This window comes from Pteronotus mesoamericanus, unplaced genomic scaffold (assembly GCF_021234165.1).
Source record: "Pteronotus mesoamericanus isolate MK-2021 breed Mesoamerican mustached bat unplaced genomic scaffold, CSHL_Meso_final contig_57, whole genome shotgun sequence".
Taxonomy (NCBI): domain Eukaryota; kingdom Metazoa; phylum Chordata; class Mammalia; order Chiroptera; family Mormoopidae; genus Pteronotus; species Pteronotus mesoamericanus.
Window position 1 is genome coordinate 1,355,229 of NW_026555203.1, and position 144,179 is coordinate 1,499,407.

General features: G+C 37.8%; 1 protein-coding gene and 1 pseudogene across 1 annotated transcript; one reads left to right on the forward strand and one right to left on the reverse strand.

Annotated features, from left to right (window-relative positions):
• Positions 1-16,573: 16,573 nt before the first annotated feature.
• Positions 16,574-94,826, reverse strand: WDR44 (WD repeat domain 44). Its single transcript, XM_054580330.1, has 20 exons — positions 94,352-94,826; positions 67,098-67,131; positions 61,058-61,132; positions 54,216-54,852; positions 53,555-53,682; positions 52,338-52,433; positions 50,907-51,043; positions 50,036-50,119; positions 46,454-46,560; positions 45,572-45,723; positions 43,128-43,266; positions 41,207-41,271; positions 31,271-31,384; positions 27,455-27,577; positions 24,369-24,560; positions 24,063-24,164; positions 23,734-23,849; positions 20,715-20,842; positions 19,962-20,084; positions 16,574-17,569 (listed from the first exon to the last, which is right to left on the reverse strand). Exons 1-20 carry the CDS (start codon positions 94,426-94,428, stop codon positions 17,475-17,477), a joined length of 2,724 nt encoding a protein of 907 aa, XP_054436305.1. The 5' UTR covers positions 94,429-94,826; the 3' UTR covers positions 16,574-17,474.
• A 37,060-nt stretch (positions 94,827-131,886) lies between these two features.
• Positions 131,887-132,299, forward strand: LOC129076137 (DNA polymerase epsilon subunit 3-like; annotated as a pseudogene).
• The last annotated feature ends 11,880 nt before the right edge of the window (positions 132,300-144,179 follow it).

Here is a 144,179-nt window from a genome sequence, read left to right on the forward strand (position 1 = left end):
ACTGATTCTGATTGTTTGGTTTTCACTTGCTTAGGAGACCCTCAACTCCCTTCTTACATCTCTTTTAAAAATTCCCTCCTGTATGAGGCGGCAAAGTCTAGCCAAGCAGATGTAAACATTATAATCTGGTTACTAGTTTCAGCACAAGGATCAAAAGACCTGTTTTTCAAACAGAGATAAGTGAGCCCATGTAAGAGTGGGGTAGGATGGATGGGGAAGGGGCCATATGTAAAGCAACAAGGAACATCTTCCAGGAGTGTCCATTTTACTAGACAATGAGTAATCTTAAAGAGTATTTTTTATATTACATCCAATTTGGACATATGGAATAAAAAGCAAAATTTACATGGATTTTTAGAGTCCAAAGCTTCAATGAAATCATATGGTTACAGCATCCATTCACCTCTGCTTTGGGATATTTCTGTGAAAACATGTGCTAAGTATAGAAGGGCATGCCTTTGCTTCTCTGTGAGGTAAGCATTTGATTTCTCCCTGTATTTGAACAATTAAGTTCTTCACAGAACATCTAAGTCTGATTGCACAGGGAGCCCTCAGGGGGTTAACTGAGAATAAGGCCCATTTTATTTAACAACTCAAGATTTATTGAACATGACTAAGTAAATGGGCAATAATGATTTCTTTTTTCCTCCTCAAAGCTTGTGAAAGGACTTTTTCTCATTTGCCTGCTTGGTTTATGTCCCAGAGATTTTGTGCAAGACTGGATAATGTTATCGCTATTCAGCTTTGCTAGATAAATGCCAGAAATCATGACATCAGAGAGACTTTTTTTTAATCAAAGCTTTCCAGATGCATTCTGTAATTGCAGAGTCAGATCTAAATTTCAACTTGTAGATTCCTCTTCTAGAATCCCTTGAACAAACTTTGTCCTTTTGTAGCATTTTTTTACAAATCCCAACAGTGACCTCTGTTCTCTGAAGTGATTACAGGGGGGCATCTCTGACTGAACTCTCAAATACTCTGAGATTCTAGAAAGAAAGATGGGTCATGTAAAAACTCGAATGGAACACGTAGAGATCCAGGAGTTAAAAAAGACTGGAAACTACCCATATGAAGAAGTTCCCAGTAATTTAGTACCTTTAAGGTGTTTCATAGATGTAAGCAGAGTATGCCTTATGGTCTGGCTGTCTTCTGATCACAAGCATGCAAGGCAGAGGTCTTTCCACCTTTGTTGTCTGAGGAGGAGAGATTTGTGACTCCCAAAGCTTTCAGAGAACTGATAGGGACTATGCTCAAAAGTTACAAACTCATTCAAAAGTCACAGCAAAGAATACCAAGGTGTTATTTATACATCATCTTATGTAATCCTCCCAAGACTTCTAAGGCATTAGTCTTCATTAAAAATATTGCTGAGCAACTACTAGGTGCCAGACAATTATTCCAGATGCCTGGGAACCTATCATTAAACAAACTAAATAAAGACCTCTGCCCTGGTAGGCAGTAGGGAAAGACAGAAGAAAAATTATTACAATGTTAAATAAATCAGGTAAGTTATATTTTAGAATATGACTGTTTTAGAAAAAGAAAAACAAAGTATGACTAAGTACTATTATCTTCTTTGGAAAATGGGTATTAGCATCAGGCCAGGGTTCAAATTTCAACACTGCTATGTAATAACTAGATGATCTTGGGCACGTTACTGAATTCCTCTGAGCTTCAGCTTCCTCATCTATACAACCAGGATAAAACTTCTCTTCAAGTATTGTTTTGAAGACTGTGAGAATGCAGGTAAAATGCTTACCCCAGTATAAATGTTCAATGATTGGTAACTGCCTCTGCTGTGAAGTCATATATTGTACCAGTGGTCATGGAGATTTTAGGGGCCTGGTCAGGATTTACAACCACATATATTTTTTAAGCTTTTCATTTAGAAATATTTTCAAAATTAAAAAAAAAATTTGAAGAACAAGAATGGTACAGAGACTACCAATTATTACCCTTATAATTCATTTGTGCTCCTAAGTGATGCTGGGCTCTTTTGAGGATCTCACATCTAGAGACTCACATTGTCTATCTATACGTTACTGGTTATGTTAATTTGATCACTTGGTCAAGTTGTCCAAGTTCTTCAATGCACAGGTTTTTTTTTTTTAATTATGCAATTAAAAAGCAATACTTTAAGGTCACGCAAAATATCCTATTTCCAATCAAATGTCAATGATGGGCTCTGACTGTTGTGGCTCAGTTGGCCGGGGGTCATCCTGCAAGAGTGAAAGTTTGCTGGTTCAATTCCAGGTCAGGGCACATGCCTGAATTGTGGGTTTGGTCCTGGCTGGGGCATGTAGGAGAGGCAACCAATCGATGTTTCTCTCTCACATTGATGTTTCTCTCCTTCTCTTTCTCCTTCCCTGCCCCTTTATCTAGGAAATAAATGAAAAATAAATAAAATTAAAATTAAAGTGAGTGATGATTCTTGTCTGACCAATATTTAATGTGATGGATGCAAAATGCTCATTTTCCAACTCAAGCACTGCCTTCACCTTCACCAGTTGCACTCTACTGAAACAAGATCCCCTCCCTTCTCCTCCATTTTATTTATTTAGTTACTTCTCTGTTTATTATTGGTTTGTACTCATGGCTTTCTATTTTTTCAGTGTTTCATAATTCATTGCTGTACTTTGGTTCTGTCACAGATTTGGCCTAGTGCCCTTTCAAGCTGGTTCTTGCCCTTGTGATATACCCCCGTCATTTATTTTGAATACTTCCTTAATTTCTAGCATAATATGTTCCAGGCTCATCTTATGGCTACCTTGCCTAGCCCTGAAATCAGCCATCTCTCCAAGGAGCTCTGTGCAATAAGATCTTTTGATTCTGGCTTGGGGCTCTTTCTATCACACCACACCTGGGTCAGCCCTGCACACACCAAGACTATGTTTGTGGGATTTTTATGGGAAAGGTCATCTGTGGGGTACAGGATCATTTCTGGGGAACAATGGGGAACAGAGTTGATGAGAAAGTTGTCCAGAGAGCAGGACTTTTTTTGTGGAAAGTAAATGGAAATCAATGAAGTTTCTTGATCAAAATTCTCTATTATAAATGCCAACAAAGAGAATGGGAAAGAGGTGAATTTGAAGATTTATTCTAGTAAAGATTATATTTCTTAGCTGGGGCTAGAGAGCATGGACAAGGTGAGTATATACTTAATTTCTTTATATTGAATAAAAAGAAAATTATGTAAAACACCTTTCTGGTAATTTCTTTGTGTAATATAGGAGCACAATTGCTAATACAAATGAAACTAACAAAAATCCAAATTTTATTTTTGCAATGTAACATCAATTTCTTCAGCCAACTCTTTGTTTTTTATTGGTGGGGGATGGTCAGGACTGGCTGCAAAGAATACAAGTATACAAGTAACTGTTTTGAGTCTCATCTCCTTTCTCTGGCTACCCTCTAGTGGAGGTAACTGAAACTATACGATGGCCTAAAAACAGATTGCTGAAGGGAAAATAAAAACCAGCTGGTTAACTGGGTAGTGAAATCGCCAGCTAGAGATGGAAAGACTTGAAGTACTCTGGTGTCCAAACCCTTATTCTGCATGTAGGGAAAATGGGGCCTAGGGAGAGGGGAAACTACTTGTCCTAAGTCAAGTCAGAAAGCTGATGGCAGAGCCAGAACACATGCTGCTCCATGGCATGCCCCACCACTTTAAAGACATCCTTGAAAATTTTCTATTAAAAAAAAAAGACCATTTGCATGCAGAAGAATTTATTTAAATTTTGTAATACTTTGTTACCCAGTATTTTTTTCTTCAGAACTTTGCTTTTAGGAATGGGGGGCGGGGTAGTCAGTAGTTATTCCAAAAACCATACAGCCCATCCCATTTTCCTTTATAGTAACAGTTTTATTAAGATACTTCAGATACCATAAGTTCATACCATAATTTAAATTTTTTTCTTTATTGATTTTAGAAAGAAAGAGAGATAGGAAGGGATGGAAGGAGGGAGGGAGGGAGAGAGAAAAACATTGATTTGTTGTTTTGTTTATTTATACATTCACTGGTTGATTCGCGTACATGCCCTGACTGGGGGTCAAACCTGTAACTTTGTCCCAGACGATACTCTAACCAACTGAACTACTCGCCAGGGCCATACTGTAATTTGACAGCTAACATCATTCTTTTCAAAGACACATGAATAAGTTACTCTTTAACAGTTAAAAACTATATACAATCCCCCTTTCTGCTTGAACATATAGTTCCCTTCCTCTTCTCCCAGTTTTTCATCCTAATGTAAAATATTTTTATTCCTGAAAGTGTTTATACTGATCATCCTGTCATACTTCCTTGCAGCAAACATATAGATACACGTTAAACTTGTAATTTTCATTTTCTCTACCATGATGCTCTAAATGTTAATAGTTATCTTCTCAATTGAGTTAGCCTTACTGATGTCACTACACACTTGATCAACATTTATTTATTTAAATAAAAATTATTTTATTAAATTAATAAATTATTTAAAAATAATATTTATTTATTTATTGACAAGAGAGAGGTAAACATCAATTTGCTGTTTCATTTATTTATGCACTCATTGGTTGATTCTTGTATGTGCTCTGCTCAAGGACCTGCGACCTTGGTGTGTTGGGATGACAGTCCAACCAACTGAGCTACCTGGCCATGGCTAAATGTAATAATTTTAATAAATACTTACTAAACATGAGGAGTAAATTTTCATCGGAGATACCACTTCAAATGAGGTGTATGGAGCAGTTTTCAATTAATTTGTATTTCTGTGAATGACTATTTCTTACTGCTAAAAGGAAACAGGGTTCAACCTCAATTTTAGTCCTATTTTCCTTTTCTCTGATAGATATAAGTATTGAGGAACCTTATTTGCAAATTTAAGTAGATGAATAAGCAGTGCCACTCAATTTCTTGAACCCTTTCCAAGTATATAAAAATAGCAGTGACTGGCCCTGGTCGGGTAGCTCAGTTGGTCAGAGTGTCATCTTGACACACCAAGGTTGTGGATTCGATCTCTGGTCAGGGCACAGACATGAGTCAACCGATGAATGCATAAATAAGAGGGATAACAAACTGATTTCTCTCTCTCTCTAAAATCAATAAATAAAAAAGAGCAGTGATTATCAGTTATTTTTTTAATGGTTAGCTGACAGTCAGGTACTCCTTCAATTTTGTCGAAAGCAAAGAATTAGAAACCACTTATGCTATCTCATTATTGCAGTTACTCATTTTCTCAGCCCCAACACCAGTATTTTGAATTGTCCCTGTTTTGTCACTGTGAAGGATTTTACACCCTTGGGCCATGCCCCATACTAAGTTTTGGGATGGATGAGAAATTTATTTTTTTTTCTGGTCTGTCAAGGCAGATACAGGAAGCAGGAAAGGCGAGGCGGGAAAGGAGATTCTGCAGGTTGCCTCCTCTTCAAGCAGATGGAAATGTGACAACGTATAATGTGGAGGATCTGGAAATTGATTCCTTTAAAATTATCTGTGCCTATATATGCCTTGGAGAGGTTTCATGCACCCTCAGAGGTAGGTGTGTTTACCTTTAACTACAGTTGCTCCACGCAAGGGGTTCTCAAATTTTAGTGCTTATCAGAATTGCTTGGTGAATTTGTAAATACACGAATTCCAGGGCCTGACTTTCTGTGATTCTGATTCAGGAGGTCTGAGGCCCAGGACTCTGCATTCTAAGCACACCTCCCCTCACCGCATCTGATGTGGGTTGTCTGTTCTGGACACTCAAGAAGTTCTGGGCTAGAGTTTAAGATGCAGAGGACGGTTTGCCTGTGGGCTGCACGCATACACACATGCCCAATCACCCGTGGCCTTTTTTTTTTCTTATCTCAGGCTCTAGGGCTGGCCTCTAAATGAGGCTAAAGTACAGTAGCTGCCTAACAGGTTCTGTGTGGCCACACAGGTGGCTCATGTGTGACGATTATTTCACAGGCCGAAGGAGGTTTGCGTGTCCTTCAAGAATCAGGCCAGGTGTGTTGGTGCCAGCTTATAACATCTGTGAGGGTCGATCATTAGATTATCAGGCTAAATGATAATAACGACAAAAGTAATACTTAACACTTTATCACTTCCCAATTATTTCCCTACATTTAACTATTATTTATGATCTTGAGATTATTTAAGTCTGTTATGGTGGGAATATTATATAAAAGTGTACTACTGCACATTTCTTCTAAAGTCCACATTAGGTGATGTTATACTGGCAGTTTGAAATTGGCTATGGTGAGAGTATTTACACGATGAAAATTGCAAATGCTAGAAACGAGCTTTCTTTTGAGAGCTGACTGTTAAACATTTACCAGTACACCCACCTCTGGTTGTTGGCCTTGAGCAAACCAATAGCCCTACCTGTCTGTCCGTGCCCAAGCGACTTAGCTGCTTGAACTTCCATTCCTAATTCAGGGATATAAAAACTTTAGGATGCAAGACATCTACTATAAAGTTGTTAAAAATTGATTCCTACCTCCCCGCCCTCCTGTTTTTGATTCAGTGTGACCCAGGAGCCTGCATGTTTAACAAGTTCTCTGGTGCTTCTGAGGGAGGCGGATCAAACAGACCACAATTTGAGAACTGCTGCCCTATCAGACTGAAGGGAGAGGACCTTGAAACAAGAGAAACAAAATGTCCTGTTCTTGACATTAATGCATGAGAGCAGAATGCTTTCATGTACTTGTTTATATTTATAAGCTTAAAATAAATACTTTCCCTAATGGAGACTACATGAAAGCAGGGCTGAGTGAACCCAGCTCTAAATGGTTTATTTCTTTGATTTAGTGAATGCCCATGTCAAGGTGAAAATTGAGCCAAAGAAGCAACACATTTTCCAATCTCCTATTACTCTAACCTTTTTTCATTGTACTGTGCACTGCAGCAGACTCAATTCTGACTGAACATTTGTTGAGCACATCATACTCGCAAAGCCCTGTAATCAACTTTCATATACCTTCTATGAGTCAATCCATAATAATCAACAATGAAGTGAAATGAATCTCTTCTGCCTTCTGTATCTATTATATTTCAACTTGATTCCCAGGAGGTTTGAAAACTTTCCACCACTTTCCACTATTGCCACCTGTGTCTATCTCAGCTGTTGCTACCTCCATAGTCTGTCTGCGCTCCCCCTTCCTCACGCTTCAGGGTTTGCTTTTGCCATATACAACTTCTTTAAGAGAAAGTGTGCCTTTCTTCTTTGCTTCACCACAAACTCATCTTTTAGAAGACTTTCCTGATGATGGACTCTTGACTTACCAAAGAGAGATTCAATTTAAGTTTTAATAGTAAAGTTTTACTCATATTCAATATTTTTAGAAAATAGTTCTGACTTGCACTGCTTTACTAAACACTTACTTTGTAAATAATTTACGTTTCATGGTTCACTAAAATATATGTGAAATGTGGGGTTTCAGCATATTAATATGGTTCATCCTTGCTTTTTGGTTCTCTCTCTGGTCTGGTCTCAGGAGAAGCAAAACACTGCCATCTGCCGTCTGCTGCAATATTCCTCCCCACTCCCCTCAACTAGGGAGGGTGAAAATCGAAGGTCTTTGTTCTAGTAGCAATTTTAAGTTATGCTTTTGGTCTTCTTATCTAGATAATGAATAATATTCACTGTAGTGTTTTAAAGGTTGAGTACCACCTAGAGAAGACAGTATTTATTGATCCAGCTGATTAATGAGTTTGGGTAAAAAAAATATTAGGGAAAAACACTTCTCAATATTGTAATTAGAAATTCTAGGGGTGAAACTCAGTCATGAGTGTGCCATTCTGGTGCCACAGGTCAGAAATTACAATGTCGGCATGAACATAAAGACATTAACAGGGCAAAGCCTGATCTGTCCTACAAGCTGGGTGAGACAGGTGATGGGCCTGGCCTTACTAGGGTTCATAGTTGCCATGGGCCTAATACAACTAGTCCCAGGAGCAGTTGAAGTTTCTGCTATGTAGCTTGGGGACACTCTACTGGGGACCACTAGTGCCTGCCTCTGGGAGTTTTGGTTATTGTTGGGGTTGGGCTATGAGCTACCCATTTAATATCATCAACCTGGTCTAACATTCCACATACCAGAGGAAAGTAACCTTTCCTGGGGAACGCCCTAGGTAAAAAAGTGAGGTCTATGGGGTTTGTTTTGGGGTCTTACTATCTCCCATATCTGCTTCCCTTTTTTCCTTCCTGTTACTTCCCAACATCTTTTCCAGTGCAACAAGTACACCTGGTTTCTAATACCACTCTCCAATAAAGAAACCAGGGCTCCTTGGATAAATGGCAGATTCTAGGGTTGGGGCAGGAAACGTGTAAGATGAAGCTGGAGTATGTTGGACTGACAGAAAGAGTACAGAAGTGCTAAAAAAAAATCAAAAGATGAGGGCATGTCAAAGGGACATAAAAGAACTCCAGTGAAGGGACTGATTATGGAAGTGGGGGGCAGGCTGTGTGGAGGGGGACTAAGGGGGAAAAAGTGGGACAACTGTAATAGCATAAACAACGAAAAACTCCCAATGGTTAAGGCTGGAACAAGCTGCAAAACAAAATAATGCAGCTTTAGATTTATAACTCAAAGTATAAAATAAATACCCATAAGTCCATGCTGACATAAATGGCTGAATTTATAAGTGAGGGAGAAGAGACTTGTCTCCTGTACCAAAAATCCCAAATAAATTATATAGATACTTGACCCTCAAGGAGGCGGGCCTTAAATCTTCCCCACCCCTTGAGTTTTAGTTAGTGATTCATTTCCAAAGAGGAGATTTATGGAAAAAGAGAAAAAAGTAACTTTATTGTGGAGAAATCTGACACACACTGCCTCAGCCAGGTGATGTCATGTTGATAGTATGTTTTTCTGATGTGATGTAATGAAAAGAGCAATTCACCTCTGTAGTCTTCCTTCCAGAAGCCCAGAACTTTAGTCAAATCACAAGAAAAAACATCAGACTCAAATTGAGGGACGTTCAACAAAATACTTGATTGGTTCTCTTCAAAACTGTTCAGGTCATCAAAAGCATGGGAAGTCTGCTCTGGCTGGGTGGCTTGGTTGGAATGTCATCACGCACACCAAAAGGTTGTGGGTTCAATCCCACTCATGGCACATATTTAGGTTGTGGGTCTGATCCCTGGTCGGGGTGCATTCGGAAGTCAACTGATCAATGTTTCCCTCTCACATCGATGTTCCTGTTTCTCCATCTCCCTCTCACTCTAAAAATCAACAAAAACATATCCTCAGCTGAGGGTTAAAAAATAAATAAATAAAACCATGGAGTCTGAGAAACTGTCACAGCTAAGAGCCTAAGGAGACCTGATGAGCCTATGCCATATCCTGGATGGGGTCCCAGGACAGAAAAGACATTAGGTACAAACTAGTGAAATTCAAGTAAAGTGCAGCGTTTAGTTAATAGTAATGTGCCGATGTTGGTTCCTTGATGTGAAAAATGTACCACAATAATGTGTTAACAATAGGGTGCTGGTGGTAAGCGAACTCTTCACAAACTTTTGTGAAAATCTAAAATTATTTTAAAATAAAGGGTTTATTTAAATTGAAAAAAAGCATTATGTGCTTAAGTGCAATATGATATTCTGGATTGGATCTTAGAACTGAAAAAGGGCACTAATGAAAAAACTGGTGCAATCTGAATAAAGTTTGGAGTTTACTTAGTAGTAATGTACCAGTGTTCGTTTCTTAGTTTTGATGAATGTACTATGGTAATGTAATACGTTAACATTAGGGGAAAGTAGGTAAGGAGTATGTGGTAACTCTCTGTATTGTCTTTTCAACGTTTCTGTAAATCTAGTTATTCCAAAATAAAAACTTATATTTTAAAAAATGTAATGGAGAGGTGCCAGACGTACAAGCAAAATCTGATGGACCACCCTAGCTAACCTACATGATGGCATTTCATTTGTTTGGGACTCTGCAGTGGATCTCTCCTCTCATCTTAACCCCACCCCCGAAACCTGCTGTATGGATCTGAATGTACTTCACGTGCATGGATCTACACCAGAAGAGTGGTTGTGGTTAAAAGGGGCTATCTGGGTTTCCTAGGAGACTAGATGACTCAGTGTGTTGTGTGTTGTCCCACAAACCAAAATGTTGCTGTTTCATTCCCAGTCAGGGCACATGCTTAAGTTACAGGTTTGGTTCCTGGCTGGCGGCATGCGAGAAGCAACCGATCAATGTTTCTCTTGCACATCGATGCTTCTTTCCCTCTTTCTCCCTCCCTTCCCCTCTCTCTAAAAATAAATAAATAAATAAATAAATAAATAACATAAATAAAATCTTTAAAAAAAAGAAATTAAGGGAACAGGAGAACAGTTGGGGACAAGAGGGCTGCAAAACAGAAGACAGTTGAAATTTTGGGGGAAATAAGATGATGATTCTAGGCTGGGAGGATAAGGAAAAAGACCAGGGAAAATGCTGACAGGGTGGGTGCTCCATTTACCTATGGCTTACTCATAAACTTTTACCATATTACCCTTGCTATTTATAGTATCAGATGAACAAAGACTGGCCTTAAGACCAATCTTTGAGTTACTAGGAAGTGTAGAACAGACAGGGGGTAGGGGAAGAAGGGGCATTTCGAGAGCTACAGCCACAAGATAGTACCAAGCCTCTCGGTTCTGTGGCCATCTCCTCCACCAGACTGAGCCCTTCTGGCACAGCGATGTTGCCTTTTTTTTTTTTTAATTATACGTTATTGATTATGCTATTAAAGTTGTCCCAATTGTTCTCCCTTTGCTCCCCTCCACCCAGAACCCCCACTCCCTCAGGCAGTCCCCTACCATTGTTCATGTCCACGGGTCATGTGTGTAGGTTCTTCGGCTACTCATTTCCTGTACCATACTTTACATCCCCATGGCTATTCTGTAACTACCTACTTGTGCTTCTTAATCCCCTCTTCACCTATTCCCCTATACACCCATCCCATCTGGGAAACATCAAAATGCTCTCTGTATCCATGATTCTGTCTCTGTTCTTGTTTGTTTAGTTTGTTTTTTAGATTCAATTGTTGATGGATGTATACTCCTTTAGTTTTTCTTTTTTCTTTTGTTTATTTGAATCAAATTGATAACAATTGCTGGGAAGCAAAATCTCAATGGATTGAGAAAATGCTCCTCTAGTTTTTTCTTGTCTGGGAAGCTCTCGGTCTGCCCTTAGATTCTAAATGATAGCTTTGGTGGGTAGAGCAATCTGGGCTGTAGGTTCCTGCTTTTCAGGGCTTTGAATATTTCTTGCCAATCCCTTCTAGCCTGCAAAGTTTCTTTTAAGAAATCAGATGACAGTCTTATGGGAACTCCCCTGTAGGTAACTAGCGGCTTTTCTCTTGCTGTTTTTAAGATTCTCTCTTTAACCTTTGGCATTTAAATTATAATGTGTCTTGGAGAGGGCTTCTTTGCATCCCTCTTGTCTGGGACCCTCTGTGTTTCCTGGACTTGCATGTCTACTTCCTTCACCAAATTAGGAAACTTTTTCTTCAAGTAAGTTTTCGATTTCTTGCTCCTTGTCCTTTCCTTCTGGCATCCCATGATGTGAATGTTGGAATGATTCAAGTTGCTCCAGAGGCTGCTTATACTATCCTTGTTTTTTGGGGGGTTCGTTTTTTTCTTGTTCTGATTGTTTTCTGCTTCCTTAGGTTCCAAATCATTGATTTGATTCTTGGGCTTCATTTGCTCTACTGTGGTTTACCTGTAAATTGTTCCTCTCCATGGAGAATCAGTTCTGAAGGCGCAGGGTGATGGTGCTGCAATGTGCTCTAGCTGTCCACTGGGTGCGCAGGCTCTGTGGTTTCTTGGGCGGTGCAGGCCAGGTCTGCCCACACCTGTGTTTTGCCCAGGACCATCCTTCCTGAGCTATAAAGTAATCTGAAATGGCTGCTACTTGTGCTGGGTTTGGAGATTCCCACAAGAAGCCAAGCTGTGAATCTAGGCTGGTGCTGCTAGTGCCGGGCCTGGGACCACTTAGCAAGAGGTATGGGGGGCTGGGGGCTCACTGAGGTTGGCTGTTGCTGGTTTGAGGGCATTTAGGAAGTTGTGAAGCATGAGCCAAGACCAGCTATTCATGTAGAAAAAGCAGTTTGTGTGGGCCCATTAAGTTGGGTGGCATGGAGTCTCTGGGGAATCTCCTGTTAGCCAGGTTGGAGTCTCAGGTACAGCACTAGCCTGCTGGCTTGGTGGGTCTGTCAGGGGAGGGTTCATAAAAGGGACAGTGGCCTTTGCCTGGCTTTCTGCCTGGGAGAAAGCTGTCCCCGAGCTTTCGCCTTGATGTCAGACACTTCAGTTCCTTCCTGTGTGGCACTGGTGCCCTTCAAGCTGCTACCTCAGTGCTGGAGCTCAGAGGGAGTGAGTCTAAGTCCGTGAGAGGTTTTTTAAAGGAAGTGCTTGGGACTTCAGGAGTTTCTTCCACTGACTCAGTCCCTGCTGGTTTTGGCAGCCAAAAGTTACGGGGGCTTATCTTCCCGGCTCTGGAAACCTGGGCTGAGGGGGCTGGGTGCAGAGCTGGGACTCCTTACTGCTGAGATATCCCTCCCAAATTTTCATCCACCACATTTGGATGTGGGACCAGCCTGTTCTGCATCTCCACCCCTCCTACCAGTCTGGGTGGATGCAGTTTCTTTAATCCTGTAGTTGTCAGACTTCCACTCAACTCGATTTTTGGCGGTTCTGATGGTTGTTCTATAATTTAGTTGTAATTCTGATGTGGTTTGTGAAGAGGTGAGCTATGTTTACCTATGCCACCATCTTAACCGGAAGTTTATTGTCTCTTTCTTCTCTCGTCCTAGCAGTGTTCTGTACATAATAAATGTTCAGTAATAACTAAGATAGGAACCTATAAACCAGTGCAGCTGGGAATGTTTTTCTTTTGAAAACTTGTGTGGGAACATTAAATCCCCAAAATGTCCTTACCTTGAATCCCCATAATAATTAAGGTACTTAAAAATATTCTCATAATTTGATTTTTTGACATCAGTGGGAAAGACCTGGCTTCTGACTCTCAAAATTATACAACTGAAATTAGAATTTCTGGGGATGGGTATATTAATGTTTAACATACATTTCAAAGAATAAAAAGCCACTGCCCAACTATATAATTTGAGGACCAGAGAAAATGGCATGCTAAATTATTTTTGAGTCATTCATATTTCAATTGAGGTAAACAAGGGGGAAAAGTTTCACTACAATTCTTCAAAGGACTTTTAATGAAATGTGATTTTTAAACTTTCATCTTGCACTGTGGTTCTCAGCCTTCCACACCAAGTCCTTGATGAAATTTTCACCAAAGGAGAAATTGGAAAATAAGGTAATATGGTTATTTTTTCAAAAGCTAGGTTTGTTCACTTTTTTAAAGAGTATTGTTGCTCTAAGGTGGTAAGATTGTGCTTGACTTTCTTTTTAGTACTAAAGTGTTATCTTATTTTTTTAAGAGGTGAAAGTAGATGGTGGCAGTTTGAGAAGTGTTGAGTTGGCAAAAGTCAGTCTCTTACGTCAATCCCTAAAATGCATTTGTTCATGAAATCCCAATGTCTAGAAAGTGCTTCCATACACTTATAGACTTATTTTTCTGTCTAGGAGGGCACTCAGGGATTCCAGAGAGGCGGTTAGAAATGTATATTTGTTGAGTACAGCTATTGGGTACGCACTAACCTTCACACAAACACAACTTCTCAATAAATCTTCACAATTTCAGGTACGTATACTCGTATTATGATTAAGGAAATGGAAATTAGTATAGGATAGCTTGCCAAAGGAATATGCTAATAGACGGAACCAAATCCAAGTTTGTCTTATTCTAGAATCTGTGCTCTTTCCTAGAATACCATACTACTTACTATAATGAGTTTCTAATATTTATTTTTGGGAAGGATACTGTTTAGCTTTTCTTTGTATACATCTTGATGCTACCTTTTCAAATTCACTGACTGACTTGTTACTTCGCAGTGTATTTATATAGTGATAGCAAGCACTTAAAAACTAAACTTACAAATGTCAGTGTTATTGTTTTAAGTTGGCATCCCAATTATTTTTTCCCTCTGCTTTATTCCCCTCCCCCCTGCTCCTCCCATCCCACCAGCATTTCCTGCCTCCTTAGTTCAAGTCCATGGGTTGTACATATAAGTTCTTCGGCTTCTCCATTTCCTATACTTTTCTTAACCTCCCCCTGACTGTTTTGTACCTACCATTTATGCTTCTTATTCCCTATACATTTTCTTCCATTATCCCCTCTCCCCTTCCCCTCTGATCTCCATTTCTGTGATTCTGTTCCTGGTTCTAGTTGTTCACTTAGTTTGTTTTCGCTTTTTTTTTTTTAGGTTCAGTTGTTGACAGTTGTGAGTTTGTTGTCATTTCACTGCTCATAGTTTTTAATCTTTTTTTTCTTAAGTCCCTTTAACATTTCAATTAATAAGGGCTTGGTGATGATGAACTCCTTTAACTTTACTTTATCTGGGAAGCACTATATCTGCCCTTCCATTCTAAATGATAGCTTTGCTGGATAGAGTAATCTTGGGTCGTAGGCCCTTGGCTTTCATAACTTTGAATACTTCTTTCTAGCCTTTCCTTGCCTGCAAGGTTTCTTCTGAGAAATCAGCTGATAATCTTATGGGAACTCCTTTGTAGGCAACTCTCTCCTTATCTTTAATTTTGGATACTGTAATTATGATGTGTCGTCTTGTTTGTTTCCTTGGGTTGAACTTCTTTGGGACTCTCTGACTTCCTGGATCTTCTAGAAGTCTGTTTCCTTCATCAAATTGGGGAAGTTCTCCTTTTTTGTTCAAGTAAGTTTTCAATTTCTTGCTCTTCTACTTCTCCTGGCACCCCTATGATTTGGATGTTGGATCATTTCAAGTTGTCCCGGAGGTTCCTAACCCTCTCCTCAATTTTTATGAATTCTTGTTTCTTCATTCTGTTCCAGTTGAATGTTTATCTCTTCCTTCTGCTACAAATCATTGAGTCCCACTTTCCTTCCCTTTACTGTTGGTTCCCTTTGTATTTTTCTTTATTTCACTTTGCATAACCTTCACTTTTTCCTCCATTTTGCGACCATACTCAACCATCCCTGTGAGCATCCTGATTACTAATGTTTTGAGCTGTGCATCTGATAGTTCGGCTATCTCTTCATCACTTAGTTCTATTTTGGGGGCTTTGATCTGTTCTTTCATTTGGGCCTTATTTCCTTGTCTCAGCATACCTGTTATGTTAGAAGGGGCAGAGCGTTAGGTATTCACCAGGGTAGTGCAACTTACGTTGCTGTGTTGTGACGCTGTGTGGGGGAGGGGGTCTGAGTGGGAACAATGCTGCTTGCTGGGCTCTCAGTCAGTTTTCAGTTACCTCCCCTGTGACCTACAAGCAAACTGGGCCCTTCTGGTGCTGAATGCTGGGTGGGTGGTTTGTGTATGTTCTGGGATCCTGTTGGTCTCACCAATGAACTCTCCTGTGAGGCTGGGAGTTTCTCCCACAGCCACAACCGCCATAGGTTTTCATAGAGAGTGGTTTTGAGGCTTTCTTTTCCTTCACTGGAACCCTGGGTTTCATGGTCTGTTGCTCTCCCCACCTGTTCCTCCTGGTTCATCCGCACGCCAAGTGTGGGTCTGCCCAGTCAGCCAGGCCAGTCCTCCAGCTGCCACCTTGCTGTGCATACTCTCCGCCCCTCCTACCAGTCTGGATGAATGTTTCTTCCTTAATGCCTTCATTGTCGTACTTCCATACAGTTCGGTTTTCTGGCAATTCTGGTTATTTTTTGTTTTTAAATTTGTTGTCCTCCTTCTGGTTGTGCGAGGAGACAAAGTATATCTATCTCCGCCTCCGTCTTGGCCGGAAGTCTGGAAATACCTGTTTTTGGCCTTTTTTGTTCAACAAACAGCACAAAACCTATCAGGAAATAGTCATCTGGCAATGCCCCAATTATCTAGAGTTGAAATGACCAGCACCACAACAGACTACAAGTCCTCCTCAGGCAGAAGTCAGCAAAAGCTGAGCTATCTCTATGATCTATGGACATCGAGTTCTTCGAAACACTATAGCAATCCAGATCTTGAGACAAGGAACTGACTGGTTAGAAAGCCAATGGCATGACAACTCCTTCTGTCCGGTAGAGCAAAGAAGAGTGAGCAGACAGAGATGGGGGCAGGGGAGTGAACAGAGGGGAGAGGAGTGTTGCACTGGCAGGAGGAAGAAAGCAGCAAAGGGGTAAAACCCAGGCAAACAGTATGCAATTAACGAGAAAACCACTCCAAGACCATGCTTATTAACAAGGACGTGATCATGGCTCCCCAGCTTCTGACATACTGAAAACAAATGTACAATAGCAAAGGACATATAAGCAGATAGATAAACTCCGTAATGTTCATTTAGAACCAGAATTAAAATTTCTTTTTTTGGTAAAGGTAGCTAGCTAATGTATTATGGGATTGCGAGTCGGATCTTCTGTTTTCTAGAGATCAAATTATAAAACCAGACTGTTATTTTTACCTTTCTCAAATTACCAAAGTCATCTCAAAATAAAGTCACATGTTTAACCAGTGTTGGCAACCAACTTTTAATAAACTATTTAATTTTCAGAAACATATGCTAACCATCAACAACATTATCAGGGTGCCATTGCCCCAGATGTTATTTCATTGGTACATTATATCAATATTTGCAAAGGCTTTCAAATTCAACAACACAAAACAAAACGGCTTAGTTTTTAAAACTACAATGCTTTAAAAAAATGTAAACAGTTCATTTTTACATTATTGTAAAAAAGAAGACTCACTCCTTAATGTGGCTTAATTTTTTTTAAGTGAGCAAAGCCTGGTGCTCATGGATAAAGAATGAAAAAAATTCTTTACATAGAAACATTGTGCTCCAGTGTGGCAAAAAAAATTATATATACACATACAAAGAAAAGAATCTTAAGTCCACAAGTTAGACCACAAGAAAAATCTTGTCCCCAAATTGAGAAATTTATAAAAACCATTTACCCATGGTTGTTGACCTATTGAAAACCTATATAACATTTTTAAAACAATAACTCAGTCAAAAGATACCACTTTTTTAAAAAATGAAATCTTGTGCAAAAGAAATTGTTTAAGCTAGAAACAAGACTCCTTCCCCAATAAGAGGCCAAATGAGCCATTGAAATAATTTAATTTTGTTAAGATTTAGTGCATGTAACCAAAAGGCACACACACGGGATTAATATATTAATATATTTTCATGCAGAAACCTGTGCAAGTTCACAATTATATAACAAAAACACAAATATAACAAAATGTAAAGCCTAATGTCTGGCAATGTTATTCTAGCCACATTCCCTTCTAGTCTGTCAGTCCAGGGTTAACTAGATCATTAACACTGCCTCTCAAAAAATATATTATATTTGAACAACTTCCAACAAAAATTAAAAAAAAAAAAGATGTTAGCCTGTGAAACACTATAATATTTTTTTCAGTTCTGATACATATAGAAACTTACTGATATGTTTATTTTAAATGACATTTCAAATTAAGATACATTTTTCCTTTTGTTAATAAACACTTTGATTGCTCCAGTGAAGTCAGCAGAGAGAAGAACTTCTGTGTTATCTGTCTTCGTAATACCTTAAAAATATAGAAAATATTTTTAGTTGATTTAAAAGGATTATGAAGCCAACTGTCACAACCGTCACATGCCCATGACCTTTAAGACCTCCTCTCTGCCTCTCAGGTCTCTCTTTCCTGGCTCAATCCTGCAACCCTTTCATCCTCCTGTACCTCTCCTCCCCTCTGAGGCTCACTTCCACTTACCTTGTCTTAGCTGGTCTTTTGCTGGCTTGAGTAGATTACAGTCCTTGGGGATTTACTCCCAGGCAGCCTAGGCCTCTAAGGCATCTAATGCTTCATTTTATGGCAAGACAGGATCAGCTGGGCAAGTCTAGTGCTAACAGGGTTCTCTAGTGAGGTTGACAGTAAGGTTTATCGTCTAGCAGACATACAGAAACTGCCATGAAATGAAGCACACATGATCGATCAGTGACTGCTGACAGCACCTTTTCCCTCGACAGTCCATATTGAAGAGCTATGTAACTAGCCATGATGAATGGAAAAAAACTCTTACCTCTTATATTTAGGAGTAAAAGCAACTGTCTTTTACTCCTAAAAAAAAGCAATATTTAGGATTTAACAAACAAAATCCAGTGTGAATTAACTCTACTATGCACAGGCAAAATTTGTGGATTTAAGGACTGAATAGTAAGGAAGAAAATAATATAAAGTTTAACAGTAAAGTTGTGTAAAGGATGAATTAGACAAAATGGTGTCAGTTAGATTTGTCAAAACATATCTAAGCCTTCGAACATCCCTTCATACCCTTTCAGCATATCTCCAAGTAGTGCTATGCAGCAAAAGCAGAAGCAAGGCATTTAGGGATATGAGAAAGGCTAGATAAAAAAGTAATTCATCATACAATAACAACGAAGATGACAATGATAATGTCGACCAGATGTCAGGCTTTTTGCTAGGTACTTGACATATGTTATCTTCAATTCTTATGACAACTTGGTAAACTGGGTGTTATCACCATTTTACACATGAGGAAAATTGACACTTACAGTGTCCAATATATCAGGAATAAAGAGGGAGAGAAATCAGATATATTTTATATCATATCCTGCACTTCAGATTTTATTCTTAGATTATATCTAGATAGGTACAAAATAGCAAACACAAATTTGAGTATGACCCATTAAAAGTTGTGGCTCTTTAAAAAGAAGTTTAAAGAAAAGAACTTCTCATTTTTCCTCAAATTGTTTAAAAACTAGAATTTTCTGTGAACTGTGTAGGGAAATTGTGTAGACTGTTAAAAGATATCAATGGGGAAAAAGAAAAGGGAAAGAAAAAAATGGCTTAAGTTAGAAGAGAGAAGCTGGATTTGATTTGGAGGGAAAAAAAATGAAAATAAAGATTTCCAAACAGGCATTTCATAAAGGTTTAGTAATTCTGAGTAGTTTTATTTTTAAATCCTGTAATTTAAAGAGGTGCTAGACTGAAGTTCATCTTTGCTATCAAAATTTTCTTAACAGACAGTAGAAACAGTATATTAGAATAGTGTATAGTGTGGATACCACCACAGGAGAAATTACTGGAGATTAAAGAAAATAAAAATACTTGAGAAGCATTCAAATACTTTTAGAAGTGTCTTTTGTATACTGTATCTATTTTTGTGGTCTTACAACTCTCTAAAAGGCCTGGTTGCAGCCTCTAAAGTGAGAAAACACATTTAATGGATTATTCTGCAAGTGATTTTAATAATACAAACTTGTTTCCATTAATGACTGGTCCAAATTTACATGATTTTTACCATATTCTTAAGGACTACTTTTTACATAAGTCACATTTAATATTATATGATGGTTTCTTTTTAATTCCTAATCTGAGCATTTTACAGAAGTGGAATTAGTACTCATTCTCAAAGCATATGCTGCAAATGAAAAAAAAATTACAGGCTTGTAAATAGCTACCTAAAAGAAGCTATAAATCTGTAGCAAGTACAGAAAAAACTGCTTTCATTTTGGTTTAATTCATTTATTTGGCAATGTTTAGTAAGCAGCTACTACATAAAGGCAAGTACTGTGCTAGGCACTGGCACTACAACCAATAAGACATATAAAGTCTCTGTCTCCACAGAAATCACAGTCTAGTAGAAGGAACAAAGAATAAATTTTGTATTATTTGTATGTCTTTGTTTACCTTTCTCCAAGGAGAACAGTTGCCCATAAAAGAAATTAAGAACTTCCAAAATTTTCATTTTTAATTCCTGGGTGAATTTTATAAGCATAACACTTGCAAAAACCATGTCACTGAAATGTTCAGAAATTGATATCTGATAATAATTATATTGTAAACAAAAATATTTTCATACTTATGAAAACTTCATAATACTCAATGCTAGGTCAATTAGGCTACTAAATGCCGACTAGAAGAAATGTAGGACAAATAAAATAAGAGTACCTACCAGAGGACATGGTATCTAAAACTTCAGCATCTTCGCTTTCTGATTTTTCAGATTGCACATCTAAAGACAACATCAAACTTGGGTTTGGAGCAAAGATGGCCGATGTAACAACTGCATTATGTGCTGGGGAAAAAATTTACTTTAGGACAACTGATAAATTTGATTCTAAACGTCAAGACAGTAAAATATGGCCCTAGATGGTGTGGCTCAGTGGACTGACTGCTGGCCTGTGAACCAAAGGGTTGCTGGTTCGATTCCCAGTCAGGGCTCATGCCTGAGTTGTAGGCCAGGTCCCCAGGAGGGGGCGTGTGAGAGGCAACCACACATTTATGTCTCTCTCCCTCTCTCTCTCTCCCTCCCTTACTCTCTCTCTAAAAATAAATAAATAAAATCTTTTACAACCAAGTTTAAAAAAGACAGTAAAGTATGCAAAAAATACAATAGTGTATGTTACATGCAAAATATCTTTTAAAACTAACATATAAATGACTAAGAACTAGTTAAAACCCAAAAATATTTTCTAAACTAATACCAAATACAGGTTCTGAGATCCCATGACTTCTCAAATTTTACACAAGTTCCTCCTTGGTATAGAAAAATCCAAGAAAGCCAAATACAAAGCAAAAGCAGTTATAATTGCCTCTTTCAAATAATGCCTATACAAATGTGCTTCTAGTATATCTGCATTTGAAATTTATTCACTTTAACTTTATTCACTTATAAATAAATGCACAAAAGTAGGCATTTACTTACCTTTAATACCTTCCCAAAAGTCATTACGATCTCTTCTGACTGAAGTAAACTTGCTTAGGTCATGGTAAGTGCTCCAGATATAAACATACTTATCTTCTGAGCCACTAACGAGGTAACTAAAATCATGGCTAAATTTGGATAAAGAAAAGGAAAAAAACTCAGTTTTTTTTTAAAGGTTTGCCTTTATCAGAGCTTCCTTGTTTAAAAAGCCTAAGAAAACACCCAAGAGAACTCGTTGAAATATAGACTCCTGGTCTCACACCAGAGGTTATGACTGCGTAGGTTTGACATGGGAGCCAGAGGCATTAGTATTTTCATCAAAGCTCTAGGTTACTGTGCTACTGGCTAACCCACAGTGGGAGGAAAGCCTCCTTAATAGATGAGAGAAATGGAGTATTTTACCAATTAAATCACTGGGTAATTACAGTAGTCCCTCACCCTTTTCCACAGGGGGTATGTTTCAAGACCCCCTGAATCACAGAAAGTACCAAATGCATATACCAAAGGGGTATCATAAGACTACAGTGGAGTGGAAAATTTTCTATTGCCCAGTGACACTTCCACTATTGTAATGTCTTAGTGCTATGAATTACTCATGTTTGTGATGTTGGCATAAACAGACCTACTGCACTGTCTATAAAACTATAGCACACACGATTATGTACAGTATCTAACACTTGATATTGATAATAAACAACTATGTCACTGAGTTATTATTTACGTTAGAGTGTAGTCTTTCTACACATAAAAGGCTCAACTACAAGAGGAGTGTGTACTGAGCCCACACAAAAAGACATGGCACAAATGAAAGAACAGATCAAAATTCCAGAAAAAGAACTAAACAAAATGGAGGTAAGCAACCTATGAGATGCAGAACTCTAAACACTGGTTATTAGGATGCTCAAGGAACTTAGTGAGGACCTTAACAGCATAAAAAAGACCCAGGCAGAAACAAAGGATATACTAATTGAAATAAGGAACAGTTTACTGGGAAACAACAGTAGAGTGGATGAAGCCAAGAATCAAACCAATGATTTGGAACATAAGGAATCAAAAAACCACCAATCAGAACAAGAAAAACAAAGAATCCAAAAAAAAAAAAAAAAACAACCCCCAAAACCAAGAACAGTGTAAGCAGCCTCTGGGGCAACTTCAAGAGGTCCAACGTTCACATCAAAATGGTGCCAGAAGGAGAAGAGAAAGAGTAAGAAATTGGAAATCTATTTGAAAAAATAATGAGAAGAAACTTCCCTAATTTGGTGAAGGAAAGAGACATGCAAATCCAGGAAGCACAGAGTCCCAAACAAGATGGATGCAAGGAGGCCCACTCTAAGACAATCGTGCTAAATGTTAAAGAGAGAATCTTAAAAGCCACAAGACAAAAGCAGTTAGTTATCTACAGGGGAGTTCCTGTAAGACTGTCAGCTGATTTCTCAAAAGAAACTTTGCAGGCTAGAAGGGATTGGCAAGAAATATTCAACATCATGAAAATAGGGAGCTACAGCCAAGATTGCTCTACCCAGCAAAGATACTTAGAATTGAAGGGTACATAAAAAGCTTCCCAGACAAGAAAAAAAAATAACAGAATTCATTATCACCAAACAATTATTATATGAAATGTTATAGGGACTTATTTAAGAAAAATGTCAAAACTATGAACAATAAAATGGCAATAAATACATACCTATCAACAACTGAATCTAAAAAACAAACTGAGCAAACAAGAAGAACAGAGACAGAATCACAGAGCATTTTGATGGTTGCCAGATGGGAGGGAGAGGGGTGAAGAGGTGAAGGGATAAAGAAATACAAATAGGGCCTTGGCTGGTGTGGCTCAGTGGCTTGAGTGCTGGCCTGTGAACCAGAGGGCTGCTGGTTCGGTTCCCAGTCAGGGCATATGCCTGGGTTGCAGGCCAGGTCCCCAGTAGAGGGAGTGCGAGAGGCAACCGCACAATGATGTTCTCTCCCTCTCTTTCTCCCTTCCTTCCCCTCTGTCTAAAAATAAATAAAATCTTAAAACAAAAAAAAAATACAAAGAGGCAGTCACTGAATAGCCATGGGGATATAAAGTACAGTAGAGGAAATGGAGTCACTAAAGAACTTATACTCATGACCCATGGACATGAACAATGATGTGGGGACTGCTGAGGGAGTGGGGGTGCTGGGTTGAGGGTGGCAAAGGGGGAAAAACTGGGACCACTGTAATAGCACAATCAATGAAATATAACGAAAATACCTTATTGTAGTGCACATACAGCATAGATATGCTCAACAAAGATATGATTCCCATCCTGGGTGGGGTGGCACAGGACTTTATCATGCTACCCTCAATGGCATGTGTTTTAAAACTTAAGAACTGTTTACTTCTGAAATTTTCCATTTAATATTTTTGGACTATGGTTCACCATGTGTAACTGAAACTGAGGGAAGCAAGACCAGGAATAAATGGGGGCCTACTGTAGTAGGTAATTACAGAAGACAGGAGAACTGACAAGAAAAAGGACTTAAAGAAAGAAGGTTATAAAAGAGAAGAGGCTGGTAATTCAGAAGAGCCTCCAGACCCCTAGAGTTCAAATGATAATGATATGTAAAGGTGCAGACACAGGACACTCTACTTCAGGGTGTAAAATGCTTTGTTAGCTTTTGTACTTAAAAGGTTCAAGAGCGTAAGTGGGGTAGGTGGTAAACTGCCTCTAAAAAACCTTACATAAAAGTACAACAGCACAAACTCTGGAGCCGGGAGTCTTCTAATCCTGGCTCCATATTGACAGGTGTGACTTTGGGCAAATTACTTAATTTTATGGGTCTTGGTTTCTTCATCTGCAGAATAGGGGTAATTGTATCTATCACAGAGGTGGATATGGTTAAGTACTGCATAATGATAACCTGAGATACCAGTTGTGAAAGTTCAAAGAAACTAAAAACATCATATAGACACAAGGCCTAATAGATCAATGGAAAACAGGAATAGGGGAGAAACGTTCCGATCCCTTCTGAGAAATTCTCATTGCCAATTTACCTGAAACTGGCTTTGATCTGGCTGCTGCTGTTGACATACCCCTTATACTTCATGGAAAGTGACAAATCTCTAAGATCATATAGTCTGATTCTGGAGTCATTTGAGGTTACCAGTATCTAAAAATAAAAAAACGGAACAGTTCAATATATAATCTTTTCATCTAAGTTAAGCTATAATAAAAAAAGTATATACACATACAGAATATACCTCAAAACTAGAAAAAGCAGTATTCCAAAGGAAAGGGACTACATTCTTAGCTAAGATATTAAGAACTAACTTTCAGAAGTCTATATACAGTATTGAGAGAGATGGTTTTGAATACTTAGTACCTTATTTTCTCCTGGTAAAGGCTCAATGCCAGTAATTTTTCTTCCAACCTTGTTGCGTCCTCTGGTAGAGCGGACATGTATCTGTGTGTGGTATTTCAAATGCTAAAAAGAAATCACAAATTTAACAGATTAGAATTAGAGGGAATATCAAAGATCATCTGATCCATCTCATAGACACAATATTATTTGCTCCAATTTACAGATAAAGCAGTTAAAGCACAGAGAGGATATATCAACTTAATTCAAAAGCACAAAAATGTTTTACTAAGTATTCAATTACATAATTTATACAAGATATTCATTTACCTCTGTATCATAGAAAATGCATCTGCCATCATATGTCCCAATCACCGCATATTTGCCATTTTGGCAGAAATTTGCTGCTGTGATCAATTTTGTTTGACCATCTACTTCATTCCACAAAGCCACTTTTTTGTCAGGTATGTTCCAAAGACGGAGCTTTCCATCCAATGACCCACTTAGAAAATACCTGTCATCCTAAAGATGTGACAAAATTTAGAAAGCTTTCATTTTACTACATCAAGAAAAACTGATTAGCAAATTAATACATTAACTCTATTAGAAATGTTTAAATATGTAGGTCTCATTTTAAAAGTACTATTCTTCAAGTAAGCATTACTTTATTCACTAAAAATAACAACAATTAGAAAACAGAGTATTCCTTTTGTAGAAATGACACTGTGATTTTATCATATCCTTCAACTTCTCCCAAAGTACGGATGTAAACAGATAATATGCTGAAATGTGTAGTATGTAGAAGTGTTCTGTGATCAAATACAGTGAGTTTGAAAAACTCTGTGTTACAGAAAATGAATCAAGATTCTCAGTTCCAAATGGGGGATTAAGTAGTTGCCATTTTCCAGCTTATTTAACCATGGATTTTTTGTGTGTGTGTGTGGAGAGTTGGTAGGAGGTCAGGGTAGGCACATCTGGCAGGGCTAGTACCTTGGAGGAACATGCTTTGGGAAAAAAACCATCCTATAATGATACGTTTGCCCATGGCCTTTTCTGGGACACGTGTTAATAGCTGGGACAAAAAAGTAATGCCAGGTAGCTCATAGAACCAGTCAATTTTTGGCACTCTGACACCCTGTCAGCAGAGGATCGCTTCACCAATCAAAGTTTCAATCAAATTCTCAATTTCATACCAGGGGTTCTCATCCAGGGGCAACTTGGTTCCATAGAGAACAGCTAGCAATGTCTGAAGACATTTTTGATGGTCACAACTGTGGGGTGGGGCGCTACTGACATCTAAGTAAGTCCAGGAATGCTGCTATACATCCTACAATGCACAAGATAGCCTTTCCCGCCCTCTAAAACAAAGAATTATCCAGCCAAAAATGTCAACGGTGCCAAGGTTGAAAAACCATGCTCTAAAATAAAACTAGGCATACCAGTAAGCTGGCTTAATTTTTGGTAACATAAGAATTAATGATAAAATAATTGGGATGCCAAAACTAGAAACAGATTCTCTGCTCAAGATTATTCTTCCTACCCATCTCTGAAACCTGTCAAGAATAATCTATACAGAATGGGTATTTTTATGGCTATAGTATAGGAGGCTTGACTCAATGTCTACCAGCAGAAAAGCTGAACAAGGAAAAGGAATTCACCTTGGCTTTACAAATCAGAATTTTATTTACATACATACACACGTGTGTATACATGTGCATCTCCACTTCGCTACTTCTTTTACAACTCTGCTATCTTCCTTCTAGATAACATTTAATAGTCACGTTTCATAAGAAAATGTCAACATCACTCCATTCTCCCCTAGAGCCTCTTAAAAAATCTCTAGGTCAGCAGAACTTTTAGAATTAGGGCTTTTTGGTTTCCAAAATAAAACCAAAAAATACAGAAAAATTATCGGCTAAACAGAAACCTTAATAACAATGTACTATATAGATACATCTAATACTTCTCTCTTTCCACTGACACGTCAAGTTAAAACAGAAGCACAGGAAAGGATTTCGTTCACAGCTGCTGACAGGGGTAAATCCACCCCTCTATTGTGATCTTGGTTGACAGGTGGGGGTGTTATTCAGAAAGGCTTGATGGTTAAAACTGATAAGGTATTCACATACATTAAACATTTTTAATTTTCAAAAGTTCTTAGCCAAATTTTTTAAGGGTTCAGTATTATTACTGCTTGTGTTATAAGCTTGCCTGGGGAAGGAAATTATATTGAGAAAAACAAAAAAAAAGTCACTCGTCTCTCTTAATTTTGGGGAAAAAGAGGACAAAATGTGAATATAACGGAAACACTGCATTAAAAGGACACTGAGCATTAAACTTATAGAGATGAGGATGTGATTGGAGATATAATCATACATCAGTGCAGGGGAGGGAAAGTAATAATACATCAACCTGAGTCAGCTTAAGCTCTCCACTTATTTCAACCTAGCTAGTGAAGTAGAAACAACATGTGACCCCTTTGCTTATATAGTTGCAAAAGATTAAAATTAATTTAGCCTTAGGCATTTGATGGCTCTATCCTATATGGGCAGAAGACAGGTCTGCAATTCCATGGTAGTAGACTTTTCTCCTTTAGTTGAAATCTTGTGAAATACTTTTTTCCAGAGGAAAGATACTAAAGGATTTTCTACACTGAAAATAATGCCAATTAAACTACTACTACAACCCCCACAAGACTGGCTAATACGCTATTTGATTGATCAGTCAAGCAGACTGACCAATACACTATTTATGGAAGTGTAAATCAGTGTACCTGTTTCAGGAAACTATGATGTATCTGATAAGCTAAAATATACAATTCTCTTTTTCTCTCTCAAAAAACAAAAGTAAATAAAGTGATCTCAATGGTTCTAGATATTAAACAGGAATTCAGTATTATCTTGTAACAAATTTTGGACTTTGCCTTTTTTCAACCCTTTTCTCTTTGTCTCTTCCCTTCCCAGCCTTCCCACAACTATTCCTGCTTCTATGCTTCCCTTTCTCATTTATCGACTTGTTCTCTTCTTTTCTTCCACCATTTCTAATGTCTCTCATCTTAAATAGGATACTTTATTTATACCCTGCAGGTCTTACTAAAGATTTAGAATGACTTTTCATTGTTATATTTAGAACATAACATTTCCAGTTCTTCTAATGCAGATTAACAGAATATTTATTTCCTATTTCATTTTTTAAAGCAAAATCAAAGTCTAAATTAAGTTATTCTTAACTATGTAGCTGTTAATTTTTTTTAGAAAAATAAAGTTTTTATTCACTCTCCAAGACAGGAGAGGGGCATGGTGTGGAGAGAGACACCAGCCAATTTTTTTTTTCTGTAATCCAACTACCCTCCAGAGAAACCTGGTTCCCTCACAATCCTTGGAGTATAACAAAAAAATGTATAAACAATTACTTACTCTTGGATGAAAAGCTATGGCAGTGACAAAATCTATGTGCTGAAAACAGCAAAGGCATTCTCTTCTGGAAATATGCCATAATCTGACTGTTTTATCCATCGAAGAAGAAAGCAGAAAGTAGTTCTATGGAAAAATTGTCATTGATTATTTTACCACCATTAAAAAAAAGCAAACTACACAGCATCAGAAAGAACAGAAGATTGTATCAAATTCACTTGGAAGATCCCATTTTTTCCAAAACAGTTAAATACCATTATTTCTTAGATTCTATGAATGTTTCACATTATCTATTCTGGAATTATATTGGAATTCGGCTATGAATCTAAGGCAGATATTCATTTGATTGTCACTTCAGTTATTTTTACATTAACAACTCAGATGAATTTAAACTCACATGGAGTCTGTCACGTAAAATGCCTTCAAAAAGATTATCCTATAATACAGTATGGAAATGAAGTTATTGTGCACCTGTCACACTGTAGGCAAGATAATTACAGAACAGAAATTGTCAAATCTACGAGCAAAATAGAACCAGAGGCATGGAAACAAAGAACAGACTGACAGTGCCCAGAGGGGCAGGGATAAAGGTGGAAAGAAGGGGAAGGGACTAGTCAAGGAACATGTCTGAGTGACCCGTGGCCATGGGCAGCAGGGTGGGCACTGACTGTGGGAGTTGCAGGTGGGTGGGGCAGTGGAGAGCAATGGGGGCAAAATTGGGACAACGGTAATAGAACAACAATAAAATATTCAATTAAGAAAGTAAAAAAAATTGTCAAATCTCTCAGAATAGATCACAGAATTTTGAAAGCTAGAAAAGGGTAGTATAATGTGATCTCACCTATAAGTGGAACCTAATCAACAAAACAAACAAGCAAGGAAAATATAACCAGAGACATTGAAAGGAAAAAGAAACCAACAGAAATGAGAGGGAAGAAGGGAGGGGGTAATGGGAAAAGGAAGGGGAAGGGTCAAATCAAGGAACCTGTATAAAGGACCCATGGACAAAGCCAAAGTGCGGAAGGATTGAGGGAGGGAGGTGGGGGTGGGTGGGGCAGGGGAAAGTGGGGGCAGGTAAATGGAGAAAAATGTATCTGAACAATAAAAAAAATAAAAATAAAAAAAGGGTAGTATAACTGATTTAGGCATTGTGATGGATGATCACCCAGGAACCAAACATCTATTAGTCAAACGCTTCCAGCTGCCCTGGCAGGTATGGCTCAGCTGACTGGAGCATTGTCACAGGCTTGGAAAGGGCTAGGGTTCAATCTCTGGTCGGGAATCTTATGAGAGGCAACCAATTGATCTCTCCCCCCTCCCCCTTCATCTCTTTAACAAGCAGTGAAAAAATGTCCTCAGGTGAGGATAAAAAAAGAGCTTCCAGCTGGCAGAAGCTCTTTATTTCTAAACACAATCGATTTAAGGGGAGAACTATGAGTTACACTGAGTGTGAAAACCCAAATGAGACCATATTATTCTTTGGTATGCATAAAAATGCTAAACAAATGGAAGTACTGACATTTAATGAGTACTTACAATGTGCTAAACATTGTTCTTAGCACATTACGAGGCAGGTGTATTATTATTCTCCTTTTTACAAAAGAGAACACTGAGGCAAAGAGGTTAAATAATTGGTTTAAGACTACACAGCTTGCCAGTGGCAGAACGGGCAGTCGGCTCTAGGTATAGGCTCTAGCCACCACACTCTTCTGCAGAGTGCTTCAGTAGAAGACGTGATGGAAAACAACCAGACGCTTTGTCATTTACTTACAGCAATGAAAGAATCTTACATCTTTAAACGTAGAAAGACTAAGCAGAAATATTGATTTGGATATGTAACTGTATTGATAAATATATGCTCTTTGGGTTAGCTTATAAGGCACCCATTTTATAAGGCACAGAATTTTGAAAGATTTAAAATAATTTTAAAACATCTAATAACAATTATTTTTATTTTCAAGATCTACTGAGTTCCAGACAAGTTTGAAGAGTATGTGCAGTTTACTTTGTATTTCCTCTTAATAACAACTATATAAAAAACTAAATCTATGGTCTGTTGTTCCTTAAAATAACTTTATTCAATTCTTACAATAGTCCATTGTTTGAAGTATATGAAGAAAATATGAAGACATGCCTAGAAGTGAAGATGCTTAAGACATGTGAAGATTTGTCCTAATATACCAAGAGATTCCTGTTCAATAAATACTTATTGAATTAGTAAAATTAAATAATTTTATTAAACTGAGCATAATCTTGGGAGTGAAAGAAATTAGATTCAAATCTAAGTTCTAACCATAACTAGTTTTGTGATCTTGGACAGGCCAGAGGCTCTGTCTTCTAATCTACAAAATGAAGTATCATCTACCTCACAGGGTTATTATTGTAAGAATTAATGAGGTAATTCTTGTTATCTGGTACAAAATAAGTCTTCAACCAAAAGAAAACCCACCATAAACACCAATTGTGCTAGATACTGAAGAGAAACAACAGCAAAATAAGATCTGGTCCCTATTGTCAAGGGGCTTAGAATCTTGCTGCAAGCAAGACTCTGAAATGCACATAGGTAGTTAAGTAAAAAATGAAAGTTTAATCCTTATGTATGCATAACCTCTTGGTTCTGTTGCTCTGGAGAACTCTGCCTGATACAGTGGTCAGTGGAGAACTAATGCCTTCCACTTAGTGTGACATTTCAGAAAAAATATTGGTTTGCTTTAACAAAGTAAAATTAGTGCAAGGTTCCCAATTATGTACTTTGCACTCATTGCTCCAAATGATCATGATTATCAGATTAAAGATTAGATTTCCATCTTTCGACAACTCAGTCAGACTTCACACAGGGTGGAGAAGGGTACAAAGACACAATTCGGGCTCAGTTTAAAGCCAGACTCTAAGGTGAGGCCCAAGTTTCTTCCAGGAGGTTAGAGAAAGACGTGACTGATGGGTTATGAAATCCATCTAGACAGCTAAATAAGTATGACAAGAGCAGCAATTCATAAATGGAGTGATTCAAAGCTGAAGCTCAGAGAAATCCTGATTTGCCAATTCATACAAGTGATATCTTTGTGGCACATGAGGTTCTCCTGACATAGTTAAGACATATGGGCATCACCAGTATCCATCATAGTATTTTTTTAACTCAGTTGGTTGACTTTTCTCAATTTAAAGCTTTTAAATATTACTCCTACAACCACTAATTCTTAATATATTTTAGCTTCTGATTACTGACAAATTTCAATACAAAGAAAGTATAAGGTATTATGCAAAAATTCAAAACCTGCTTCCTGCTTTAAAGACTTGAATTGAAATTTAAAATATCTCTAAATTTTCACCAACTTGTGAAAATATTTGATCAGTGGCAAAACAGACTCTCTACTTCTGAAATAATTTTGTTCTAAGGGGAAAAATCATAAAATTAAGGTTTATCAGTGATTCACAGAATATAAGTGTTAAACCTAAATTTGTAATTTCACAAATGTAGCAGATTAGCCCCAAAGCAGTCTTGATTTGGGAAGATCAGGCTTCACCTCTGTAGATGAAGTCATATCCATTTTGCTGAGGGTACTTTGCAAAATTATAAAAGATGTAAAAGGTATAGTATATAAACAGATCCACATAGACGCTGTTAAGTAATATAAACATTTTCTTATGAGCGTAATGTAACATCTCTGTTAACTTTGATTAATTTGCACATAATGCACACAAAGTATATATGAACATTCAAACACTCAGCAGAGTGACAATCATACAAATAAAAAATGTTTTTATCCTAAAGTCATAGTTACATAGAATTAATACACAATCCAAATAAAACTTCCCTACTTTTGACCATGAAAGATCAAGGAGATCAGCAGTATGTCCTTTATATTTGCAAAATGGCCGTTGTCGAAATGGTGCATTTTTATCATCAGGGTCTTCATCAGCTCCACTGCATACCTATTTGGACAATCACAAATGTTAAAACAGGCTAAACAAAGGCTTTATACACTTCCCACCCCATATATCCGCTCATCATTTTGTATGGTGCTTGAATGAAATCTTGATCCACCAAAAGCAAACTCCCCTTTATGCTGCATTTGCTATTATTACCTCCTTGACCTAATCAATAACAAACCAAGATAATCAACTGAAGACATTGTGCTATCACAGTCTTTCCCCTCCCTAAGAGAGCCAGCACCAAAGGGTGATGATGACGGGTCTAAGCCAATCAAGACAAGCTCATTCCCTTTCTCGGTGATGACTGGCTTAGGTATGGGCACATGGTACAATTTTGAGCTATTAGACGTGAGAGAAAGTTTATTGTGGGGGGCTCTAAAAGGATTTCCTCATTCTTAAAAAGGGCATACAAAAAGGGACCTTCCTCTTTCCTGCCTCTGAACATTGTTATCTGCATGTGACACCTAAGAGTGTGGCAACCATCGAAGGAACCATGAGGGAAACCAACCCAGGAGAACAACAGATCAAGAATAGCAAAGCAGGAAGATGGCAGGACCCTGTGTCCCTGACGATACTACAGAGCTTTTGAATTAGCCACCCCTGGAACCGCCTTACCTCCAGACTTGCTTCCTCATTGCTTAAGGCATTTTCAGTTGGAATTCTGTTATTGGAAGTCAAAAGCATCCTGACAGAGGTAGGTGAAAAATAATGCCATTCTTTTGTGCCATGCATTTAGTTTACAACATGCTTCTGTAGTCATTATCTCAATGAATCCTAACAACTCTGAGAGGTAGGTATTAACATTATGAAGATATAGAGATTAAGAAAAAAAATCAAGGCTCAGAGAGGTTAAAATAACATATTTAAGGTCACATAGCCACCTGCAAACAGCAGAACCAAAGCAGAAATACAAGCCATTCAACTTCAAGTTCGGAGACTGTTCCTGAAATGTTTTAGAGGATGTTAGCATGAGCAAAAATATGGAGTGTTAGTTAAGCCTTAGGGGTTGGTAGGATGATGAGGCCTGAGAACACATATGTGGATTAAGGTAAAAAGGTACTTTGAGACCGGATCATAGAGTCTCGAACTTGTGGCTTAAAAGTTTAAACATTCTAATGCAATGGAGAGTTGACACAAGTTTCTGAAAACAAAAAATAATATAACTTGACTGGTGCTCTAGAAAGAGAATGCTGGGCAATGGTGTAAAAGATCATTTGGAGAGTGAGAGAATGGAGGCAAGAAGAGTGGTCAGTAAGTTTAAGTAAGAATAGTAAGGATTTAAACCAAAACAGTGGGCATGGGGATAGATTAAAAACTGCCAATTCTATTTGTCTAGAATTTTACAGTTAATAAAAATATCTTCACATCCTCTGTGGAGATAGACCAGCCACGCATATGCCCTGACATTTTGCCAAGCTCTACTAATCCTAGATGACTACAGCTACTGCCCTTAATTTTGCTGCCAGTCCCAGGGGCACTGCTAGAACATGTAAAACAAAGCAGGCTTGTCCCACTGCATCAAATTCAACCTTTTCTTTAATAATCATTTACATTTAATTAACTCCTTAACATATTTCCTCTAGCGGTGATTCCAGATCTCTTCCTCCTTAAACATCCATTTTCTTCTCCTTATACTCTACCTTAAAAAAAGTACTTAATGTTTTCCTGATTATAAAATAATACATGCTCAGTGTAGACAATTTAAAAAAATCCTAGAAAGTAGGAAAATTCAAATTAAAACCACCCATAATCTGTTAACATTTTGATCTTCATCTTCCTTTTTTAAAAACATAATTGAGATCATATTCTATACATGATTCAGTACCTTCCTTTTTATCAAATCGTGAGTGTTTTCTGTATTCCACTCTTCGAAAACGCTTACTAGCTGCATATGAATGCAGCTTAATTCAATAATTCTCTAATCTGGTGGTCATCCAGGCATTTCCAATTTTTTCCTAATATAAATAACAAGCCAATGAACAATCTGGAACATGAATCTTCATCCCTATTTGATTTAAAAAAAAAATCCTAAGATAAGGGCTATTACCTGGTCAACTTGAGACTTTTATAGTATCTTCTGTTGTTTTAATAAAGGCAGGTAAGTTTATTTAAAATTTTTAAAGAAATACAGAAGTATAAAGAATAAAATAAAACTGAAAATCCTACCTCCTAGAGACAACTGCTAGTGATAATTTAGTGTGTTTCCTTTAAGTTTTTATCTATAAATATTTATAGGTATTTTAGTCAAAATTGGGATAATATTGTATCCAATTTTTCATTCTGCTTTTTTGACATTACACTTTATTTTGAATATATTTAATGCCATTAAATAGTCTTTGAAAACAATTTAAGAATAGAATAATCCTCTACTGAATGGACTATAACATAGATTTTATTTTCCAACTGTTAACAATTTAGCTTGGTCAGGTCTTGTGAGGACACTAAGATGAAAATCCTTTTACCTACATTTTCGGGCATATCCGATTACTTCTTTATATAGATTTTTAAAGGTAGAATTATTAAAAATAGAGTTACTAAATAAAATATATTTCATCTAATCTATATCTTTCTAAATAGATATCTATGTCTAGAGAGATATTTATATCTCTACATAAATATATGTTTACATACATAAATATATAAAACTTTATTATGAACATTTCAAACATACACAGAAACAGGGAGAATACAGTAAATAGCATAATGAACCTCACACATCCATTGCCTGCTTTGACAATCATCATTTTACTCATTTTATCAATCCTCCCACTTCAATGTATTTGCTTACTTTTGCTGGAGCATGTAAAGCAAGACCCGAATACCACTGACTTTTATCAGTAAGTACTCTCTCTCTCTCTCTCTCTCTCTCTCTCTCTCTATATATATATATATATATATCTAGCTAAAAAGCCCTCTTTTAAACATAACTACAATGCCATTACCACACCTAAAGAATACAATCTGTATCATCTAATATCTAATCCATATTCAAATACCCTGATTACTTAAAAATGTCATTTTAAAGTTGGACTGCTATGAAAACTTGTAAGCCTTCTGATATTTATGAACACTTACCAGACATTGTATTAGTTACTTGAGATACCAAAATAAATGACATTCCTTGTCTTATGACCTATTCTCAATATTTAAAATCCAGAGTGAGCTTTTTTAACATGTCAGATTTATGTCATTCTCTGTTCAAAAACCCTCCATTAGCTTCCACCTTTCTCAAAACAGCAGCCAAAGTCCTTGCAATGGCCCATACGCTATGACTGCCCCATCCACATCTTTGTGACTTCATTTTCTGTTACTCTCCCCCTCCCTCACTGGCTCCAGCTACCCAAACCTCAATGCTGTCTCTTCAACACAACAGAACTCCTGCCTTACAGTAGTTTCACTTGCTGTTCACTCCACCTGGAATGTTCTCCTACAGAGATAACCATATGACCACTTCCTCACTTCCTTCAGATTTTGCTCAAATGACCACTTTATCTGCTTTCTTTTCCTCATAAAATTCATCACCTTCAAATATATTAGAATATTTACTTATTTCTCTGTCTTCCACCACTAGAATTTAAACTTCAAAACAACAGATATTGGTGTATCTTTTGTTTACTATTATATGCCCGATTCCTAGAGCAGTGATTAATTCATAGTTACTCAAATACAGGCACTCAATACATACTTGTGGACTAAATGAAGACATAGTGCCAGACCTTAAGATGTCAACTCGCGGAGCATACTGGTTAAGAGCATAAGCTCTAGACACAGATCAGAGCTGGGTTCTAAATCTGACGCTGTATCTATCAACTGTGTGAAACTGGTGAGTTACTTAATATTTCCTAAGCTTTCTATTCATCATCTAAAAAACAGAGTTCTTAATAGTATTTCACAACAGTATCAGGACTGTTGTAAGTTTACATGAGATAAGACATAAAATGCACTTAGCAAAGTACATGGCGCAAAGGACGGACACATAAAATGTTAGCTGTTGTTACATAAATTGATATAGTTTAATAAGTGCATTTTAACAGAAATATGGGCAATGTCCCACGGGAACAATGAGGGAGCCTCTGGGTAATTACGCATGAAGTGAAACAACGAATGCTTCCGGGTGGAGACCGGAGTCTGAAACGAATTTATCAGGTAAAGGGGAATAGCATATGTAAATATATGGAATCCACAAAAAGGCAACAATGAATAATCGAGTGGCTCAGAACATAAGGTTTGTGAGAGGGAAGGGTGGAAAATAAAATAAGCTGAGGTCGGACTGATCTGTAAAAAGACTGAGTCAAGCCAAGGATTTTGGCCTTGATTCTAGAGGAAAAAAAGAGAGCCAAAAGGAGTGATTAAACAGGAGTAACATGATCAGATTTGTTTTACAGGAAAGTAATTCTGCTGGCATTGTGGATGAAAGACTGGAATCTGGGAAAGAGCTCTAATGGTCCAGGTAAGAGATAAAGCCAGGATTACAGCTGTGGGGATGAAAGGAATGGCCAGATTCCAAAGACATTTGGGCGGGATGTCATGAAACACTGAAGGGAGGGAAGAGAGTAAAAAGTGATCACAGTTTCTAACTCGGGAGATGGTATTATTAAACAATGAACTGACGTACACTGTCAAAGGAGTGGTTTTCTTAGGAAAATTCTATGTATTTTACTTAATTCTGTTTTGGACATATACTAATATTGTTGATGTCTGTCTCCCCCCATGTGGATAGGTTCTTGGCATGGATTGTCCACTGCATCTTTCTATTTCCAGTGCCTAAACCAAGTCTAAACCAACGCATATTTTAAATAAAATGTTGCATATGTAGAATTTCACAAAAATTACTTCTCATTCCTTTACAGTTAACTCCCTTCTCCAAGCTTTTGATTCTATTGATCTTGAAAGGGATCAGAATGTCACCCCCAAATATGCCTCTTTGCGTAAGAATTATTTTGAGCTGAAGAAAACTTAGAAGAAACAGACACTAGAAAGTCTCTACCCTTCTCCTTTCTACCTGAAAGCAGAGCATAAAATTCCCTCTGTGAAGGTGTCTTCCCCTCACCCTCTCCTTTACCAGAAAGGGGAGAATGAATCTTATCTCTGGAGATAACTCCCAGGACTCTACTAAATAACCCTTATCTTACATTATTTTCAAGTAATATATTTACCTTTCCACAACTTACCACCGCTAAGAGCCCAAACCCCTTTCTTTGTCTTTTCCATCTCCACAGACTTATTGCTCTTTTTTAAAATGATATTAAGCCCCTGGGTTTAGCTGTTTCTTTGCGTGTGCCTTATTTTTCTTTTTTAAAAAAGATTTGATTCATTGATTTTTAGAGAGAAGGGAAGGAAGGGAGAAAGAGAGGGAGAGAAACATCAATGTGTGGTTGCCTCTTGCACACCCCCTACTGAGGACCTGGCCTGCAACCCGGCCATGTGCCCTGACTAGGAATTGAACCAGCGACCCTTTGGTTCACAGGCCGGCACTCAGTCCACTGAGCCACACCAGCCAGGGTGCTCTATTTTTCTATGAAAGCCTCCACATGCGTATCATTTCTCCCCATTTAAAAATTTATTTATTGAGAAAGAGAGAGAGAGGCAGAGACAGAGACAGAGACAGACACTGATTTGTTGTTCCACTTATTTATGTATTCATTGATTGATTCTTGTATGTGCCTAAACTGGGGATCAAACAGACAACCTTGGGATATTGGGACAATGCTCTAATCAACTGAGCAACCTGGCTAGGGTTCCTTTCTCCTGGTAATGCCCTTTGTCAGGTTATTTTGTAGACCCCCAGCTGCAGAAACTACGAGGGTGGAGGAATTTTTTTCCTCCCCTACAATCTATTCTTAAAAGTTCTAAGCACCAGTTAAATACTATAATACCCATACTGATGTTCCACTAATCAAGCCCACCAAACATAGATTTACCGAAGAAAAGCATTTATTTTAGGTAAATCGCATATTTAAAACTTCTAGTGTCAAGAAGAAACTTTACAAGTCTCTAGCATAATGGAGCAAAGTATGTATGTCTGTCTGCTTTTCTGCCTTATGTTTACCGAGCTATTTTTGGAAATCAACAACAACAACAACAACAAAGAGCAAAACAGCCAGAATTTTAAGCTTGGCATGACCAGTGAGTGGGTGACCGATCTGGTGTGCGTCATGCTGTAGGCCTCACTGTGCAACAACTTTACACGGATGCTAAGAAGACGAGAGCGAGAATGCAGTTCAAAACAGATATAACATATCAGTATCATGAGAAAAAAGAAAAAAAAAAAGAACACACACACACACACCAGGAAAATAAACTTCATTGTGCTTATTGTACTTCACTGCAGCTAGCACTAGGTTCAAAGATAACAACTGATACTGAACTCCAAAGGCATATGAAATAGAATAGAGGCTTCTTTTAACTGTCCCAATAGAATGACATAAGTAAAAGAAACCCCAGACAATCTTTTCCTGAAAACAACAGATAGAAAGTGATACTCAATTATTCCAGGGAAAAAAAAAACAACAACAAAAACCTCAGTATTCCAGAGGGTCACTACATTTTGTGTCAAATAACTACTATGCTCTTCATTTAAAAGGCTTTGTACTCGAACAAACTGGGAATTCTGTAGGGTTTTGGGGGGGCATGGATGGAAGTAATTAAAAATCTGTAAGTATGATTGTTAAAATAAGCATAACAAGATGGTACAAATAATCCCTGTTTCTAATAGCAACCCATGCCTGGAAACTTTATGGTGAATTAAACTAATAACAGCAAATGCTTTCCCCTAAAGCAAAGAAGTTAAAAATTTCTCCATCTACTACTACATTAGTCAGTGAAGATTTTTCTGGAGGGAGTAGGCCTTGAAAAATGGGCAAGCTTGGAGTTGAAAGAAGGGAGATTGCAGGCATCCAGATAAGGGGAATAGGAATAAGGGCACAGAAGCAAGAATTCAACACTGATTCAAGCCTATCATATTTAGACATGGGGTTAGGTTGCAAGGATACGAAGATCTGTAAGAACAGTTCTTTGCCTTAAATCAGCCCAGAGCCCAGCCAGTGAGACACAACTGCCAAGAAAGACATGGTGATATCATTGTCAGAGTACATATGATGTATGGTTAGAAAACAAATGAGGAACAATTGTGCCTGCTTGATTCAGGGAAAATAAAGAGAGAGAGAGAACGTATTTGAGCTGAATCTTGAAGGATGAGTAGGGCTTTGCCCTGTGAGGAAAGGGGACAGGGAGGGCATTCCTGGCAAATGAAACATGGACATAGACATGAAAGTGAGTGTTTACGGTACAGACCTATATCCAGCAAAGCAAATAGGATGCGCAGGCACTAGGGAATTAGAACTCAGTCAAAAAGGTAAGATGAAGCAATGTCACGAAGGATCTTATTCTGCAGGCTACAAGCCGCCCATCCAAAGATTTTAAGCCACAAAATAGCAATGTCAGATCCGTATTTTGAAAAAAGAAATTGCTGGTGGCAGTGTAGAAAATGAACTGGGTAGAAACCAGAGGTAGAAAAACCGATTAGGAGGCTCCAGCAAACATTTAAATGAGTGTCATGGGTGTCAAGGGTCTAGATGATGTGAATGACAATGATAAGGGGGCAGATTCCATGGGCATTTGTAGGTAGAAGTAGAATGGATGAGAATTTGTAACTAATCTGGTGGGTAAGGGCAGAAAATTAATAGAGTGTTTCTGACTGAGTTAAAACAGTAACTTATGGATGTTGATGCTATTAAAAACGGTCCAAAAGAGAGAAGCAGGGTTGTGTATAGATAAAAATGTATCAGTGAATGACTATTAATATCTGTCCAGTTACTCAAGCCTGACACCTGGGAATCATTCTAGGCTATTCACTTACTAGCTAGTCAGTCACCAAGTCCTAGAGATCCCATTCCTTTCACTGCTCTGGAATTCAGTCCTCTTTATAGATTTTAGACCCACTGCTATCATAATCTATTATAATCGAAGTACTCATTTCTCTCCTGAATTGACAGCCTCGTAAGTGGTCTCCCCGTCTCTACACTGCAGTCCTCATCCAATTTTTTTTTTTAAATCTTCATCCGAGAACATTTTTTCTTGCTTTTAGAGAGGAAGGGAGAGACACATCGATCAACTGGCTACCTCCCGCACACGCCCAGACTGGGGATAGCATGTGCCTGGAGCACAGATTGAACCCCCAACCTAGGTATGTGCCCCGACTGGGAATCGAACCTGCAACCTTATCGTTACAAGACAAAGCTCCAAGCAACTGAGCCACTCCAGCCAGGGTCATGCAATCCATTCTTTACAGTGCTACCAGAATGCTCTTTCTAAAACAAAAGTCTACACATTCCAAGTAAGATCCTGATAAAAACCCCTCAAAGCACCTTCTCGCCCAGTAGCTTGTAGGATAAAGTTCAAATGTCTGGGTTTAACATAAAAGGCCATTTGAAACCCCAATCCTGACTACCTCTCCTACAACTCTCACCATGTACGCTTTGTTTCTGCCACATGGAATTTCTTGAAGCGCTTTTAACCAGCCATGCTCTTTCAGCCTCCATACCTTTGCACTTGCTACCTCCTCTGAAATGCCCCTTCCTTCCTTCTCTCATCTATTATAGTTGATAGCTATATCACCTAGCTCAAACAGCAAAGGCTCCAGGAAGCTTGTCCTGACACCCTGATTCACAAGGCTAACTCCTATACCTGTGCAATACCTTCCGTAACATATTACCATCCAATACTGTAACTGTGGTTGTCTCTTTCACTGGTCAGCAAAATCCCTGAGGCCATAGAATAAGTCTCTTTTGACTTTGCAGAATCTAGCAGTGTCTGGCACATGGACCAGGCACTCAGAAAACATTTGTTGAAGGAGTTGTTTTAGACCTATTAATTGATGTGCTTGAAGAACGTATAGGTGGAGAGACCCTATATATATTTTGTTATGTGAAAGGGTAGCATGCACAATAATATCTCATTCTTGTTTTAAAAACATAAAGCTACTGAAAGGGAATGAGAATTATGGAGCTAAAGCCAGTTCAGGACTAAAGGCAACAAGTGAGTAAGTCAGCTGAGAATGGCCAAGGACACAACCCTGAGAAAGAGCAACATTTAAGGGGGTGGAAGAGATAGCAGGGATATAGGAAGAGACCAAGAGAAAAACAGAACCCAGAACCATGGAAAGCTGAGAGTAGGGAAAAGTTTGTGTCAAATACACTAGAGCCAATGAAATCCTAGGGAAATACTGGTGAGCAGGTGGACATAGGTACTCTTTGTTTACATCACATTTGCCCAGATCAATACACAAGCACAGTGGACAGTTTAGAATATTACGTATTCCACTTTTTAGGTTTAAAGTTGGTTATATTTAATCCTCCAGCTCTGAGGTCAAACGAAAATCATTCAGTTATTTTAAACTACCTAAAACCGTGATAAAGCATTTGTTTAAACTAAGATAGAAAAATTAAAATATTTCAGTATCTTATTTCTTTCCTTAATTACCTCTTATTCAGGTATCCATTATTATTTCTTAAAAGTATTTAACATGGATTTGAGGGGAAGGGATTTTGTGTCATTTAAGTTTACATTCGTAGTTTGGTAGCTTGAGTAATATTCACTGTCCGACAACCTTAAAAAGTCACACGTTTTAAAATTTACTAATTCTAAAAGAAGAAACTCTTCTAACACAGCTTAATTTTAACTAAGTGCTTTCATGCAACTGAATGCCTCATAAATGATAAGGTACTTAAAAAAACCCAGAAGAAAGAAAACAATAAGGTACTTCATAGTAAGCAAATAAAATTATAGTATTTAACAATAGTAACTATGAAATAACAAACTTACCCCTGTATCTGTATCAGATTTTGATGAATTCAGGCTCTCCTGAGAGGGTGATGGCGACACGCGTCCTGAAAAACAACATGACTGTAAAAAGGAATGTACATACAGACGTACCTGTACATGTAGAAGTACACATACACACATCCAATCAGAAATAATGACACAGGAACGCCTAATTAATAGTCAAGAAAGTAACATCCTAGAAAAATACATGTGAAACATTAACTCTTAAGGCACCAAAATATTTGTTTTAATCATTTTTATATAGAATCTTTATAAAATGGCTTAACTATTTTCCCACTTAAAGTATTAGGTTGGCCAAAATTCCATTTAGTTTTTTCCGTAAAATAAAAGACACATTTTTCATTTTTACCAATAACTTTCTTGATTTGGATATTTTGAGTATGTTGGTTATCTCCCGCACGGTATAACGTTGGTTGTTCTCAATTAATGTCTTGACTGGGTTGCTATCAACTTCACCCAGTCCACCTGACCATGGAGTATGGTCCATCAAATCCCTAGCACGAAACTTCGCAAATGACTTCTGACACGTTCAGTCAGTCACAGCACCTTCTCCATACGCTGCACAAATCTTTTTTGTGTGTGTGTTTCAGTTGTGCTCTTACCTTTCTTGAAATAATAAAGCATAATATGCTGAAAATGTTGCTTATTTTCTTCCGTCTTCAATATTCTTCAACGGCTACACAAAAATTCACACATTTCGATAATTTTTTTTACATGCATGCTGATACGACAGCTGTCACAATACACTCTAACAAAATTGCAAAATTGTTTGAAATGAAGTTAAAGACAACTAAGTACTACTAGAGCCATCTTATGAAAAAAGCAAACGAACTTTTTGGCCAACTCAATACTGTTGCATTCTCATTATTCATAGTGAACACATTCTTGTCAATCATAACAAGTAGCAAGATGAGCAATTAAGGGTCAGTAAGGGTCTAGGCTGGGATAAGTCTCAAGGGCCACTCACAATAGCCTTTTTGCTCCATTCAGGGCATGAAAGAAATGTATAGTAAATACTGTTTACTATATTGTCAACTCATTATTATCTTCAATTATCTATTACAACATAATGGCATAACATAATGCAAGCAATACACACAGGGCTCCTAAATTATATACGGCTTTTCTTGCTAGTTTAGCGGATCTTCCTAGATTTCTGTGTTCCTCAAATTGCGGTTCTGACTATACTTGATACTCTTGCCCATAGCCGGCTTTTTTCTCCTTTCTCCCATCCCTTAACTTCTTGTTTTCAAGCTTTGGTTGATTGGAGATGGGCATGGGGTAGGGAGGGAGGTGTTTGTGGAGAAAATTTATTGCAGTTAAGTAGTTACAAGAAAAGGATCCCCAGAACTTAAAGCTCCTATTTACATAAATTCTATGACATACTCTTCCTGATAATTACCATGAAATATAATTATTTTTCGTAGTTGTAACAATTGTGTACATATGTCATGTTCTGAGGTTTCTTTTCCATTTAACCTTTTCCCACATATCCTTTGATGAACTGACAAATCATTTACTTTCCAGGCTATACTTCCTTAATCTTTCTTTATTTATTGGATGTATATGTTATTCTAAATCTTTTTCTAGATTAATCAGAATTTCATTTTAACCTGAAATAGAACTGAAGATTGCCAAAGGAAACCAAATAATTTAGTTCTCAATAGTTGATGAAATGAACTCTGCACTACACCTGAAAGTCCAAAGCTTTGTAGTAGCTTTTTCACTGAGTTTAGACGCTTACTGCTGCTGGCTTCTGTTTTCCTTTTAGGTTTGTGGCTGTTACAGAAGGTAGTGGCTGCTGCAAATGACTGCCAGGCAGGAGGGCATTACCACACCTACAATGTGAAAATGCCAGGTGTCTTTGGATTCTTAAAGGCCACAAATAAATGAAAAATACCTTCAGTATTGTATTTCATTCGCATATTGTTGAAATAGTCAAAAGCATTTTTTAAAGCCCAGATTCTCACTACATTGTCTTGTCCAGCTGAGGCAAGTAATCTGCCACAGTGAGAAAATTTCATTGTCCAAACAGCTCCCTATGAAAACAAAGGAAGGTTCAAAGTTATTACTTTAAAAATTGAGACATTTTGTCAAAATTTAAAAAAAAAAAATCATGCCAAATTACACATACTAAGATAACGCTCACATTACTAACACCACTTAAAGCCGACAGTCCAATGGTGGACCACCACCACAAAGAGGGACTTTTCAAAAAAAAAAAAAAAAAAAAAAAGGCGAGACAACACAGCTGCAGTTTGCGATAACCTAAACTAACAATTTCAAGACACCAAACCTTGTCTAGATATTAGTGGACATGGTAGTTCTGAGGTGGCTGGAAAACTTCAAAGCAAAGAGCCAATTTTAGTTTGGGATCTCAGTTTCCCAGCTGAACTTGGGAGTAGGATAGGAGGCAGCAGAGCCTTTAGTACAGCACCAACACCTCCTGACCAGGGCTGAGAGCAGAATATGACCCTCCTTAGCAGTGACCCTCTTAGTATTGGGCATTTGGAGAACTGTTGCAATGGTATGGTCTCCTGTTTTTCAACCAAACGTTTCGCAGTATATGGCTAGAATTCCCAAGTAGGTACTGAAAACAGTGGGGAAGTTGTGTGCGAGCGCGCGCGCTGTGGGGGAGGGTTAAAGAATGGGAACCCTCACCCTGACCTGGTGTGGCTCAGTGGGTTGGGCATTGTCCTGCAAACTGAAAGGTCGCTGACTCGATTCCCGGTCAGGGCACATGTCTGGCTTGGGGATCCCAGTTGGGGCGTGTACGAGAGGCAACTGATGGATGTTTCTCTCCCTCTCTTTCTCCCTCCCTTTCTTACTCTCCAAAACTAAATAAATAAAATCTCTTAAAAAAGAATGCGAACCCTTAAATTGAAAAGGCCGAATCCTACTACAACGAATATTGTTATAACTACTATTAAAACATACATCTACGTAGATGATAAACATTATCTAAGTTAGAGGCAATAGCTAATTTACTGGAATAATATTCATTTCTACAAAATTCAAGTATATTAGGAAATTTGTCATTTGGAGACTACTACAATGAGATTTTACTTGAAACTGGAAATAATGAAAGAGAGTCAACACAGTACAAGGAAACTAATCAAATGCCTTAAGGAAGTTACTGTAATCAATTCAAACATTTTATATCTAGATTATAAACACCAAATTCCAGTCTGGCTGCCATCTGATATATTTGTGGCTGCTTCCTTTTAGTTAGGCCAACTTTTAGATTTAAAATATAACTAGATAAATACATTCCCAGTATCATTTATCCGGTCCTGAGTTTGTTACTTCCTCCCCTGTATTCCCAGCATTTTCAGCGGCAATATAATTTGTGATATTATATCTACTTGGGTACATTTTAACTCTGATAGAGAACTTGTACCGCTACCTCTGTCCTTGTTTTAGCTGTCATTTTTACAAAATACGTTGAGCTTTTGAAATAGTTGTGTAAATAATTTAAAATATAATGGGGAACACTTTAAACAGTTTTTATGGTGCTCAGAAATATTTAATTTTTTCCATATAGATCTTGAATTTTTCTTATTAAATGTGTTGCTCTATATTTTATCTTCTATTTTCTGACTTTTTAAAAAGATTTTATTTATTTATTTTTAGAGGGAGGGGAAGGAGAAAGAGAGGGAGGGAAACATCAATGTGAGAAAGAAACATCAATTGGTTGCCTCTCCCATGACCCCCAACTGGGGACCTGGCCCACAACGCAGGCATGTGCCCTAATTGGGAATCAGACCGGTGACCTTTTGGTTTGTGGGATAATGCCCAACCCATGGAGCCACACCAGTCAGGGCACTTTAAACATTTTTCAAAGTGATAGATCACTCTCTAATTTAACTGTTTTAAAGTTTGGTCCTTTCACATAGCTTTCTTAATGACACAGGACTAGTGTTTACATAATTCAAAAATTCACCTCTTGAACAATTCAGAGAGACTCTGTATTACCTATTCATTTAATTGTATTAAGATCAATTTATTCTTCTTGAGTAAGGCAAGCAAAATTACATACATAAGAAGAGATTTGCTTTATAGAAGCCAAAGTATTTCTCTCAATGAAAACAGAATCAATACTGGCCTGACTGGTGTGGCTCAGTTGGTTGTCCTGCAAAGCAAAAGGCTGCTGGTTTGATTCCTGGTCAGGGCACACCCCTGGCCTGGGTTGTGGGTTTGGTTCCGGTTGGGGTGCAAATGAGAGGCAACGGATTGATGTTTCTCTCCCTCTCTTTCTCCCTCCCTTCCCTCACTCTAAAAATAAATAAATACAATATTTAAAAAGTATCAAAATCAATACTGAAAAATAAAAAGGTTGCTTACCATATGTTCACCACTAAGATCCTGCACCACTTTTATCTGATCAAAATCATAAGGTCCTTTGAAACCATGTGCTGCTTTGAATTTAACTGGTCTTGTGTATGGCATTCCTTCATCATCACTTGATGAAGGATCATCTTGATCAGTATGAAACACTAAATAGAAATGCAACAGAGATCATTACTAGCTAATGTAGATATAACAACTATCATATTTTTATATTCACTGTTTATCAAGAAAAATCATTACATGGAGAAGCAAAATCTGTCTATTACTAAATAGCATATTGACTTAAGAGTTGGAGCCAAGTGCCAGGCCTGGGTCCAAATTCAGCTTTGTCTCATTTACTATCCATGTGACCATAGGCAAGGTATCTGACCTTTCTGTGCTTCAGTGATCTCATCTATAAAATGGGGATAACAGTGGTACTTACCTTAAAGGGTTTTTATGAGGATTAAATCACACCAATGAAAGTGCTTAGAACAGTGTCTAACACAGAATATTATGTGTCTATTTAATAAAACAAATGAGTACAATTATGACAAGGGCATAGGAAGTTAAGATCTGTGCAAAATTAGAAAATTTACCTAATTTTGAAAATATTCATAAAAACCAAATAACCTAACTAATTTACAACTAATTATTGAACACTCAGCTCTTCTAGGTTGCCAGGGTCACAATGTAAAAATTTATGTTTAAGATATGTAAGTTCAATTTTCTTCCCACTTATAAAATTAAATGATAGAGTAACATAATTTACTGAAATGCTAAGATGTCTATAAAGGTTTATTACTTTTGATAAAATAGAATGCTTCTTGTAAACTACAGGCTGAATTTAGATCATGACAAACCAAATACTTGGTTGAAATGTTCTATTTCACTTACCTTCATCTCTAACACTTTTAACTTTATTTACAGCACGTTCACCATATTCCTCAGCAAGGTGCTTTGCTCTCTTCACTGATTTTCCTAGGAACTTCTTCAGTTGAGTACTTACAAAAAAATACAAAAAACCAAAATTATTTCTCATTAATTCAACTAACTATATAAGTTTAACAATTCACTGATAATCTCATTAGCTGTGACTGGTAAAGTATATTATTTTGACTTAAGGTTTTTGTTGTTGTTGTTTTTACGTAAATAGTAGGCCTTTGAGTTTCTAAATCCCTTGTTGTATAGAATACAGGGTAGGGAAAAAGTAGGTTTATAGTTGTTCATAAGGAAAATAATACAATAAATAAATAACAAGAAAAAAGTGTGTTCTGCATATCCACAAGTGTAAACCTACTTTCCCCCCACCCTGTATATTTAAGTCAATATGGCTACAAAGAAAACACGAGCACTTCTCCCAATATATAATACTGTATACTCTAGAGCACTGCTGAATGCTCTAGGTTTTCAATGGTGAATGATAATAAGTTGGCGAGAAGTGGGCGGGAGGGGAGTGTTTAAAGTACAGATACCTAGTCCCCATCCCCAGATCATCTGACTTAGAAGGTCTGGGGTGAGGCCATCAATCTGAAGTGAGAATTGCTTTGAGAAGACTGCTTTAGAGTCATCCTTAAAAACACACTTTAACAAAAAAAGACACTAAAGACGTAGTCACGACACTAAAGACGGAGTCACTTACAAAATAGAACATTTTGAACAAGAATAAAAAAGAAAAAGGAAAAAACCAAAAAGAGCGCTCTGGTAGCCTAAGATGGCCTCTTGTCCCTTATCTTTCAGTTTGGGTATTTGCACTTACAGTCAGAGCTTTTATAGGAGGTATTCCCAAACAGAGTAATGTAAGTCTGCATTTCAAACTTCCATAAGTAGGACTTACATATTGCTTTTTAAATTATCTACATCTTGAATTTCATATATTAAAATGACTTAAAAACAATGCAAAGCACATGATATTTACAATAAAAAAATTTATAAATGAGGGGTAAATTTTTATCAATTAATGGGAGCTCATGATATTAAGGACAGAATTTGAAAAAGTTGCTAAGCTATACATACGAAGATGTTCACTGCAGCATTGTTTAGAATACGTGAAAAGTAGAGATAAGCTGAATTTTCATCAACAGAGGAGTGAACACAAATAAGCGACTGTATCACAATGTAATTCAATAAAATAAATGAGGCAAACCTCAGTTCTTTAAAGGTACCAAGCTCTTAGTCACTTCAGGGCCTTTGCATGTATGGTTATACTCCTTGGAATACTCCTCCTCTAGGTAATTTCTACTCCTCTTTAGGTCTCAGACCAAACAGCTCTCTCTCAAAAAAAGCCCTCCTTGATTCTTCAAAACAGGTTTTCATGTTATATAGTGCCACAGTACCCCATACAGTTCTTTTACAGCAATTACTACAAATGTAGTTAGATTTACCTGTGTAATTACATGTTCAATGCCTGTTTCTCCTATTGAAATGGAAGCTCTAGGAGGGATGAGACTATGACTGTCTTCTTAACTATTGTACCTGCAGGACTAACTCCCATGTCTGGCTGATAGAAAGATTACAATATACTTACTATTGGTATTGATATGAAAATATGTCCATTATACACTAGATTTTTTTAAGAGCAAGTTGACAAACTATAGGCATAGTATAATCCCACTTTTGTGAGAAAAACAATTCTACGGAGAGTACACCTAATTATTAATACCGAGAATGTCTGCGGTTGAGCATATGACATACTTTAATTCTCTATTTTATAGATTTCTGTATTACTTTTGATAATTGGAAAACACAGATGATAAATCGTTTTAAAAATCACTATAGCCCTCACTGGTGTGGCTCAGTTGGATGGGTGTCATTCCACAAAGCAGAAGGTTTCCAGTTCGATTCCTCGTCAGAGCACATGCCTGGGTTGTGGGTTCAGTCCCCAGTTGGGGTGTGTATGACCGGCAACCAGTTGACGTTTCTCTCCCTTTCTGTCTCACTTCCCCTCGCTCGAAAAATAAATAAATAAAATCTTTAAAAAATAAATAAAAATCACCATAAAGTCTCTGCTCCTATAATTCTGAAGTTATATTTTCTGGATAACTATATGTTTACTACTGCTTTAAGCAAGAAAACAGGTATTTCAATCATTTTGGATGAGAACATCTCTAAAATACATACTTTTGTACCTTTTTCAATGGCATTTAATGTTCAATATGTTTCTTTCTTTAATAAATGGGGCCAATTACCACCATTACTGTTCTTTAATACGTTCAGGACCTTTCAAATGGTTTGCAAGTGGGCCATAACGTTGACTCCAAGCCTTTAATACAACAGGGCAGGATACAGGGAAGCCAGACTCTGGACCAATCTCTTCTGACCATTAGTTTACTCTAGCACTCAGTGCAAGTATTGCCATGTTCTATGTGTGTTATAACATGAGACAAAGCTGAAACCACTGCCATACAAAATGGTTGTACTATGTAAGAGTCCTTTTATTATTTTTGATTCCTCTCTTGCAATCAGAATATTATCTGACATTCTTATGTGTCAACTTCAGGTTGTCATAGTTCGGTGCTTCTATTTTGTTGTGAGCTCAGACACCAGACGACCGGATTTTTAAAAGTTTTGTAATAAATAAGTATAATGGCTTTGAATAATCCTGAGGAGTTTTCTTCTGTTAGAAAAAAGATTAGCTTTAATGTGTGGAATAAAAAACATCTTTCCTGAATATTTATATGTCTTCTGAATAATTCCTAATTCTCTGGTTCCTGAGAGTCGTCACTGCTAGACAGCCAAGGTCCGGATACCTGGAGGTGTTACCATAGACTTGCATTGTGGTACACACCTTTTCTAAAAATTATCAAAGCTTCCTTTGCTACCATTTCCACACTAGGAAAAGACCAGATTTGAGTGGAGAATTCCCTTTGGGCCTGAACTATTTTATGTTATATTTATATTTATTTTATATTTTAGACTAAATTATTGCCAATTAGGTGACTTGCATATAATCAAGCAAAATCTATATGCCCACCATTGTGCTAGGTTTTTGTAGGGGAAACAGAAGAATAGCATGATCACAGTCCTTGGTAATATACAATAAAGGGCAAATATAAGTTATATAGAATATAGGTGTCATTGAAATTGAGAAAAGGAAGAAATGTACTGTGAACTGAATTAAGTCAGGAAGAATCTCATGTAGTTGGGTTTAAAAACACAAAGAGGATTTGCACAAATGAAGAGAAAGAGAAAAGGCAACTTCAAGGACAATCAAGTTCTTCTCCTAACACTTCTGGTACCTACTGACAGAAAAAAAGAAAAGAGGCATGATGCAAAATTTATTGAACATTTACTATATATCAGGTGCTATGTGACGAACACAGCCTCAAAGGCCTCATCATCCATTGGCTGGTGGCAGGGAGTGATGTTGGTGGATGGATTTATAAACTGGATAGAGTACAGATTTAAAATAGTATAGTAGTTCTCCTATTTTTAAAAATAAAGGCTTGAAATGCAGAGAAGGGATGTACTGTAACTCACGTTTTCTGTTTTAACCTTCCACCATCAGTATCTGTTGGGTGAGACTGCAACTTGTCTTCATCATCTGACTGTGCTGCGTCATTACTACAAAGGGAGGAAGTAATTTTAAAAGAAGCCATTTCCTTAATACTTCCCCAAAATCTCTATATACACTTACTATAGAATTAGCTAATCAGAGTAAAAAAGAAAACAACTGTTCAAATGCTTTATATAAGTTTAATGTAAATGATGACTCTGAGAATTTAAAGACTTGAAAAATCAAAGAATACAATCTTTAAGCAAGGTGTAATGTACAAAATCCAAGTGAATGCAATTTAGGAACTTAAGGAAAACCTATGACAAACAAGGCTTTCTGCTGGACAAAACAGGCTACATGGAAATTGTAAATATCTTCCTCCTCACTCACCAGGCACATCACGCATTATACATTATAAAGTTTTACTTTCCCGGAAATTATTCCTTAGATCTACATATATCCCACAAGAAAGTCAATTGCCTTACTCTAAAGCCATTTTCTGACCCTTCAAATTATATATAAAATTTCTGATCCTTAAGCAAGGTTTCAGAAGACCAGATGTTCATCCCAAACATGGCTTTCTAGCCTCAACGGGTTTTAATACTGTCTCTAGAATAATATAATCATATTAAAAGAAGAGAAACCAAATACTATGGGATTGAAGATATATAATATCCGCCCCGCAGTAATTGTACAGTCCTAAGAGAGAACAAAGGTTAAGAATACATATTTTAAGTATTTTAACCGCAAATCTAAAAAAAAAGGCTGAACAAAACCAAATTAGGGACTGTCATAGAAATCTGCAACACTCTGAATGAAATACTTCAAATGATAAATAGTAACATTAGGTCATACCTTACATATTCTTTCGTCCTTCGCATGATGTGTAGAGTAAGAGGATTAATACCTGTTGGCAGTTTCTCTTCCGCAAGACTCAAAGGTATTTCTTCTCCAGTATCCAGGTTCTTAATCATCACACTGGCTAAAATTTCCTGAGGTAAAAATATAACACCAAGAGAACTTTATAATTTAAGTATATTTTTGAGTCTACAAAATCCTCAAAAATTTAAGTTAAGGACTTTCTAGATGCATTCAGTACTGTGTACAATAATAATTTTTAACACTTTTAGTTGGATACAACTCACACACTGCAAAATGCAGTCATTTAAAGTGTAAATAGTTCAATGATTCTGAGTATATTCACAGAGTTGTGCAGCCATCACCATTACATAAGTTGAGAACATTTCTACTACCCCCAAAAGAAATGCCAAATCCATTAGCTGTGTTACCTTATTCTCCTGCCTTCCAGTTCTTGGCAACCACTCATCTACTTTTTTGTCTTTATGGATTTACTTATTCTGGATATTTCAAATAAATTAAATCATACAGTATGTGGTCTTTTGTGATTGGCTTCTTTCACTTAGCACAATGTTTTCAAGGTTCATCAATACTGTACATGTATCAGAACTTAATTCCTTTTATAGCCAAAAAAATAGTCCACGTAGCCAAAAAAATAGTCCACGTGCATGGATATACCACATTTTATTTACCCATTCATTGGTGATGGACGTTTGTGTTGTTTCCACACTTCGGCTATTATGAACATCTGTGTATATTTTTTATGTTTTCATTTCTCTTTGGTGTATACACAGGAGTGGAATTTCTGCATCATGGCAAGTCGATGTTTAATATTTTGAAAACTGCCAAACTACTTTCCAAAGTACAGTAATTTTTAAAAATGTGTTGTTTACAAGAAACAAAAATCAAGGTTTTGCTTTAAAACTTCATTCTGAATAAACTGACCTGTTAGATATATACTAAATTTTAGTGGTAAGAAGTATTAAGTTTGTATGTATTATACATCATGTAACATGTATAAAAACATATACATACCTACAATGTGAAGGTCTTTTTAAGCCCATTTTCTATAAAACACAGGCCTTGCTTTCAATATATTTATTCCACCATATAATTGTATAAAAGGGCAAGTTTAAGTCGAAGTTGCAAACTCCAAAATATTACAAAAACAAAACCCAAGACAATCTTCATTTTTTTCTACGTTATGATTTTTTGCCTCCAACAGTAAACAAAAACATTTCACATTATGGTAAAATATACACAATGTAAAGTTTACCATTTTAACAATTTTTAATTGTGTAATTCAGTGGCTTAATTGGGCACATTCACATCCCTGGGCAACCATCACCACCATCCATCTCCAGAACTTTTCCACCTTCCCATTATAGTTTTTATGTTTGTTTTTGAGAGCAAAAAATGTAATTATACCTCATCAGTAAGCTCTCTCCCAGAGTTGGATCTAGGTCTCTGAGGGCCCACCACTTCACCTGCTATTGTCTGCCCATCAGGAGATTTTCCATTTTCCTGAAATTGTAATTTTAAAAACAGAAAGTAGACTGAGTCAATTTCTATAAATATTCAATTATTCATTACCACACACGGTTTTAAAAATTCTATTATTCAGATAATGGAACCTCTGAAAATTTAAATGGAACACTGCATTTCAGGCCCTTTATCACTCCCAGCATTTTGAAAAACATCAGGTACCAAAACTATTGCCGCCCATGCAATAATGTCTTTGTAGTCTTGAAAGCAAATAAATGTGCTATTTGAACCTGACCCAAAAGCAGTTCTCTACTAGTAGTATGCTAGCACAAAGGTTGCCATTAATCAGGGCTATATGTGTGGGTATTTCAAAGGCAGGTGTCCACAAACTTTTTCTGTAAAGAGCCAGGCAGTAAATATTTTAGGCTTTTTGCTTCACAAATAGTGTCTGTCAAGTATTCTTTTTAAAAAATACCCTTGAAAATGTAAAGACCATTTTTAACTTGGGGACCTTACCGAAAGAGGCCACTGCCAATCTCTGCCTCGAGGCTATGATAAGACTGTTACAGTGTTTTATCCCTCGGTTTGCTAACCTGCCTGATCACGGTTACCATATAAGTAACCCTTGAGTCCAAGAATTTGGCTGTGGTAAAAATTCACGTTATCAAGTCTTTCCCATTGCCTCACACGTAGAGATATACAGCATAGAGTGCATAAAGTTTTTCTTTTTTTCATGATTAGAAAAAGGAAATTATAAAAAATAGAAGTCCCCGATTTTGTCGACTACAGTCCAGGTAAATGAAGATTGTAGTTGGCGTTTATTAATATCAATTATATTAAATAGCAGCATCGGTCATTTTTGGAATGCATACTACATGGCCAGGTACTTGGTACATTTTCATCCTTGCAAGAGACATTCAAGAAAGGTTTTTCCTTCATTTTATCAATGCATCTGAGATACAGGTGTTAAATAGCTTCCTGGAGTCACCCAGCTACTCAGCAGCAGAACTGACAAGGGACATAAGGAGGCCAGGTTTTGGGGATAAGGAAATATTTGGCCTGGAGCAAAAAGTAGATTCAATTCGATAATCAACAAACCAGAAAGGTGCAAAAAAGCTGATAAAGCCTATATCAAATATAACATGAATTCACCAACCTACCTGGGCAGTAACTATTTTATCTCCGCTGGTAGCACTTGCCAAATCAAGAGAAGGCTGAGAATCCTTGATTGTACCCTCTGAAGCCATGTTCGTAGTTAGAGTATCAGATGTAATATTCTCCTTGGGAACTGCAATGAATGATAATGATAATAACAAATATTTATAGAGGACTTTGTACATAGCTTGAAATGTGCTTTAACCTTTATTTATCTGATCCTTGGAACAATCCTGTGATGAAGGTGGTTTTATTACCCTCATTTTGTATATGGGGAAACCAGGATTCAAACAATGTATTTAAATTCTTCAAGGTTGTAAAACTGAAACATTAAGAGATCTAGTGCCCAATAAATTTAGAAATTAAAAAGTTAAAAAAAAGAGAGATCTAGGACTTGAATTCAAATCTTAACTCTCCATATCCTTTACAACATGCCACACTGCCTCTTCAATGAATTTGAAAGTTTGAAGTCTACTGAAATGTTCAATTATAATAATGTAACTAATCATCACTTTAAACATTTTCACTTTTATTACTAAAATAATTTTTACAAGTCAGCCATTAGTTGTAGTTTATATAACATAAATTGAAACAAAATCAGAAATGTAAACAAGTTCAACTCAAAAATCTCCCCACAAAAATACTCATTTCTCAATTAATACTTGCCATCCAGATCAGGCGTTTTAAGAGCCTCACACTCCAATTCACTTTTCTTTTTTCTTGGTGGTGGAGCAGGTCGAGATGGAGGTGGTGGTCTAGGAGGTGGGAAATTAGTTGGAGGGGGTGGGCGTGCCGGAACAGGCTTCTTTGTACTAGCTACTATATCAGGTTCTGGAGTAAGCTGTCTTGGGGGTTTGGCAGGAGCCAATTCTTCCACAGTAGCACAATCTTTAGCCGATGAGGAGTTTGAGGATGCAGATTCTAGAATATCACTTCCTTTGATTTCCACTACTTCCTTGTTCAATGCTTCTGTTTCAGTTTCAGGCACATTAAGCTGCTCTGTTGAACTTACTTCAGTTAACTTAGGAGTTTCATTCACTGGCTTCTCAGAGGTGTCATCAGAAGAAAAATCTGTTTTTGACTCTAATTCAGTTTCTTCAAGTGCATTCTGACTCTCTGCCCTTTTGGAATCTTCCTGTAGTACTTGATCTATGGCTAACAGTCCAGGTATATTGCTAAGATCTGTTTCAGCCATGAGAGGACTGGCAGTAGCCTGAAGAGAGTGTCCTTTTCCTTTGGGATCCAAAGAGTCATCTTCAAGCTGTAGTACTTTCTGACTCTCTTCAATAATACTTTCAATAATCTGATGAAATATTAAAAAGCATTTTTTTAAAAATGAAGCAATTGACAAGAACATAATAATAGCCAATCATTTATACAGTACTTACTATATGCCAGGCAATGTTCTTAACACTTTACACATTTTAATCTTTACAACAACCTTCAGAGGTAGCACAATCATCATTATGCAAAGGGAGGAGCTAAGGCATAGAGGGATCTAATGATTTTTCTGCGGTCACAAAGTTTGTAAGTGACTAAGCTGGCATAAACCTAGGGAGTTTGGTTCTGTACCCTTAACTATTATTAATAGGGAATCGATGTTAGTGCATGTAATCACAAAAGCTCAACCAGCTCTGTATAATGAAGTTCAAACCTGCTCTGGCTGGTATGGCTCAGTGGATTGAGTGCCGGCCTACAAATGGAAAGTTCAGTGTTTTGATTCCCAGTCAAGGCACATGCCTAGGTTGCAGGCCAGTTCCCCAGCTGGGGGCGTGCAAAAGGCAACTCATTCCCTTCCCCTCTCTCTAAAAATAAACTCTTAAAAAAATCAAGTTCAAACCTAAAATTACATTCAGACTCTTCATGTCATAGTTCATTTACATATTTATGCCAATTCAGTTGTAGTAGCAGCCTGCTGATTTGAGCCTAGTTAACCAAATCATGAGAATCAAAACTGCCTAGTATAGACCTGGCTGGTGTGGCTCAATGGATTGAGCGTTGGCCTGCAAATCAAAGGGCCGGGCCATTGGTTCGATGTCTGGGTTGTGACCCAGGTCCCCAGTAGGGGGCATGTGAGAGGCAACCACGCATTGATGTTTCCCTCTCTTCCTCCCTTCCCTTCTCTCTAAAAATAAATAAAGAAAATCTTTAAAAAATCCCATCTAGTACAAGAATTCAAGTTGTTTAGCTCAAGCCAGTGACAGGAAAAGCCAGAAGATGCAAGGAGGTTAATGTTCTTAAACAGAATACACCTAATATCCCATTATTCAGAAGGATGACAGGACCATGAAGAATTCAAACACCCAGCTCACCTTGCCTTTTTCCCCCCCTTTATTTCTATCTATGGCTAAAAAGGACAGATAGACTTTCCATGTGTCCTACCAACATTTAGAAGAAAATATATTTTTGACCCAGTCCTGTCATTATTCACACGATAAATCTTGCAGCCCACTTATCTCTCTACCATGCCCGACCACAGATGACTTCTGCTTTCTCAATACCTTGTCTCCAGAAAGAAAACAGAATGTGTCACATGCTAACTTGAACTGGATGTTATTGCTGTTGAATAATATTCATTCTTGATTGCCCAGCATATCCCATATATTACTGTTTCTCAACCTTCGAATATTTAATCCTAGACATACATCACTTTTACCAGAGGAATATTAACTAGAGTCCACCTAATTTGATAATTAGGTGGTTACTGAGCAGCACTGAGTACCTTTGTGATAACAGAAGCCAGATTACAGTGGGTTTAAGAATGAATAAAAAGTGAAGACAAAGAGACAGCCAGCAGTCTACGGTTTTCAAAACTTGGCTATAAATGGAAGAGGATGCAAGAAAGTGAGCCAGCATTTTGATAAACCAAGAAGGGGCCAAAGGAAAGGAAGGTAACAGAGTTCTGGAGAAGAAAGGAGAGGGTCTACTATGCATTAGATTCAGTACACACATTCTCTATTTAATCATCATACAAACCCTGTGGTTTGGATTACCCTCTTTTTACAAAAGCATGTATCTGAGGTAAAGGCATTAAGAATTTTGCCCAAGGTTCCAGAGTTAGTAAATTACTAAGTCAAAACTGAAATCCAGGTTTTTCTTTAAAAAAATCCACGGTTTTTTATTTTTTTATTTTTTAAAGATTTTATTTATATATTTTTAGAAAGTGGGGAAACGAGGGAGAAAGAAAGGGAGAGGAGACACTGATGTGCCAGAGAAATAACTGGTTGCCTCTTGCATGCTCCCCCACTGGGGACCTGGTCTGCAACACAGGCATGTGCCCTGATGGGGAATCGAACCGGTGACCTTTCAGTTTGCAGGCTGGCACCCAATCCACTGAGCCACATCAGCCAGATCCACAGTTCTTTATATTATACCACACTACTATGGGCAGGAAAATAATACTAAATTTTTAACAATTTCAGGAAAAGGAGAGTAAAATGAAAACAAGATGGAAGGTAAGGGAAATATGAGATGATAAAAAGGAGTGAATTCAGGCTTCTTGGCCTATAAAGTCTACATGCGGTAGGAAACAAGGTCATTGGCTGAAAATGAGTGGGATACAGTGGGCACAGTGAGCAGGGGGTGAATGTAAAAGTTTGGAATAATCACTATGCGTAATGGAAAGGCCCACGCCATTAGAGGGGTCAACATGAAGTAGAAAATCTTAAGTCATGCCCTGACTGGTGTAGCTCAGTCGGACGGGCATCACACCGCAAACCTAAAGGTCACCAGCCAGGTCACACACACGCCTGGCTTGCAGTCCCTGGTTGGGGGCATGCAAGAGGCACATTGATGTTTCTCTCCCTCCCTTCCCCTCTCTCTAAAAATAAGTAAATAAAATCCTTAAAAAAAGAAAATCATAAGTCATCCCTAATCCCTTATCTGAAAACAATCTCTCCCTTCTCTGAACTTAGTGTTCATTACATTATGAGCAATAATATAAATACAAGGTAGTATATGGGATAACTCTGTAGAAATATTTCCTCCACACAAGATTATTAGTTCCTGGGAACAAAGGCCCATACTTTCTAACTCTTGATACACCCCCATAACACTTATTTACCATGTCTACCCCTGTATTTTTTCCCTGGGTTTTAGGGGGCTGCAAAGAAGGAAACAGCAAGAGAACAGTGAGAATCAAAACCAACATGGAGAGATCATGCTGAAGCAACTGTTTGCTTCACGTCACCTTTCTGCTTCAAAAACCTCACTGCTTTCCCAGTGATTAAAAAATAAAAGCCAGATGTTTTAGGATGATAGAAGGCATTCCCATAATCTGGCCTTAACTTTGGTCTCTAGACTCATCCTCAAACATTTTGCATACTCATCATCTGAGTGCCTTTCTTTGGCTATGCCTTTCCTCTCCCATCTCTGCCTGCCCAAATCTTATCCATTCATCAAAACCAGCTCAGATGCTACTTCCACCATGAAGTCTTCCTTATTCCTAACCTCAAGGAGAAAGCAAAGTCTCCTTTTGTGTTCTTATAATAGTTTCTAGGCTTACTACATTCAGCTTTGTATTCATCTATTGGAGTGGCCAAAAGGTCCATTTAGTTTTTTCTGTGAAATAAAAGACATATTTTTCACTTTCACCAATAACTTTATTAATTTGTATATTTTGAGTATGTTGGATATCTCCCTCGTGGTATAACATTGTTCTCAATTAATGTCTTGATTTGATTGCTATCAACTTCAACTGGACCCCCTGACAATGCACAAAACTTCGCAAACCACTTCTGACACGTTCAGTCACAACACTTTCTCCATACACTGAACAAATCTTTTTTTGCGTTCCAGTTGTGTTTTTACCTTTCTTGAAATAATAAAGCATAGCCCTGGCTGGTGTGGCCCAGTGGATCGAGTGCCGGCCTGCGAACCAAAGGGCTGCAGTTTCGGTTCCCAGCCGGGGCACAAGCCTGGGTTGTGGGCCAGGTCTCCAGCTGGGGGTGCGCAAGAGGCAACCACACATTGGTGTTTTTCTCCCTCTCTTTCTCCCTCTATTCCCTTCTCTCTAAAAATAAATAAAATCTTTTAAGAAAAGCAATAAAGCATAACATGCTAAAAACGTTGCTTATTCTCTTCCAACTTCAATAGTAAAATGGCTACATAAAAATCCACCAATTTTGATAAGTTTATTTCATTTTTTATCTTTTCAACGTTTTATTTATTTTAATAAAATCAGAATATGCAGTGCTAGCATTTAAACTAATACAATAAGCAACTACTAAAGCTACAGTGACTTGAGGTTCAATCCTTACATTCAGCAAGTTGAAATCCATTCTTTTATGATTTTTGAAACCGTATTTATAACTGAAAATATTGCTTACTGATAAAACTTGCTCAAATGCTATTGCTGATTATGCACCCTGATTAGACAGCAGTCACAATACAACCTAACAAAATTGTTTCAAATGGAGTTAAAGAGAACTAAGTGCTACCAGAGCCATCGTAAGAAAAAAACCAAATGAACTTTTTGGCCAACCCAATAGTTTCCTCCTCTCCTAAAATGTAGGCTACTGGGAGCAGGGATTTGTCCTGGTGCAGGGTAAATATCCACAGCCTTCACCATTAATGTTTGATACTTAATTCAACTGAAAAGGCTAAAACTTAAAAAATGATACCTATAGTGTTAAGCCTCACTCTTTGTCCTGTGGGGTTTACTCACTATTTTTTCAGCTTCTAAACTCTCCTTAAAAATCACCATTTTTCTTTTACTAACTACAGATAAGATAAATTACAAATGGGAAACTAAGGAAAAAAATTCTTAAAAAGGGAAAGAAAAGCTCTAGTGCAAAAGGTAGAAACATTTTAAGCTTTCACCTATAAAAACAGCTAGACACATGTGTAATACATTTGCTTGATGGAAGCTAATAATATATCAAATGAAAAATGAGTACTGAAATCATCTAGAAATATGATGAAAATCTAAAAATGCTAAGAGAAAAAGGTAGAATACAAAATTCTATTTACACTATTAGGGGGAAAAAGGGAATGCCAAAAATCAAAATATCTCTTTGTTGCAGTGCATACTGTAGACAATTTGTAATTTTTTAAAAAGGTACCACTCTTATTATTATGCTGATACACAATACCACCATTTCTCACAAAAACAAATATTTTCCTTTTAAAGAAATAACATGATCAATATTAAAATATATAGGCCCATTAAAATTTTAAATTCCATAAAGGCAGGATCTCCATTGGGGGCGATTTTGCTCGGGACTCTTTCCTAGACATTTGGTGATGTATGGAGATATTTTTGGTTGTCATGACAGGGTGGGGGGAATCTACTGGCATATAGTGGGGGATGTTAGCAGGGATGCTGCTAAACATCTACAATGCACAGAACAGTCTCCCCTTTGTGCCACAACAAAGAATAAGCCAGGCCTTGCCCTGGCCAGGTAGCTCAGTTGGTTGGAGTGTTGTCCCATACACAAAGAGGTTGAGGGCTCCATTCCCAGACAGGGCATATACCTAGGATGCAGGTTTGGTCCCCAGTCAGGGTGTGTACGGGAGGCCACTGATTGGTGTTTCTCACATCGCTGTTTCTCTCTCTCTCAAATCAATGAACATATCCTCAGGTGAGGATTACAAAAAAGGAAAAGAAAGAAATTAGCCAGCCTCAAATGTCAACAGCTGCTGCAAAACTCTAGCGTAGAAAATGTATCATCTTGTTGGTTTCTGGAAACCTACTGGCTAGAACACTGCCTGGGGTGCAGAAAACACTCAACATATATAAATGAAAACACACCATCCTTTCTCCTTGGGTTTTATCCTGACACGGTGAACAACCCTATTGTTAAAATGTTTATCTTGTGCTCAGTCTCTGCTACTAAGCCAAACTCTAAAGCTATTCATAGCATCAATTCTTTAAAAGTTATCAAAGACGCTACCAGAGTAATAAATTCTTATAACTTCCAACTCCCAAAGACATCACCATTTGCTGCACTGAGCTTTTCAATACCATTAACTTTTGGTAGCAACCGGGAGTAGTTATAACTTATTCTAATAAAATTACAAGCATAAAAAATAAAGACCCATTACAAAATATTTTTCTAACTACTGTTTTAAACCAGAGGGGAAAGGGGCTGGGAGGAGGCTGAAGAGGGTAAAGGCAGTCAAATATATGGTGATGGAAGGGGACTAAACTTCGGGTGAGGAGCACAGAATGCAACATACAGATGATGTAGTACAGAACTGTACACTTGAAACTTATATAGTCTTATTAACCAGTATTACTCCAATAAATTTAATAATAAAAATACTGTTTCAAGGATAAATGACCAATTACTAAATGACTTCTAAAAAAACTTGAAGCATCTTCAATCACAAATTGAACAGATTCAAGGACAATTTACTGAATATTCAGCACGTAGGGAGTACTATACTAAAAGAATATAGAAAATTTTCCACTTTAAACATACCATGTAAAAATAAATAAAATTTAAAAAATATATACCATGTAAACAACAACTGCTAAACTAATATCGACATTCTACCTTACCAACCTTTTTAGACACATCTTGTTTCAATTCTGGTACAGGTGACTCATTTCCAACTTTGTGTGCAGTGTTCTCTGTTTCCTATTTTAAAACAAAAAGAAACAGGACCAAATGATATGTTTCATTTAAAATTCTGTTTAAAATAGGTGCAAATTAGAAAATATAGCATTAATAAATCAAAAGCCCATAAAGGGCTTAGATGTTTGTATACGGATATATGCCCAGAGACTGTACGCCAACTGGGAGAATATGGTTTGCATAAGAAGGTTATCAAATCATCAATTTTTAAATTTTCTACTGCAACACAATATTGCCCTTTAAGAGTACCAAACTTTTTAATCTTAAAAACTGTACAGGAAGATAACAACTACTAAGTACCTTCACAGAGTAAAAGGATTAAGGATTTAAGCAACAATGACAGAATTGTTATTTTTCCCAAAGTATTGCTCCATAAATATGCATAAATACAAAAGTACATAAATCAGGAAACCAGACACTTTATTTATTAAAAATTTTATATGCTTTAGATAAAATGAATCAAGACTTAACCAGAAATTACATTAAATCCCCAAAACAGTAACAGACGAATGAAATTAAACCCACCAAAAATACATATATATCTACGTATACATTCATATACACATACGTACATATATATATATATTTGGGAGGTTAAGGAAGGTAGAAATGGTTACTGCATTTTTGCTGGGAAAAATTTGGGTAAAATAAGATCATCATACATTTGCAAATGTTAACACATTTCTTTTCCATCTTAAGTTGTCTTTACATTAATAGAAGTACAGCAATTTGAACACGACTCCCAGTACTGAGAAAGAAGACATAATTCTTGGTGCACACCACAGAGCTTGTTAAAGAAGGCTACTCTACCCCGTTTTTTGTCAGATACGCGACCTAAGGCACATAAGGATGTAAGTATTAAGGTGGCACTTCTACCAAGTATCAGCATACAATTACTCTAGAGATTATTATAATGCTAAAGATACAACGTGCTAGAGAAATTTCTGTAGTACTTCCAATATCTTTAAGCTGAAAAGCAGTTTCACTGAATTCCTCCCAGCATTTGGGGAGTAGTACCGACTTTATATACATTCTACAAGAAAAAAACTGTTTCATGGACTTTTAAGTGTTAGATAAAATCCAAACTCTATCATGTTAGCCCATGAGGGCCTACCACGATATTGCCCCTGCCTACGTCTTTGGCATCATCTACTTTCCTCACCTCCCTATCCCACTAAAACCCCCCAATTACATTTTGGCCAACTGTATGGTTCCTTACCAGCCTTAGAGTCACAGCTCAAGGGTTTGTACATCAGAACAGCATTTCCTGATTATCCTAAAGTAGCCTCAACCCCTTACATTTCTATCACATTATCCTATTTTCGTCTTTGCATTTATCACCATCTGAATTGACCTCATTTAATTATTATTATTATTATTATTATTTTTTGTCTCCGCCCTACCCCACTAGAATGTCAGCACCATGAGAGCAGGGACCTTGTTTGTTCTATCTACCACTACTCACCCAGTACCTAAAACAGTGCCTGGCAAAAGTAATCATTTGCTGAGTGAATGCTGAATAATGCATCTTCTGGGTTTTCTTCAACTGATATACATATCTTAAGCTTATATATCTTTTAATTGAACCCTGGTTTTAAACATAAGAAAAAAACCACCTCTAATCAAAAGCAATTTCAGGTGGCGGAAGAGTAAATTGGAAGAAGGTGGTCAAAAGGTACAAACTTCCAGTTAGAAGATAAATAGGCACTAGGGATGTAACAGACAGTGCAATGACTGTAGCTAACACTGCCGCCTGGTATATGGGAAAGCTGTTAGGAGGGTAAAAATATTCTCATCACAAGGAAGGTATTTTTTCCCATTTTTTAGTTCTTTTCTTTTTATTGTATCTATACGAGAAGATAGATGTTAGTGGAATTTCTTGCGGTGATCATTTCCAATATATGTAACTCAAACCATCATGCTGTGTGCCTTACACTTACACAGTGATGCATGTCAATGTCAATTACATCTCAATAAAGCTGCAAAAAAAAGAACAGTTGATACATATTATAGAAACACCTCCAACTGTCCTACAACTTAAGTATAAGTACTCAATTATCCTCCGATAACTGTTCATTAGTAGGAAAATAAGCACTGAACAAATTAATTCCACGAAGTTCCCCTAAATTAACCTCAGCAAAATTACACACTAATAATTCCTGTACCTCAATTTAATTTGTTTGAATTAATTGCAGAGATCACAGATTAACACTTTTTTTTATGTTTTTAAAATTTATTGTTGTTCAGTTACAGTTGTCCTCTTTCCCCACTGCTCACCCTGCCCTGTCCCCCCGACTCCCACAGTCCGTCCCCCACATTGTCTGTACCCACAGATCCTGTTAGTGTTCCTTCGCTTGCCCCGTAACTTCCTTTCCCCCGTGATCCCCCTGCCCCCTCCCCTCCGGTCACTGGCAGTCTGCTCTTTATTTCCATGTCTCTGGTTCTATTTGGCTCATTTGTTTGTTTTGTTGATTAGGTTCCACCTATAGGTGAGGTCATATGGTATATACTGTCTGGTTTATTGCACTTAGCATTCTTATACTGACCAAAACTGCAAGCAGTGATTAGACTTCTATTTTATTTGGCTTTAACAAAACTGTCTTGGATTTTGATCTTTTGAAAGCTATCTACTCCTATAAGTTAAACTGTTATTAATTCATAAGTTTACAGGACTGATATGGCACCTACCAGAGGATCTGATCTCTAGAGAGGTTAAAATGAAAGATTTCTTAGTAAAACCTCATTTAGTATATCTATATTTAGTATAGATATACTATAAAGGTATGTATAGATACATGTATCTATTTATCTATATCTATATCTATATAGAGAGAGAGATGGGTCATAGGATTCTCTTCCAGGACTGTCTAAGGTCCAGGTCCTTCCCCTAGCACCTCATCCAGGCTTTGGGGAAAAAACAATGGAAGCCAAGCATGTGCCTGCAGAAAACTAACACCAACTTAGCTAGACCTGAGATGGTCTCCATTCGTTACACCTTCTGGATTTGGGCTGCCCCAATATTAAAGCACAGTGCCTACTAAATCCCAGCTTCTCACTATCAGGCCATTTCTCTAACTCCTATCTAGTACAACCTCAGAAACACACTTCCTTTAAAAAGTGTGGTAGATCATTCAATTGCTAGGAATTCATACCACCTCCATTTGTGTTGGATATCAGAGAGGTGCTTGGACCCTCCTTACAGCACTGGGTTATAAGATTTGAGCTTTTAAATTTTAACAAGCATATACAACAAAAGACTAACTCAGTTTCACAAATCATTTGCACAAAAGTGATCTACACTCAAAGAAGAGAAAAAAACAACAGAAAACAACTCTTAAACAGCCGTCATATTCATCCATCCATTCCTATCAACACTGTCCCTTTGTCGGATTCTTATTTATGCTTTGACATTCTAATTGCCTCCTAACAACTCTCTCTCTGTGCTGAGTCTCTTTTCTCCAAACATTCTTCTGCCCTTTTACCACTTATCTTTTGTTAATTCCCCAGCCAAAACCCTTGGAAAGCACAACTCTAAGACATACAAAAAATAACATTTTAAATGTCTTTCCTCAAAGTTTTAAAGCCCAGATTTTTTAACCTGACATTCAAAGCTCATTAAGTATGACCCCAATTTACTTTTCCTGCATTCTATAACTGAAATGTTTCCATCGGTCACACCAGTGTTTCCATGCTCCCAGCAAATTCTGTCTTTGCGTATTAATTAGTTCATAGTATTGCCTAACATACAATGCTTTCCCAATTTTCCTCTATCTACATATGCAAATCTCTCCCAATTTTCAAAAATCAGCACAAGTTCTACCTCCTTCCTGAAACTTTCCTCTGCTATTGCAGGTACCAGTGCTCCCATGGTCACCTTATCTCGCTCCCTTCCCCCTCCAAGGACCGTAAGTGCAAACTCCTTGTTGCACTTACAGTGTATTCTCCGAACATCAATACCTCATATGTCATCCCTTCATACACATGATTCTTCTGTGAGATTAAAAAATCATCAAATATCGGAACTACATCAAATTCTTCTTTGGACTGCTTAAGATATCAATCAATATGCTGTTATACACAATATGTACTCAATAGTCTGAGTAAATTCATGACATCAAATACTACTTTACAGTGAAAAGGAACAAACCACTGATACATGCAACAACCTGGATGGATCTCGATCCTTTCAGCTAATCTCAAAAGGCCATACACTATATGATTCCATTTATAGGACATTCTAAAATGACAACATTGTAGAGTGGGAAAACAGATTAGCGCCTCCCTTGGGTAATGAACGATGGGGGGTAGGGAGTGGCTGGTGTGATTTTAAAGGGGAAGCGAGCACAAGGGAGATCTTCGTGGTGATGAAACAGATCTGCATCTTAAGTATGGTGGTGTTTAGACAAATATACACATGTAATGAATTGACGCAGAACTATACACTGACATTGTACCAATGTCAAATTCCTGGCTTTGATATTGTACTATAAATAAAATATAACCACTGGGGAAATGGGAAGGATACACAGCATTTCTCTGTACTGTCTTTGCAGCTTCCTTTGACTCTACCATTATTTTGAAATGAAAAGTAAAAAAAAAAAAAGAACAAAATTCAATTTCATATTTACTTACTAAATATGTACATTGTTTATCTAATTTTATTCGAGTTAAGGATATTCTATAATTACTGAGACAAAGTGAATTCCCCAAACCAATTTTTACAGCCTAAAAATATCTTAGAGCTAAGTGACTTTTAAACCCTATAAGCATAATAAATAGCAATGGTCTTTGGATATGGGGATTGGGAAGATGAGTGATGGTAGGGGACTTACATATTCAATCATCTACTTTTGCACCAAGCAAATCTTATCCACATCTGTATCTTTAAAAATTGTTTTTATGAAATGGAATATAAAAGGATTTTTATAAAATATAAGAAAGAATTATGATATAACCTTTCTTAAGCACTCGGTTACCATTAGCTTCCAAGTCTCTTGTATATCCTTTTTTATGTCCATTACATTCTTTTCCTCTTAGAGATGACTAACGTCCTAAATTTTGTGTCTACCATTTCTCTGCTATTCTTTTTACTTTGAATATGCTTGTAACTCTAAACAATATTTTCTTTAATTTTGCATGCTTTTGAACTGAATATAAATGGAACCTTACTGCATATATTTTTCTGTGAATTGTTTTTCCCCCCTACTAAACATTACGGTGCTATCCATGTTACTGTATACAACTAACTCATTTATATCCACTACTCTAGAATATTCCATATAAATATACCACAATTTATAAAACAGGTCAGTATCCAATGAATATAAAAAGTGGAAAAAAAGCATGTTTGATATTATAGATATATATATATATGTATAGACATATACAACACAAACATACACATACAATATATATCCTGTTTGATATAAAATATCAAATAAGAAAGAATACCTATTTGGTGATATTCCTCTACTTAAAATGGCTCTCGGTGACTTAATGTCTTCATACCAAACACCTTTGCTTGGACATAAGACTGGAATTGGTTTTCATATATGTTGACAATACCAATGCATGTGCCCATAAGAAGTATACAGTTGTTTTGGTTACTCCATTTTTGTCACGCAAGTATTATTTTTTCAATTAAGACACACACACACACACATACATACATACACACACACACACACACACAAACAAGTATTTTATAGTGTTCTTTTATTCTAAAAATTATAAACCAAAAAACATTAGTTGAAATCTAAAAATATTTATAGTCCCTTACTTATAGTATATGATTAAGTATTTCTAAAATACCTAATCACACTAGTAAGATACAAAGACAACACTGCTTAGCAAAAAATAAGGAACTGAAAGCAGAAACAAAAAAAAATGAAGAATTACATAAGAGAAAAATAAAAATGAAAAGTGTACATAGTTTGGAGGAATATAACTTTCAGAAAGCACAACTTACCTCTAATGTTGAAATTCCAACCTTTTCTGAAGACCTGTTCAGAAATAAAAGCAAGGTGGTGTTGAATAGTGCAGGTGAGAAGGGAAATACTTCTAAATACTTATTAAAGACAAGTCCACATTTTTAAAAACATGTATATATTCTGTGATTAAAATACTCTGTGCATACAGAAAATGTAGAAAACATAAAAAAAGTAGAGAAGTAAATTAAAGTGACTCATAATCTTACCATGTAGAAATCTGAGTATTTTTTGTCTTCCAAGATATATACAGGGTGGGTCAAAAGTAGGTTTACAGTTGTTCATATGGAAAATAATACAATAATAAATAAAAAAATAACAATAAACTGTGTTTTATGAACTCATAACTGTAAACCTACCTTCGCCCCTCCCTGTATATGACATAATATAATAAGCATCTTTGTAAAGAAAATTTTGTGCTTTTCCATGATAAATTTCTTTAAATTTCTCTAGAACCGCAGTCCAAAAGTTCAGCATTTTGAGAAACTTGCAAATTGCCTTCCAGAACAGTTTTACCAGTTTATTAATCCTGTTCTATGTGCATGTTTCTTTATATCCCTGCCAAAAATGAGTGTCATTTTTAGAATCTTACATTTTGAGTCCTGGCTGGTGTAGCTCAGTGGATTGAGTGCCGACCTGTGAACCAAAGCGTCCCTAGTTCAATTCCCAGTCAGGGCACATGCCTCGGTTGTGGGCCTATTCCCTGGTAAAATTTTACATTTTGATAGACAGAAGTATATCTTGTTTAATTTGATAAATAGTGTGGATTTTAAGTTTTTTTTAAAGATTTATTTATTTATTTATTTTCAGAGGGGAAAGAAGAGAGAAAGAGAAGGAGAGAAACATCAATGTGTGGTTGCCCTTGGCATGTGCCCCCCATTGGGGACCTGGCCTGCAACCCAGGCATGTGCCCTGACTGGGAATCAAACTGGCAACCCTTTGGTTTGCAGGCCTGTGCTCAATCCACTGAGCCACACCAGCCAGGGCTAAACGTTTTATATGCATTAGACATTTACAGTGCTTTTGAAAACAGTAACCCAGTTTTCTTTGCAGTTCATTTTTCTACTGGAGCAAAACTCTATTCTTAAACACAGACTATTCTAGACATAATAATTTTTAAAGTACGTTTCACCAATTATTATCACACACTCCCCACCACATTTTTCCTCAAATAGGAACAGTTTGATATCCACTACCAAGCATAAAGAGGAGGTGTACCCTTAGAGCTGCTTAATATAGTTTAGTGTTATACAGTAAGAAACACTTTTAAATAATTAATATTAATATGCTAGTCCTAATTTTGTTTTGTAAAATACCATGATCAGAAATGATACAGCTTTGTGTTGAAAGGCATCTTCAAGATCATCTAATCACTTAGCTTCTGTTGACAGATAAAAAATCTATAAAGTGCCGAGAGACTGACTTTCCCCAAAGTCACATATTTAGGGGCAGAACCAAGAAAAGCACTGAGTCTTACTACCATGCTATTCACATGCCAAACTTAGTAATCCATGTTTGGTAGAGGAATCCTTGACCTTTAATCAAAACATAAGTGACACCCTGGCTGATGCGGCTTAGTGGACTGAGTGCCGGCCTGCAAATCAAAGAGTCGCGGGTTTGATTCCCAGTCAGGGCACATATCTTGGTTGTGGGCTAGGTCCCGGGTAGGGGATGCATGAGAGGCAACAACACATTGTTGTTTCTCTCCCTCCTTCTCCCTCCCTTCCCCTCTTCCTGGAAATAAATAAATAAAAATCTTTAAAAAAAACATAGGCATGATTAAAACTACTGTTGCCATTTAACAGAAAATCAATCCCTTTATTCAACAAACATTTATGGAATACCTACTATGTGCCAGGGACTAGAGATATGAAGGTGAATAAGACACAATTCTAGTTTAGGGCATTTTTAAGGATTGTTTTTAAAAGGTAGCTGTATAAAATGGCACCTGCTCATTTAATTGCAGTGCCTGGACAATACAATTTCATATTAACAAAGGATAATTTCTGGAAATGAAAATTTTTATATCCCCAATTATTTGGTTTCTCTGGAAAACCTATACAACTATGTCACAAAATCATGTTTATAGAGATGATCAGAACCAACGGTATTTGAGTTTAAAAAAAGAATAATAATTCCACACAAAGCTTTTCTGCAATAATACAAGTGCAATGAAAACAAAACAAAAATAAGAAAAACAAAAACCTTGAAGGGGCTCAAATTTCCACATGGCATATGTTCTAAATGCCAACGGGGGGGGGGGACAAAACCCTCACCTGCCACAGAAGCGAAGAGATAAGAGGAAATCAGATTTTAAAAAATAACACAACAATTTAGGCTCCATATGAAGTAGAGAAGGGAAGAAAAAAATTTTGCCTTCCCCATGTCCCTCATTTTGAGAAATCTGACCAGGTTTTTAGATGTCTGTCCAAACAAACAAACAAAACAAAAAACAAAACAGGTAGTCACATGTATCTTTTGTATGGTTCCATAACGAGTACTTTCTGGCAGCTGATTCACAGGATCTAAGTTACTGACCAACTGTTGACACACGTAGGAATATTCCAGATTGGTTCTGGTGGGGCTTTACATATAGCTGTGTACAAACTACAAAGAGTAATTTATTACGTCCTTTTGAGAGACAATGGGGACAGAGTGACGAGAGTGTGGGTTTTCAAGCACATAAACTTTGCCTGAATATTGTTTCCACCATTTCCTCGATGTGTGATCTTGACCAAACTAAGTTTTCCAGGCCTCAGTCTCCTCCTCTGTAAAAGGGATTAAAACCACGTACTTCACAGGAATACTACAAGGATTAAGTGATACAGCACAGGAGGCACACGTAATAGGTGGTAGTTTCTTCAGCAGCTTTGAATTGCTCCATTGAAACTCAAATGGTGAACTTCACTAAGTTTGTCCAAGGCACTCTGGCAGTCTGTCAGCATTGGGAGCCTGAGATCAATTTCTGGAACACAGAAAATACATACTAAAGCCCGACAAGCTCCAGCCCACTTAACAGGGAACATGAAAAAAAGCCAGATTATATTGAGCTGGTGATTAACATGGGATCCTGCTTGCATTTGGTGATGCCATTAAACAAAAACTAATTACAAAAGACACTCATGTCGAAACACATTTTAAATGTTACAGAACTGTTAAGCATTTGGTAGGTAGTAAAACATTTCGGACTACTATAGCTTATTTCAGTCTAAATAAGCCAAAAATCATCTCTAACAGGGTAATCTGTAAAACCAGAATTCTTTTGTGATACATTCTTAAAAAGATTTTTATTTATTTATTTTTAGAGAGAGGGGGAGGGAGGGAGAAAGAGAGGGAAACACCCCTGTGTGGCTGCGTCTTGCACGCAGCCCAGGCATGTGCCGTGACTGGGAATCGAACCTGTATGTGACTCTGGTTCAGAGGCCAGCATTCAATCCACTGAGCCACACCAGCCAGAGCTGTGATATATTTTTGATCAATCTACAGAACATTAGCATCTAGTAAAAAGTAAAAACATCTTTATGCTATGCAAAGTTGGCGAAAATGATTGGTATTATGTGCAAAGATGGAAAAGAACATTTCACAGAAAGAAACAGTAAATTGTTATTTGGTATTTCCACAGGAAGCACTCCTAATAGGGGCCTTGTAATAATAAAGCAATGATCATCATTTATTAAGCAGGGTTCAAAAACCATGCTAAGACTTGACTTGATTTAGCTTTAGTCTTCCCAACTTTCCTATGAGATAGTTATATTACCTTCCCTATTTTACATAACAAAAAACTGAGGCAAGGGTCAGATTAGGTAACTTAAACTGTACTGGCAGTAAACAGTAGGGCCAAAATTTGACTTTAGGCAGTATGACTCTAGGGCTCCCTCTCTCCAGTACTTTGTAATATTGCCTCTTTTCTGGGTAAGGTCTTAAAAGATGATGGTTATGAAAATATTGTTACGTGCTACTATGAATGAGCACCAAAGTAAAGGTAATTAGTGCTGTTTCGTGGGTTGGACTAAACTGATTAAAAGTCAAAGGCAATGACTCCTGATCTGCCTTTAACAACTACAATTTATGCCTAATTGATTCGGCATCGCTAGAAAAATAGAATCATGAATATTCCATTTGTGCCATAAATAAAATTTCCAGAGATGAAACTTCTCTTTGAGTGCCAAACTTCTGAAAGTATTTTAATTATTTTTGAACTTCAAGTTTCAAAAGCAACTTGTAAATCAGTACATTACAGGCTAAACCTTGCTGTTCAGTCAACTTTTCCTTGAAAATACTTTCTTAAACAAAGGATATACAATTTCCCCTTTCTTACTGACTCAGGGTATTTATCACGCTCAAATACTACACTGTATTTTAATACTTTAGCAAACTCCAGGGACCCTAAGGTGCAAGGAATTTGTTTGCCTTCACACTACAGGACCCTAGGCTCCTATGCTCAGAAGGTCTGTTTTGTAGTTTTGCATCTCCTTCCTCTATTTATGGATACTTCTTACAACTGGCTTTGCTCCCCCCCCACCCCTGCCACTTCTAATTTTTGCTTTTGATCTGCATTAAGCTGGGAAACCAGGTTTTTAAAAATGGAGTCATGGCCCTGATCAGAGTTGCTCAGTGGGTTGGGCATTTTCCTGCAAAGTGAAAGGTTGCCAGTTCGGTTCCTGGTCTGGGCACAGGCCTCGGTTGGGGGCATACGAAAGGCAACCAATTGATGTTTCTTCCTTTCACACATCAATGTTTCCCTTCCTCTCTCCTTCCCTTCTCCTCGCTCTCAAATTAAATAAATAAAATCTTTAAAATAAAAGGAGTTGCGAAGGAGACTAGGCTATGGGTGGTGAACATACAATATGACATACAGATGATGTATTATAGAATTGTACACTTGAAACATATTTAATTAACCAATGTAACCCAATAGATTCATTAAAATTTTTAAAAATAAATGTTTTTCCTGCAAAATAAAAATCCCAAAAACAAAAATTAAAATGGAATTGTATGATAAAGAATCCAGAGATTCTGAGTGAGATTTTCACATGAGAAATTTTTATGTGACTTTACGGCACTTTTTTTGATTTTTCAGAGAATGTTTTAAGTGAGTACTTCTTATTTCCAGTTGTGTCAGAGAATTATTATTACCCAAGAAGTAGGTGTCAAATACGTGAGCTGTCACTAATCTTCAGCATCCCTAGGCAACCACTCAACTGCTTTCTGTAATTCAGTATTTAACTTCAAAGTAGAGATAATAACATTCTATTATTTCAGAATGATTATCTGCCTAAAGAAAACTACAGTCATATATTGCATAACAAAATTTCCATCAATGAGGATTTGAATACTGGATGGTGATCCCATAAAATTATAATGGAGCTGAAAATTTCCTATCCTAAGGTCCTACCTAGCACAGTGCATTATTCATGTTTGTGATACTGCTGTAGACAAACCTTCTGTGCTGCCAGTTCTTTAAAGTAAAGCACAGCCCTGGCTGGTGTGGCTCAGTGGACTGAGCACTGGCCTGGAAACCAAAAGGTCACCGGTTCGATTCCCATAAGGGCACATGCATGGGTTGTGGGCTGGGTCCCCATTTGGGAGCGTGTGAGAGCCAACTGATCAATGTACAATGTATCTCGCACATGTTGATGTTTCTCTCCCTCTCTTTCTCCCTCTCTTTCCATCTTTCTAAAAGTAAATAAATATTTAAAAAGTAAAGTATAGCACATATAATTATGTACTGTACATAATCACAGAGAGTGACAATAAACAACTTATGTTACTGGCTTATGTTATTTACTATACTATACTTTTTATTGTTGTTTTAGAGTGTACTCTTTCTACTTATAAAAAAGTTTGCTGAAAAACAGCATGCTTTATTATGCCGGAATCAACACCTTACATGTCATGTTTACTGCATCTCTTGATTGCATCATTTTCTCTTATGTTTGATTCAATCTCATGTTGTTTTGTACAATGGCATGCTGTATAGGTTTTAGCCTAGGAGCAACAGGTTATACCACATAGCCCAGGTGTAGAGTAGGCTATACCATTTAGGTTTGTGTAAGTGCACTCTACAATGTTCCCACAATTATGATATCACCCGACAATGTATTTCTCAAAATATCTTTCTATCGGTGTACTGCATGCCTATATTCATAACGTGAGTTTGGGGACAGAAAAAAATAGATCAGAGGTCAAGAAAATTAAGTTCTACTCTTGGCTTTCCCAATCAAGTAGCTTCAATTCCTGTGAGTAAGGGTTCTTAAAGAGTTCCTGTAATTTTAGCCCAGGCTGGTATGGCTCAGTGGGTTGAGCACCAGCCTGCGAATCGAAAGGTCACTGGTTAGATTCTCAGCAGGGCACATGCCTCGGTTGTTTTTCTCCCTCTCTTTCTCACTTGCTAAAAAGTAAATAAATTATTCTTAAAAATGTAGAGTTCCTGTAATTTTAGAAAATTTTAAGACCCTTTATTACTTTGGGAGTGAAGATGCAATTTATACCATGATTAATGATCTAAATTTTATAGCCTATGATTTCCCCCCAAAATATGGACATAATCCAACACACACAGGCACAGAAATGTCCAGTAATCCTTTGATACTTGGAGTTAACTAGAAAAATATTCCTTCAGAATCTTCCGTAGATATGAAATTGAGCAAGTTAGATTCTTCCTTTTTACAGGTTAAGGTGAGTAATTTTTCTATGAAAAAGTCCACATGCCTACTTAAAATAACTTTTAGTACACCTCACACAAGTGAGAAATCTTTAAGTATTGATAGTATACCTTACTTTGACTAAAACATAAACCAAAATGAGAACTTCAAAAGTTCATTTTGCATTTCAAAAGTTTTTATCATAGAGTATTTTAAAAACATATTTTTGACACATTTAAATATCTGGTAACCAAAAAGTTTAAACAATAAATGCACTTCTTACAAAGTTTAACATGTTTTTAACTTTAAAAGGCTAAGCTTCCTTGATTACCTAATAGCATAAATGTTTTAAAAACATATTAATACTAGTTAAAATACAGTAAATTGCTCTGGCTGGTGTGGCTCAGTGGATTGAGCACCGGCCTGTGAAACAAAGGGTCTCTCTCTGGTCTGATTCCCAGGCAGGGCACATGCCTGGGTGGCAGGCAAGGTCCCCAGTAGGGGGCATTCAAGAGACAACCACACATTGATGTTTTGCTCCCTATCTTTTTCCCTCCCTTCTCCTCTGTCTAAAAATAAATAAATAAAATCTTAAAAAAAAAAACCCCACTATAAATCTTTGATTCTCCAGCATGGTATTGAAAATTGAAGACAATGTCTATCAATGGCACTGTTAAACTTAAACATAAAAAAAAAGAAATATCTGAAACAGCTTCAAAATAAAGTCTACTTTAAACAAGTATTTAAAAAAAAAAACCCACATGACTTATAGATCAAATACTAAAATTATGTTTAGTGTGACTTCCACATAGGTCTTAAATATAAAAGCAATTTTCAGATTTGTACTTCAGCAACTTTCAATAGATAGAATATTTTAATTCATTATATCTTATTTTCAATAAGAAAATTATTTTCACATATGCACTATGCTGAGTTTATACTAACAAAGCTCCTGTTTGACTATAAAATAACATATGACAGATGCTTTCTCCAGTCCCTAACTATTTAGCATTTTAAATTATAGGAATTTTCCTTTTGCAGCTATGGCATTTGTGTTCGATACCAAGGCATTTTAATATCTGCACAACATTTATTATTTAAAAATTTTTACATGGCTTCAAAAATGTTGCTTTGGTGATTTTACAGGACAGGATAGGAATTATTTTTCTTGTACTATCTCTCACCAGATCCAGTGATGACCTTCAGATCCCTTAGGCAAAATTTCATCAGACTAATAAGGTCATTAATCCCAAAGGCAAGTGCTTAGTCACTCAGATTGGGATCTGATGACAATAACTGCAATTTACCCAAAAGTTGTCCACCAAGTTTCAGCAGGACGGAAAATGTCAAAACCTTTATAAACTAACATAATACTGCAATCAATACAATTTCAGTGAAAAGTACAAATATGCAAGCAACGCAACATTTTATTAACCCTCTTATATAGTTTGACTTTGAAATTTTTTAAACCTGACTCTCTAATTAGGTAATGTTGTGAACAGTATTCATTTACTTTGTGGAAACGCAATCGAACAGAAAATGCATAGCAGCCAGCTATTATAAAGAGATCTGGATGCAAAAAAACTGTGGGTTTTCTGTCACAGGTGTTAGCAGTGAGTATACTACCTATTGATGTTACCTAGTGTTAAAGATATTCAGTAATCCTTTTCAAAACCCTAAAAGGATTTTTTAAAAATTAGCAGGGAAGAATATTTTTTTCAGTGTTTGAAGGAAACTGGAATTATCATTTAGACCAACCATCTCATTTCACATGTGAAGAAAATGAGGCCAAGAAAGGTTAAATTAACCCATTCATTTAGCATTTACCTATTGTGCTTACCATGTACCAGCACAGAGCTAGGCTGGCACGGGGTGTAAAGCAGTGAACAATGCAGACGTGTTCCCTGAACTCCCACAGCTTATGCTAAAATCAAAGGCCGAGTTCAGTCTAGGACACAGGTCTCTTTGCTGATTCTAACAACCCATGCAACCTGTCAATTTACCCTAGTAACTCTAGTATCCCCTCATGGTTTCCCATGGGTAGGTAGCCAGTCAAGTGAAACTGAGCATTTACTAAACCTTGATTATCTAGAAGTACCACCACAAATTTCCCAGGGAAGGCCTGGGGGTCCCAGAGACTGAAAGGGCAACTTGACATCCATCTGGAAGTAGAAGGGGTGTAAATGTGGCTACATAGGAAAAGAACATGAGCTGGAATCAGGAGCTCCGAGTTTTTGTCTTCAACCTGCCAATAACAATGCATACCTTCATAAAAAATATCTTGGGGCCAACTTTTAATTCTGGCTATTTCAAACATATACAAAATTAGAAGAGTAATATTATGAACCCACATGTACAACATATTGACCATGTTCAATAACGGTCAATATCAATACCCTTTCCTTCACTCCCCTGCCAGGTTATGCTGAAGCAAATCTCAGAAATTATTTGATTTTTTACCCTTAATATTTGATTAAGTATCTAAAAAAAGATTTCTCTTTAAGACCTAACCCAGTATTATTATCAAATTTAACAATTCTTTATTATATACAGTCAATGATATCCTGATTTTTTTTACAGTTGGTTCATTTCGATCAATATCCAAATAAGATCCATATCAGTTAATATGCCTCTTTCAGTCAGTAGGTTCCACTTGATCTCTCATTTCTTGCAGTTCATGTGCTGAAAAACTAGTTTGTTCATCCTGAATATTTTCAGGGTAGTGAAACTATTCTGCATGATACTATAAGGATGGATCCATGTCATTATATATTTGTCCAAACCCATGGAACGTAGAACACCGAGAGTGAGCTCTAAGGTAAACTATGGACTTCAGGTGTCTCTGATATGTCAATGCAGGTTCATCAAGTGTAACAACTATATCACTCTGGTGGGGGATGTTGATAATGGGGGAGGCTATGCATGTGTGGGGGCAAGGGGGCGTATGGGAAATCTCTGTACCTTCCTTTCAATTTTGCTCTGAACCTAAAACTTCTCCAAGAAATAGTCTTAAATAAACAAACAAAGAAACCAGATTGTTCATCCTGTAGAATTTCTTATGATCTGAATTTTTTTATCTCCATGGTGATATGTCATAAGGAAAATTTTAAATGAAAACACACAGAAAAGATCAGAGGGATGGAAAGGGCACATATCCAAGGAAAACTGCAAAGACCTATCAGAATAGCATCAGAAAGACAGCTCTTGGAATGTGCCAGGATTTTAAAAAATTACTAGAGACAAAGCTTTTTCTTTATTTTAATTTATATTCAGAACAAAAATAAGAAAAAAGAAACTGTAGATCTGCTTCTATGTGCATAAATAGTATAATTTAAAAGTCTACTGCCCTGGCTGGTGTGGCTCAGTGGATTAAGCACCGGCCTTTGAACCAAGGGGTCGCTGGTTAGAGGGCACGTGCCTGGGTTGTGGGCCAGGTCCCCAGTAGGGTGCAGGTGAGAAGCAACCACACACTCATGTTTTTCTCCCCCTCTTTCCCTCTAAAAATAAATGAGTAAAATCTTTAAAAAAAGTCTGCTTCAATTCTTTTTCTTTCAATTAAGATTACTGATAGTCAAACCAGACAGGGAAAAACAAAATGTAAGAATGAGGAAACTGAATCCCAAAGCATTCAAGGAGATAAAAGTACCTTGCTAATCTAAATGAGTTCAGTTCTCTTGTCCCAGGCAAATTACATCCCAGCATATGCTGAGAATTTACAGAGCTCAATCCCTATATAAAACCTTTGAAGGATCAGGGAGGATGGAAGAGGATGATAAGTAAACATCTTAAAAATCAACACTGTAAAGCAGGTAGATGGTACAAACTATAAAGAGATTCACGTGATGCCAATCCCAAGTAAAATTCTTAAGTACATTGTTAAATAGTTAAAGGACCCTAGTCCTAGGGGGGGAAAGATACTCGTTAAGAGTCAGTAGGCATCCACAGAATGCCGATTATGTAAGATTAACCTAATTTCCTTTCTTGATAGGGTTACTGGCCTAGAATATACAGGGTAGGGTAAAAGTAGGTTTAATTATTGTATTATTTTCCATATGAACAACTGTAAGCCTCCTTTTGCCCCACCCTGGATTGTACACATGCAAAAAATATCTAGATTTAAGTACTAAATTTTAGAATTCTCTCATGATATCCTTTTAGACAACAAAGAGATGTAGACTAGAATACACTTAGGTATGTTTGTAACTGGTGTAAGATTATCCAAGGTGTGCTAATTAATGGCTCCAAGGGAGACCATATGGAAACATCAAATAATTTCTCTTGAGCTCTATCCTACTTGATGTTGTTACTAATGTCTTGAATGAGGTCACCTATGGCATAACTATCATGTTTGCAGATGACACAAAAGTTGAGATAGGGAGTATACAGGCTGACTGGATCCAAAAATGTTTTATAAGGTTGGAACAATGGGCCAAATCTTAACAAAATGCAATGTAGTAGAATAAGTGTAAAATGCATGATTGGTGAGACAATGACTTAACAGCAAACTGTGTGAAAACACTGAGGTATTTTTGTTGATTGCTCAGAGTAAAAGCCTGTGAGATGGCTGCTAAGAGAACCAGTGTGGTCTCATGCTGAATTAACATAACTATTATGTCCAGGGCAAGGGGAGTGGTAAATTCTATTCTACTCCTTGCTGATAAGAGCACCCTTAAGAATATTGTGTACAAAAAAGAATACTGTGTACCATTGGCATAGCACATTTTAAAAAGAAACACTGATAAAATAGAACATAGCCAAAAGAGAGAAACCAATTTTATGAATGTTCTAGAAACAGAGAAGACAATATAAAGAACTACAGAGGCTAATCTGGAGAAGAAAAGGAAGAAAGAAATGCCTCAACTTTTTAAATTTTGGGTTTATTTTGGAAAGTACAAGCAATGAAACTGCATATTGGCTGATTTTCTTATGAAAGCCTATGTTTTAATTTTACTTTTGAACTGTTATTTCATATTTGATATGCACAAAACAGTTCAAGTGTAATTCGAAAACGTGAAGTTAACTGCGACTCATCCTGTCAACCGGAGAATGAGAACAGAATCAAGAGTAGTGCCGCTACTGAGTGCTCACTCCATCTGCTGTAATACATCCCAAAATAATATAGTGTTAAGTTTTGAGATTTGTGAGCTTTGTTTTCACTAATGTACTTCAAAGAAAAAGGTGTTGGACTCTAAAATGAATATTGCACTTGTGGTATTTCTGTCTTAGTCAAGTCTACCCTTGACATTGCTTTCTAGTTGTATCGAAGTCTCATAACTGTGCCCATATCTGCTAGTCTTCTGCTTCTCCCCCACTTAGGGTTGCCAGATTTAGCAACTATAAATACAGGCTGCCCCGTCAAATTCCAGTATCAGAAAGACAACAGACACATTTTCAGTATGTTTATCTGAAATTGGAATTGAACTGGGAGTCCTGTATTTTATCTGGCAACTCTACCCATCCCCAAGTTAATTAGGTGGACAATTCATTCTATGATTTGTTAATGTGTGATATAGGGACAATGTGAGAGGAATAGCATGGCCAATGTCATTGTTTAAATATTCATCTAAGTGTTCAATGGCATTCACTAACTGGGGAAAAGTTTTAAAGGTGTGAATTTTGCCAAAGCTTTTCCAGAGAGTACATTAAGTGCATATGCCTGAATGCAAATTCTATATATATATACTATTATGTATAAAACACTCAGTGAAGAGTAGAAAGGTGTATTAACAGCTTCATTATTTTGGCTTAGCTTGTCCTCCACCAAAAAACAAACAAAAAAACAAAAACAAAAAAACCAAACCCAAAACACTAGGATGGCTACTGTAACAAACTGACAAAATCTCTAGGTATATAAACCGAGGTATATTCACTTTTATAGCATTTAAAAACTGTCCTCAGTTTACATGTTCAAAATGAGTTTAACCTCATATAGAGGTCAAATAAACACCAACAGCCAACTTTCTAGATAAGTATCAATTAAAATTATGTTGTCATCACCCTGGCTAGGTAGCTAAGGTGGTTAGAGTGTCGTCCAGATACTCCAAAGTTGTTGGTTCAATTCCCTATCAGGGTACATATAAGAATCAACCAATGAATGCATGAATAAGTGGAACAACAAATCCCTCTCTCTCTCATCAATAAATTAAAAAAAAAATAAAAAAATCACGTTCTCATTAAAAAGGGATTTAGTTACTATATATACAAAGTCATTTTAGGACACTTTATAAAAAGGATATTAGAAACATTTCAGGTACATCATTTCTTTATCAATCAAAAAACTGATAAGCCTTCTGCATTATGAAATAGAATTTGCTTCTCAATTCTTTCAATACATAATCTCAACATCTTCCCAGAAGCAGAAGCACTAATAGCTCCTAGATTTGAATATCAATCAATACAAGTGTGTATTAAGAACCCATATAGATTTGATTCCCCAAATAGAAGTTAATTGCATTGCCTTGCCTGGCTTACTGCAAAACCCATGATTTGAAATCAGGTATTGACATGGCAGTAAGACTCTAACTTGGTTTTTCAGAGCTTCAGTGAGTGGTTTCTCTCCAGGCAATCATTAGATCACCTTTTTCAATATTAAACTCAAACCTTAATCACTCAGGCACTATAGCTGTAGGGTAATTAGGACTTAAAATCACAGTGCAAGTGCTTAAGTCTACTTTTATAAAGAATACTGAGCCCTGGCTGGTGTGGCTCAGTGGCTTGAGCGCTGGCCTGTGAACCAAAAGATCACAGGTTTGATTCCTGGTCAGAGCACGTGCCTAGGTTGGGGGCCAGGTCCCCAGCTGGGAGTGTGTGAGAGGCAACCAATCATGTATCTCTCCCTCCCTTTCTCCCTCCCTTCCCCTCTCTCTAAAAATAAACAATCTTTAAAAAAAGAATACTGAATTTCTGTGGTTTCAAAAAGTCAGATCCTATGTCTAGTTTCTCACCCTTTAGCTATAGACAGATACTCTGCCCTTTGGGCTTGGTGTTTCTTTACCTATAACCGGAAGGTAAACCAACTCCATCAGCCTTCTGAAAACAGGGAAGAAGTAGTGTGCAGACTAAACCTAACATTTAACACCTGTCTCATAGCCAGCAACTAATAAACTCAAAGACCTACCTCTTAAGTACACTAATAAAATATGAGTGATCTCACACTTAACATTCCCATCTCCAGATTTCTCATTATACAGGGTGAAAAGAATATACCAAAACAACTGAACAACACACAGAAAAATGAACTAACAAGGTCTTCTTTCTTTTCCTGTTAGTTAGAAGACTCACTTTTTTTTAAGGCCCTGAGGAAAAAAGGTGATTGGCTCTGAAGAAGCTTCTTGTTAGGTTGCAAAATTCCTGATGGACTCCAAAAGAGGTAACCATGAGGGAATATGGAAGGAGGGAATATAGAGTAAGTTGGCTAGACTAAATCTGGTGGCTTGGGAGACATTTTTCTTATAGGAAGGTGACTATAAAAGGGGTTAACAGAGATTTACCCTATGGCCTAATTTTGTTTTTAACCCCCTCTTCTTTTTGCCTTTGCCATCAGAAAAATAAAAAAGTAACATGAGCTTAAGCAGCACCTCCAGGAACCGAATCAAGCAGAGTAAAAAAACACCTTCTGTGTACAAAGAAGGTGCTGAGATTCTAAGGTCCTTGAGGTAAACAGGATATGAGCAGATAAGGCCAGTCATTAAAGCAAGCAGGTAATTAAAGGGTTTTGCTTTTTAAAGCCCAGCTAGCTGAAATAGGATGATCTGATGGCAAACTAATACCAACTTAAAAGTGCTAAGTCTAAATTAGCAATCAGAAGGATTCTAGTGCTTAAAAACCACTGGCATGAAGATTTTTCCCACCATTTAGGCCAGGTCGGTAAACAGCAAAAAGAAAATAAAACCCAAGGTAGAACAGAAATTTTAAAAACTTCAAATCTGGAGAACAAGGTATTGTTTTATTTTTTAAATCTTGCTCTAAGTGCATAGTTTTAAAAGTTTGGTATGCAGTATTATTTGATGGAACTGAAATGCATATACTGATTTTATTAATAACAACCTCAAGCTATAATAATAAATTTTCTAGATTATATGCTAAGCAAAGAACACCCACATAGAAGGCTGGGAGTCAGGCAGCACCTTCAATCTAATAACAGCACACAAACCAGAGAGATGTAAGAGAAAATCATCTGCTGGCCTTTCAAACTCAAATCATTTATGACAGTACGACACCCATTTTCACAGCCCTTTTTAAATTGGCTACTACCAAAAGAGACAATCCCAGCTACACCTGAAAAACCTAGGAAGAGCAGGGAAAAAATAAGTGCTAGGCAATCATAAGCAAGTCTTATTTTCCTAGTACAACCTGAAATGTCATGTTTTAGCCCTGGCTGGTGTGGCTGAGCGAGTTAAGCACTGGGCTGCAAACCAAAAGGTTGCCAGTTTGGTTCTGGTCAGGGCAAATGCCTGGGTGGTGGGGTAGGTCCCCCGTTGGGGGAGCGCGAGAGGCAACAGATAGATGTTTCTCTCCATCTCTTTCTCCCTCCCTTCCTTTCTCAGTAAGTAAATAAATAAATAAAATCTTAAAAAAGATAAAACGTCATGTTTTAACTGGGCAGTCAAGAAGTAGAAATCACTTAAATTTCCCTAAATACATGGTAATGCTGGTTTATTAACAAGATTAACAAAAGCCAAGAATATAGTTATGACAGTTATCTTTTAAAAAGTTTTTATTTATTTATTTTTAGAGAGGGGGAAGGGAGGGAGAAAGAGAGGCAGAGAAACATCAGTGTGAGAGAGAATCACTGATCAGTTCTTTCTTATTTGCGCTCCAACCAGGACTGAGCCAGCAATCCAGGCATGTGCCCTTGACGAGGAATCAGAGGCCTTTTGCTTTGTGGGAGGATGCTCAACCAAATGAGCCACACCTATCAGGACCTGACAGTTATCCTAATAGGGAATTAACTCAAGATGTGAATTACTACTTCTACAATCCTTTGAAAGACTATTTTAAGTTTTAAATACTATGAAAGGCAAGAAGTAGAATTCACCTAAAATACTTAGTAACTATTTTATAAATGATATTAATAATAGATGGTGAAGAAATTTGGCACAATGGTTCTGTTTTTTGTAAGTAGGTTTATTGGAAATATTTTAAAATAAATGATCAATAATGAAATGGAAGGAAATTTTATAATAAAATATAAACGTAGTCTCATATACAGTAATTACAAACTTAAAGTTCCTTTACACAACTATCTTGTCTAAAATGACAACCTGAGTTTTCAAAATGATTTACATAATTCATTTAGTTTTATGCCATATTCCTGAAAAAGAAAACCCAGTTTGATAATCTACTTAACAACAACAACAACAACAACAACAACACCCCACACACACAGAAAATATATCAGCTCCCTGGGCCTACCAGAATTCTAAACTAAAAACATTCTACTCGGTATGTTTACAACCATTAGAAAATTACCCACATTAAAATACTAACTCCAAGGTAGGGCACTTAAATCACAATGTTCCAAGTTGTCAATGTGGGGTAGAGAAGAGTCACATCTATTAATGTTTTAATGTAATTTCTTTTTTTAACTTTTTATTTATTTGTTTGTTTATTTATTTATTTTGGGGGGGATGGGAGGGAGATGGACAGGGAGAGAAACATTGATTGGCTGCCTCTCACATGCCCCCAACCAGGGACCTGGCTCACAACCCAGGCATGTGCCAAGATTGGGAATTGAACCAGTGACCTTTTAGTCCATGGGATGACACCCAATCCATAGAGCCATACCTCAGGGCTGATTTTAAGTAATTTATAATACAATCGCAATAGAAACAGATAACTAAATTTATGACTGACTGGTTTTGGAAGTCAATGCTAATGTCATCATGCTAAATCACTTTGCAACTTTATAAAAAGTTAACAAACAAGGTTTCATGCTACAATCCAGTATTACAAGAGTTAATGTGTTAATATGATTTTGTAAGTTATCTAAAACATCCAATGGTGTACTAATCTTAAAAAAATAAATGCCAAGCCCCAACCAGTATGGCTCAGTTGGCTGGGTGGTGTTTCACAAAGTGAAAGGTAGCAGGTGGATTCCTGGTTGGGACACATGTCCGGGTTGTGGGTTAGGTCCCTGGTTGGGGCGGGGGGGCCAGAAGCAGCCAACAGATCGATGTCTCACTCTCACATGTTTTTCTCCCTCTCTTCCCCTCTCTCTAAAAATGAATCAAATCTTTTTTTCTTAAAAAAAAAGTAAGTGCCAATAACTTTATATAGGCCATGTTACACAAAAATTAGAGCTCTAAGGAACTTGTCACAACCCCCCTGCTTAAAACATTTAAATAAACCAATTTTATTAACGGTGAACTGACTATTCAGATTTTGAGATTCTTTACTTTTCTCCTTCTGACTTCACTGCTTAGCACTAAAGGTGGGCACAGAAAGAAAAAAAATCAAACTAAAACCTTTTATTCATTTAAATGATAAGTTTTTCTCACTGTTATGTGATAAAAGATTTGATGGGAAAGGTAGTTGTGAACTAATGACTGAATTGAGGTTTTGGTGTAACTGGTTGCTTTTAATTATTCATGTTTTCCTTCAATATCATGAATAATAGAAAACTGAACATATTTTAGTAAAATTTAAGATTAGGTTCTTTATTTTATAAACTCTATTTACATGCTTTAAGTATTTGAATTTCTATTCTGTATTCTTTAATAAAATAAGTATTAAAGATTTCATAAATATTTTAGAAAAATCTCAAATTATCTAGAATGCTTACCTACATAAAACATTCAGTAGGACAAATTTATTATTTATTATAAAAAAGATTATTCACTTTTATTTAAGTCTTAAATAGTAATTACTGATAATGTGATTTTTCTAATTACCTAGCTAGCAGAAATGCATGTTCCCTATTAATTAAACAGTCTATAGAGATTTGATTAGGTGGAAATATTAATAACTACCACATGCATTTATTGTGACGGTAGAAAACACCTCTGAGGAGAGGGGGGAAAAAAGAAATATGTTTCCAATTAGTGGCTTGTAGCCAAAATATGAATCAGAGTTATACCAAAAAATTCCCCCCCAAACTGAAAAACCAAACACTGCGGTCTAAGTAAACAAGTGACAACCACCTACAAAACAATTATAGAAAAAGAAAAAATCTGGGATCAAGCCCTTCTCATGAAGCACAGAAGCCCAAATCAGCAGTGGTTCACATCTTGAGGGGTTTTCCCCTAGGAACAAGGAACGTATCTTTGAAATGCTTAGCAGTGTCTGGGATTCCAGCTCTTTCAGTAGCGAGGTCATTTTCTGACCTAACTACCAAAACAATCAATTCTGTCAAAGCTTAAAAAGAGCATAAAAATATCGCTTTTATTATTTTAAACAGGAAATTATACACTCCTAAATTGCAGAAGAGTTAGCGTCAGCATTCCAATAATGAAAATTTAAGATATAGCATCAAAAATGCTTATAGTTCACAAAAAGTAGGGAAGAACCTAATATTTTATATCTCCATTCAAAACCATGATATAATCACCACAAATTAGTGAAGTTCTACTTTTGCCAACTGTCCCTTATCCACCCCGAGCTAATTTTCCTTATTTGTAAAATTAGGATAATAATTGTCCTACAATTGTCCTATCTCACAAAAATTGTCCTTCTATCTCACAGAACTACAGAATAATCAGAAGAGGTAATGTGAGTAAAAGTACTTAGAAAGCTAAAGGCTAACATTAGCAGACAGTATGGCATTATAATTCCTTACACGTAACAACATGTAAGACTGTAATATTTTCTTACTGTGAACGGATTAATCCCTGGGGAAAAAAAAAACTTAGTAACAAGGAATAGATATGACTGCAGGATAACTGGCAACACTTCCCAAGGCTTCACTGTTAACATTTAATATTTACTGTGTACAGAATGTCCCCAAGTTACAAAGGTCCCATAAATATAAATCTAAACCACTGTCCTTGCCTCAGCCCCTTCCTGTTTCCTGTCTTCACTCTTAAATGAAGGTCGGGGGTGGAGATGTTCGAGAACCAGAAGTTCCAAAGTAGAAGAAAGTGTGAGGAGTAAGGAACACTAGAGCATGCCTGCCTACTCACCAGTTCAACCTTTTTTTTTTCTTGTCACTGTTACACGTCAACTGTGCACATCTCTATGCTGGGAAATAAGGCAAAAGTTAAAAGTCAACAGTCAAGACCTCTGACCTGGGACAAAACAGGGATAGTAAATTTCACTTTCAGGAAAAAAAGACTGATCTCAGTCATTAGCCTTAATCTCTAAAGTCAATCCAATAAAGATAAGACACCAATTCCAGAATATTGACCAACTACTCACTTTCACTCAACAAAGGCACCAGTTTTATCCAGCTAGCTATTCATTCTGCTCACCTGTCTTTCAGTAACCCAATAACCTACTCCCAATCTGTGACACTAACCAATCCCACTTACCAATGCATCCACTACATTCCATTTAATGGATCTTTCCTAAAACACATCCATTATATTTCATCCATCAATGTCCCTTTTTAGTTGTAATGGACAAGTTATGCTAGAAAATCTTTGTTCTAATGACACTGAATAAACTAGGCAGGAGAAAGCTGCAGGTGAATGGGGTGGAAATGGGGCTGGGGAAAGCATTCAAACCACCTGCCGTATCAATTTGACAGGAGTAGAGAAGCATATTTTAAAGTAGAGCTTTTAAAAATACATACAAATTGTTAATACTACTGCTAATAACCAGAAAAATGATTCCCTCAGTCTCCAAATTTAAATAAAAGCTTTCAGGAACAAACGTAAAAGAGGACTATGTATATTAAGTCATCCATGACTAGTCTTTCCAGTTCAAGAGCAATGCCAGAAAGAACACTCCCACCTCTTCACTTTAGCCCACTTAATAACCAGGATGCCTGCTGCGGAGAAAGTGAGTTTGAATAAAGCTCTACATTCTATTTATTGGTTCTCTAGAAAGCTTGGCCTGTGGTTCATAAGAATATCCATGGTCCAATGACTTGTTACTGGAGCAGTTTACTACAATTAATAGCGGTCAAGTAGAGCTTACACAGATATGGTTTGCTCTGTTACAGACTGCCTACTGGAATGTTGTTAAAGTTTTCTGTCAGAAGTTACCAAAAATTTTAGGCTTCACCCTTGGCCTTTCTTTTCTTTCTTTAAAACATTTTATCCTTCCCCCGCCCCCTCTTCCTCTTTAAAATTTTAAGGATTAGGGCCCTGTGGAAATGCTTGGTTTTCTGCTTTTAAGTCTACTTGTGCAATTAAAATAAAGTTCTCCCTGGGGCATTATCAGAACTTAACAACAGTATGAATAGGATACACTAGTGTTATAATGAAACCATTCAAATCACAATTTCAACACAAATTTACGCCAGGAAGATTTAATCTAATCATTTCACAAAGTTATACAATTTAGTACATAATCTCCTAATTTGGAAAGATAAACATTTTTTGAAAAGCATACACAATGTCTTAAGACTAAAATTTACTGATTTTTAAAAAGACATTACTTATTGGTATATATGAAAATAGATAATATTGGCTCAATGATTAAGAGAATAGCCATCTCCTATTTAGTTAAACTGAGAGATTAATTGTGCATATTTACAAGTTATTACTACACCATACAACATTAACAAGCATGAGCACCCAAAAGAAACACTAACACAAACACTAATATATAAACTAATATACCCTATTTCTTCAATAGCCTTTTTTAGCAGGACAATTAAACATTTATAATTTAAAACAATTTTAATTATGAGTTCTGAAGTTTCTAAAAAGATTTTTTTTTATTTTTAGAGAGAGTGGAAGAAAGGTAGAAAAGCATCAAAGTGTGAGAGAAACATCAACAGGTTGCCTCTCAGCCCACACCCAGGCAATGTGCCCTGACCTGAAAGTGAACCAACAACCCTTTGGTTCACAGGCTGGCGCTCAGTCTACCGAGCCACACCAGCTATGGCTGAGTTCTGAAGTTTTAAGAGATAAAAAGATGTATTTGTTAAGTAAATAAAAAGATATAATAAAGACCCATGTGACTATTCAATCTTTATTTTTCTTTTCCTATTTACTCAAAGGCTGCAAAAGAAAGATAACCTTCCCTATTAAATTTCTAAACAGTTTTCCAAAATTAGAATGAATTAATCTGTAAGGACAAACATTCTTTCTACAACCTATAGAAATCATTTTTGTTAGAAGCCAGATCATTTATTTGGTGGTGGTAGCTGATGAATCAAGGTGCTTTTAAGTCACTTTAGGTAGTTAGTGATGATCCAGAGTCTAAATCACATCTGCAAATAACATTTCTTAAATGGTCACTCTTGATCTTTAAATGTATTCTAAATGATATTACAAAGGGATGGCCCTTGAAAGCCAGTGATGCAATGCATTTAACCTTCACAAGACGACTAACAGTGGAATTGAGAAAATAACAGTGGAACTGAAAAAATTAGTATGAGAAAAGTGTTGCTAAATGCATCCTTGTTATTCTGTTTGTTTAAAATGTTTGGAGACAAAAAGGTTTCGTGGACCTGAAACCAATGGACCTTGATGGAATGCCAAACTGTAAACTGCCGACAGCTGCAGCTGGTAGTAAACTGCTACAACCTGAAGAGCTTTAGTGGAACCTGATTATATGGTAATCCTAGTATCTGAGAGAAGGCAAAAGAGCTAGAAGAATAACTGATAGGCTGGTTGCTATAGTAACCAAGATACATTTGTATAATGACTGGGGAAAAACATTGGGGTTGCCATCAGGCATGAGACCTACGTTATGTCTTATGTGCTTTTTCCTCAATTTTGAATCATGAGATGACAGACTAACACAAAGACTGCTCAGTTTCAAATAAAAGAATAAATAGGGCTCTGCTCTGAAGAGTAAGGAAAGCACCCAATTAAAGGTTTAGCTGGTCAGCAGAATAAAATTCAACAGTTAGAGGGGAACAGACCTTAGGAAAGTTGGTAGTAATTAGTTTAGCTCTAGGTAGAAAACAGAAATAAAGGTTAATTATCAATTCAAGTTAAATATCAGAAGGACATCATAAAGCACCTATAATTTTTTATTACTTTAAATTTTGTTTGCAGTATTTCTTTGGGCTATTAATTATTAATCTCTAATAGAAATGGTTATTTAAAAAACTACTCTTTATTATTTAGAAAATGAGAAGGAACCTCTTCACATAGCAAAAGAATATACTTTAAAAATATTCTCTGTAGCACAGTGTTGAAAAATAAAAAAAAATAAAAGATTTAGCCCAGGCTGGTGTGGCCCAGTGGATTGAGCATCGGCCTGCGAACAAGAGGGTCGCCGGTTCAATTCCCAATCAGGGCACATGCCTGGGTTGCAGGCCAGGTCCCCAGTAGGGGGTGCACAAGAGGCAACCACACACTGATGTTTTCCTCTCTTCCTCCCTCCCTCCCCCTCTGTCTATAAATAAATAAATAATCTTAAGGAAAAAAAATTCACACTGTGTAGGTACATATCTAAAATAATACTAAATGGTACGATCTGTCTATCTCAGTTATCCATGCCCCAGGGAGCAACCTTATAAGTCGCTTTCTACACAGTGCGTAGGGCACCTTCCACCTCCATCCATCACCATCACCCTCCTCATCACTCCCTCCCTCCACCAATACTACCCCTGGAAGTAATTACTAGAATTGCAGGCAGAGTATGAGGAAACAAACAGCCTCATCAATAGGTTTCCTTGGCAAATCCAGCTGACTTTGTCAAAGTTAAAACAATGAACTGAAGAGAACACATGGATTGCTGCGTAATGTACAGGTTACAAACTAAGTCTCAAATATCAAAAACTGGAAATTATTTTTTCTTCTGTAGGACTACCTCTGAACTGTTAACATCCTAAAGCTACTTAGGTTTTTAATATTTAAATCAAAATTTATTTATCTGACTTTATGCAATAGGTTATCACAAGAACAGAATAAAGTTTTCAGTTTACAGGAAATTGTACAGATACAAAGTGAGCCCCCAAATTGCCATACTATTGCCGCTGTCCTACCTCCATAAATCACCAATTGACATTTGGAGGCTATTAAATTTAGGACATGAATTTACTAATTAACATGTAGGTTTTCCCCCCACTTCAATTAATATGATAGATGGGTGTGATAAAACCACATTTACAAATATATTCCTATCAATCCACAAAGCCAACGGCAATCAAATATAATTTATGATTAAATGCCAACCCATTAACAGACATTTTTTAGGAATCTTTCCACAAATAACCCTTATCACATAAATATTTTTAATGAAACTTGTATCAGTTTTCAATTCAGGAAGAAATGTTTCTGATGCCTAAGTGAGAAAGCTGAGTTTTCAACAGAGGCAGCTATGCAACTTTTCTTTTTTTTGGTATGAATTCTTCACGATGGTCTGATCTCAGTATTCATGGCTTTAAAAAAAAGTCAAGATTTCACCATTATTTCAGTCTACAAAGATAGACTGCAGTTGAGACTACACTGCTAAAAATAAAATAAGTAGCCGCTACTGTTCTTAGATCAACTATCCTGCAATCTTTGTTCATCCTAACCTGGAGAAAATTAGTGGGCAAAATTTAGGATCCTAGAACAGTCAATGTCCTTTGACAGCATGGCATGAAAAAAACAGAATCGCAGTAGATGAGATCAGACCATCTTAAGAGGCCTGCTAAGAGGGTAAGTGCCAAAAACCTAGAGCAGGGATACCCAGCAATACTTTCCCTCTTTCCACAGACAAGGCTGCATGGAATAAATGAGCAATCAGGAGACTGGGGTTCTAGTTCCCAGTCTGCCACTAATTAGCAATGTGTCACTTCCCTTCTCTGAGCCTAGGTTGCTTTCAGTTAATGGGACAGCTGAGCTAAATGATCTCTGGCCCCTTCCTACTCTAAAAATGTTACCATTCTATTCTTCCTTGTAACATCTCAAAAATATTTTGGTTGCCATGAAGAAAACTTTTTAAAAATAAAGAATGCTAAAAATGTCACATTTATTTTGTAACATGTTCTCAGTGCCAGCCTTTAATATGCATATATACAATCCACAAATTAGCAGGAACATTCACCACAAATATAATTTACCCAGTACATATTTAATTTGAAATCTATGGGTCTTGATTCATGTACCAATACCATCAAATTTGTTCAACTAAAAACTTACAAAAAAATTATGGAAAGGTTTCCCAAGAACAAAAGCTTATCAGTAAAAGCACATTATTAAACCTCTATACAATGAGATGTTTAGAGTTGGAAGGGTTCTCAGAATCTCCTCAATTTAAAGATGAGGAAATGAAATGACTCATAGTCCAGAGCTTTTTTCTACTATACCACACTTCCTCCTCCCCTTCCTGCTTTATCAAAAGACAGCATGGTAGCAGAAAAAACACTAGACTGTGAAAACTGATCTGGATTCTAGTCCCAACTCTGCTGCTGATTTGCTGTGGTACCTTGGACAAGTCACTTTTCCCCTCCTGGCTTTTGTTTTCACAACATTTTATGTGAAGGAGTTTAACTAGATGTCCCCTTTAACTCTAGCATGCTATGATCTTCTAAAATTCCTATCTGACGAAACAAAATACACATTCCTGAAAGAGAAAGTGGGAACTTCTAGCCAAGAAAACTGAAAAGTTTGGGCTGCTGGTTTTAAATAGATGCATCAGTTCAATTCAGCAAGTCGGTTGGTCCTAAAGCATTTTATTCCAGAACCTCTTGGAGAGGATATCCTGTAGACAGACAGACAGACAGACAGACAGACACACACACACACACACACACACACACACACACACACACACAGACACACACACACACACACACACACACACACACACACACAGTGGCGCTGCTGCGATGTACTACAAAAAAATACAAAAGTAGGAGTCTAAAGAATTGGTTTCAAATCCCAGCTCCTTCACTTACCCTCTTTGAGCCTAAGATTCTTCATAAAGATAGAAATAAGAATAAGGAGTCCTGATGTGGAAAATTATCAAAATAAAGCATTATAAATGTGGTATATCTTACAAAGCTGGTCAAGTGGACATGATCTGCCACTGTGGAAAAGTAGCCTGCATTGGAATCAAGTCTTCCTATAAAAAACTGGGCTGAATTTTATCTTATTAAATTTGCTTTCGAAGAGTAGATTAAAGCTGAGTACACCATTGGATGGATTGTGTATTTGGATTCCGCTGATGAACACAAATGAGGTAACTCTCAACTGCCTACTCAGTTTACTACAAATTTGGTGAAATGGTCTGTGTATTCTACAACATACAATAGCAGGAAACATTTTTTTAAAGTACCCAAATTCAGTCTGTTAACCTCTTAGAGTTTGTATGGTATGCTCCTTCAGTTCACATCAAAGGACAGAAGATATTTCTGATGATCAGATACCTAGTGACACCATCTGTTTCCACAAATCAAGATTTCTCACCTCATTTCTAGGTTGTTAGTTAACCCAGCTGTCTCCTCACAGTACCTTATGCAAATGACAAAACATGTCACAAAGGACAGAGGATATGTTAATTATACCAGCCTTTCGCTGTCTTCCCAGTACTGCTAGTTCTTTTCAAATTCAGTTCTCCAGGTGAGTTTTAATTCCCTTTCTAATCCCCTATTACAGGATAAAACTGTGCAATTTAGACTGACACAGTAGTTTTATCCATAGGGCTGAACAAGCAAAACATTTGGACAGGTTAGAGTTAAAATCAGAACACCAGCTCCGAAGAAAAACTGTTTTTCCTTTTCCCTAGTAGCATCAAGTGATTAAAGAGTTTGAGAAGCTATATCGTACTATGAGGGAAGAAATGACTATCAATTCTATCAAAATGACTCATTCGGTGTAGAAAAGTTAAATAGCTTCAAGTTCTGCATACTTCCTCCAAAAGTAAGCACTGTATGAATTTTGCTAATTCCAAGAAAGGAAGAAGAAGGGAATGAACATTTGAGTTCTTTCTCTATGCCAGGCGCTGGACTTGGCAGTTTACACAGGTCCTGATATGACTGTCCTTCAAAATTAAATTTGTTTTATTCATTAAAAAAGAACACTATTCACATAGGTCTAAACTGATTACAACCCCATACGTCGATTGTTATTTTCCTCCCCCCTCCACATACACACATACACGAAAGTAATAAAGGATTAGGTTTCTCACTTAAACTGAATCGATTGTTCATTACTTTGAGGGAAAACAATAAAAATAAATTTTAATTTCAAAGGGATCCGATGTATTTGGAAATCCAAATGCACTTTCTATCCCCTACCATCTAGCTATCAACTTGTTTCAGGCACTGAATTTGAATGAGATTCAGTGCAATCTCATGATTGGCCACTGCCACCCTAAAATCCCCTAATGGTGATATGAAGAAGGCTGGTGGAAATACACACATTAGTGATTTATCTACGTGCATTTCTTTGATTTTTTTTGCTGTAATTTTTTTGTAATATAAAGTACATTTCTTTGACTTTGTTGCTGTAAATTTTTGTGTCATCTATATTAGGCTTTAAAACGACTTCTAGAATGTATGGATAACTTTATTTGCATCAAACAAGGTCTTTCTTCCAACGGGTAAGCTTGAAAATTGATGGCAATTGACTCCTGAAACCATATTAGTGCCTCACATTAACATACAAATTATACCAATTCTCAAGTTCTCACAGCATGAAAATATACTTTACTGCTTCTAGCTCCACACAAGTCCGTAGAAGAGTTCGGGAAAATCGCTATAAACATTATTCCAACTTTGAATAGTGGAGGAGTAAGTAAATAGAAGTCTCAGTCAAGGGAAGCAGTCCAACTACTGTACTTCCTACTCAGAATCTCCCATATTAATCACCACTAAAACATCTTGCAGAATTAGATAAAGAGCACAAAGCTGTGGCTCTCCTTCCAACCACCAGATTACTCAGCACTTGTTTGTATCTCTGTAGTCGGCTGTGTACATTTATGTGCAGATACCTTCTAAAGCGGCATTCTCCGTATTGGTAAAAGACCTTAGATTTCCTTTACCTCACGGTAAGGTGGTAATTTAATAAAACACTGCTCATCTAGAGTACATCAGACAGAGGATTTTCCTAAGTAAACACCCAACCCTTTCCGCCGCTTTTATTTCTGTGCGACGAAGAGGACGGAAAATCGGGAGTTACAGCTACCTCTAAAACGAATAGGTACGGTAGCGGCAAAAGAAAGAAAAAAATGGGAAATACAATTTCTCCTGTTACTGCTCCTTTAATCTACGATCCCCAAGGCCAAAACGGATGTTTCAAAGGTAAGCACTGAACCCCACAAACACAGACCGCCGACTCTTAGACACGTCAGCTGTCCCACCTCGCAGAAAACTGGGAAAGATGAGAAAGGGTTTCAGGAAGAGCCCCATGGGCCTTTCACCAGGGAAAGGAAGGGGTTTACCCGAGGTGGGCGATCCCCCATCCCCCGACTCACTCTGAAGTGCCCGAGAACGAGGAGCAGCGGTGGTGGACACAGCGAGACCGGCGAGGGGTGGAGGGGGAAGGCGCGGGGGAAGCCAGGGGACCAGGACGCCCGGCTTCTGGGCCATAGTTACTTACCCTACAGGGTAGCCGCCTCCTAGGTGCACATCTTCGGGGGCATCAAAGAATTCCTCGGTGTCGCTTTCCGACGCCATTTATAGGACACACCCGCGGGCAAGGGGGCCGACGTCGCCTGGGAGGGTGACTCTCGTCTCCTGCTAGCCGTCCTCCACCCTGGCGAGACCGTGGGGTGGTGGGACCCGCGCGAGGATGAGGAGGGAACAGACGATCTGGAGAGAGGAGCCGGTTAGGAGCAGGGGGGCGCCGTCAGCTGCCTGGCTACGGGAATGACCGGCAAAGCGGCCGTCTAATGAGAGGAGACGGCGCTGAGTCCAGGGACTGCTGCTGCTGCCGCTCCCGGCAATACGTGTATAAGGAGAACGAGAAAAGAGGCGGTGGCTCTCCTCAATGGGGGAGGGCGGGCGCGCGGACTGGAGAAGGTCCACTTTCTCCCGCAGCAGTAATTACAGCAGCTGCAAGAGCTAGTTGATCGTAAAATACTGACGCGCACCTACCCTCGCGAGATTTCGGGCGGGGCCGCTAAAGAGCGGGCGGGGCGAAGAGCAGGCGGGGGCGGTTCCAGAGAGGCAGAGCTCGGATTTCTTCGGCCCGAGAAGCCTATCAAAATGGCGCAAGCGCGTTGAGGGCGTCCAGGAGGGCCGGAAGTAGCCGAGAAGGGTGGGGATGAGCTCCAGAAGGGAGGAGTTTAGAACCTGCGCAGGAGACGCGGGGTACCCGGCCCCTGAAGGAACGCGCCGGACGTAGCGGGGAGGAGGGTTGGGCCCGGTAGAGCGTCTTATCCGCTAACTCTGCGGTTCCTGAGAGAGGCATTTTCAGAGGGGTGATTTTGAGTCTGCTTTTTTTTTTCTTTTTTAAGAGGAAATGCTCTCGGGAAACGTTGGCATTGTGGTTTGCATTCACATCGTTTTACCTAACTTATCCAAGCCCGGAATAGCCCACCCTAGGGCATAGGCGGGTCCACTACCTTTAGCATTACAGGAACAGCGTGCCCTATTTACTAGAAGATCTTTAATTGAGATCCCTAGATACGGTTCTTGCAGGCCACAGGGTGGGGTCCGTGAGAGATACGTGGGGAGTGTGCCAGTTCCATGGAGTAATAATGAATTTATTGCTGGAGGTGAGCCTATTAAGGCCTCAGGGTATTTTTTTTTAACTCTACAACTACGCGTTGCTGCCCACTTAATGTGAGAGAAGTTCTTACATACTGGCCAGTATGTGCGTCAATCAAATGGTAAATACTATTAATGAGATTATGATCCTTCGCTACCCAATATCCAGTGATGAAAATAGATACTTTATAAAAGACTAAGATGCTCACTCTTAAGGATCATTGACAAAGTGATAACATTAACTTTCTGCGTCATTGTGAAGTACCTTTATTTTTCCCATTGACATGACAGAAAGGCGCTCTGAGCTGTTCGCACAGCCTCAGGTATTGCTCAAGATGGCAGCAGAAAAGATTGGATTGGGACCAGGGGCATGGCCTCAGAAAGGTTGGAATAGGACTCTAGATTCCTCCTTGTAAAGCAACCAGGAAAATATCTGGTGTTGTCCGGCAGACTTGTGTGAAATTAAATGCCATGTGCTGTGTACTGTAACACCCCAGCCAGTTCAGGGACAGCACTGCATATTTAAATATGGTAATATTTCTTGCAGTAAACCATATGATTATCCATACAGGGTAAATAAATACCAGTAAGCAGCCTCGTTCAGTTTAGGTCAGATACTACTGCCAAATAAATTTAGGTTAGATGAATTTGACTATCAAATAAGTTACTAAAAATACAAAACAAGAATTTTTGGTTTCCAGAGCTTTTTGGATTTCAGACTTGCTGGCAAGGGATTTATAGAACATTGGGAGGATATGACTTTTGTCGCAATCCAGTAATTGTTAGTTTTTATGTGTTTTAAACATGTTAATTTCCTGGGGACAAAAATACATTTCAAAGTACTGACCTCTATTTTGTTGCTCACCAGGAAAGATGATTTTTTCCTTATAAATTATGAAAAGATAAAAGTAAACTACTGAATTTATTCTCTTGCTAGTTGTCTAATAGTAAATGTGTTTGCCTTAAAATTTAGAGGGTTTAAAAAATTTTTTTTTAATTTTTTATCATGTACTGTTCTAGGTGCTGAGGACAATTCAACCATGAAGGAGAAAACTTAGTTCCTATCTTCAGGAGCTCACAATCTAGCAATGAAGACAAATATGGAGTCCTAATTTGGTGCATTTTTTTCACTATACCATACCACCTCTCTTGGACCGTTTAAAGTACCTTAAACATCATACTTAGAAAAAGTCGAAATAGAATAGGAATGACAAACTGATAACATTTTTAGATCTATTAAAGTTGTCTATTTAAATACTTGGCTCAGTGGTTTGAGTGCAGGCCTGCAAATCAAAGGGTCGCTGGTTCAATTCCTAGTCAAGGCACATGCCTGGGTTGCAGGCCAGGTCCTCAGTGGAGGTGCATGAGAGGCAACCACACATTGATGTTTCTCTCCCTCTCTTTCCCCTTCTGTTCCTCTCTCTCTAAAAACTAAATAAATAAAATATTTATTTAAAAATGCTTTGATCAATTGTACGAGAAAGCAAATTTTTCTGGGAACATTAAAACACATATGTACTGCTTATCAACCTTTTTTAAAAATTTTAAATTTATTGGGGTAACATTGGTTAATAACATTATATAACTATCATCCTTTTTAAGGATGTGAAAAGATGTGTTTGTTTTGCCTGATACATCTGCTCTTGGGTTTTAAAGCAGCAGGTTTTAGGTTTAGTCCAAGGCATTGGTTTTGAAGCTTTTTTCCTTATTGGAAATGAAACCCCTTAATCAAACCTTTAATCAAATCAATTTCATGCAAAGTCCATATAGCATAAAAATAAAAACTTCTCTACTTGAAGCAGGGATAGTTCAGGTCCCTGCCTGCTTGGCCGTCTAAGCCTCCAGAGACTGTCCCCAAGGCTTTATTAAAAAAAATAGAATATGATTCCATGTCTCTGGTTCTATTTTGCATGTTAGTTTATTTTGTTCATTAGATTCCTCCTGTAAGTGAGATCATATGGTCTTTGTCTTTCATCGACTGGCTTATTTCACTTGGTATAACGCTCTCTAGGTCCAGCCAGGCTGTCGCGAAAGGTAGGAGGACACAGACAACAATGATGTGGGGACTGACTGTGGGAGCGGGAAGTGAGCTGGGCAGAGGAGGGCAAAGGGAGAAAGATTGGGACAACTGTAATAGAATAACAATAAAAAATAGAAAATAAAAACTATTGGTCCAAAGCAGGTGTTGGCAAATTATTGTACACTGGACAAATCTGTCTTGCTGTCTGTTTTTGTAAACAAAGTTTTATTGGGACACATCCCAGCCTATTTGTTTATATATGTCCCATGAAGCCTAAAATAATTACACTCAAGCTCTTTACAGAAAATTTTGCCAACCCTTAACCCATAGGATAGTATTTTCTAGGGTACCCCAGACCTGAAAGTACTGATTATTTTAATCAGTTTTAACACAGAATCATATTTAAAGATAAAAACGAGGATAAAGCCTTTTCACGCCTGGCTCATTCATAATGACTCTTTTGAAAAGAAAGATTTTATTTTTTTATTTTTAGAGAGAGGGGAAAGGAGGGAGAAAGAGAGAGAGAGAAACATCCATCAGTTGCCTCCTGCAGCGCAGGCATGTGCCCCGATCGGCAATGGAACCGGTGACTTTTTGCTTTGCGGGGCAATGCCCAAGAAACTGAGCCACATTGGTCAGGGCTTGTTCACAATGACTGTAAAAACTACACAGGTCTAAGACTAAGGTGGGTTTAAGAAAACTTGTTATGCTCCCTTAACTGCATAACATAAACTCTACTCAGGAGTTCCAAAAGCTAGAGTACTGAACAACTTTGTGGGGTACTTGCTTTCCCCTATTGACAAGAATACAAATTGGCAGTATCCTTCGGGCCATTTTGCTCCAACCCAAGGGCAATCACTCAGAACATCAGTGATAACATTGTAATGCATGTAGGCTTTTTATGTATAGGGTTAGGTGATTTGAAATACAGTATTGACATGAAAAGATTTAATATTGGAATTTCTGTGATAGTTTTTATGGATTTTGAAGCATCATAATATATGAAAAACACTTTGAAACTGGCCAAACTCTGTCAGGGCCAAGATAAAATTCTGTAAAACATTATTAACCATCAATTATCTGAAAGGTCAGTTGTGTTACAGATAATAATATCAAAAATAAAAATCATTTTTATTTGGCTTTGTAGTCTTTATATCTTTCTCAAATCCACTCATTCACATAATCAAATACAGACTGCTATAGCACTTGCTTATTCTTTTGTGATTACTGTAGTGTGTTAGAGAGCAGTATGAACATAAGATGAATTTTGCATTTGCTTATGTGCAATTCTGTTAGCCAGAAACACTAGTTGAAAGCAGAAAAGTACATCCAGCAGAATTAAGTCATTTAGGAATACACAAAATACACACACACACACACACGCGCACACACGCCTCAAACTTCTACGAGCTACTGTAGTTTATTGGGTGTATTTTGAGTCACACCCATCCACCACATCTAGTGTTACTAAGTTTCCCTCTGATTTCAGAGAAACTTCCTTCCATCACTTTGCAACAACTCAAAAGCGGCAAACCCTTTAATACCCATTTCCACAAGCAAATTTCAGGTCTTTTTCAAAATGAAGTGCTATATTTATTGTAGTATTTATCTATTTCCTAACCATTTAACATGTAAAAGTCTGCCTCCATCTTTATTAGGTTTGTATCTTTTTGTATGTGTGTCACAAGGTTTTAAAATGTACTCTTAGCCCCATTTTTCCCATAAATCCAGTGGGTTTTATCGATCAACTTTGCATAATCCAGTGATTTGTAAGAAAGCTTATGTTACCATATAGCAGCACTGACTATAGTCCAGTGCTTAATCCAGGGTCCAAGATATATTAATACTCTCTCTTCTTGTTCACCTCTCATCGTTACCTATCTCTGTTTCTTTTCGTATTTTGGCTTCAATTTTCCTATGGTAGGTAGACCACTTCCTTCTTGTAGTCAGCAAAGACTATAAGCAACTTCAGTTTATATCTTAACAAATCTCAGTTCCAAAAGAAGTGAGACTTTCTCTCAGTGTTCGTATATTACATCTCAGGGATGATGTTGATTAATTTTAGGAAATCCTTCCAGCTAAGAGCACAGAGAATTCTTATTTGTAAGGCCTGGGTCAGCTGATTTCCTGCCGAATACCATGTGGGGAGATACTGCTGTGATTGTCTTCCTCGCTAGGACCAAATGGAGTTATGTAATGGATGTTTTTTCAAGAAGGGGTTACTAGCAGGCTAATCACAGATTATTAAAGATTCTGTCTCTATATTCATTGACATCACGAGAGTTCATGATAAGTTAAATGAAAACAGTTATACAATACTGCGTGTAGAATAATCCCACTTTATGTAAAATGATTTATCTACATATTTATATGTGTATATAAGCATAGAAAATTCTGGAGGAATGTTCACAAATAATTGATGGAGATTGTCTTTGGTTGCTGATTAAAATAATAGCAAGAGGCCCTGGCTAGTGTGGCTCAGTAGATTGGGTGCCAGCTTGTGAACTGCAATGTCAGTGGTTTGATTCCAGGTCAGGGCTCACGTCTGGGTTGTGGGCCAGGGGTCGAGTTGAGGGTGTGTGAGACAACCAATTGATGTTTCTCTCCCTCTCTCTCTTCCTCCCTTCCCCTCTCTCTAAAAATAAATAAGTAAAATCTTTTAAAAAATAATAGCAAGAGATTTGTGCCTTATTTGTACCTTTATATAATGACTGAATTTTCTATAGTGCATACATATTACTTTGTAAAAAAGGGGAAAATAGTAAAAGGAAACATATTAGTTTCCAAGCAGTCATATACAAGGTAGACTCACATACATTTAAGACCTGAGACTGGTTCCCAGTATAGTGCACGACTATGAGTCCTGGGCCTATTGCTTAACTTTTGGAACTTAGCTTAGCTTCTTAGCTTCTGGAACACAGTTTAACTTCTGGAACAGTTTAATAAGTCCCACGAAGAAGCTGAACTTGGAAAATATACCCAAAAAGTGAATCTTGCAATGTAATTGGTCTACCAAGTGAAAAGTCATATTTTCTCTACTGTAGGCCTAACACACAGAATGGTAATGATGTTTTCCAAAGCAACTGTGAAATGATGGGCTAATGTGGAGTTTTAAAAAACAGAGTGTAATATTAGAGGTTCACTTCTTTTTAAAAAATTATTGATGAGAGAGAGAGAAAATAGCAATTTGTTGTTCCACCTATCCACACATTCATTGGTTTATTCTTTTATGTGCCCTGACCAGGATTGAACCAACTGTGTTGCTGTATTGGGGCTATGCTCTAACCAACTGAGCTACCTGGCCAGGGCCAAGGTTCCCTTCTAATAATATGGATAAGCATAATTTTGTTTTTCCTTTCAAAACAATAACCAGTGTGTATGGCCTGATCTAAAGAGAGAGAAACTAAGACATGAACTTTATGCTTCAAAAACTTATTCCAGGTCTAAAACTGGAGAAGAGATCTTTCGTTTTTCTCCCGTGGTGCGTATGTATGTATGCGCGCGTGTGTGTGTATGTGTGTGTGTGTGTGTGTGTGTATTTGCTGAAACTTAAGCTAATGGCAAACATTTACGTAGAAATATCGATCATCAGACTTAAGTGTGTGCACACACATACTTAACAGCAACAATTAGAATTTCATGGACTCTTACAATTGGAAGACTTTACTTATTTAATTAACCTCACCCAAGGACTTGCTTATTGATATTAGAGAGAGGCGAAGGGAGGGAAAGAGAAGGGGAGGGAAACATGGCTAGGTTGCCTTTTGCATGTGCCCCAGCTGGGGACCGAACCTACACCATAGGCATGTGCCCTGACTCGGAATCGAGCCCATGACCCTTCAATTCATGAGACAATGCTCCAATCAACTGAACTACGCTAGCCAGGGCTGGAAGGGACTTTAAAGGTCACTAGTCCCAGGCTCATTTCGGCAACACGTATACTAATATTGGAACAATACAGAGAAGATTTTTTTTTGTTTTGACTGAATTGTTTTAAAGATTTTATTTATTTATTTTTAGAGAGGGGAAGGGAGGAAGAAAGAGAGGGAGAGAAATTTCAATGTGTGGTTGCATCTTGCACACCCCCTACAGGGGACCTGGCCTGCAACCCAGGCATATGTCCTGACTAGGAATCGAAACAGCTACCCTTTGGTTTGCAGTCCTGCGCACAGTCTACTGAGCCACACCAGCCATGGCCAATACAGAGAAGATTAATGTGACCACTGTGCAAAGATGACGTGCAAAACTCATGAAGCGTTCTATATGTTAAGTATTTCAGCAGGATCTATTTCAGGGGTTTGTTGTTTTATTTGTTTCCTTACTTTTAAGTTTAAACTGTTTGGATACTTAAGGCTTTAGAAGGAAAACCCATTTTACAATTGTTAGCTTTTATATAAAGCCTGAGTTATGTAAGATTTCAATAAAAATTTGCTACCAAGGTTATTGCCTTGGCCCTGGCTGGGTCGCTCAGTTGGTTAAAGCATTGTCCCGATATGCCAAGGTTGCAGGCTCACTCCCTGGTCAGGGCACATACAAGAATAAACCAATGAAGGCATCAGTAAGTGGAACAACAAATCAATGTTTCTCTCTCTCTTTCTTTTTCTCTCTATTTCTCACCCCTTTCCTCTCTCTCTAAAATGAATACAAAAATTTTATTTGTTTATTTTTAAAGTATGTATATTTCATTGATTATGCTATTACAGTTGTCCCATTTTTCCCCTTTGCCCGCCTCCACCTGGTACCCCTAATCCCTCCAGCAGCCCCCCGCTTAGTTCACGTCCATGGGTCGTACATGTAAGTTCTTTGGCTTTTCAATTTCCTATACTATTCTTAACCTCCTTCTGTCTATTTTGTACCTACCAATTATGCTTCTTAGTCCCTGTACCTTTTCCTGCATTCTCCCACTTCCTCTTCCTCGCTGATCGCCCTCCATGTGAGAACCATTTCTATGATTCTCTTCCTGTTCGAGTTGTTGGCTTAGTTTGTTTGTTTTTTTAGATTCAGTTGTTGATAGTTGTGAGTTAGTTGTCATTTTACTGCTCATAGTTCTGATCATCTTCTTTTTCTTAGATAGGTCCCTTTAACATTCCATGTAATGAGGGCTTGGTGATGATGAACTCCTTTAGCTTTGCCTTGTCTGGGAAGCACTTCACCCGCCCATCCATTCTAAATGAGAGCTTTGCTGGATTGAATAATCTTGGATGTGGGTCCTTGCTTTTCATGACTTTGAATACTTCTTGCCAGCCCCTTCTTGCCTGCAAGGTTTATTTTGAGAAATCAGCTGATAGTCTTATGGGAACTCCTTTGTAGGTAACTCTCTTTCACTTGCTGCTGTTAAGATTCTCTCTTTATCTTTAATCATTTATCCACCATTTATAAGTAGGGAAACAGGTTTAGAAGAGTTAGTTTACTTATGCAAAGTCTCACAGCTGGCATTTAGTGGTCAGTATTTTAGCCTGTGGAGGCTAAAAAAAGGAATACTTTTCCTCTCACCTTCTAAATTCTTCTAGCTGGGCTAGTAATCAAACTAACACAGACAGATTAACAGGAGAAAATACAATTTTATTATAATACATGCACATAGGAAATTCACATATGCATGAAAATTCCAAAGGCAGTGAAGCAACATTAGGTATATATGACATTTTGGATAAAGAAGAAAAGTGGGGGCTGATGGGGTCTTAGATTTCAAAAGTGAGATTGGGCAATTTATGGGTAATTGAGGAAGAACTGAACAAACATTGCAGGAAAATTCTTGCTTGGAAACTCAGAAACAAGGGGACATAGTTGGGTATCTAGCTAATAGGCCGCTGCCTGAAGCCTTCCTGTATACCATACTTAATTCAAATTAGGCTTAGGCAGCATCCTAAGATCTCCTTCCTGAAGCAGATTTTTCTGTCTGAACCTCTTGGGCAGGAACAGGGTTGGTAGGCAAAGTTCTTTTTGAGTCTTTTTTTTCTCAGTAACAAGCTTAAAATCAATATTCCAAAAGGCAGCTTCAAGATGGCAAAACTTTGGTTCCTTTCAAGCCCAAGGTCACACTTCTATTTTATATTTTTTTTTGTTATCTCCCTAGAGTTTGCTCCAGTTTTACTAGCTTGTCTAAATGAACTATGTTAATGAGTGAAATGTTTAAATATTACAACAACAACAACAGCAAAAACCTAAAGCAATTCATAATTTTTTAAAAATTTTTTATGGTATTCTTTAAGTTTTTAAAAGTCTTCATCAAGGATATACTTATTTATTTTAGAAAGAGAGGAAGGGAGAGAGTGAAACATCAGTGTGAGAAAGAAACATCAATCGGTTGCCTCCTGTACTTGCCCTGACTGAGGACTGAACCACAACCTAGGTATGTGCCCTGACAGGGATTTGAACCCACAGCCTTTTGGTGAATGGGATGACACTCCAACCAACTGTGCCACCCAGCCAAGGCCATTTTTTTTATGATATTCTTTAAATGGGTACATCTCAACATTGAGGGTTATTGGAGGCAGAATTTTCAATAGACCCCAAGATTTTCTAGCTCCTAGTATATTCACTTTCTCCTAGTTACTCAATTCAACTGCGAATCTAGGTGCTGCTGTGAAGGTATTTTGCAGTTGTAATTAAAGTCCCAACTCAGTTGACTTTAAGATAGGGAGATTATTTTGAGGATCTGACCTAATCACATGAGCCCCTTAATAGCAGAATTTTCTCTGGCTGGTGGGGAAGAGTAAGTTAGAGAAATGCATTCTGGCTTGCACAAAAGAAAGCTAACTTCTATGAAGTGTGGAAAGTAGCCTCTATGAACTAAGAGTGGCCCCTTGTTGATAGTAAGGATATAGAAACTTCAGTCCTCTGGCTGCAGGGAACTGAATTCTGTCAACAACCTGAATGAACTAAGGAAACGACCCTTAGCTTCATATGAGAACGCAGCCTGGCCAGCACCTTTATTTCAGCCTTGTGAGACCCTTAGCAGAACCCAGCTACACTGTATTCAGACTTCTGATTTACAGAACTGTGAGCTAAGAAATCAATATTTTTTAAAGTCATTAATTTGTTATAAAGTAATAATAATATCCCTATCCTTTCTCTGCCACTTAAGAACCATGGATCTAGGTAGGCCATGGTCGAACAAGTGTCCATATATCAATAGGTGTTATTTGCTTTCTGAAGTCCTTGAATACACTTGAGAATAAATGTAACACTGGAGTGAACATTAAGATATAACGTAACAAAAGAGAAAACTAGTGAATTCAGAAAAAATAGCTTACCATGAATTTAATATATGAAAGAAGTATCTTCCTTCACATATACTCATACATATACTAGACTAGGAATTCAATCCCATTTGTAAAATGTTCTCCAGAATTTCTGCAATCCTGCTACTACCCATGTGATGTTAGAGATGGTCTGTTCCTCTGCTTCTGTGGCCTCTTATCATTGAGTGAATCTGCTTGCCTTTAGAATTTGGGCTTAGTTTCAATGTTAATCTTACTACTGACCTTCCAGTATTGTTATCTGCTTCACTGTGACTGCTCTATTTATCTATCTGTCTTTCATTAATTCATTCATCCATGTTTATTAAGGATGTTCCAGGCATTGTGCTTTGTAGTGTGTTAACAGTGATATGGCCTAGTCCTTTTGGGTTGGGCCTTTCATCCTTTGTCATCCAAACACTTGATTTGAGCTCTGACTTGTAAGACTTGTATGCCTGGAATCTGACACATGTGACCAGATCGTGTGGGCATGGGACTCCCAAAAGCCATTGCCCAGCCCCTGAATAACTAAATCCCTAGGTTTTCATGTATGGCTTTTGCCTGTTTCTCATCTCTGAAGCTTAAACTTCTGAAAGTCAGCTTTTTCCAGCCTTCCTTGACCACAGTCTTTCTCTCTTCCCTGGCTTGTGCTAAGTTATGAACTTGAAATCTTGCTTGCCATGCAAGATCTTTTCGCCTATTTCAGTCACTCTGTCCACCTGAGTCACATTGGCTGGCTGTTCTGGTTGGCCAATATCCAATTCTTAAATCTGCCTTGCCCACATGCATCTTGAAGTTGAGAAATAGTAGACATAATTTTAGGTTTTCAAACTTTTAAACAAATTTTCTATCTTGTCAAGAGTTGATAACTTGTTTAAAAACTAATCATGGATCTGGCCTCAGTCTTGGACAAAAGTCTGAAAGTCATGACCTAAGAAGAGGGATGGGGGATGAAAAGGGAATAATTTTTTTACTTCTGTTTTTTAAATTGTTGTTCAATTCCAGTTGTCCCCATTTTCCCCTATTACTCTCCCCTGCCCTACCTACCCCCACCTCCCACATTTAATCCACCCCCTACCCCCATTGTCTTTGTCCATGGGTCCTTTATATGTGTTCCTTGGGAATAATTATTTATTCTATATGATGATCTGGCTGGCATTTCATATATTATCTGAATTATTCAATTCTCAAACGTTCCCCAATGTTTTATAGGCAGGTGCTGAAACACAGTAGCAGAATTTGAACTTAGGTGAACCTGGCCCTTAAATGCATGCTTTTACTAGTATACTGCACCAAAATGCATACTTTTATCTTTGTTTTTGCTTTTGGAGGCTGCAGAATGTCCAAGCTACAAGTTAGAATTAACAGAGCTCACTTACCATATGCAACTTCAGACTGAAGGAAAGATCTAGGTTAACTATACATAATATCAGTCCTAGTATTCAGAAAACAAACCCTGAGGCATATTCAAGCAACTCCTCTCATCGTTTTTTGCTCCTCTTGAGGATAACATGACTGGGTACCCTGATTGTGGTCAATCTGGGATTCTGATGTGGGGATATGAAGGGCTGGCATTAGCCTACTAAGTTTAGTAGACAGAGTTAGGATGCTAACTAAACATGACCTGAATCTGAGGATTTATGTATTTCACTAATTTTAGAAAATTCTCCATCATTACCTATTAGATAATCTCTCTCTCTCTTATTCTCCTTAATAGTTCCTTCTAGAACTCCTATTAGATGTACATTGGTCTTTCTCATTATGTCCTCCATATGTCTTAGCCTGCCTTTCATATTTTCCCTTGTATGTGTTAGGATATTTACTTGTGAGCACACATTCTTAGGAACTTTCTCTTTGGAGATTCTTTGGAGACCTGAATTTGAAGTGAATTCTTCCAGAGGAGAGTTGCACTTACTCCTGCTAGTCACCTGTGAATATTACCAATCCAGAACTACTTTAAGCTAAATTTCTGGTATGAGGTGCTTGGTAACAAGAATTCTGGCCCCAGACCTGCCTGAGTACAGATTTAGAGTTATGATGTCTAGACGGGAGTCTTTTCTTCTTTTTTAAAAAAATTTTACCCAGAGATAAACCCAACGAACCCCTGTCTCTGCCATATGCCTCTGGGTGGTGATTCTCTGCTCCCATTTATCCATTAAGATATCAACCTTTTGGGGTCTGACTTTCAGTAGAGAAGAAGGGGGATAGTGTGCACCTGATCAAACTTCTAACCTTGCCCAGGCCTCAGGATTTGTCTCTTTTGTCCCTTGTACTTGGCCCATTATAACTACTTTCTAGGGTTACCATGAACCAGCACCTATCCCAAGGTAAATACCAGTTTCATAGCTTCCTTTTTTTTCTGGATTAGTGCTGACATTTGGCAATCATCTCAACCATTGAATTTAAAGGATATATTCTATCTCTCTTATCTATCTATCATTTTAAGATGTGCTATACTGAAGGTATGTCTTCAGCCATCTCTTCAGCCATATTACCTCAATTCAATTCTAGTCTAAAGAAAGATAGGAATTTGGATAGGTGGATTAAGTTATGATGGAATTGTCATGGAAGCAGTCTTTCAGGCAAAAATTAAAACTAGCTGTACAGAAGCTGTGCCTTTGCGTTTATATTGATTAAGCCATTACACAGTTGCAGCAGTGGATATGTTATTCCCAGATTTATAGTGTGTTTGAAAAAATAAGGATGTTTGAGGTCCTGGATTAGATACTCTGCTATAACTATGTCTACAAGCAACAGGTCCTGAAGAGGATACTTTCTGGACCAGATATTTGCAGAATGAGAGTCTCTTCTTTCCAGAAGTGTTCAAGGATATCTAGTCTGCCTAGGTAGCATGGAGATTCAATCTGTTTGAAACTGAACTACTTTATTCCTGAGGATCCATAATCTTTATCTAAGAAAGAGTCATTGATTTCTTTGATTGAAACTTGAGCCTTCCTCCTTTGGATATGTATTGGTTGGTGGACAGCTATTCAATGTACATCATTTTGGTTGAGGAATGAAAGTCAATGAGGTTAGTAACAAAAACCCGTTTACCCTGGTCATATACCATATGTGGGAAACTTGAAATTAAAGCCATATTTCATACTAGCCCAAGGAAAGACTCTGAACAGTGTCAATCTCTGAGGATGCCCATTGTATATCCAAAAGTTACTCTGTAGATCAAAGGTTAGAATGTAAGACGTGGTTAACTAGTAATACTCTGAGTTGATGTTTCCCCAATAGTAAGGATTGTGATGGTAGTGGAGGATGTCTATGAAGTTAGAGAGGAAGAGTTGTATTATGGACCTGTGTAATGAGAGAAGTAGGAGAATTTGTTTTCAGACTCAAAATCATAAGTGGCTTTTCCCAACAAAATTTATTTAAAATGCACCTCTTATTGTCTTATCTTGAATAATGCTGGTTTAAAAAGTAAGAGAATCCAACTGTTCCAGAGGACACAGAAGGAGAATGCTGGTTAGACCAGTAATTCTCATCCCGAGTTCCCCATCCCATCCTCAAACTTGGGTCTTGCTTAAATCCCAGGTATTCTGGGCACATATCACTTGAAAAAGCTCCCCGCTTTCTTCCCCACTGGCCCCTCTTTTACAAGCATCAAATTAGACGTTTACTGACAGTATTGCCAATTGCAATGAACAAGTACAGTAGGTAGTCAGCTGTCTTGAGGACATATTGGAAGGAAATATAGCTTAACGTAGAAATTAATTAATTCTTGACACTTATAGCAAGTGCATTGGATTCGTAAGAAGCACTCTGGAGAAAGAACTGGATCTCCCAGGTCAGTCAGCATGGGATAATAACCACTTGGGAGATAGACAGTGATCCCCAGAACTGGGAAAGAAAACATGCACAGGATTAGTTCCTTACAAAGGAGGATGTGAGGGTTCTTCCAGTCAAGATGGCAGTGTAGGCAGACATGGCTCACCTCTTAGCACAACCACATCAAGATTACAACTAAACTATAGAACAACCATCACTCAGAACCGTCAGAAATCAAGTTGAATGGAAATCTGACAACCATGAAATTAAAGAAACCACGTCCATCTAGACTGGTAGGAGGGGCGCAGATGTAGAACAAGCTGGTCCGCACCCATGTGTGGTGGATAAAAAATCAGAAGGGATATCTCCAGAGTGAGGAGTCCCAGCTCCACACCAGGCCCCACGGCCCAAGGTCCCATTGTCAGGAAGATAAGTCCCCACAACTTGCTGGCTGCAAAAACCAGCAGGGATTGAGTTGGTGGACAAAACAGCTGATACCTCAATCAGTTCCTCTTAAAGAACCCCACACAGACTCACCTACTCAGACTCACTCCCACTGAGCTCCAGCACCAGGGTAGCAGCTTGAAAGGCACCAGTGGTATATAGGGAGACACTGAAGTGTCTGACATCAAGGCAAGCAGAAGCCATTGTCCCTTTTCTGAACACTCCCACTACAGAGCCGGCAAGCTGGTGCCGTATCTGAGACTCCATTAACCTGGCTAAACTGTTTGACTCACCTTGGTGATCCCCAGGGACTCTGCCCCACCCAGCTTACAGGCTGACCCAAGCTGCTTTTCATATGAATGGCTGGTCTTGGCTCATGCTTCTCAACTTCCTAAATCCTATCAAACAAGCAATAATCGGCCTAAGTGAGCCGCTAGTAGCAGCCAGCTTTGCTTCACAGCTTGACTTCACCTGGTAATCTCCAAGCCCAGCACAAGTACCAGCCATCTCAGATTGCTTTATAGCTCAGGCAGGGTGGCCCAGGGAAAAACACAGATGAGGGCTGACCTTGGCCTGTACCACCCGGGAAACCCCAGGGCCAGCACACCCAGTGGACAGCTACAGACCATAACAGCACCCTACCACCCTGCCTCTGTACAGCTGATCCTCCACAGAGGGCAGAGGTTGGTGGTCAGTGGACACAGCCAATCCTTGCAGCTGACTGGCCTGGGTAAATCTCTCCCATAGGTCTTCCAACAACAACCAAGGCTCAACTACAAGAAGAGGGTGTACTCAGCCCATAGGTAGGGCGCACCTCAAGTACCCAGCTTGGGTGACAGGGGAGGCTGTGTCACTGGACCCTATAGGACACCTACTACATCAGGCCATACTTCCAAGACACGGAGTCAAAGCAGCTCTACCTAATACATAAAAACAAACGCAGGGAAGCTGCCAAAACAAGGAGACAAAGAAACATGGCCCAAATGAAAGAACAGATCAAAATTCCAGAAAAAGAGCTAAATGAAGTGGAGATAAGCAATCTATTAGAGGCAGAGTTCAAAACACTGGTTATAAGGATTCTCAGGGAACTTAGTGAGGACCTCAACAGCATAAAAAAAGACCCATTCAGAAACAAAGCATACACTAATTGAAATAAGGAACAGTTTACAGGGAAATAACAGTAGAGTGGATGAAACTGAGAATCAAATCAATGATTTGGAACATAAGGAAGCAAAAAGCAACCAATCAGAACAACAAGAAGAAAAAAGAATCTAAAAAAATGAAAATAATATAAGCAGCCTCTTGGACAACTTGAAGATGTTCAACATTTGCATCATAGAGGTGCCAGAAGGAGAAGAGAAAGTGCAAGAAATTGGAAATCTACTTGAAAATATAATGAAAGAAAACTTCCCTAATTTGGTGAAGGAAACAGACATGCAAGTCCAGGAAACACAGAGAGTCCCAAACAAGATGGATGCAAAGAGGCCCACTCTAAGACACATCATAATGAAAATGTCAAAGGTTAAAGACAAAGAGAGACTCTTAAAATCAGCAAGAGTAAGGAAGTTAGTTACCTACAGGCGAGTTCCCATAAGTCTGTCAGCTGATTTCTTAAAAGAAACTTTGCAGGCTAGAAGGGATTGACAAGAAATATTCAAAGTCATGAAATGCAGGGCCCTACAGCCAAGATTGCTCTACCAAGGGAAGCTAGCCCTTAAAATTGAAGGGCAGATAAAGAGCTTCCCAGACAAAAAACTAAAGGAGTTCATCATCACCAAACCATTATCATATGAAATGTTAAAGGGACTTTTTTTAAGAAAAGAAGATCAAAACTATGAACAGTAAAATGGCAATACATACATATCTATCAACAATTGATTCTAAAAAAACTAAGCAAACAAGAAGAACAGAGATGGAATCATGAATATAGAAAGCATTTTGATGGTTGCCCAAGCGGAAAGGGTCTGGGGGAATGGGTGAAGAGGTGAGGGGATTAAGAAATACAAGTAGGTACTTCTTAATTACAGAATAGCCATGGGGATGTAGAGTACAGTATAGGAAATGGAGTAGCCAAAGAGCTTATACGCATGACCCATGAACATGAGCAATGATGTGGGGATTGCCTGAGTGAGTAGGGGGTGCTGGGTGGAAGAGAGCAAAGGGGGAAAATTCAGGATGACTGTAATAGCATAATCAATAAAATATAATAAAAAAAGAAAGGAGGATATGAGGATTGATATTAAAACTCACTGTAGATGCTCATAGGTTGTTTTATCTACATGTATGCAGTAAGTAAATAAGCTGTGTGTGTGTGTGTGTGTGTGTGTGTGTGTGTGTGTAGGTATATAATTCTTGTTATGAGAATTCAGGTTCAGTTATTCACAACAGATATTTTTGCTATGTTCATAAAGTCCTAACTTAAAGTTACTCCACATACTGTTATGGGTGCATTTCCTGCTGACCACAGTCAAAATCCTAACACCTAAAGCAACCAGAGCTATGTAAGCAGCATGTCTTACTGCAATGGTTTTTCAAACTATCCACTCACCTAGGGAGCCTGCTAAAATATAGACCCTGGGACCTCACCTTAGACCTGTTGAATTCTGACCTGGAAAGGCCCTGAAATCAGCATTTTAAGATGCTTCCCCCAGGAAACTAATACAAGTGATCCTTAGATAACACTTCAAGCAAGGTTTATTTCAGGGAGTTTAACATTCTAGTTTTATACTGTAAGGACTGACATTTGGCCATCAGACTGAGGATTCCAGCCAGAAATACTCAGAGACATCTATAGAGAAGATACCTTCCTTCCTTCCTTACAGTGACTGTGAAATTAGGGGGAGGTCTAAAAGTGGCACTATTAAAATATAAATATAAGGATCTTAATTTTGTAAATGCTTGATGGAAATTATTGTGTGTGGGGTGCCTTTTAAGATGTGTATTAAACTAGAGGGAGGTAAGTAAATGTGATGGGGTGTACCGTGCCCCCCACAGAATGCCCCCGGGTAGCCGCAGATGGAGGAAAAGAAAATATGTCATTCCAGACACTTCTCAGTCTGCCAGGAAAAGGAGGTGGCAATTCCCTCTAGTGGAGAATGCCCTGAGCCCTTCTCTTTTGTGCAGGGTGTATATGCATAGGATATGCACAGGAGTATACAGCAGGCATGCAAAGCCCATCAATCAATGTCAAAAGGCTATGTTTACAGAAAACAGATAGAGATCATAGTTAACAATTGAAGGAACACAGAGATTTGCCTCAGGTCAGGGTCTGGTAGACAGGGCGGTGCCCATTCAGCCCTGAAACCTGGGAAACTGATCACATTCTATGCTCGACCCCAAATATCAGTACTCATTAACTAGAGGGCATTCTTTGCAAAGTAAGTTTCATAGGATTTAATGCATTCCTTTTGCAGGCCTAATTGCCTCCAGGAACTGCCTGATCCAGATTAGGGCTGTGGGTGAGGCTACACAGTTCCTGAAACCAGGCAGGACAGTTCCCAACAGAAATGCAGCCCTACATTAAAAAGAGAGAGAGAAGAGAAGAGAAAACATGGGATGACCAGAGTCAGGGACAGAAAGAAGTTTAGCAGAGCTGGGTACAGGAAGTCCTCACTTAAGGTCGTTGATAACTTATCTAACCTAAAGTGAAACAACTTTTAATGAAACCAGTTTTACTACAGGCTAATTGATATAAACAAGAATTAAGTTGTTAAGGCATCTCATCAATGTTATAATGAAATGACGTTGAATGATATGATGTTATTTGAGTACCTGCTGTATGTGATAGAAGCTGGAAAGTACAACAGACTGGGAGAGTCTAGAAAGAGGCATGAGAGAGAAACTGCAGACAATTCAGGATGCTATAATCCTGGGGACAGAGACCAGGAACAGTGTTGGAGAAGGGCCTCTATCACAAGCTGGGAGAAGGAGATAGAAACAGGACATCCTGGGAGCAGCCAGAGGGAATCTAGCCAAATGTGTGATGAGAGATGGTCAGGAAGTTAGTGCCGTTTCAGTCCGAAGCCAAAAACCATCTTTGTTGAAGGCCAGATAACAGAGGACTCTGCCCCTTGAAAGACCAAAAAGGAAATTCAAGCTTATATTGTAATCTGGGAATGGAAGGTGGAAGTAGGGTCAGAGTCTAGTGACTGTTGTTGCTCCTCTGTATTATAGAGAGTGTTAGCAGTGAATACTGGAAAGACCTAGTTAGTTGTTTAACCTGTGCAAGGTTGAACAATACTTTGCCATTACTACAAAGGTAAATAATTGTTCCCTAAATTTTCTTCTCAGTATTTTAAGTTTACTTGCATCTGGAATAGGCCAGGGGAGCTGGTCAGTAGAAAAAAAAAAAAAAACGAGAAGCCAAGCTATATGGTATCTAGATCCATTTCATCCCATCTACAGTCTCAATAGAGCTTTAAGTTAAAGAACAAGATGCTTACCCTTTAAATCCCCCAAACTGGAAAAATGTTAGGAAAACTTCCTCCTTCCAGTTCTAGTTGTCAGTGGGGACTATTTTATCTCCAACAATCCTCTTTAGCCTAGGGCCAAAGCAACAACTAGTCTCCTGGCTGTCTGTAGCTTTAGACTATGTTCCTACATTAAGAGTTTGTTGATACACATTACAACTAGTTTTGAACCTTGTCTTTCTTGATCTGATTGCACTTGCACCAAGGCACTTTCTTATTGCCAGTCCATGGTTTATCAAATATTCAGATCCCTCTTCTCTTGGAAAGGAGTAATGGTCCTGGCCCACAAATACCCTATGTGCATCTAGGTAAATGAGGTGAAAGGAGTTAAGAGGGCCCTTTAACAGGACACCGTTGACAATGCAGGGTGCAGGTTAGGAGAATGCATGTCCCAGACCTCACTCAGGTTAGGCCTTCACCTTTCTCTATGGCCAGAGATCTCCAAATTGTGGTTAGACATTCCTGCCTTAAGATAAAGCCCAAGTTTTCAGGCCAACAAGTGTATTATTTGCTGTAGAATGACAACAACACATGTCCTCTGTTTTCAGGGTCTCTCAACTATTTCTCTTCTAATCCTAGAAATATCTTCAAGTTTTTTGCACTGGCTGAGCTGTCCTCAGGACTTTTTAGCTAAGCAGCTGTTGATAAGAATGTGATGGTGTAATGAAGGCATCTAGGGAAGCTACTTTGGGGATAAATTGTCCTTGGTCCCAGGATTGAGTTCTATCTAAAAAGGAAAATTTTAGTTGGTTCATTGAACTTTGTGTCTACTACTAGGCTCTACAATGTTGCTGCATGCTGGTAGTAAATTTATTCCTACAAAATAGGACTAACTAAAATTGTATATAGCTTCTGAAGAGATTTATTAATCCACCTATAATGGTTTTATAAAAATTACTATAGGAAGTATATCTTTGGGCAGGTTGGGGTAATTGTCAGTGAAGACAATTGTTTTTTTTAATACTATTGGCGACAATATTTAGTCTAAATTAGCAAGACAATTCTTATGTTTTTGTAAGGTAATGCTACATATTATAAAAGAGAAGTATACATAGTTACAGTATAACAAAAATGTTAATGGAAACTTGTATTTTTATATAATTTGTAAGGTTTATTGATTCATTTATTCATTTTTTTCTCCAAAGATACTAGGATTGCAGAATTCTTTAAGACATGGTTTATTCCTTCAATGACCTTACAGTTTAGAAAGGAGGACAGATATGCTACAAACTGGTTGAAGTACAGTGTAGTGTTAGAGATAAATGGTAACAGTGGTTCTCAACCTTCAATACACATCAGAATCACCTAGAGAGCTTTGAAAAAGCCCTGATGCCCAGGTGACTACTATGGCCTGGAGAGAGAAGGAAACTCTATAGCTGAATTTTGAAGAATGACTAGCTCACCAGGATAAAAAGAGGAGGAAGGGCATTATAAGCAGAGGAATAGCACTTGCAAAGGCACAAATGGGGTCTGTGAAAGATGTGTTTGGGGAAGTAGCAAGAGCTAGAACTTAAACACCCTAAAAAGGTATTTGTACTTTATTATGTATGGAGCCACCGAAGGGTTTTAAGTAGGGGACTGCCATGATTATAATCAGCTTTGTGGTTTTCAAAGCTAATTTTGGTGGCAGTGTAAAGGAAAGAGTAGAGGACTCCAAACTGAGTCATAGAGATCCCTTAGGAAGTTATTATAGAAGTCCAGGTGGGCAGTCATTTTTCTGAATCAAGGTCATGGCAATGGGGGTGAAAGGGAAAAAATGGATATCAGGCATACTCAGGAGGTAAAATTAGCTTGGAGCATGGAGGGAGGGGACACTTGGGAAAAGGACTGTAGAGTTTCTTGTTTGAGTGACTAGGAGAATAAAATCATTGACAGAAACAGAAGTCAGAAAAGGAAGTTGGTTTTGGGAAACATGTTTGATTTTAGTATGTAGTTAAATGTAAGGTGATGGATAATCAGGAAGAAATCACGAGGTTGCACTTGAATATACAGAACTGGACATTTTAAAAGTAATTAGGGCAAATGGTAGAAATTAGATTTGTACTCATCAAAATGTTAGGAACTATAGGAGTAAATGGAATCTCTGAAGTTTGAAATTTTGTTTCTCCCTCTTTGGCTCACCTTTCCTGACAGCCCTCTAGTGACAACAGGCACATACTACATTCCTTAAAAGTGCCTCAACTCAGTTCATGTGATCATGAAATGGATCTTCAGAATCCTGGTTTAGTCAAAATATTATTATTTTAATATTTTAGTATTACTATGTGGTAGCACATCTATGCAGCAAGGGTATCACCTTGAGCCTAAATTTATTATTCATCGTATTCAGAGAGAGTCAAGAGGACTTGAAGTTGACCTGTTTTATTCTAAAACAGTGGTTGTCAACTTTGACTACACATCAGAATCACCTAGAGGTTAAAAACAAATCCGCTGCCCACAATGCATCCCAGACCAATTAATTAGAACCTCTGAGGGTGGGACCAGGCTAGGCATTAATAATTATTAAATTTCTTCAGGTAATTATTTGTGCAGCAATGAGAGCCTAGAGATACACAGGGTTGAGTCAAGGCCTATGTGGCAGGGGACAGGGGACAAGTGATTCTGGGAGCAGCATGTGTCTATTAATCAAATTGCCCTTGGGTTTAGCCCCCAGGCAGTCATACCTGAGGCCATACCTGAATTGCCATACCCAAGACTTAGGCTTAAGGAATTACAAGAGAGTAAAAGCTAAATTAACAGTGCCTTCTGAAACTCAGTAAGATAGCTACTGAGTTGAGTAAGGGAATTTTATTTCATTTTTTAAAAAATATTTTATTTATTTTTAGAGAGGGGTGAGGGAGCAAGAAAGAAGGGGGGAGAAATATCGATGTGAGTGAGAAACATTGATCGATTGCCTCTCATTCGCGCCCCAACCAGGGACTGAACCCTCAACCCAGGCATGTGCCCTGACCAGGAATCGAAATGGTGACCTTTTACGTTGTGAAATGATGCCAAACCAACTGAGTCACTCTGGTCAGGATAAAGAAATTTCATAATGCTGAGTTGAGCACAAAGAGTCAACAGCTTTGACATTGTCAACAACACTGGCCATACTGGTGACGGTGATTTCGTCATTCAGCAAAATTTTATTGAGTGCCTGTATTGTGTGACAGGGACTAGTCTAGTTGCTAAGGATACAGTGACAAAACAGGATTGTCATGGTTCTTTCTCTTTTGGATCATGGATTCTAGTGGTTTTGTTGGTGGAGATGGACAAATTAAACAATGTCAGGTAGTAAGAAGTGCTCTGCAGAGTATTTTTTTCCTTGGTGACTTAAAACAACAAAGATTTACTTGTTGCTAATGCTACATGTTCCATTACATGTGAGTCAGCTGGAGGACTCTGTTCACATTACCACTTAGAGATCAAGTTGATAGAGCAGCTACTGTCAAAAATTAAAATACATCAAAGCTTCTGTGCAGTGTATTAAATAGAAGGATATGATAGAGAATGAATGAGTGTCTATTTGGATGCGTAGATGAAGGAAAGTTGCTCTCTGCAGAGGGGGCATTTAAGGTAAGGTATGAATGACAAGAAGGAGGAACCCATGTGAAATGCAGTAAGAAGAGCATTCTAGGCAAGGGGAAGAGCAAATATAATGACCCAAAGGTAAGCTTGGCATGTTTGAGGAGAAGAAAGGAGGCCAGTGTGGCTGGATCAGATTTTTTTATTTTTTTGGGACCACATTGATTGAGGAGAGAGTAACACAAGACGAAGTTCTGGAGACAGTCAGAGGCCAGATCATATACAATCTAGTAAGTCATTGTAAAGAATCTGAATTTTAATGGATGTGTAATCTAAGTAACTAATTGGTTTTAAGCAGGAAAATGATAAAACCCAATTTATATTTTTAAGGATCATTCTTACTAATTTGTGGTAAAATGGATTTAACTGGTGTGAGAACAGAAACAGAGAAACCAATCTGTAGGGTACAAGTAAGATATGGTGGTAGTTTGGGCCAGAGTGATAATAATGGACTTGGAAAGAAGTTAGCATATTTGCGATATGTTTTGGAGGTTGAATCTATAGGACTTATAAATACATTGGACAGATGGTGAGGGACAGAGAGATACCAAGATGATGATGATAGAGGCAGCAACATTGGCAGGGGCATTGTTGAGGGCAGTAGCTCTGTTGTCACTGATACCTTCAATGTATTTGACAACCAGCATTGGTGCTTTTGGCTCAGACATCAGCTCATGTGGCCTTCATGGGCATTGTTGGCATGCTGGCCACTCTTGGTGATAATAGGAAGGGGAGACATCATTATTGGAGGAAAATGGCAGGCACCACATGACAGTAAAGCAGACACATTTATGGAGCATATGTAAAAAAGCTCTGGGGACTTATTGCCAGAAATATTTGGGAAACACTTAAGAAGGATTATTTATAACTTCTGCAGAACAGATGGGAGTGGAGTCAGAGCTATAACATGTTTTGTGATTGTGATTGTGATCGTGATCGTGATCCCATATTATCTATAATATGCTTTGACAAAAGTAATCTGGATTACTCTGAAAAGAGGTACCAATCAAAGCTATATAAATTACACGTTACCAAATGTATATATTTTAAATATTATATTTATTTATTTATTTTTAGAGAAAGGAAGAGAAGGAGAAGGAGAGGGAGAGAAACATCAATGTGTGAGAGAATTGTACACTCCCAACTGGGGGCCTGGCTCACAACCCAGGCATGTGCCCTGACTGGGAATTGAACCAGTGACCTTTTGGTTTGTGGGATGATGCCCAATGCATTGAGACACACCAGTCAGGGTTCAAATATGTATTTTAAAAAATGTCTTTAGCAACTATGCAAACATTAATATTTTTTATGTTAGAAGTATACATGTAAGAAATCTTCAGATACATGCTTATAAACATTCAAACAATACAGAAGTTCAATTTTATAATTATTAGTCTTACTCTATCTGCTCCCCAGTCATTTTCCCCCACAAGAGATAACCATAATGAACAGTGCAGTGAGATTTCTTCAAAATATCTTTTAATGCTTTGATATATGCAGGTTTTCCCTGCTCTCTGAAATAGAGTGTTCCTATGAAACCTTTCCTAAGCCAAAATGGCATAAAGTAGAGACCTACCTTAGTACAGTGATAGCTTTTTTTGTAAAACTGGAAATCCTCTTTGGATTTCTTTTGGTTAGTGAAAACAAGTAGTAATGTACGGTAGATAGTTTGTAAATGCAAAGTGTATACCACTTTGCTTTCGTATCGCTCATTTTCCAAAAGTTTGCATTGCAAAATGTACGCCAACTTTTGGAAAGTGAGGGATATCTGTATATCTGAGAGGGAACCCAAAAAACCCAAGACTTATTAATTAAAAATTGTGTGTTTATTCTTACGTGTTTAAACTTCAACCACCTTCAAAGTACTCTCCATTTGATACAATACACCTTTCCAGACGTTCTCCACTGCTCCAGTTTTTGAACTTGCTGATTTTGATGCCTTTTTGTGCTTCTGCCATTTTTTGTTTCACCTCTTCCACATTGGCAAAACATTTCCTTTTGAGTACTTTTTTCGTCTGGAGAAACAAAAAAAGTGACGTGGGATGAGATCGGGTGAATAGGGAGGGTGGGGCATGGGGTTCATGCTGTTTTGGATCAAAAACTGCTGATCACTCAGCATGGTGTGGCAGGTGAGCTCATAAATCACCCATCATGAAATGGGCAAACAGGTTTAGTGTTAAAAAAAAATTCACTGAAGCCAAACACATCCTCTCACCACAATGGCAGCTGGTGCACTGATACAGATGGGTTCCTAGAACACTCACCTAGTGGGGGAAGCCTGTACTAAAAGGGGCCTGCCCTCCAGAAGATAATTCCGTTTTGTTTTGGGTCCCCTCTTTTATATACTTTCTTCTACACACACACGCGCACACGCGCGCACACACACACACAGTTTTTCATAAATAAAATTATACCATGAGTATTGATCTACATGTTACTTTTATTTTAATGTTAACAAATCAGAAGCATTTTCTATGTCAGTGTATCTTCTTTCTCAGCAGTTGCATATATTCCATTGTATGAATGTCTTGTAATATATTTAATCAGTCTCCTATTGATGAGCATTTAGTTTTATTCGAATAGCTATACCTTGAGCACTTATGCAAATGTGTCTGAAGGCTAGCAGTCTAGAATTTTAGAGTTGAAAATGCATTTAATATTTTGTTAGAAATACAACCATTACCTTCTAAGAAGAATGTACCCAATTACACTTTCATAAATAGTGTTTGGGAGACTCTTTCTGTATACCATCACCAACACTGGGTATCATCAGTCTTTTTTATCTTTGCTAACAAGATAGGTTAAAATTGGCATTTTATTATCTTTTCACTTGTTTTTCCCAAAATATTAGTGGGATTGAATATTTCTCGTATGTTTCATCCTTGCATTTTTCTTTTTAAAAAGATTTTATTATTTATTTTTAGAGAGAGGGGAAAGGAGGAAGAAAGATAGGGAGAGAAACATCGGTATTTGAGAGAAACAGCACATCAATCGGTTGCCTCTTGCATGCCCCCAACTGGGGACCTGTCCCACAATCCTGGCATATACCCTGGCTGGGAATGAAACCCATGAGATTTCCGTCTGCAGGCTGGTGCTCAATCCACCAAGCCAAGCCAGGGTTTTACTTGCATTTTTCTATGAATTTTCTGTTGATATTCTTTACTCATTTTTCTGATACTATTTGTCTTTTTCTCATTGATTTGTAGGTGCTCTTCATGAATTTTAAGTATGTATTCCTTCCTCCATAATACAAAAAATTCCTTCCTACCCTGTTATTTGTCTTTTAAAAAACTTATTAATCTATCAGGGTGGCATTGGTTAAAAAATTATATAGGTTTCAAGTGTACAATTCTATAATATATCATCTGTATGTTACTTTGCCTTTAAAAACATGTCATCGTATATGTCATGCGATTATGTCATCGCATGTTATTGTAGAGAAGTTTCATTTTTGATATAATCAAATCTGTTAATCTTCCGTATTTTTGGGCTAGGAGTTTTGCTAAGGAAGGCCCTCCCAATTGAAGATCATGTAAAATTATTCTACTGTATTTTATTTTAATACATACTTTCTATTTTAAGTGTTTTCTTTCATTTTTCTATTTTGTTATTACTTACACATTTTAAGCCAATTAATATATTATCTAAAAATAGCATAGACATAATAATAAAATAAATACCTCTCTACCCACTCTCCAGCTTAAGAAACAGAACATTATCAGCACCTTAGAAGTCCCCCGTGTGCTGCTTCTTAGTTGGGTCCCCTTCCCTCACCACAAGAGGTAATCACTATCATGTCTTTCAAAAAACATTTCTTTTTTTCTTTTTTTCATTTTTTAAAGTATATTTTATTGATTATGCTATTACAGTTGTCCCAATTTTTCTCCCTTTGGACTCCTCCACCAGGTTCCACCTGGTTCCCCCCTTCCCTCCAGCAACCCTCCCCCCTTAGTTTATGTCCATGGATTATGCAGGTACGTTCTTCAGCTTTTCCATTACCATTCTTAACATCCCCCTGTTTATTTTGTACCTATCCAATTATGCTTCTTTTTTTTAAAAAAAATTATTTTTAGAGAGAGGAAGGGAGAGAGAAAGAGGAGAGAAACATCTAAACGTGGTTGCTTCTCGAGCACCTCCTACTGGGGACCTGGCCTGCAACCCAGGCATGTGCCCTAGACTGGGAATTGAAACAGTGACCCTGTAGTTCACAAGCTGGTGCTCTATCCACTGAACAACACCAGCCCAGGCCAATTATGCTTCTTAATCCTTACACCTTTTCTTCCATTCTCCCGCTTCCCCCTCCCAGCTGATAACCCTCCAAATGATCTCCATAGCTATGATTCTATTTCTGTTCCAGTTGTTTGCTTTGTTTTTGTTTTTGTTTTTTAGATTCAGTTGTTGATAGTTGTGAGTTTGTTGTTATTTTCATGTTCATAGTTTTGACCTTTTTTTCCTATATAAGTCCCTTTAACATTTCATATAATAAAAGTTTGGTGGTGATGCCTTGTCTGGAAAGCACGTTATCTGCCCTTTCATTCTAAATGATAGCTTTGCTAGATAGATTAATCTTGGTTGTAGGTCCTTGCTTTTCATGACTTTGAATAATTCTTTACAGTCCCTTCTTGCCTGCAAGGTTTCTTTTGAGAAATCAGCTGATAGCCTTATGGGAACTCCTTTGTAGCTAACTCTCTTCTTCTTGCAGCTTTTAATACTTTCTCTTTACCTTTAATCTTTGACATTTTAATTATGATGTGCTTTGGTGTGTTCCTCCTTGGGTCCAACTTGTTTGGGACTCTTTGTGCTTCCCGGAATTGTATGTCTATTTCCTTCACCAAATTAGGGAAGTTTTCACTCATTAATTTTTTAAATAAGTTTTAATTTCTTGCCCTTCCTCGTCTCCTTCTGGCATTCCTGTGATTCAGATGTTGGCACGTTTGGATATGTCCCAGAGTCTTCTTAAACTTTCCTCGATTTTTTGAATTCTTGTTTCTTCCTTTTGTTCTGGTTGAACGTTTACTTCTTCCTTACATTCCAAATCATTGACTTGAATCCCAGCTTCCTTCCCTTCACTGCTGGTTTCTTGTGAATTTTCCTTAGTAGAGCCTTCATTTCTTCCCTTATGCATTTGCCACATTCAATGAGATCTCTGAGCATTCTGACCACCAGTGGTTTGAACTCTGAGTCTGATAGGTTGGCTATCTCCGCATTGCTTATTGCTTAGTTCTTCTTCTGGGGTTCTGTTCCGTTACTTCACTTGGGCCATATTTCTTTGTTTCCTGATTTTGGCAGCCTCCATGTGTCTGTGTACTAGGTAGAGCCCTTTTGATTCTGTTTTAGTGCACCCGTTATGTTGTATGGGGCGGAACCTTGTGTATTCGCCAGGGTGGGGCAACTGTGGCTCCGTGCATGGGAGGGTTGAAGAGAGGACCGCTGCTGGCTGACTTCTGGGGGCTTGCCTGGCCCTTGCTCTGTTTCTAGTCACGTCACCCACTTCCCCTATGTGACTGGCACCCCTCCAGCTGCTGTCCTGATTGTATTTCCCAGGGTGGGTGGGTTTGTCTATGTTCCGGGCTCCCCTGAGAAACCTGCAGTTTCTTCTGCTGCCCCAACCCTCACTGGGTTTGCAGCCAGAAGTTATGAGGCTTTCTTTTTCTTGGCACTGGAGCCCTGGGCTACGCGGTCTGGCCTGGGGCTGGGCTTGCTTGCTTGCAAGGTGTCTCCCTGATTTTTATCCGCTAAATGTGAATGCAGGGCTGCCCATCTGCTGGCTCCTGCCTCCTCACCTCTCTGCCTCTCCATGTGCGGCTAGCCCCGCCACCACACCGAGTCCTCTCTGCCCTGACTCCCCATCTCCGCCTCTTCTACCTGTGTGCATGAATATAGTCAATAAATTGCCTTCTAAAAAGTTTGAAACAATTTACAATCACTCTCACCAGCAGGGTTTAAGAGAGTCCATTTTTCCATGCCTTCATCAGTAGCGCTGTGTACTAACAAGTGCTTCATTGTTTTCATTTTCACCAACCTGATAGTAAAAAGAAAAGATTTCATTGTTTTCATTTGAGTGTTTTGATTATTAGTCGGCTGAACATTTAAAACTGTTTTATTGGAAATGTGTACTTATCTTTGAATTGCCTGTTTGCCTATTTTCTTTTTGGATTCACTTTTCTTATTGATTTGAAGGAACTCTTTATTCTTTAAGTATATTAACCCTTTAATTTATTTATATATTTTATCCAAGTTGTATTTATTCGTTTTTAAATAAAAGTACTTGAGCCCTGGCTGGAAGGGCTCAGTGGGTTGAGTGCCGGCCTGGAAATCGAAGGGTCACCGGTTTGATTCCCTGTCAGGGCACATGCCTGGGTTACAGGCTGGGTCCCCATTTGGGGGCAAACAAGAGGCCATTTATGTTTCTCTCCCTGTCTTTCTCTCTCTCTTCTCCTCTGTTTAAAAATAAATAAATACAATCTTGAACAAAATAAAAAATAAAATTAAATAGAAGTACTTGATTTTTGTTTATGTTGTCAGTTATTGTACAATTTTAACTTTGTATGCAGTCAGATCTATTTTTTTTTCCACTTTATAATGTCTGGGTTTTTGAGTTGCTTAGAAATCTTTTCCTATCTCCATATTGTCACATAAGTCCTTTGTATTTTTTCCTATCCTTCTATATTTTTCTTTTGTTTAGATGTTCAATCCATCTGGAATTTATTTTTGTATATGGTTTAAAGTAGAGATTCTATTTTTTCCCATATAAATAAGAAACCAGCCCTGGCTGTGTAGCTCAGTTGGTCAGAGTGTCATCCTGATATACTAAGTTTGCCAGTTTGATCCCCAGTCAGGGCACATGCAAGAATCTACCAATGAATGCATAAATAAGTGGAACAACAAATTGATGTGTCTATTTGAGTGTCTCTCTCTCCTCCTTCCTCTCTCTCTAAAATCAGCCAATAAATAAAATAATATATTTAAAAAACAAGAAACTGTACTAAGCTCATTTATTGAATAATCGCGTTCCACCCCTCTGATATGAAATATCATTATTATCATATACTAAATCCCTGGAAATGCATAGATATGTTTCTAGACTGCATTAATTGTTGCTTTATGTAAGTTTTGTTTTCTGGTAGAGTAAGTTCATTCTCATTCTTATTTTTCAAACATTTCTAGGATATGCCCTTACAACTGAGTTTTAGAATTAACTTTTAACATTTCCAAAAATTTCTTTAGGGTTTTGATAAGATTACTTTAGATTTATACATTAATTTAGTGAGAATTGTTTTATTTAGGATACTGCATCATCTCATTCAGGCACCTGGTGGGATTTTCCATTTTTAAAGATGTTCTTTAATGTGCTTCAGTGAAGTTCTATGGTTTTCTTCATATAGACTTGACAACATTTTTCTAAGTGTTTCATAGTTTTACTATTATTGTGAATAGGTTTTTTCATTACATTTTCTAATTAGGTATTATTGTTCTACTGAAAGCAGCTAACATTTGTGTAGTCATCCTTTATCTTGACTGCTACAATTTTATTAGTTTTTATTTTATACTTTCCCATTTAGATCATCATATCATCAGCAAATAAGTTGTCTCTTCCTTTCCAATATTTAGCATCCACTTCTTTTTCTTATTTCATTTCATTTTATTTTTTTCTAAGACCAATATGGTGAAAGTAGATGTTTTTTCCTAGTCTTTTGTATGTCCTGATAGTTGCAACCATAAGTGACTGACTGCTAAGGCTGCATCTCTTGCATTTTAAATTTAGATTTGGGTTTTAAATGTTGGCTGGATGTTTCCTGGAACCTTAAACTCAGCATGTTCAAAATCAAATATAAAGTCGTAATTGCCCACAGCTGCCCAAACCTGTGCCTGGTACTCATTTCTTTACTTCTGTTAGTTAAGATTAAATGACTCAGTTGTTTTAGTCATTCAGGTTCAAAACCTTAATCATTCTTGATTTTTTCCCCCACTTCTTTCCTCCCTCTTACTACTTTTATTTAGAAATTTCTTTTGATTTGATCTCTACCCCTTGTCATAACATACAGAGTCTGGCAAAAATAATATCCCCTATTTTTTAGAAGATTTTATTTATTTATTTTTAGACAGAGGGGAAGAGAGGGAGAAAGAAGAGAGAAACATCAATGTGTGGTTACCTCTTGAGCGCCCCCTACTGGGAACCTGGCCTGCAACCCAGGCATATGCCATGACTGGGAATCGAACTGGAGACCCTTTGGTTCACAGGCTGGTGCTCAGTCCACTGAGCCACACCAGCCAGGGCTAACGCCCTTTTTTAATTACAAAATCGTAAGCATGTAATCCTGTAACATGACAATATCACACTCAAGCACACCATATGACATTTTAGATGAAGTGTTCAAATTAAAAGTACAAATTATTACAGTCATATTACCCTACCAACCAAACTCAAGCAGGTGTTACTTCTGCTGGACCCTGTATCTACCTCCTCCTTTCTATTCTTACTGGTACCCCTCCTTCAATCTAATTTAAAAAACTATTATTTAGGGCCTGCATTTTTTGGGTATAGTACATGAAGATACAAATGTAAATAATACAAAGTTCTTTCTCTTGAGGAGTTCACAAGTAGCGAGTGATGGTGTTTAAATTTAACTGCAGTACAGTGTACAATAATAGATGCTACAAGAATGATATGTATAACGAATTACTGTAGCCCAGAGGAGGAAGTGACTATTTCTGCTTTATGCTGAGTCAGAAAGGGCTGACAGTTGAGCTGAACTCTGAAGGAAGAGTATATATATATATATATTTTTTTTTTAGGTGAAAGGAGAGGGGGAAGAGGCATTTCTAGTAGAGCAGACAGCATGGTATGGCAAAAGTAGTTTTACAGTTGTGAGTATTCAAAATAGAGTTTATTCTTGTAATTATTTCATTATTTTTCATATGAACTGCTGTAAACCTACTTTTGCCCTACCCTGTATATTAATTTAAGAAGCATTTATTGAGTGCTTACTATGTGTCAAGCATTGTACTAGGTGTGGAGCTTTAAGAAACTCTTAGTCTTATGGGAGACACAGATACATAAACAGTAAATCACAATAGGAAATTATGTATAGCACTGGCTGCGTAGCTCAGTTGGTTAGCGCATCATCCCAATATGCCAAGGTTGCAGGTTTTATCCCGGGTACATACAAGAATCAACCAATGAGTGCATGGATGTGAGGAACAGCACAGAAGATCAATGTTTATCTATCTCTCTCTCTCTCTCTCCCCCATTTTCCCCCTCCCTTCCTGGCTCCCTCCCTTCTTCTCTCTAAAATCAATGAATAAAAAATAAAAAAGAAATTATGTAGAATACAAATTATTCTTTTTTATATATATTTTAAAGATTTCACTTATTTATTTTTAGAGAAGGAAAGGGAGAGAGAAAGAGGGAGAGCAACATCAATGTGTGGTTGCCTTTTGTGCACCCTGTACTGGAGACCTGGTCTGGAACCCAGGCATGTGCCCTGACTGGGAATTGAACCAGTGACCCTTTGTTTGCAGGCTGGCACTCAATTCACTGAGCCACACTAGCCGGGGCCAAATTATTCTTTGTTAGAACAGTAAGTTCACTCAGTGATGATGTTCCTTTGGTCAAATATTTGTGTATAGAAGTTACATATGCACAATGCAAAGCAGCCTTAGTTAAATTTAAGAAATTTCTTTTTTAAAAAGGTTTTATTTATTTATTTTTAGAGAGAGGGGAAGGGAGAGAGAGAAAGAAACATTGATGTGTGAGAGATACATCGATTGGTTGCCTCTCATATGCCCCCAGCCGGGGACCTGGCCTGCAACGCTGGCATGTGCCCTGACTGGGAATCAAACCAGAGGTCTTCTGGTTCTCAGGCCGGCACTCAGTCCACTGAGCCACACCAACCAGGGCTAAATTTAAGACATTTTTTAAAATGTGTTTTTATGACTGGGTTTGTAGCAGATTTGTTTTCTTGCCCCACGGGACTTTTTCATTATTGGATTGGGGCATGGGGCTTGGTTTAGCAATCAAATGATAGGACATAGTTCATTTGTCTGTTAATTTAATCAGCAAGCATTCATTGAGGGTCTATTGTGTGCCACATATTGTTAGACCTGGAGGATATACAGTGAGATAAGACAGAGTCTCTCCTTTTAAGAGGGAACTATGATCAAGTGAGTTTACCAGCACACAAAATATAATTATAACACAATGAACTAAAAATTGATAGAACTTTGCATTCTATATTATAGGAGGATGTCTGAGAGACGCTACACCCAGCCTTTGGGAAGATGGTACCAAGGGAAATTTTCTGAAGGTGGTAATATCCGAGGTGAGTGTTAAAGAATTATGTAGGGTTTAGGTAGATGAAGGTGGTGGGAGTGGCTGAGGCATTATTAGAGGGAAAAGTGATAGCAAGGCAGAGAAATAAGAAATAGCATGGTGCAATTGGAGAACTACAAGCAGTTTGAACTGTCTGAGCATGATGTGCAAGACAGAGAATGGTGAGGAATTCAGATTATAGAGAAGTAAGAGAAGGCTGGGTAATAGATGGCCTTGCATGCTATGTTAAAAAGTGGCTTTCTCCATAGAATTGGAAGTTTATTTTAATAACTTAGGAGTTTGTTGTGTTAGGGTAAGCAAGGAGAAAGGCACAGGCAAACAAGTATTTCACTTGCCGACATGTTGTGGCTGCAGCCAGGGACTAAGTAAAAGCCTTCCTTCTTGAGAAGGTCTGTTAGTAGGGTTATTAGGGTGGAGGTGGAAAACTGGGGGAAATCCAGTAATTGGTTGATGTCCTTAATAGTTCAGGGGTTTTTTCACTACAAGATAATTAATACTTCAATCAGCATTCTGAAGATATCTCAGCTAAAGAGAACTTGTCCTTAGCACTTCTAAGCTTTCTAAAATAAACATCTCTGAACTGGCTCAAGAATGACACTGTAACAGCCGATATGCAGGGAGTTCTTCAAGACTAGTGAAACTCAGGCCAGGAAAGTGTGAGAAATCCCAGTGATTGGTCTTTGGGAAATGGTCATGAGGCAGGATAATTAGATATTAGGAGAATTCTTGGCCAGTGGGAAAAGAGAAACTGAGGCAAATGGTTAGATGAATAGGGCCAAACAAGTCAAGCAATTTACATCCAGCTAGTAAATCTCAAGATCTTATCTTCCCTATCCAAGGACACTAGAGAGCAAATAGTTTACCCTTCTCCTTCCTAACCAGAGAATAGATAGCTTAAGTCACCCTGGTCAGGGAGATAAATAACAGAGACTCAATTTGTGCCATTAGTGCCAGCCAAACTTAAGGATAGCTGAAGTCAGGAGAATAAATAACAAAAAATCCAATTAAAACCAAACAAATCCAAGATAGAAGCAAAGCTGACCAGAAAATGACCCTGGTCCCTCCAGGCACTAATTTTGGTACATCAACATATTAAGGAACATACCTGGAAAACTAATGACTATTCTGCCAAATTCCTCCTTTGAGACCTCTCCTGAGACTCCCATCTGCAAAAGAGAGAGAAAAATCCTCAACAAAAAAGACCCAGCTTTCTCTGGAGCACGCCCCCGACTTATTTAAGGTGTGGACTTTTCATTTTCTTTCTCCTAAACTCTTATTGTCCCCAGCTTTACTAAATACACTCTTAAAATCACCTGAACTCATGTCATGAAATCTTGCTGCATGAAGTAAAGAAGCCACACACTACTGGCCGGCCAGAGGCAGACCTGCTCTGGTCTGGTTCCCTATGGTAACAGTTAGGGTGTGTGACACAGGGCAGAGGGCATTATCAGATATTCTACCTCTCCAAGATACATTTGGAAGGTGTCTTTCTACTTACCACTCACCCAAGTCCAGATGAGTTTGTACCTAGGAGACTGAGCTTTGGTTAGACCTAAGTCCCTCAGAGTTGGTGTAATATAAAAAATAAAGGAAGTTTATGGTGGACACTTACATTCAATAGTTACTACATTGAAGCCACAATGTTCTGGAAAATTAAGATCACTATTTTTTTTTCAAAGAGAAACAGGACATTATTATTACTTGTTAATTGGCAAATAAAGAGTCTTACCTCACATTTTGCGCTGAAATAAATTTCAAATATATTATATACTTAAATGAAAACATTAAAACATAAAGTACAGAATATATTATAGATACAAATTATATAATCAGTGTGGAGAAAGGTCTTGTAATCATGAAGACAAAAAGAAAACATAAAAGGAAAAAATGAGATAAATTTGATTTTATAAGAATTTTTTAAATTACCATAAATAACATTACGTACAATGGCAATGTGGCCAAATATTTTTTTTATATACCAGACTCTCATAAATCTAGAAAAATATAAAAAGATGAGTAGAATAATGGGTGAAGATCATGAACAGGAAATTCACAAGAGAACAAATAAACATGAAAACTGTCAACTTCATTAAACCTCAGAGAAATGCATACTAAAAGATTGAGATGAGAAGACTTTGCACAAGTTGCCAAGTTCTGCTATTAGGGTTACTAGGATGGAGGTGGAAGGACTGTGGGGAAGGACATCTCATAAACTGCTACTAGGAGTTGAAATTGGTACTATACTTGTATATGATGAGGCCAGTCTGGAAAAGCCCAGCTGTTTGTTAATACAATGAGAACGGTTTGCACAACATTGATGTAACTTGGCAGCCAAGGAGAGTGGACTGGAATGCACATGTGTGAACAATGACAACATCACTGCATTAGTCAGTGGGGACGGTAGACGCTGTTGAGTGAGCATGTGTACTGTGTGGTACTCACACTCAAAATGAGTGAGTCAAGCAACAAATCTGCATCAAATTCTGCGTTAAGCATGAACATCCCTCTGTGGAAACTATTTGGATGATTCAGAAGGCCGCAGCTATGGGCAACTGGTGATTGGCAGCTTCATCACAACAACTGCACCCACTCATGCATCACGTCTCATGCAGAGTTTTGGGCATAACATCATGTCACCCAGGTGACTCAGTCACCCTACAGCCCAGATTTGGTGCCCTGCAACTTCTGGCTTTTCCCAAAACTAAAATCATCTTTTAAAGGGAAGAGATTTCAGACCATATATGACATTGATGAAAATATGACGGGGCAGCTGATGGCGACTGGCAAAACTGTGTGAGGTCCCAAGGTGCCTGCTTTAAAGGATACTGAGGCGTTATTGCCCTGTGTACAATGTTGCCTGTATCCTGTATCTTCTTCAATAAATGTCTTTATTTTTCATATTACATGGCTGGATATCTTTTGTAGGGTAGTTTGGTAAAAGTATTAAGACCTTAACATGTATGTGACATGGATATTTTTTGAAATACCTCTCAATGTGTTTCCTTATTAAGTCCTGAGGGATTGGAGAGAATGAATGCCACTTTGAGAAGGGATATTTTGTCTTGTCCAGATAGGGAGAAGACATAAAATGTAGCCATTTCTGTTTCCTAGAAGGACTGCCTGGGAAGAAGAAGAGGGTAGTCTCATATAAGTTTGGGAGGTTTTTTCCTTTTTCTTTTTTTCATTGTATTTTTTCCCATTACCATTTAGTTCCCTTCTACCCCCTCCCCCCAACAATCACCACACTGTTGTCCATGTCTATGAGTCCTTTTTCCTTTTTTGCTCAATCTCTCCACACCCTCCCCTCCCCTGTTAGCTGTTACCTTGCTCTCTGTCTATGAGCCTGTCTCTATGTTGCTGTTACTTCAGTTTGTTCATTAGATTCCACATATGTGTGGAATCATACGGTATTTGCCTTTCTCTGACTGGCTTATTTCACTTAGCCCAATGTCCTTCAGGTCCATCCATAGTGTTGCAAAAGGTAAAACTTTCTTCTTTTTCACAGCTGAGTAGTATTCCATTGTGCAAATATAAGTTTGGGAGATTCTTAGAGCAGTAGAGACAGTCCTTTGCATCCCCTAGGGCAAACTGGGGAAAGAGTCAGCTCCCCTAGAGAAGTATCATGTCCAACATGATGTCACCCAGATAAGAGGTTGAAAATGGCATGATAGCATCCTAAGTTGGAAGAAGGAAAAAATTATCCCCTAGTTTATCATGGCACTAAGATTAGCATAGCTAGGACCTGGAGAAGGCTCTAGAAAGTTAATGGGGCATGGGCTAGCTTACTCTCCAAATGACATGGGGATGAGAAAACACTTAGCAGAGGCTATGGGTGACCAAACTCAATAGTTGAATCATAGGGAGAGTAGTCATGCTTGTGTAGGATGTCCCATTCCAATAAACTGTGGTGGGGGAGCCACATGATAGAGCCAAGAAGGTAGACATCATTAGTCTCAAAGACCAGACTAGGTAAAGATACCAGCACCAACTCCATGAGCTTTGGATGGTATCCACAGACAATGTGGAATGAAAGACCAACAGAAATCCAAAGAATAATCAATGGCTAGGGTCCCACCCTCAATTGCCATGATGGCATCTTGGGGAGGAGGAGAGGGAGAAACCTTGAAAGTCTCAACTTTTATTCAAAGGAGATTATTTAAAATAGAAAATATTTTTTAAACTTAAAGAGTTAGCCCAGACCGGTATGGCTCAATGGGTTCGGTGTCAGCCTGCAAACTGAAAGATCACTGGTTTGATTCCCAGTCAGGGCATGTGTCTGAGTTGCAGGCCAGGTCCCTGGTTGGGGGTATGTGAGAGGCAACCAATAGATGTTTCTCTAGTACATAGATACTGCTCTCTCTCTCTCTCTCTCTCTCTCTCTCTCTCTTTTTCCCTCCCTTCCCCTCTCTCTACAATAAATAAATACAATCTGTTTTTTTAAAAAAAGAGTTAAAGATATCTTACACAGAGAGCAGACTGCTAGTTACCAGAAGAGGCGGGGGTGAGGGTTGGACTGGGTGAAAGAAATGAAGGGATTGAGGAGAACAAATTGAGTGTTACAGGATAGTCACAGGGATGTACAGTGTCAACATCTCCAAGGATGCCCGCAATGCCACCTCCCACGCCGCCAGCGTCTTCATGCTGTATGCCAAGTACTGTGCCAACAACTTTGCAATGAAAGGGAAATGCGAGATGCTGAGTGCCAGTGATGTGCTCTCGGCCATGGAAGAAATGGAGTTCCAGCGGTTTGTTAGCATGTTGAAAGAAGTTCTGGAAACATACAGGAGGGAGCAGAAAGGAAGCTTCTGAGCAAAAGAAGAAGGACAAAGACAGAAAAAACAGATTCAGAAGAGCAAGACAAGAGTAGGGATGAGGACAATGATGAAGAAGAGGAACGGTTGGAAGAAGAACAGAATGATGAGGAGGAAGTGGACACTGAACAGGGTGAGGAGACAGTGACACCTAGAAGGTGCCTCTCTGAAAGGTGATAACATTTATGTGAAGCAGTTTCCTACTGGGCAGAGCAGCCTTAGGCAGAAGAGCCTGAGAAGATGGAAATGAAAACTGGCTAAAAATATCAAAACCAGTGCTTCCCAAACTCAGAGCATCTGAGTAGCAGAATCCTGTTTTGCTTAATCCATCTGAAGGTTATGCTTTTTTGGCAATAACGATTCTGAACTGACAATCAATTTGATCTTGTTTACTTATATATATGATCAAGCAGTTTTTCATTCCCAGTTCCCTCCCACCCCCACCAAAAATAATAACTTCCATGCCACCTGCTGTGTTCCAGATCACAGGAGGCAGTCAAGGCTCAGGAAAAATTGGGGCTTAGATCATGGACAGCCTGTTTGTACAGTATTTGGCAATCCTAGCTTACTACAAGTGGTGGAAATGGCATAGTTTTAAGAAACTACTAAAAGGCTGTGGGAGAACAATGAAATCTGTTGTCTCTTCACTTGACAGTAACATCGATTTCATTTTGATTTCTATTCACCCACTTGACTTGGTGTCCCTCTAAGTTGCCTGTAGGCATTTGACCTGTTGGAGCTGGCTGCACTGTGGGCACATATGCTTTTAAGTCCTCAGTGTAGAGTGGGATTAGTCAAGAAAGTGTGCCAAGTCTTACGCTTAGAAAAGAGATGGTTTAGTCTTAGATGCACCTCACTGCCTGCCACTGTGCAACTTTAGAATCTATTATCACCTCCTGGAAGGTATAAAATACCAGGCTTTCGCTTCCTGTACTCCATTTCCCAGACATGTGACTGTGGCTTTTATGGCTCTTCATTCTTCCAATTCATGGCAAATTCCAAACTTTATTTTCTTCTAGATACAACTTTCTCCTCCTGTGCTTCCTACTTCCTGTCTCTCCTCTGCTCCCTGTTCCTACTCTCTCCCTCCTTTTCTCATTCTGCCAATCCAAGAACTTTGATAACCTACTTAATATCCCCAAGTCCAGCTTCCTCTGCTTTCTTAGTTCTAATCTCATGTCTTTTAAAAATGACTTTGTAGACTTCTGTGAACCTTAAGGGAAATTTAATTGTGCTCAGGAATCTAATCCACCCTCACCGCCCTCAACCATCCCCTTTAACTGCTTCTGAAGTACCTGTGTTGACCTTTCTTAGTTTACTTTCCCTCTCTTTCCATTTAGTGCTCCAAGCACTTTTTTGTCTGTCTCTAAGACAGTTGACAGGCAGTGAAGTGTAGTTTGACACTGTTAATCGTTAAATTAACACAGTGAAAAATTTGTTGATAAGTGAGTGAAGAATATTGAGAAAATGATAGTGCTTTGTACAAATAAAGAACATTGTTGTTACAAGTGAAAAAAATAGTCACAGGATGTAAAGTACAGCATAGGAAATATAGTCAATAATATGTATGGTGCCAGGTGAGTACTGTAAATATTGGGGGCAATACTTTTTAAAGTCTAATCACTATGCTGTATATTTGAAACCAGTACAAAAGAATATTGAAATTAATTGTAATTGGAGAAAGAGAAAGATCTTTAATTGACAAGTTTACATCTGCATGCTTCCTGTATCATTCGGAGGGATAAGGGCTTTTGAGAAACTTTAGAGAGAAAAAAAATAAAGTAGCTACACATATTTGGTTAATATGAACTGAAAGTGTAAATTTCCTGGTCATATCCTTTAATCTAGCTATTACACATCTAGTAGTTTATTGTAAAGAAATAATTGGATAAGAATCCAAAGATACACTCTCATATAAACACATGCACACATATACATAAAACCAAATGTTCATCATAGTATTGTTTTAAAATTTGAAAATCTAGAAGTTGCCTAAATGTTTATCATTTGAGTAATAGTTACATTATAATAAAGCTGTACAATGAGTGTTATTAACTCTTAGTTTAATAAGTCTTCAGTCATAACAAACAATAAGAGAAATCTCTTTATACTGGAATGGGAAAGACATCTAAGTTATAATGTTAGGAGAAAAATCAGAACGAATATTATGTATATGATAACCTCATTTATGTAAAAATTCATAGTGATCTATATTCACATGGAAGTATATCCATATTCTGTAGGAAAATAGAAAAAGATTATATGACTGTACATAGTATGATCCATTTTGTTTAAATATGTGTATATAATACATAATTTATATATGCATGTCTATATGTGTGCATGTATGAAAGTCTCAAAGTATCTGTGTTATTATAATTTTAGCCATGATTATTGATGGATAGTGATGTTAAGTACAATTTTCACTTTATTAATATATTTCTCTATTGTCTGATGCTTCCCCCCAATCGTTAATATTTTCTAATTAGAAAAATCAACAAATTTATTTCATCTTGAAAATAAAAATAATGTATATGTTTAGTGACATGAAAATGTCTTTAACATATTAATGTAAAAGAAAAGATTATTAAAAATGTGATTTAATATTTGTTTTTACAAAAATGTGCATGTAAAGAGGACATATGCCAAAATATTGAGAGTGGTTATCTCTGGGTCTTGAGATTAGCAAAAATTTTAGTATTTTTTCTTTTTAATTAAGCATATTTCCTAATTTTCTTTTAATAAATATATTTTGTGAAATTAAGTGGGAAAATCACAAAAAGCATAAAGTTCTAGGTTTCCTGAAACCGAGCTTGAGTATCTGGTTGGCATATTTGAGGCAGTTGCTGATGTATCTTTCAGGGAAAATGGTGGTCATTCAGGACTGGCTACCTAATTGGCCAGGCCCAATGCAAAGTGAAAATGCTTTATTCAAAAGCAAGAAAAAAAATGTTAAAGTACCAAAATATAAAGCTTTCATTTTCTTCCACATATCTTCTCTGCTCACACAGCATGATCCACTGTCCCATTGAACTTCACTTCTAAAACATAAATTCAAAGGTAAAATTATTAAGAATTTCAAGATGGCAATAATAGAGCAGTAAATCAAGCAGGGACCCTTCTGCATGGGGGATCAGTGTGACTGTGCAGGCTGCACTCCTTTAAAGCTGGCTTTGTAATCTCAAAGAGGGAGGAAGCCTGGTTCTGGATGCAATTGTCAGAGACACCCTTGAAATCAGTGGCAGTGTTTATGTCTTCCTACCAGCTGCAGAACAATTTCGAGTGCATGCCTAATGTTTTCTCTTTTTGTACTATAGTTTTTATATTATGGTAATACAATGGTTTGGGAATGTCCCTTCCTCATTTTTCTGGAAGAGATTTTGTAGAATTGGTGTTAATTCTTCTTTAAATGTTTGGTAGATTAGTTCAGTGAAACCATCTGGATCTCAAAATATCTTTTATTTAAAATAATCTTTGTTTATTATTTTTTATTATTATTATTTTTAATACTCACCCAAGGATATGTGGATATGGAGAGCGTTTTGATGGTCGCCAGATGGGAGGGGATGTGGAGGAATGGTGAAGAGGTGAGGGGATTAAGAAGTACAAATAAGTAGTTATAGGATAGCCATGGGGATGTACAGTACAGGATAGGAAATGGAGTAGCCAAAGAGCTTATACACATGACCCATGGACATGAACAATGGTTTGGGGATTGCCTGTGTGAGTGGGGGGTGCCGGGTGGAAGGGGGCAAAGGGGGGAAACTGGGACAACTGTAATAGCATAATCAATAAAATATAATTAAAAATAATCTTTGTTTATTATTTTCATTTTTATTATTTTCTAATCCTCATCCAAATATATATCCATTGATTTTTATTTTTCCAGACCCTTATTCTTTAAAAATTGTTCTTGAATTGTTTTTTTCTATTACCATTTAGTCCCCTCATACCCCCCTCCCTGCAATGACTACACTGTTGTCCACGTCCATGAATCTTTCTTTTTTGCTGAATCCCTCCACCTCCTACCTGCCCCCCCTTAGCTGTCATCCTGCTCTCTATCTATGAGTCTGTCTCTATTTTGCTTGTTATTTCAGTTTGTTTGTTAGATTCCACATATGAGTGAAATCATATGGCATTTCTCTTTCTCTGACTGGCCTATTTCACTTAGCATAATGTTCTTCATGTCCATCCATACTGTTGCAGGGGGTAAAACTTTCTTTTTTTTATTGGCTGACTAGTATTGCATTATGTAAATGTCTCATAGTTATTTTATCCACTCATCTACTGATGGACACTTGGGCTGCTTCCATATCTTGGTGATTGTAAATAATGCTGCAATGAACATAGGGATGCTTATGGTCTTTTGAATTAGTGTTTTGGGTTCCTTTGGGTATATTCCCAGAAATGGTATAGCTGGCTCAAAAGACAGATCCATTTTTAATTTTTTGAGGTATCTCCATACTGCTTTCCACAGTGGCTGTGCCAATCTGCATTCCCACCAACAATGTAAAAGGATTATCCTTTCTTCTGTCCATTGATTTTCAGAGATAAAGGAAAGGAGAGAGAGAAACATTGATGTGAGAGAGAAACATCGATAGACTGCCTCCCATCCATGCCTGGACCAGGGATCAAACCCACAATGTTGGAACACTTGAAGTTTTCCCAGAGGCTGCTTATACTATCCTTGTGTTTTGGGATTCTTTTTTCTCCTTGTTGTTCTGATTGGTTGTATTTTGCTTCCTTATGTTCTAAATCATTGATTTGATTCTGTTTCATGCACTCTACTGTTGATTACCTGTAAACTGTTCTTTATTTCAATGAGTGTATTCTTCATTTCTGACTGGATCTTTTTTGTGTGGTTGATGTCCTCAGTGGGTTTCTGGAGCATCCTTATAACCAGTGTTTTGAACTCTGCATCTGATAGACTGCTCATCTCCATTTTGTTTAGTTCTTTTTCTGGAGTTTTGATCTGTTCTTTCATTTGGGCCATGTTCCTTTGTCTTCTTGTTTTGGCAGTCTCCCTGTGTTTGTTTCTATGTATTAGGCAGAGCTGCTATGACTCCCTGTCTTGGTAGAGTGGCCTAATGTAGTAGGTGTCCTGAAGGGTCCGGTGTCAGAGCCTCCCATAACTCCCAAGCTGGGTACTCAAGGTGCATCCTTCGTGGGGGCTGAGTACACCCTCCTCTTGTAGTTGAGCCTTGATTGCTATTGGCTGGTCAGTTGGAAGGATTCACCCAGGCCAGTCAACTCACTGTCTGTGGAGGATCAGCTAGGCAGGGGTAGAGTGGTGGTGGTCCAGCATGGTCTGTAGTTGTTCAATAGGTGTGCAATACCTGGGGTTTCCTGGATGGTGCAGGCCAAGATCAGCTCCTGCCTGTGTTTTGCCTGGGGCCACCTTGCCTGAACTATAAAGCAATCTGAGATGGCTGCTACTTGTGCTGGGCTTGGAGATTCCTAGGCAAAGCCAAGCTGTGAATCTAGGCTGGTTGCTGTTAGTGTCGTGCTTGGGGACCCTTAGCAAGAGGTATGAGGGCTGCAGGCTCACTGATGCTTGTTGCTTGTTTGAGAGGATTTAGGAAATTGTGAAGCATGAGCCAAGACCAGCTATTCATGTGGAAAAGCAGCTTGGGTGGGCCAATAAATTGGGTGTGACTAAGTCTCTGGGGATCTCTAGAGGGGCAAACTACATTAGTCAGGTTGATGGAGTCTCAGACATGGCACTAGCCTGGGGGCTCTGTGGCTCTGTATGGGGAGGATTCAGAAAAGAGACAATGGTATGCCTTTCTGTCGGGAGAAGGCTGTCTCCCAGCTCTTGCCTCTATGCCGGACACTTCACTTACTCCCTGTATGCCACTGGTGCCTTTTAAGCTGCTACACCAGTTCTGGAGCTTAGAGGGAGTGAGTCTGATTAAATCTTTGTGTGGGTTCTTTAAGAGAAACAGCTTGGAACTCCAGACGTTTCTACCACTGACTCAGTCCCCGTTGGTTTGCAGCCAGAAATTATGGGGCACCCAGCACTGGAACCCTGAACTGGAGGGCCTGTTGTGGGATCCGGACTTCTTGCTCCCGAGATATCCCTCCCAAATTTTTATCCACCACACATGGATGTGGGACCAGCCCATTCCATGTCTCCATCTCTCCTACTAGTCTGGGTCAATGTGGCGTCTTTAATTCTGTTGTTGTCAGATTTCCATTCAGCTCAATTTCTGATGGTACTGAGTGTTGGTGGTTCTATATTTTAATTGTAATTTTGATGTGGTTGTGTGATGAGGTGAGCTGTGTTTACCTATGCTGCCATCCTGAGCAGAAGCCTCTAATTGGTGTTGTTTGAGGAATTGGTTCATTTAATCTAAATTGTCAATTTTTTGTGTAGAGTTGTTCATAGCATTGTTATTCTTTTGACAGTTGAAGCGTATGTAATATAATATGTATCTGCTCTCTCATTTATCAGTCTTACTGGAAGTTTGTCAAGTATTTGATCTTTCTAAAGAATCTCAGCTTTGTTTCATTGATTTTTTTCTTTTTTCAATTTCATTGATTTCTGCTCTTATCTCTATTATGTCTTTCCTTCTACTTGCTTTGGATTTATTTTGTTCTTCTTTTGCTAGGTCATTAAGGTGGGAATTTAGATAATTGATTTCAGACTTTTCCTTTTTTCTGCTGTATGGGACTAGTGCTATAAATTTTCTGTTCAGCACTGTTTTAGCTTTGTCCCACAGGTGTTGATATGTTGTGTTCTCTTTTTAAAATATTTTTAAAAAACATTTTTTTATTTATTTTTAGAGAGAGGGTAAGGGAGGGAAAAGTCTTTTTTTTAATCTGGTACATATATACCATGTAACTTATATGCAATCATGGCTATTTTATTTTTCTCAAAGATTTTATTTATCTACTTTTAGAGAGAGGGGGCGGGAGGGAGAAAGAGAGGGAGAGAAACATCAAAGTGTGAGAGATACATTGCCTCTCACATGCCCCCGACTGTGGACCTGGCCCACAACCCAGGCATATTCCCTGACTGGGAATCGAACTGGCAGCCTTTTGGTTTACAGGCTGATGCTTAGTCCACTGAGCCACACCAGCCAGGGTGCTATTTTATAATTATATCTGCCATTTTAATTTTATTTCTTTTCTATTTCTCTGATTTCTTTTTTTCTGCCTTCCTGTGGGTTTCTTGAAATTTTTAGAATTCAATTTTAATTTATGTATAGTGATTTTGAGTGTATCTCTTTGTATATTCTTTTTCATCATTGTTGTAGGTATTATATTATATATACATAATTTATCTCAGGCTATTAGTGTATCCATTTTACCAGTTCAAGTGGAGTGTAAGAAACTTTATTTCCTTTTATATTTCCCTGTAGGGAACCTTTAGCCTGGTTTCAGGGACAGTAGCTTTACCCACAGGCCAGAGGGCCCCAAGGCTGGAGCTGAACAAGTAGGCCTTGGGAAAATAGGCCACTGAGGAGACAAAACCTGTGCCCTGGCAAGGGCACAGTCCCTGCCTCCCTCACATCACCCTGCTTGGCCCCAGAGGATGATTGGTTAGTCAATGACGGGTAAGACCCCTTGATGGCAGGGGCAACCTTAGGCACAGTCACATAGGGGCCATTAGGGAACGACTTGCGGGACTCAGAGAAGGGACAAAAGACCCTCAACCCTCAGCTTCATCGTGGCCAGAGTCCTCATTCTATCTGAAAGAAGTCTCCTTATCTCTTGGCTACTCTGCTTCACCTGCCTGGGTCAGGCTTAAAACAATACTAAAGGCAGGTACAGCCCTATTCAGGATCAGGTGGTTCCCCGGGAACAATTAGGCCTGGAAAAGGAATGCATTAAATCCTATGAAATTTACTTTGCTAAGAATGCCTTTGAGTTAATGAGTACTGATGTTTGAGGTTGAGCAAAGAATGTGATCAGTTTCCCAGGTTTCAGGGCCTAATGGGCACCACCCTGTCTACCAGACTGTGACCTAAGGCAAATCTCTGTTCCTTCTATTGTTATCTATGATCTCTATGTGTTTTCTGTAAACATAGCCTTTTGACATTGATTGATGAGCTTTGCATGCATGCTGTATACTGCTGTACATACCTTCTCAATAAAAGCCACTTCAAGAGACGGGCTTGGGGCATTCTCTGCTAGAGGGAATCATCACCCCCTTTTCCTGGCAAACCAAGAGTGTCTAGAACGACTTCTGTCCTCCATCTGCAGTGACCCAAGGGGACTCTGCGCAGGATGCAGTACCCCCTATCACTTCCCCGTTTATATTTGTCCTGAGTATTCCTCTATATTCATTTAGAACGACATAAGATAGTGTTATGATTTGTACTTCCATCATCCAACAAAATTTGGAAGACTCGAGAAAAGTTCTATTTACCCATGTTTCTGCTTTCCATATTCTTTCTTCATTTCTGATGTTCCAAGATTTCATTTTTAAAGCCATTCTTTTACTGCAGCTGGTGATAAATTCTCTCAATGTGTTTTCATCTGAAAATGTCTTGATTCCCCCTTTATTCATGAAGGATATTTTCACTGCATATAGGATTCAGGCTGAGCAGTTCTTTACTTTCAGTGTATGAAATAAATCATGCCAGTTCCCTATGGCCTGCATGGTTTCAGATGAGAAATCCAATGTCATTCAAATTGTTTTCCCCTATAGGTATGGTGTCATTTCTCTCTTGAGGCTTTCAATATTTTTTTTTTTTTGGTCATTAGTTTTCAGAAATTTGACTATGACATATCTTGGTGTGGAATGTTGAATTTATCTTCTTTGGGATTTCCTCACTTCTTAAATATGTAGATTTATGTCTTGCTCTTGTGCCAACTTTGAGAAATTTTCAGCCATTATTTCTGTGTGTTGATCTGTATTCTTTTATTTAAATTTTGTTCTTTGGCCCTTTTAAAACATTTTTTAAAAAGATTTTATTTATTTATTTATTTATTTATTTATTTATTCATTTTTAAAGGGGAGAAGAAACAGTGTGTGATTGCGTCTCGTGCTCCCCCTGCTGGGGACCTGGCCCGCAACCCAGGCATGTGCCCTGCACTAGTAATGAAACTGGCGACCATTTGCTTTGCAGGCTAGCACTCACCGGCTAGCACACTGGCTAGGGCTGGTCTGTATTCTTTATCATATCCTTTAAAAAAACTGGTAAATTTAAGTGCTTTCCTAAGTTTTATGAGCTACTTTTGCAAATTAATCAAGTCTGAAGAGAGGGTCATGGGAACTTCTGATTTGTAGCCAAAACAGACAGAAGTTGTGGTTAACCTAGGGATCTACTGCTTGTGATAGGCAGTCTTGTTCAACTGAGCCTTTAACCTGTGGGATCTGACACTATCTCCAGGTAGATCATTTTAGAATTGAAATAAATTATAGGACACCTAGCTGGTGTCACAGAGAATTGCTTAGTATGGGACAAAACCTCCACACATTTGGTGACCAGAAGTATCAGATGTGAAGGTTTTCATGTCAGTATGGTGTCTATGTAAAAGTAAAGGAGAAACACAGGAGGGAAAAATGTTTTTTCCCAACATACGGGGTAGACTGAACTGAGGGTCTTTTCCCCCTGCATAGGAAGAGAAAATCTGAGTTTTTTCTTTCAATTTGGAATTTCTCTTTTTAATTCTGTGTATGCTTGGTGCTTTTTGAATTTGAGGATTTATAAGTTTCAGAAATTCTAAAAATTTTTCTGCTAATATCTCTTTGAATACTGGTTACTGACAAGTGCAAAACCCCCTAGGGCTGTTGAAGTACTAGCATCTGCTTACTGTTCTATCGGCTTCTTTTTTTTTTGTTTTTGACCTATGGAGATTTCTTCTTATTTCTTGCTGGATGATTTATGTTATACATGAAAAAGTGTAAACACAAAACCAGAGAATTTCTATTTATTTTGTAGCAAAATAATTTTTAAGGAGATCTAGTTCTCCATATTCCTAGAAATGGAAGTCCAAAATTTTTTCTGTCCCTTCATTTGTCTTTGAGACTGTATGTATGATTTTATTGTATGTAGCATTTAAGAGTTAAGTTTAAGATAACATTAGGGGTTACAGTTGAAGGCTCATTGAAGATATTAGACTGGAGGCAACTGGTTCTATGAAGATGAGCCCTGGGGTTGAGGGATGGAGAGAGGTGGTAGAGAGTAAGGTCTGTAAAGTCTGTGTTCCTTTAAGTTTTTGATTTCCCTTGTTTCCTTTCTGACTTTTGCTAGCTGTTTAAGTGTTCAGCACATTTTTAAAAGGTGTTTTAGCTTCAGTTTCATCATCTGTCTAATGAGAATAATAGCTTCAATTTTGTAAGGCTATTATAGAATCAAGTGAGATGACATGTATTAAATGCTTGGCCCAGTGCCTGGCACAGAAAAGTGTTCAAAGAATGTCAGTTCCTCCACATCTCTTAAGTAGCATCCCTTTCTTTTTCCTATCTCCATTTACCAGTCAACATTGAAGGAAGATGGGACTGGGACTAGGTGGAAGAAATACTATGTAGGCAATATAGCAGTGGGCAAAGAGGAACTAGGAGAAGAGGATGACCCCAGTGATAGAAGAAAGAAAAGGGAAATGTTGACTTTTACTCTAATGAGGCAGCCATTCATATGTAATATGGAGACATAGAATCAAAGACCTCTCACTTCTGCATCATCTGAAATAGTCTGGTAATTCTTTTGTTTATAAGCAGTATTTCAATCTCATGCAATTTTAGCTTATCCATGATTCTTAAAAAAACAGATATCAAAGGGAAAAGGAGAGGATGGAAAAGAAAACAGTCTAGACTTAAATCACAACAAAGAGAAAGTAGGCTATAATTCATATTACTACTGTACCTAGAATAAATGGAGGTAGATTTAATGACATAAAAATGCCTTCTGGAATTTCATTAATTGAAAAAAATGTATTTTCAGAGGAATAACTTGTCAGCTGCAAATTCTTGCTTTGTAGTTTAGATTAAAAGGCCTTACTCTATGTAGATGAAATAGACTGTAAATGAAAAAAGGCAATATAAATGAAAATAAAATATACATTTTTCTAGCATGGTATGTATTGTAGTATTTAGGTATAATACTAAGTATTAAAAGTAGAGTTTCAATCTGATTTCTTAATTTATGAATTTCTGGGTGAGTTAGATTTTATACTAATTTATATAGGTTTGCTTCCAGGTTTAATTTTAACCATATATTACTGATACTAATTCAAATGTCAGAGACTTAGATTGAGAACTCAAAGAGGATTTAAATTATGGGCTTCTGCTGTTTTGCCTGATTTACCAATTGCAGTAAAGCATGAATTGTAGCTTTGCTGTTCTTTGGAAGACCATGACTAATACTAGAAATAATAGTAATTGTTATCTCTCCTAACTCAAGAGAAAGAGCATAAAAGCAGTAACTGATTTAGGATGTATGTGTGTGGGGGGGATTTATTTATTTTGAAGTGAGGATGAAAATAAGTAATTTGTGTATAGTTTAGAGGAAAATATGTAGGACTGGTTTGGGGATAATCAATTAATTGTTATTCAAGTGGGACTTTGAGAAACCTTATTGAAATGATTTTGAAAAAGGGAGGGAGCGTGTAACCGAGCAAACCAGGTCTTGGCCATGTGGTACCTTGACACATGACCCAACAATTAGTGTTGAAGGAAACAGATTTTTATTAACAGGGTTCCAGTGTCAGTGGGGGGTGGTGGTGGTGGAGCTGAGAGCACTCCTGCTCAGAGCCCTGTTCTCCCATGAGACCCAGCACTTCCCTTACTCCCCAAAGGCTACAAGCCAAAACCATGCCCAGAAGTTCCCCATATCCTTATATGTTCTTAAGCCAGCTGCACAAACAAGCTCCATCCCCTCTGGAACATGCTTTTTTGGGTTTAAGAATTGCCATCCTCTCATAGTAGCTCTCTTCTTTAGGATCTGGGGTATATTGTTCTCAACCTCCATGTAATGGTTCAGGAAAGCGTGTGCCATGTTACACTGGATCATGGTGGAGTCCAGGGAGGCACACATCCCAAGAGAGTGGCTTCTCTGTTCATTCTTTAGAGAAGCAGAAGTCTACAGCTCAACATTCCCAGTCACA

Excerpts from the sequence above, each read along its gene's own strand:
- WDR44 (XM_054580330.1), bottom strand. The coding sequence starts at position 94,428 with ATGGCGTCGGAAAGCGACACCGAGGAATTCTTTGATGCCCCCGAAGAT. Across the intron at positions 45,724-46,453 it reads TAAAAGTGTTAGAGATGAAG|TGTTTCATACTGATCAAGAT; the intron begins GTAAGTGAAATA and ends ATTTCTATTTAG. Across the intron at positions 41,272-43,127 it reads AATGAAATACAATACTGAAG|GACGCGTGTCGCCATCACCC; the intron begins GTATTTTTCATT and ends GTTGTTTTTCAG.